Source organism: Denticeps clupeoides, chromosome 15 (genome assembly GCF_900700375.1).
Source record: "Denticeps clupeoides chromosome 15, fDenClu1.1, whole genome shotgun sequence".
Classification (NCBI taxonomy): Eukaryota; Metazoa; Chordata; class Actinopteri; order Clupeiformes; family Denticipitidae; genus Denticeps; species Denticeps clupeoides.
Window position 1 is genome coordinate 2,654,282 of NC_041721.1, and position 114,903 is coordinate 2,769,184.

Here is a 114,903-nt window from a genome sequence, read left to right on the forward strand (position 1 = left end):
CATTTGCATTCCTGAATACAGAAGGAGACAATAAGTGAATAGTAACTTCCCGTGGCAGCATTTACATTTACATTTACGGCATTTATCAGACGCCCTTATCCAGAGCGACTTACAAGCAGTATTTACAGGAACAGTCTCCCTGGAGCAACTTAAGGTTAAGTGTCTTGCTCTGGGACACAATGGTAGTAAGTGGGATTTGAACCTGGGTCTTCTGGTTCATAGGCGAGTGTGTTACTCACTAGGCTACTATCACCCAGCACTCCCAATGACCCCCAGCAGCAGAGCCGGCCCGTGGGGTAGGCAGTATAGACAAATGCAAAAGGGAGAAGAAAAAACATTCCACTATTCTTAAAACTAGTTGGTATTAATGTGTCTTACTATGAAAAGAACAAACCATTATGAATTTCCCTGCTTAGCGAAGCCTTTTAAGTAGCAGTAATAACAATCATAATAATAACTTTCCTATGAGGCCGCCACCAAAATACTAGTTGGCTAATATGCCGCAGCGCCCAATATTGAGACAAGCGCGTCTCTGCCTGGGTCCTAGAGCCTGTCGTTTACCAGCCAATCAAAAAAAACATTGCACCCCTCTGGCCTAGACGACAGCCAATCAGAAAACAGCAGCGTTGTATCTGGATGCAACACAGCAACCAATGAAAAGGCACTTTGGAATTCCTCGCATGATCCTGCCACTTCTGCTACCGCCCAATTCCTTTCTTTGTAAAGCATTTGCAATTGGTTTATTTAAATAAAAGAATGTCTAAGACATTCTTGTGACCATATCTTCACAAGCAGTGGAATTTATCAGCTAAAATCTTGCCCAGGGCTCCAAATTTGTTAGGGCCGGTCCTGAACGGCAGCATTCTGAAATCACTGATCTACAGGGAAGCGTTTCGTCATCCACCGTTTCCAGGTAGTTGTGAACTGAATGGATCACTAACATGGTCAGTGGGAGGCCAGTGGGAGTCGGAACCCAGGAATGACGTCCCAGGAGAGGCGGCCTCGGCCCTGGGAAGCGGTGTTCAGCATGGCAGCGGAGACCGTATCTCCCTCTCTCCGTCCCTCCCTCTGTCCATGAATCTCTTCCTAGCGTTTCTGCCTCGCTGGCCTTCGGCAGCCTCCCTCTCTCCCCCTCATCAAGTGCCACCTACTCGTGACCTCCCGCTCTCCTGCTTCCGGGCCACTTTGCCCTCTGACTTTAACAAAAGGGGAAGCTCATCCCACAGCACGTAGCTGAACGTTCCGGTGGGAAGTCTCGGTGACTTCCTCCTGGTTTACCCTTGGGAAGAGGACAAAAATATGTTTTCCGGGGGGGTATCTGCTGTATTAATAGCCCCAAATGTATTTGATATCCATGGCTCTTGGTTTGCTTGTGAGAACGTTTCACGTTTTGTGATTTGTGCACGATCGCGTCCCCTACTCCCATTGTTTAGTGTTCACTGGTCTTGTCCAAAATGAGGCAGTAACCATAGCACTGCATCTGGCGTTACCCTGAGAAAAACCTCGAGGCTATTTCTGTAGGATGGGCGGGGCACGTGGAAGGAAAACCGAGCACAATCGGAGAGTCGTAACAATCATTTTGATGCGAAAGGCCAATGGATTTATCCCCGAGATCACAGGACGTGGCTGCGGGCCAAGGCCCCATTCCGGGCGTGTTATTGCGCCTGGCGCTCGCCCCCGTTCTGTCTCAGATCGGAAGATTTGCCTCGTCGGGTCAGGGCTGGTGCGCACCGGCGAGACCCGATCGAGCAGGACGGCCCACCCAGGGCCCGGCCCCGGTCCCACCCGGCAGCACAGGATCAAAGCTGGGCACGGAGCCCAGGGTGTATGATTGCCCATCACGCCGTTTCCTCCAGATAAGCGCCATTCATGTCCACTCCTTCTTTTTTTTAATAAGTGGCTTCACCGCTTGAAGCAAACGTGGGCGGGAACTATGTCAGGAATGTCCGATTCATCACCCCATCCACGCTACACTGATTAATATAATGATGCATTTTGATCCAATTCCATGCATTATGGACACTGGTCATCTGTGTTCCTTTTTACCTGTGTTTGGTTCCGTGTCCTTACCTTCCTCCTGGCTGCATTTTCCGACGTTACGCAGGATGCAGTGAATGGTGGTCGCTAATATCACGTCGAGCGTGTCTTTGCGATTTGCACAAATAAACAGACCTTTCTTGGTGTGCAATTACTGCTGACGCCCAGAAGATTGTATTTTAAAGATGTTGTCATGGGGCTTTGCATTTACGGTCAATGTGCTGTATAAGACCTCAGAATGTTCGAATCACAGCATGTTCGAATCCTCCGTTTCCCTCCGTTCTCTACACTCCTAATATTTTTTGTATGCATACGTGACCACGCCCACTACCAACACTAACATGCAGATTAATATTAACAATATTAGTGAACACGCCCCAGAAATAAAAAAATAGGGCCCCTATTTAACCCGGAGGCGTCTCAGACATGGGACGATTTGTGCCAGGTCACCTCTGGGCTCGGCGAAGCATGCACCAGCCATGTGACCATGCCCTGCATGAAAGAGGGTGCTGCCTTCACGGCCCTGAAACTGCAGTCAGGCCGAGACACCTCCATTGTCGGTGCGAACTTCCTGCTTCCCCCACTCTGTCTGAGAGGAAATGCTGTGACGGTGGCAGGAATCAGGCCCAAACAAACACAGGTCAAAGTGAACATGAAAGCGTTTCAGTTCTCAGATCGTGTCATAGCCGCTGCTACCCAGAATGCCTCTGTGTATTTTGGGTGTAGTTGACATTTGGCAGCGGTAAGACGCAGGGCTCGGCTGCAGATGTTCCTGTGTTTGCCTGGTTTTCCAGCTCAACCTCCAGCTCTTGATGATCCTGCTTTCCTTCTCAGTCAGGCCCCCGCGGCAGCAGCTGGTTGCCAGAAGACTAAACCTACCCTACACACACACACACACACACACACACACACAAACAACCAATCAGCATGCTCCAGCTGTAGTAGATCCTTCATGAATGACGTGGCCGCCGCCTCTGTCAGGGTCCCATCTTAATTCTCAGATCAGTCCCGCTCAGAGGGTGTGTGGTCAGTCCAGACCAGACCCAAGGAGCAGATAAGAGCTATCACGTCCACGCCGGGACACACCCAGCCCCACACCCACAGGAGATTCCCCTCCTTTCCTGGGGACTCTGTGTCTTTGGATGGCCCCGCAGATGAGTTTCTCCTCAGTTCGGTGGAGAGGATGTGATCTCACCCACCAAACATCCAACCTATGTCACTCACAGCTCATGACTAAAGCCAGGCTTCCCTTTCGTGCTCAGCACCCTCACCAGCACCGCCCCCTTTCCTCTTCCTCCCTCCCTCCCTTCATCTGTCCTAGTCCCTCGCCTTCGATCCTCTACATGAAACAGAGGGGTGCAATGTTCTCCATGAGGCTTGGAGGAACATGGGAGGGCACGCCGCCAAACGGGGACGAGGTGGGGGCTGGAGAGGCGCTCTGGTCGGCCCGGTAATGAGGAACGTACCATGGCGGAGACCAAAAGCCCGACCCAGCCCCGATTCTGCTGCCTCCTCTAACATTGTTTCCTTAAATGTTAGCGTTCTGTGGATGAATGGCTGCTTTCATTTGCTCCAGTGGAAAACAGCCTGGCCTTTCCCCCATTTGGACTTTATAACTTTTTCCAGAACTGTTCTTGTGGTTCAGCCGAGTGACGACTGAACTGCACGTCAAGGTCCTGTGTTTTGTTATTTAAACGTTATGCATTAACAACAGCCTATTAACGAAGTTATTAATATGGGAATTGTCAGTGCACTATACTCAATGCTGTTTTTTCCAGATCATGTGACGTAAGGTATACAAAGGTCAGGCCTAAATGAAGACTACAAAGCCAAATCAAATTGAGTGGTTAATAATAAAGCAGCCTGGGAAATTTTATTAGCAATTAAGCAGATAATTAAGTGAGTTCAGGGACATTGAACATACAACTAGAAATAAGTCTTAATGAGATTCTCTTGGTTATAATAATAGTTTCAACAAAATGTCCTCTTTGGTCAGAAATTATGCCTGAACAGATCACAGTTGCAATATCTGATGACTGATTCACAAAGATGCACTAATGTAAAAACTTAAATTAAAGCGCCTGATAACCTGCTTGTTAGTGTCGGTAGTAGGCGTGGTCACGTTCAGTCGAATTAAAGCGCCTGATAACCTGCATGTTGGTGTTGGTAGTGGGCGTGGTCACATTGACTGGAATTAAAGCGCCTGATAACCTGCATGTTGGTGTCGGTAGTGGGCGTGGTCACGTTCAGTCGAATTAAAGCGCCTGATAGCCTGCATGTTGGTGTTGGTAGTGGGCGTGGTCACGTTCACTGGAATTAAAGCGTCTGATAACGTGCATGGTGGTGTTGGTAGTGGGCGTGGTCACATTGACTGGAATTAAAGCGTCTGATAACCTGCATGTTGGTGTCGGTAGTGGGCGTGGTCACGTTCACTGGAATTAAAGCGTCTGATAACGTGCATGGTGGTGTTGGTAGTGGGCGTGGTCACGTCCGCTGGAATTTAAGCGCCTGATAACCTGCATGTTTTTGTTGGTAGTGGGTGTGGTCACGTTCCCTGGAATTAAAGCGTCTGATAACCTGCATGTTGGTGTTGGTAGTGGGCGTGGTCAAGTTGACAGGAATTAAAGCGCCCGATAACCTGCATGTTGGTGTTGGTAGTGGGTGTGGTCACGTTCCCTGGAATTAAAGCGTCTGATAACCTGCATGTTGGTGTCGGTAGTGGGTGTGGTCACGTTCCCTGGAATTAAAGCGCCTGATAACCTGCATGTTGGTGTCGGTAGTGGGCGGGGTCACGTTCACTGGAATTAAAGCGTCTGATAACCTGCATGTTGGTGTTGGTAGTGGGTGTGGTCACGTTCACTGGAATTAAAGCGTCTGATAACCTGCATGTTGGTGTTGGTAGTGGGCGTGGTCACGTCCGGTGGAATTAAAGCGTCTGATAACCTGCATGTTGGTGTTGGTAGTGGCCGTGGTCACGTTCACTAGAATTAAAGCGCCTGATAACCTGCATGTTGGTGTCGGTAGTGGGCGGGGTCACGTTCACTGGAATTAAAGCGTCTGATAACCTGCATGTTGGTGTCGGTAGTGGGTGTGGTCACGTTCCCTGGAATTAAAGCGCCTGATAACCTGCATGTTGGTGTCGGTAGTGGGTGTGGTCACGTTCCCTGGAATTAAAGCGCCTGATAACCTGCATGTTGGTGTCGGTAGTGGGCGTGGTCAAGTTGACAGGAATTAAAGCGCCCGATAACCTGCATGTTGGTGTTGGTAGTGGGTGTGGTCACGTTCCCTGGAATTAAAGCGTCTGATAACCTGCATGTTGGTGTTGGTAGTGGGCGTGGTCAAGTTGACAGGAATTAAAGCGCCCGATAACCTGCATGTTGGTGTTGGTAGTGGGTGTGGTCACGTTCCCTGGAATTAAAGCGTCTGATAACCTGCATGTTGGTGTCGGTAGTGGGTGTGGTCACGTTCCCTGGAATTAAAGCGCCTGATAACCTGCATGTTGGTGTCGGTAGTGGGCGGGGTCACGTTCACTGGAATTAAAGCGTCTGATAACCTGCATGTTGGTGTTGGTAGTGGGTGTGGTCACGTTCACTGGAATTAAAGCGCCTGATAACCTGCATGTTGGTGTCGGTAGTGGGCGGGGTCACGTTCACTGGAATTAAAGCGTCTGATAACCTGCATGTTGGTGTTGGTAGTGGGTGTGGTCACGTTCACTGGAATTAAAGCGTCTGATAAACTGCATGTTGGTGTTGGTAGTGGGTGTGGTCACGTTCCCTGGAATTAAAGCGTCTGATAACCTGCATGTTGGTGTTGGTAGTGGGTGTGGTCACGTTCCCTGGAATTAAAGCGCCTGATAACCTGCATGTTGGTGTCGGTAGTGGGCGGGGTCACGTTGACTGGAATTAAAGCGCCTGATAACCTGCATGTTGGTGTTGGTAGTGGGCGTGGTCACGTTCACTGGAATTAAAGTGCCTGATAATCTGCATGTTGGTGTCGGTAGTGGGTGTGGTCATGTTCCCTGGAATTAAAGCACCTGATAACCTGCATGTCGGTGTTGGTAGTGGGCGTGGTCATGTTTGTGTACAAGGGATATTAGGAGTGTAGAGAACGGAGGAGAAAGGGAGTAATGCAAGAAAAACTGGGGCTTTGTAAGAAAATCTTTCAAGATTTTGCATATGGGGGCAAGATTCCTTTGCAACACTATTCACCAAGCCCTGCATTCCACTCATAGCAGCACGTCACCCCCGTAAGAAAATTCCAAATGCTGCCACAGGGCACAAGTGGGCAGTGGAAGCTCCAAAAATCTGAACCAGTCGCTGCCATCCAATCCTGAACCACCAAGGTTTTCTCAGAGACCTCGGCTTTCCGTCCAACATGATAGAGACCTTCAGAGTAAAAAAAAAAAAGAAGAACACAATGAATGACCTCTTCCTCCCTCCCTCCCTCCACTCCCCCGGCCTCCTGCCAGGCTCATGTGTCCTCCTTTGGTCTGAGTGTATCTCTAAGCTCGGCTTTCATGGGTTCAGCAGGTTGGAATGCTGCAGGAATCTTTGGATCAAGGTGATTTCACGCTCCTGCACATTTTCCCAGGCTGTTAAGCCCTCCCTTTCACCTCTGTCTGACCAGGAGAAGGTGATAGCGCCTGACATGTGTTGTCATTAGGCACACATACGCCTCCGCTTCCTGAAAGGAGGGGCCGACAGTAAAACCACAGGTTGCATTCCCATTCACTTTTACTGTTGGTGCACTTAGCGCAGGATGCCAGGAGAAATGAGCGCGAGTGAGCCTGGTTTGTGTTGCATCAGTTTCCTGTGGTGTGGACCTGATGTGAAGTTGGTTAGCACGCTCCCAAATGCAACGAATGAATGCAAGGAAACTGCATCTAACTGCACAGTAGTTTGCAGTTATGTTATTGTCACCCCTCTGCGGTGTTGCATTTGCAGTGAGCTGTTTTTTTTTTAATGTTTCTGTCATCTGTCATCCATGTTCAGCGGTTTTAAAAAGCCTGGATCTGCCCATCCCCTTGTCTTTCAGACGCAGGCAGCATGTGGCTGACGGATCGTGACTTGTTGCGCGCGTTGTTGATTTTTTTTTTTAAGCATTGTCGATAGTTTGCGGTTTGTTTTTATCATATCTGCCATATGGTGCCCTGGGACATTGATGCCTGTGGCACGTGCTGTTGCTGTACTGTTCAGCCTGCGGGTTACACGATAGCACTTCAGGGTTCCTGGGGAAGGTCGTACCCCTGAATACAATGGCAGGAATGGGCATGCTGGGTGGGGCTGGGTACAGTTCTACATTAAATGCAGGGTCCCCAGCTGGACAATAGGCCACATATATTTGCATTTAGTAACAGCCTCTTCCAGTATCAAAATATCTGATAAAGATCATGGAGAACTGGTGCAAATGCACAATAGGGAGGCAGTACGTTTTGCAATATGCCAATATTTACACAGGCAGATCAGTTGAGTACAGCAACGGTCCATAATGAAAACTGTATTTTTTTTTAGATTTCAGAACACAAGTTCATTATAACGTCAGGAAGCAACGCACGGTTTGTTACAATAATATATTTAAGGCAGTTTGTCGAGACTTCTTGAAGTTTTGTAAAAGAAAATAAATAAATAAATGTTCGCCTCTGCTTCCACAGCCAATAAAAACCACGATCACGTTAACGACATGCGTGACGTCACTGCCCGGGGGCCGGCAATTCAGACGTTGCCAGGTTTGTGTGTTTCAAGCGCAATTGGTCACGTTTTGCCGTAATGTTTCTAATCGATATTTGGTATCGGGATTAGGAGAATATGCTAAAACACACTTGACTATTTGCACGAAGCTTTTTTTTAAACATGTTTTGTTGAGCCGCGGCATCCGTTTTAAACTTTTTTCTCTGCTTTTTACTTTCGAGTCGCCATACCTGGCAACACGGCAGACGGACTTTGGCTGTCTTGCGGCGGCAGAAAAGCGAGAGGCAGTCGGGCCGCCGGAGGGAGAAGCAGGGGGTGAGAGCCGCCTCATGCCGCCCTCGCCGTGAGGCTCGCCGCAGCATGGAGCTCCTGTGCCTGGAGCAGGAGGCGACCGTGAGAGCCCAGCGGGACCCGGCCCTCCTGTGCGACGAGCGGGTTCTGCAGAGCCTCCTGACCGTGGAGGAGCGCTTCCTGCCCCAGTGCTGCTACTTCTCCAGCGTGCAGGAGGACATTAAGCCCTTCATGAGGCGTGTGGTCGCAACCTGGATGTTGGAGGTCGGCTTTCTTTGTCTTCGATGGCAGCAGGGTCCTTTTCTAAAGGCGTGGGTGGGGGTCCAGCAACAGAAAAGTTCCTTACTTGTGTGTGAAGGTGAAATTTCAGGTGTGTGTGTGGCCTTCATTCTTAGGTATGTGAAGAGGAGAAATGTGAAGAAGAGGTTTTCACCCTGGCGATAAACTACTTGGACCGGTTCCTGGCCATGGTGCCCACCAGAAAGTCCTGCCTGCAGCTCCTAGGAGCCGTCTGCATGTTCCTGGCCTCCAAGCTGAAGCAGAGCCGTCCACTCACTGCAGAGAAGCTGTGTGTTTACACTGACAACTCCATCACGTCCCACGAGCTAATGGTGAGACGGCTGAGGCGTCCTCATCTTGTAGTTCGAAGACGTGGAAAGTGAAAGGCGTGCGGCTTCTTGCCTGCCATCTGGTGGTGGGTGGGGATCTTCTGCCCTGGGGTCAGACGACAGATCGGGGTATTTGGAAAGTTCTGGTAACTTCACAGCATCTACCAGACGCCCTTATCCAGAGTAACTTAAATTCGGGACACACTCAGGGTTAAGTGTCCTGCTTCTGGTTCATTGGCGGGTGTCTTGCCCACTAGGCCACTACCATGTGATGGAAAGGTGGTGGCCGTTGGACGGTCCCCACTGTAGAAAAGAAGAACGTCGGATTGTGCCCTGCGTGTGTAGAATAGAACTTCTGTGTGTTGGCCTCTCCCGCTACATGAGTGCAGCTCGCACGGCGCCACCACCAGGCGTCCAGAGCAGCGGTGACACGGGGCGAGCAGGTGACCCCGCAACGCGCCTCTGTTCTCGGCTTGGTCGCGAGGTGCTTAGGGGAAGAATGTCGGCAGATCAGCTGAGTTAGTTGCCGGTTTTAGGGGGTGTGGCCAGAGAGTGGGCGGGGTTAGTGGCACTGCTGCAGCAGGAGGTAGGCGGGGCTTCACTAGCCTCGTTTCAGAGGCCGACGCAAAACCGGCTGCATTTGTTATAATCTTCACCACGATAGAAATACTTGTGCTGGAAATAGTTAGTAGTTAATAATAATTTAGTAGTGCTAAATAAAAATTAAGCTTATTATTATTTCTTTTCTTTTTTTTTTTTCCTCAGGAATGGGAGCTGCTGGTCCTGGGAACGCTGAGATGGAACATGGCGGCCGTCACGCCACACGACTTCATAGATCACATCTTGCGCAAACTGCCACTGCCGCAGGATAAAGTGGCCCTCGTCCGGAAACACACGCAGACGTTCATCGCCCTCTGCGCCACAGGTGCGACCCCAACTTCGTCCTGTCACCTCCTGTCCATTTGCTCAGCTTCCATGTTGCTGTTCGGAAGACCTTCGCCATGCCAGCTGAACCGTGTGAAGGTCTCTGGGGGCAGGCCTACTGGGGCGGTGGTGGCCTAGCGGGTAAGGAAGCGGACCTGTAATCAGAAGGTTGCCGGTACGAATCCACTGCCCCCCAGGCGCCGGTCATGGTGCCCGCTGCTCACCAAGGGTGATTGTTAAATGCAAAGGACACGTTTCAGTTTGAGAAAGAAAGAGAAAGTGAAGTGATTGTCACTTGTGATGCACAGCACACGGTGCACACAGTGAAATTTGTCCTCTGCATTTAACCCATCACCCTGAGTGAGCAGTGGGCAGTGTGTGGGGGACTGTACTTTGCTCAGTGGCACCATGGTGGATCGGGATTCGAACCGTCTGATTACGGGGCAGCTTCCTTAACCACTAGGCCACCACTGCCCCATAAAATTGCATGTACACAGTCCAACAAGCTTTGCCAAAACCCGGGATTGAACCAGGGACCTTTAGATTTTGTCACCGTGTGCTGTGCTGCAGTGTTTCACAATCACTTTCAGGTTCCAACCGTGTCTAAAGTCCCCAGCATCTCATTCCCGGGATTTTTTGGGGGGCGGTAACGAGGTCCCCCCGATCGATGGAAGAACTTCCTGTTGTGGTGGCATGAGGCTCTCGCCTCTATTTACGTCCCACCGTCTCTTTTTTTTTTTTTTTTTTTTTTTTTTATGAATCTGAGCTCAAAAGCACCACATGAAAAAGAACAAGTCTGCAGTTCCACCATAAAATAAATGTTTGGGGTTTTGTTTGTGCTGAAAATGTTGTTCTCATGACACGAGAGCACAGCCCACGCGCAGCTGGCCGGGGACGAAGCCCGGGCGCCCCGCCCGCCGCCTGCCTGTTTATCTCGTGTTCGCATCCTTGTTTGTCCAAACGCGGAACCGCCAGCCCATGGAGTTCTGGTGGAACGTCCGAATTGACCAGCCGTTGACTCCCTGTTCTCTACAGATTTCAACTTCGCCATGTACCCTCCCTCCATGATCGCCACCGGCAGCATCGGCGCGGCCGTCTGTGGACTGCAGCTGCACCACGCCAACGCAGACCTGCAGAACGGCGCCCTGTCCGAAATTCTGGCCAAGGTCACCAATACAGAGGTGGTAAGTGTCCATTTCGGTGAATCGTCGCCCGTTAAATCCCACACCCCGGAATGTCAGTGGATTCAGAAACAGGAAGTGTCTGATGGTCAACCCTTTCTGTCGGTGTGTAATTCTTTCTGACACCAAGAAGATGGCTGGTAGTGGCCTGGTGGGTTAGACACTTTCCTATGAAGCAGACAAACCCCACTTACCACCACTGTGTCCCTGAGCAAGACCCTTAACCCTGAGTGTCCCCAGGGGGACCCCAGGGTGGTAGTAGCCTAGTGGTTAACACACTCGTCTATGAACCAGAAGACCCAGGTTCAAGTCCCACTTACTTACAAGGTAAGTTGCTCTGGATAAAGGCATCTGATAAATTCTGTAATGTCCCTGTACCTACTGGTTTTAAGGTGCTCTGGATAAAATTAAATAAATAAACGGATGAAGAAAAATGTACATTTTAATGAAAGGGGAGGGACCTGTAGGAATGATTGACAGCACTCACACACCAAGCTTAGTCCTTCTGGACTATTTAAAATCCCCACCTGTCAATACAGAGGAGCGGCATTTACAGCTTTAGCGTGTTGGTTTGGGGGGGTAAATAGTCAGTTTCAATCATTTTAGTCGGGGGTCGGGTCATGAGCCTGACTATGACACGGCCTGAACTGGACACGCTCACGCTCTTCCGAATGAATCTACTCTACTGGCCCACTGGGTTTTAATCATCCCCAACTAAGTTGGAATTGTAAAATGCTCAAAAATCTACAAAGTCGAAAAAAAATTAAGTCCGAAGTAAAAAGGTTAAAAAAATGACAAAAAATGACAAAAGTCATCCCTGAGCTGGACCGTACCTTCTCTCAAGTGTTGCAGAATGTTCTAATGATGACCACCAGGGGCGCTGATGTCACATCTATTTCTGTCAATACATGGGACTTAATGTTAAAAAAGAAAAAAACGTTTTTTCAACCAATATTTGGTACTGAGAAAGTTGTAGAAGTAGCATCGTCCCATAACGTGTCTTTTGTTTGTGTCAGGAGTGTCTGAAGTCGTGTCAGGAGCAGATCGAGCAGCTGTTGGCCAGCAGTCTGCGGGGCGGCCGGCAGCGTCAGCAGCAGGGAGGGGCCGCGGCGGCTCACGACGCCACTAAAACCGTGGACCCCCAGAGCCTGTCCAGCACCCCCACCGACGTCCGAGACGTCGACATCTAAGATGACCCCTGACCCCAGCCTGCCTGCTTCCCCTCCGACTCTGTCATTTCGCCAAAGTGTCGTCTTCTGCATGAAACGTGAAAAGTTGATCAGAGGTCCTCAGGTGTAAAGGTCAGCTCTGCCTGGCGTACTTGAAATTTTTTTTTTGAAATTGCAGCGGGTCATGGTGGTGGTGGGCGTGGGGTTCCTGTAATTTTTTTATTTGATCTTTTTATGCCGCTGGTTTTATAATTTTTCCCAATATTCATAAGTAATGTGATGCGGGGGGCTTATTTATATGATTATTACGCTTGGGTGGGAGAGGGCTGGGTCCTCTCAGCAGCAGGGAAGATTTTCCTCGGGTGGCGTTAGGAGCAGGTAGCAGGTCTGAGAACGTTGGGAACTGAGGGGTGTGTGAGGAGGGTGCAGGACCAAAGTGGGGTGTGTGAGTGAGATGTAGGTGACCAGAAGGGACCGCGAAGGCGTCGTTCACGTGAAATGCACTTTTAAAAACTCACTCCCCGCGGGGCAAAAAAAACCCATTCCTGAGTGTTACTGTTTTTTTTTTTTTTTTTTTTTTTTTTTTGTACTTTAGATGAAATGGGCTGGATTCCCACCTGTAGGCACTCCCAGAGTTTACTAGGTTTACCAAAGAAGAGTATGTGGCAGGGCGGGGGCCCAAAAAAAAATCATAATATTGCTTACGGAGCAAGTTAGATGGAACTTGTTAGTCTTGTTAGACTGTTCTGATCATTAATTTACTTGAATTGTCCTTTTGCATGCTTCTTTTTAAAGCAGGCGTATCCTATACATCCTCACCTTTGGGACCAGGTTGCCTGCGTGCGTGTACAAGTCATCTTGCCTTTACTGCGAACGTGTGTGTGTGTGTTGCATGATCAACTCCGCTATTTAAAAGACCAAAAAAGCAGAAAGTGAGCATTTACTTCACCATTTTTTATTTTATGTTAGGTTTGATGCTTTAAACGTCTGTGTAAGTTTCTTTTCTAAGCTGCTGCAGTGAAAAGCTGTTTTGTCCTGTCATCCACAGGATATATATAGGATATCACTATGTGTGCTGCTATATCTATATGTATGTGTTTATATATATATTACGATATGTTATATATTTGTGTTTCGTTTCTTGCTGAAGCAGTACGAGTGAACACGCCCCGCTTTATGCTTTTGTCCAGGGGTGGGCATCCATTAAATATCCACCCATTTTCTCCACCCAGTTACTCGCCTGCTGTGTTCAAAGTGGGCGGGGCTCCACGCCATTGGAGAGATTGTGGACTATTTCTACTTTTGAGGACTGGCCATGTTTTGTTGTGCTCATGTCCTCTTCACTCGTTTTAGGACTCCGTGCAATGCACTGCCCCCCCAGCACTCACAAAAGTTACACAGTCCTACCTGTGCTTTAGCATCTGTGGCCATACCTCAGAAACGTGTAGGGTTTTATTTTCCCCTACAGGGGCAAAACCTGTTGGTTTTTGGTTTCAGGATTTAATGTGTGTTTTGTTTCACAATTACATCCAGTATCAAAATGCCCCGTAATTTAAATGTACCTCAGTACTTTTGTTCATTAAATCACTTTTTGGAATTTTTAAAATGTGTTTTGATAATTGTTCACGTTTTAGAATTTTTTTTCCATTTTGTCTGTATTATTTGCTAATTCTCAGTCTCTGGAGGATTTTACTGCTTTTGAGAATTAATTGCTGAAAATGATCGTAGCGTTCAAATAAAATTTGTTTGCGCTACAATGTTGCCACCTTGTGGTAAAGTCGAGAATTGCATTTTGTTTTGTTTTTTTGTCACAAGGTGGCGCAATCGTAACGTAGAAAATTTGTGGTTTTCATTTTTATTCCACGAAAACCTTACAGAGCGCCTGTCATGGCTGCCCACTGCTCACTCAGGGTGATTGGTTAAATGCAGAGGACAAATTTCACTGTGTGCACCGTGTGCTGTGCTGCTGTGTATCACAATGACAATCACTTCACTATATATGTATAATGTTCCAGAATTTTTATGTTTCTCAAGTTCACATCAAGTGGAACTACTGATATCACATTATAGAATACCCTTAAATATTAAATTGGATTTCCTACATTTAAGTAGATACCATTAAAATGACTAGTAATCCTTTAATCCAGAGTTCACAGACCACGTAATTTAATTGTCAAATATATGTACTTTCTTGCTGTGCACAGCGATTATCTTGATTTCTGTTATTTTTCCCGCACTTTCATTCAATGTTTGGACAGGACTACTTGTTTAGGTAGTCACATTATTTTTGCCCGTCTGAATTTTGATTAAAGTGGCATTTAAAAAAAAAAAAAAAGTTTTAAATTTGGTTTGCTTAAACCTGCAGATACCCTAATGATCTAACGTATCTTTTAACAATTACTTTTTTTTTAATAATTGTGGCTTATTTAAGTTTTATTATAATTTTTTTAAACTAGCACGTTACCATGACATAAGATATTAAAACATCATTTCACCAGTCATTTCCAGAACAGTGTCCTTGCACTCAGTAAATATCGGAATGAGTTTAATAAACTTAAATTCCTGGCGCGATGACGTCACCGCGTTACGTCACAAACCAGGAAGTGCCGCCAGACAGCGCAACTCTTCAGCGCTATGCTCACGTTTGCGCTGACTTTGGTGCGACAGTAAGTGGCCGTTTTCTTCCTTCCCCGGTGACGACTTGGACAAGCTCCTTTCCCGCTGTAACCTGCTTCTTATTCCCGTCTCTGCAGTGGTGAGACACAGTTCAACCGGGACAAGCTGCTGCAAGGTACCGCGGTCGAGCTCACCTCCATCCCGGGTGGACCGGGACGTTTCTAATGCATTCTGGCACAAAAGCGCCAAAAGTGGGAGAAGGGACGCCTCTGGGGACGTGGTGGACGGTCCAGTTAGGGCCAATTCCATCGCTGAGCGCCAGTGTTGCCAGATCCCAAATCCCGAAGCAGCTAAGCATGATCGTACACACGCAATTTCCATTCAGACGTTGCTCAGCATATCTGCGTCACATATCATCGTAGACTGTGCACATTATAGTGTAAAGTGCAAACGTTCAATAGTTATGGGATCGCGCTCGGCAAGGCCACTGAAGCACTGCATTATGGGATATGTAGTTTTATCGTATTGTAACAGATATGTATTAAATGGTCGGATGTTGACCCCTGTGTGTTGCATCGTGCATTGGTTGGCTGTAAAGGCGCATGAGACTAACGTGAACCTGAACCTCGTCATGGTTTGCAGCAGGGGAAAACGGGCGCGGGGCGGTGATGATGTGCTGTGTGACCCGCAGGTCAGGGGGTGGACACCGTGCTGTCGGCCAGAGGGCTCCAGCAGGCCGAGGCCGCGGGCCGCCACCTCAGGGGCGTCCGCTTCACCAACGCCTTCGTCAGCAACCTCCAGCGGGCCAGGCAGGTCAGGTCAGCTGCAGCCGGTCCACGCCGCTCCACTAAAGGAACACGCGGTTCCCCCCTTTTTCCACGATCACTTTTGTTTTGTCATAACAGTGGAACTGTGCAAGTAATCACATTTCTGCACGGCCCCCGGGCTCGTGCGAATGTGCTGGAAACGATGGGGCAGATTAGAGCGACTGGAACAGATGAGGTCACCTGCTTGGCCGGAGGGTCAGGTGGTGCGGGCCGCTGCTGGGGCATAATTGTGTGAATGACCTGGAGATCGGAATCTCCGCCGTGCCACCTCCGTGACGCGGGCGCGCGCCACCGCTCCGCTGTCTAAGAATAAAGTTGTGCGGCAATGAGCTGATGCCGAGGTTCTTCTGGCCGATAAGATGGCCGATACCGCGTAGCATTGCTCCACTGACCCGTCGGTTTTCACGTATGCACGTTCTGCCCTGTTTTAATCACGATTTGTCACGCGGCTGTTCTTCCACAGACTGCCGAAATCCTCCTGAGGAACAACGTCCACTCTGCGGACGTGGAGCTGGTGTCTGACGCGCTGCTCCGGGAGAGGGTGATTCTTCCTTCTGCTTCTGTGGGTTCTTGTGGGGGAACGTTTCGGCACTCAGCCCGCCGGCTCTCGTGTGTGTTGCAGGGCTTCGGGATCGCCGAGGGTCTTCCCAAAGAGGCTCTGAAGAACATGGCCAACGCGGCCGGCCAGTCCTGCCGGGACTTCACCCCGCCGGGCGGCGAGACCACGGAGCAGGTGAGGCCGGGCGCAGGATGAACGGCATTTACCAGACGCCCTTATTCAGAGCGACTTAGTCAGTAGTTACAGGGACAGTCCCCCCCTGGAGACACTCAGGGTTAAGTGTCTTGCTCAGGGACACGATGGTAGTAAGTGGGACTTGAACCTGGGTCTTCTGGTTCACAGGCGAGTGTGTTACCCACTAGGCTACTAACACCCTACTTTCAGTACCCTACCACCCTACAATCAGTAGTTACAGGGACAGTCCCCTCCCTGGAGACACTCGGGGTTAAGTGTCTTGCTCAGGGACACAATGGTAGTAAGTGGGACTTGAACCCGGGTCTTCTGGTTCACAGGCGAGTGTGTTACCCACTAGGCTACTAACACCCTACTTTCAGTACCCTACCACCCTACAATCAGTAGTTACAGGGACAGTCCCCTCCCTGGAGACACTCGGGGTTAAGTGTCTTGCTCAGGGACACAATGGTAGTAAGTGGGACTTGAACCCGGGTCTTCTGGTTCACAGGCGAGTGTGTTACCCACTAGGCTACTAACACCCTACTTTCAGTACCCTACCACCCTACAATCAGTAGTTACAGGGACAGTCCCCTCCCTGTAGACACTCAGGGTTAAGTGTCCTGCTCAGGGACACGATGGTAGTAAGTGGGACTTGAACCTGGGTCTTCTGGCTCACAGGCGAGTGTGTTACCTGCTAGGCTACTACCACCCTACAATCAGTAGTTACAGGGACAGTCCCCCCCTGGAGACACTCTGGGTTAAGTGTCTTGCTCAGGGACATGATGGTAGTAAGTGGGACTTGAACCTGGGACTTCTGGTTCATAGGTGAGTGTGTTACCCGCTAGGCTACTAACACCCTACTTTCAGTACCCTACCACCCTACAATCAGTAAATACAGGGACAGTCCCCTCCCTGGAGACACTCAGGGTTAAGTGTCCTGCTCAGGGACACGATGGTAGTAAGTGGGACTTGAACCTGGGTCTTCTGGCTCACAGGCGAGTGTGTTACCTGCTAGGCTACTACCACCCTACAATCAGTAGTTACAGGGACAGTCCCCCCCTGGAGACACTCTGGGTTAAGTGTCTTGCTCAGGGACATGATGGTAGTAAGTGGGACTTGAACCTGGGTCTTCTGGCTCACAGGCGAGTGTGTTACCTGCTAGGCTACCAGCACTGTTCTTTCGTGACCGCGTGTCTGTGTTCAGGTGAGGAAGCGCTTTAGGAAGTTCCTGAAGTCGCTCTTCCAGCGCATGGCGACCGACCACGGCTTCCCGGAGGCGGGCGCCGACGTGGCGCACCCGGCGGCCCAGGACGAGGACGGCCTGGGGCAGCTGCACGCCCACGCCCTGGTGGTCAGCCACGGTGCCTACATCCGCGTGGCCGTGCGCCACTTGGTGGAGGAGCTGCAGTGCTCCCTGCCGCCGGGGAGCCGCGTGGGCCAAGTCTTCGGCGCCTGCCCCAACACCGGCATGTGCCGCTTCGTCGTGACCCTGAGCCGCGGCGAGACGGGGCCGCAGCCCCACGCCGTCCACTGCCTCTTCGTCAACAGGAAGGAGCATCTCGGTGGAGATGAAGACTAGGCATCTATTTACTACGATGTAGGCCCGTTCACAAATATTGAAATATTCGTGTGTTTCCAGTATTATTCCAGAGATTATTCATGCACTACAGAGTCTTAATTCTATTTATACGTGCTGTGTTGTGTTGTGATCTGTGCCATGTTGCTTGGTGTTATGTACCTGACTGAATGCGCCTCCGGTGTATCTGATGCACCAAATAAAGAGGAGTTGAAGCTCCTTTATCAAGCTTTTTATGTGTTTATTTAAACCGGGATGATGCAAATGAAATTAAATAGAGATAAAGATGAAGAAGAGATTGTTACGTTTTGGAAACCTTTATCCAGTCGATTTGTTTCTATATTTGTTAAGATAAGATAAGATCGACCTTTATCAGTCCCACAAGTGGGAAATTGCATTTGTGACGGCAGAAAGTGGATAGAAACAAAGGCAATGGCAGCAAAAAAACAAATATGTATATATCTACAAATGTACAATTGGTAACTACCATGTTGCTGTTTGAAATAAAACTCTGAACAGTTAGGAAGCGGAGCTGGGCGTGTGTTCGGGCAAAAAGGGGCGCGCACAAACGGGTGTCTGAAAGTAGTTTTTTTTTTTATTGAAGAACAGGATCTCGTCCACGTTTAAGCATTTGTATAAATACTATAAATAAAGTAAATGCATTTAAATAAATAAATACTGGCTGCAGGAGGTGTCCAGCACCAGATGCACTGTATTTGGACCTCTTGACATGACCATTAAATAGTGTTTGGCCGCTAAAGTTAATAAAAAGACTAGGACTATGAAATAAAAATCCATCATTTACTGGACACTTTTTTTTTTTACCAGCGCTTTGTTTTAAGAGCGCATCCACTCAAATATGTTTGCATAATAAGTTATTACCGCGGTAAATGTAAACTACAGACGTTCAGGAATGCTATAAATAATTATTTGCCTAAAGATTATGCATATTTTATAAGTGATGCTTGGTCCCCTTGGTCAATAGAAGCTGTGCTAGGATCTACGGGATGAGCAGAAGGTTCCGTGTGATGGTTCTGACTGGTGTGGCTCCACGGGCGTCCCGCACTCAGCCCATGATCCCGTTTAGCCTGGGACTGCTGGGATGGCTGAAGTGCAGGTTCCACGGGTCTTCGTCTGACGGGAAAACGGGGCTCTCCATGGAGATGTGGCCCCCCTCTGGTTCCTGGTCCGCCTCATCTTCAGCCACGGCGTGGGAGTCCGAACCCTCGCCGTACCCGTAGGTGTTGAACGGGTCCGAGGGGTTGACGTGCCGGTTCCTCTTCTCTCTGTGCAAAAGGCGCTCCAGTGGGACGGTGTTTCTCTCGGACAGGAACAGGGACGTCTGCGGGGGGCTCTGTCCCGCAGAGTAGACCTGCCTGGCCCCCTCCAGGTTGACCAGCATCCCCGTCTTGGCCGAATAGTACACGTCACGGTGGTTCTCCAGAAGCTTGTGGTTGAAAAGACACTGCTCTTGGTTGCAGACGGCCTGAGGCGCGGGAGAGAAGACGTGCCGGTGAAATCGTCAAGCACGCCACACGCGGAAACATCACGGGCGTGTCGCGAAACTCACCGAGCTGTACAGCTTCCCCTCTGCGTCCATGCACAGGAATCGGTTGCTCTTCACGCCCAGTATGGCCAAGCGGTCTCTGGTCTCGGCTTTCAGCAGGACCACACCTGTGGAGACAGCAGAGCTGCAGAAGGAGCGAGCCAACGTGTCTCTGAGGAAACCATGGGGACTTCCATTCACCCACATTTAATATTCTTCACTGTCATTACTTTTTAAAAGTTTTATTAGAACTCACTGTAGGAGCCCCGGTTGGCGCTTCTTCGCACATGTCCGTGCAGGCTGATCTCCAGGTAGAAGTTGCTGAGCTCCGAGGAGGTCTGCAGGTGGACGTACCTCCTCTGGTTGCCCCAGTTGGACGCCAGCAGCGGGGACGAGTCCGGGTTCGGCGCGGAGTCCGCGGGCTCCAGGCTCTGCAGCGCGACCAGGCAGAGCGCAAGGACGGACGGGTGCATGTTGAGCGGCTGGGAGGAGACCGTGGAGACCCGTGGAGACCCGTGGAGATCCGGAGCGGCTCTGAGCGCCCCGACCTTTTTGCGCGCCGCTATTTAAAGGAGCCTCCGTTGCGTTTTGCGCAACGCTACCCCCCCCGCAGCGGATGCTGGGAGCCGAAGGGAGGGGCGGGGGGGCGTGGCGCTATCGCTCCTCCACCTTCTGCCCAGACTGGACCGTTACGCGCCCCGTGCGTAACCGCGCCTCGCACCTTGTGCCAACGCGCGCCCAGAAATAACACGCGGAAGCTCGGGGGTTCTGCGGAAGAACCGGACAGGCTTCTCTTTATAGACGACGCGCGGATGTCCAGGTGGAGGTGTGGAGGTGGACTCCGTGGCTGCAGCTGCGGTTTCAGCCTACGGCCTTCCGTTTCCATCCCGTTCCTCCAACACTCGCTAATTACAGGTCCGGCAGCGGCAGTCTGGGTATTTTTAAAAACTCGCCAGTTCATCCGAACCTACGTGGTCCTGTGTGACAACGTGGCTGCAGCAGGGGGCGCTCGCGTTCTAATGACGTTATTACAGGAGCCAAGCTGACGGAATCTTTCAGGGATGAGACTTGGGCGAATGAGAGCAATACAATCGTACGTACAGTACAGGCCAAACGTCTGGACACACCTTCTCATTCAATGTGTTTTCTTTATTTTCATAACCATTTACGTTGGTAGATTCTCACTGAAGGCATCAAAACTATGAATGAACACATTCATAGTTAGACCACTTCTAGCTGGTCTACCACTATGCACCATCCGACCTCTACAACTACTACAAAATGCAGCAGCATGACTGATCTTCAACCTTCCCAAGTTCTCCACACCGCCCCTCTGCTACGTTCCCTCCACTGGCTCCCAGTAGCTGCACGCATCAGGTTCAAAATACTGACGCTGGCCTACAAAGCCAAACATGGAGTAGCACCATCCTACCTCACAGCCCTTATTACACCTCGCACTGCACCTCGTATACTCCGAGCCTCCAGTACTGCTCGCCTGGTCCCTCCATCTCTGAAGGTAAAAGGAAGACGCTCATCTAGACTCTTCTCCATCTTGGCCCCTCGGTGGTGGAATGAACTTCCCCTCGAGGTCAGAACAGCTCAGTCACTGAGCACCTTAAAACGGCAGCTCAAGACCTTCCTCTTTAAAGAATATTTAGATTAAATTGTAATTTTCTTGTTGTCGAACTTTGTGTACAGAATCTACAACAGAGTGAATAAAATAGATGTATTCATAGTTGGGGGTCCTAGTGAACCGGAATTGATCTCTTCATCGATGGTAACATGAAAGCACGTTGTAAGTCGCTCTGGATAAGGGCGTCTGCCAAATGCCGTAAATGTAAATGTAATGTAAATGAGTTCTGTACTTAACAAAAAAAGGTGAAATAAGTGAAAACATGTTTTATATTCTAGTTTCTTTGCTCTGATTACTGCTTTACACACTCTTGGCATTCTCTCGATGAGCTTCAAGAGGTCGTCACCTGAAATGCTTCTCCAACAGTCTTGAAGGAGTTCCCAGAGGTGTTTAGCACTTGTTGGTCCAGCTCACCCCAAACCATCTGGATTGGGTTCAGGTCCGGTGACTGTGGAGGTCAGGTCTCCACTTTTTGTTAACTCAGTGAGAATCTACCAACGTAAATGGTCATGAAAAGCATTTTCCAGATGCCCTTATCCAGAGCGACTTACAGTCAGTAGTTCCAGGGACAGTCCCCCCCTGGAGACACTTAGGGTTAAGTGTCTTGCTCAGGGACACGATGGTAGTAAGTGGAATTTGAACCTGGGTCTTCTGGTTACTACCACCCCTTGTGTGTCCACTGTGTGCACCGTGTGCTGTGTATCAGAAGTGACAATCACTTCAAAATAAAGAAAACGCATCGAATGAGAAGGTGTGTCCAAACTTTTGGCCTGTACTGTATATGTATACACACAATTTCCAGAATTCATTTTGAACTACACTGCAAAAAAAAAAAAAGCGATGCAGTTCTTAAAAAAACTTTTATTGGGAATATGATTAGACAGCTGTGCACAGCACATAGTACAAAAATAAAAGGAAAATCATTTTGTTAAGTATATTAGAATTATTATTCATACAGAGAGCATCGTCGGTTGTTTGGTTGCTTCCTACAATTTTACGGTCATCATAACAAAAAAAACAACTAAGGCAGAAGATGAGGTATATGTCAACAGAGTGGGACCAGGGGAAGGGGACACCACAGGTCACAGTCAACACGTGTCCTGTTAACCTGTGTAGGTCATCAAAAAAAAAAAAAAAAAAAGGCCGAACTCCTTCTGTAACCTGTTACTCGCGGCAGACGAAGGGCACCGTCACCTTCGTCACCTTCGACCCTCATGCAAGTTATAAGAAAGGAAACAGCCCTCTACTCGAGCACCTAATGAACATTCTCCAGCAGCAAATCATTCACTCCTCCAAGCTCACATTCACTCTCCAGTGACGGCCAAGCATATGTGCATGGACCCTTTCAGAAGGTTGCCGGTTCGAATCCCGATCCGCCGAGGTGCCACTGAGGTGCCACTGAGCAAAGCACCGTCCCCACACACTGCTCCCCGGGCGCCTGTCATGGCTGCCCACTGCTCACCAAGGGTGATGGGTTAAATGCAGAGGACAAATCGCACTGTGTGCACCGTGTGCTGTGCATCACAAGTGACAATCACTTAAAAAAAAACAACAAAAAAAAAACTGGACCTGGGGCTAAAAGTGCTTTGCTGGCCTATTTCAGCAGGCCTTCCTGGCGAGATGACACCAGCTCAGGATGGTCTCTGCTCCACAGGCCTGCTTCTGAACTGCCTGTCCGCCTTAATGACCGTTGGAGGACTCGGCTGGTCGCCATAATCGGCATCTTCGGCAGAGATGTCTAACATTTTCGAACGCAAACCGCCCACATTTATATTTTCGATCCCAAAGAATTCTGTTAAGGTCTTGATTCGTCTTGATTTTAGAGGTGTTTAAGGTACAGCCAGTATTTCATATAGACGCGTAATACATAATGCATCTGAAATGTCAATTCAGTTGCCCTTCCGTTTATTGTGAAACATGTAAAATGTTCCAGCCTTCTGAAAATGCGAACATTTGCACCTTGCACGTTCACAATCAGACAGCGCCATCCAGTGTTCCTTCCTTATATGGCATTCAGTGCGTTATTGATGGAAAAACGCATCAATAATCTAGTAGTCAATGATCGTGACGTCATTTCAAGCTTCATGCTGAAGGCGGCGTGCTGACCTCGGACCTGGGAAGGGTGGCGCAGACGATGAAGCGGCTACAGATGGGCCTGGTCGAGGTCAGAGCCAGGGTCACGGTCAGGGTCAGGGTCCGGGTCAGGCCTCGTTCACGGCTCTGACACCCAACTAAAAATGGACCGGACCCGGAAAGGAGGCTTCTGGGTTGCTCGTGGAATTTCAAGGCCCCTGCCGAGGGCGGCACGTCACGGCAGCCACCGGTATCGGTGGCAGGGTGGCCCTTCGGGCATTCGGATGGCAGCTTGTTGGCCCCTGGCAGGGCCCGCATTCTTACAGGGCGACTGAACAAACAAACAGGCAGCAGACGGGCCCCTCTTTAGACTTTTCAGGATTAAAATAGTCCCGCTCCTGCCGTGCGTCCCACGCGGACTCCAGCCGGACGGGGCGGCCAAAAAAACCCACAAGTGTCCTGCCCCTCGGTCGCATGCCAGACGCATGCACACAAACAGCACGGCTGCTTTTTTTTTTTTACGAAGCGTCCCTCGCGCCCGGCCGGCCGAGCCGACGCTGCGCCGAGGGACGCGCTACGGTACATTCAGACGTTCTGCCGGTCACTCGGTAAAGCGCCTTTCTGTTGAAGTCTCCCCGCTGTGCGTATTTACACGCGCTTCATCGGCCTGGTAAACATATTTCGCGGTAAAGCTTGCGTTTGTGCATTTCACCCCCCCCCCCAAAAAAAAGCATTCGTGGCATTGCCCGGGTCGTCATTATTATTATTATTATTATTATATAATTTCGGTGGTGAAATACCCCCCCCCCCCCCTGGCCGGTCCCCCAGCACACATGCAGGTTAAAGGGGGCCGACCTCAGCGTGCGGCGGGGCCTTCCGGATCCGAGCGGGACCCCGGCCGGGCCCCCACGCCGCCAGTCCTTGCAGGCGAAATGTCTTCTGAGGTAATTGGGGAAAGTCTCAGTGCCAGAGTGACGTCACCGCAAGTCAAGTGACGTCCGACCAATAAATAAGCAGCAAAAAGAAAAGCGAACCCTAGTACAACGTTCGCCATCCAAATATACATATATAACGAGAGAATAAATACATCCGCATATCAGACTAACTTGTAATGAATGTAATAAATCGTAACGTCGTCTGCGCTCCTGGTGTACAGTCTTTACCTGTGGAGCGTCCACATGTGCAAATGGGGTCGAGGTGAGTTATTAGAAGGTCACATTCTGGGCAGGAAGTGGGTGACGGTCATGGCCGTGTTGGCCCGGTTGCCCCTCTTCACCCGGCCGTGTTTGCTCAGGGCTATGTAGAAGCCTTTATAAACCGACGACTCGTAGGCGTTGTAGTTGTTGGGCAGCAGCGTCTCCTTGAACTTGCACTCGTCGCGAAAGGCGGCCTGCGGAGGAGGCGACAAGGGAGGCGGCGTGAAACCGCGCACGGGACAGCCAGCAAAGGTGCAGGATTTCACTGGCTGTAGGTGAGTTTTACCGCGTGGGTTAAATAACACACCTACAACACAATGTACATTTACGGCATTTACCAGACGCCCTTGTCCAGAGCGAATTACAGTCAGTAGTTACAGGGACAGTCCCCCCCTGGAGACACTCAGGGTTAAGTTTCCTGCTCAGGGACACGATGGTAGTAAGTGGGGTTCGAACCTGGGTCTTCTGGTTCATAGACCAGTGTGTTACCCCACTAGGCCACTACCACCCTACAATATTCCTAAATTGGACCAGCCTGGCATGGCAGAATTTATTGCTGAATGTGACAGTGCTGGAAATCGAGGACGCGCAGGACGTGTGCACACACCTACCGTTCCGTACAGCCTCCCTCTGGCGTTCATGGCCACGAACATCTCGCTCCTCACGCCGAACAGGCTGACGACCCCCCTCTCCACCGCGGAGATCTCGATCAGACCTGGCCGGGCGGAACACAGCGTCACCCAATCAGCGCCGCGGAGGAAATTAAACGGCCAATCGGCGAGCCGCGGCAATTAAGGCGCCGCGATGACGAGGGGGGTCGCTGGCGTCCGCCCCCCCCCCCGGCCTGAAACGTTAGGCGACTTGTAAACTCACGGGGGTAAAAATAAGCCGCCGGCTATATTCGTCCCGGCATGCATGTCGTGGCGCAAAATATTTCGCACTAAGCGATACCGTCTGTTTTTGTGATTATTTTTGATTATGTTTCCATCGGCTTGTCCTCCCGTCCCCCCCCCCCGATTAAATGTCGCCGTAATCGTGACGACGAGGACTCACTGTGCAGGTTCTCGCCGTGCGCCCCGTTGATCGTGCCGTCCGGGAGGACCTGGAGGTGGAACCCGATGCCCACGTTGCAGTACAGCCTCCGCACCCGCCTGATGCCCAGCAGGTAGCCGCTGTCCCGGCCGGAGTCCGACCTGTCCCCCGACAGCCCCAGGACGGACCTGGACAGCAGGCTCTCCCACCTCCGCTCCAGCGGCGTCCGGACCGGACCCGGGCGGGACGCGGCGCTGCCCAGCAGGAGGCCCAGGAGGACGGCGACGGCGGCGGCGACGAGCGTCCGGTGCGCGCTGGGTACGCGGGACATACTGAGCGGCGCACCGTCTGGGCACGTGGTCAAAATGAATGGCCCTAAAAATACCGGCGTCCGCGCGTCTCCCCCTTTGGCTTATTTTTGGCGCGGAGGCAGGGCGAGTCGCGGAGGTGCGGGCGAGGAGGATGATGATGGCGGCGCCGGAGATGACCCATGTCGTGCGGCCCCGCGCCTCGCGCGCCCGCGGCCCGTGGCGGACCCCGCTGTCACCTGTCCCGGCCGGGCTGCGCATCCCGACACCGTGGCGATGACGTCACGGGGCAGGGAGGGAGGGAGGAGGAGGAGGAGGAGGAGGAGGAGGGAAAGTTGCGACCGGAGGCGACCGCGGGACGCGGCGCGCGCTTTGGGCACAGCCCAAAACGGGACGGCGGTCACGTGGTCCGGCCAGCTGCTGCCTTATTTAGAAGGAGCGTGTAAAAACGGGGCCGGCGGTCACCGGAGAGCGATGGCAGCGCCGTGAGCTGCAGGCAGGAAGTTTTCACGAGTGCCGGACGATGCCGGCCGGGCCGGTCCCGGTAACCGGTGGCCGGGGTTGCCAGGTCTTCGTCCGGGAAACGCGCAAAAAAAAAAGAAAAGGAAGAAACATGTCCAACGCTGGCCGAAACTGAGTAGTCAGGCGCAAATCACAGCGACGGCACTTCCACAGACACCAATGAAAGGCACAAACCACACTTTACTGGGTGGAAATCATAAGCAAACGCAAGTGACCGATCGAAGAACTTTATCGATCACAGTACAGTTTTTGACCAGAACGACTGCTGTTGCCAAACACTGCAGCTATGATGTCTTTTCGGCATCCTGTTCGTGACCGTCGGCCCGAGGCAGTGGTTACGGATCTTTCATTTTCTAACAGAGGGACTGAACGAGCGAGTACCCCACCCGCCGTGCGGTTCGTGGACGCGGCCAGTTCGGCGTGAAACGCGCGGTCCTGGCATCCCCGCGCTGGTTGGCTGTGTGCAGGATGCGTGTCCCGCTGGGAATGCCAGAGTGTCAGCACACCACGCACCAAGAACCGTGTACCGAGAACCGAGTACCGTGTACCGAGCACCGGTACCGAGCACCGAGAACCGAGCACCGCACAACGAGAACCGAGCACCCCTCACGACGAACCGAGCACCGTGTTCACCGAGAACCGAGCACCGCGCAACCCGAAACGTTATCCGAGAACCGGCCACAGAGGGGTGGACAGAAAACTTTGTATGTCACACTATATCCTCCTATATACAGATGCATATAAAAACTAGTATATAGTAAGAAGCCATTTATCCTATCTGTGTTCCTAAGACTTTTAAATGGGTTTCATATTAAAATGATTATTTTAAAAATCATTCTTAAATATACCTTTGTGTCCTAAATATTATTTATAATAATACTAGTGTGCATTTTTTCATAAAAATAACTCCGGCCCATTGTGTCTAAAACATTCTGGGATTATAGGATTTGGAAACTTGGTCACCAAAGGCCATTGAGACGTACTGTACAAGAAATAAAATGTTGTTGTAGTACCTCAAACTCTGAGGAATGGAGATTACGGTTATTGCTTTATTTAATGTATTTTGTTTGTAGTTTGTAGAACCGGCATCCGAAGGCAAACATATCATGATGTGTTGAAAGAATTATATCAAATATCATTTCCACCACATTCCTTGCCTGATGTGGTTGTTTTTGTTTTTTTTTTCCCAAATCAAAATGGACCATAATTCACACACCTTTCACACACAGACACACACTGACAGTTGGTTATGACTGTTGTCCAGCACCTACCCACACAAGCAGCTCTTTGTACAGTGAAAGTAACTGGATATCGTCGGCTTGCCAGCCTTTCAATTAGGATTTTATTAACGTGGGTTTAGTGGCTATTGGGAAAACAGCTGGGCAGCTCCAGTAGGCGCCGATGTAGCGGGCCGGCCTTGGGCCTTAAGAACGCGGCCTTCGCTCAGAAACCCCCAGGCGGCGCGTGGCCTGGTGAAGACGGCGCACGGTAAAACACGAGGCTGGATGCAGAGAGGTTGGTTAGGGACCGGCTACATGCTGACTCAGCTCATCCATAATTCAGCGGCCAAGAAACGCTGCCAGGATGACTTCACTGTTTTTTTTTTTTGGTTTTCTAAAATGTCAGAGTGTGTGTGTGTGTGTGTGTGTGTGTGTGTCAGTCCGCGCCCTTAACATCTATCTGCAGTCACAGCAGCCCGCGTCTCCACAATCCCGCTCTCATCAAACGTCAAACGAGCCGCATCAGAAGCGGCCTCTTTTTTTACGGTGAAATTCTGCCGTGTTGGTGATGCAGCATCACCGATTCCTGGCTGAACGCTGAATGCTTCTCTTGCAGTCAGCACACGGGACGTCAGGGGGGTCCAGACCACAGACAAGCCGTCGCTCAACTCCAGCCGCGAGGGGTTCGAAGCGCTCCCGGGGGGCCCAGAGGGAACGACGCGGCGGCCCCGGCGTAATGAGCAGTGGGCGTCAGCGCGATCTTCTGACCTGCAGCATCTGCAGACGCGGTCGCCAGTTCGGGCTGGGTGACCTCCTCTTCTATACTTCTACAAGATGGGATGATTGTAGGCTTGTGGGTAACAAACTTGCCTACAAAACCAGTCCCGGGTTCGAACCCCACTTACTACCATCGTGTCCCTGAGCAGGACACTTAACCCTGAGTGTCTCCTGGGGGGGACTGTCCCAGTAACTACTGACTGTAAGTCGCTCTGGATAAGGCCGTCTGGTAAATGCAATAAAATGTAAATGTCCATTTACTGATACAAGATATTTTAGCAGAGACTGTATCATCAGAAGACCCAGGTTCAAATCCCACTTACTACCATCGTGTCCCTGAGCAAGACACTTAACCCTGAGTGTCTCCAGGGGGGGACTGTCCCTGTAACTACTGACTGTAAGTCGCTCTGGATAAGGACGTCTGGTAAATGCAATAAAATGTAAATGTCCATTTACTGATACAAGATATTTTAGCAGAGACTGTATCATCAGAAGACCCAGGTTCAAATCCCACTTACTACCATCGTGTCCCTGAGCAAGACACTTAACCCTGAGTGTCTCCAGGGGGGGACTGTCCCAGTAACTACTGACTGTAAGTCGCTCTGGATAAGGGCATCTGGTAAATGCAATAAAATGTAAATGTCCATTTACTGATACAAGATATTTTAGCAGAGACTGTATCATTTGCTGTCTGTGAACCCCTCTTACTTCCTGTTTTACTGTCTTATTTAAAATTTTTTACTACTCTCTAGGGTGGTAGAAGTCTAGCGGGTAAAACACTCGCCTATGAACCAGAAGACCCAGGTTCAAACCCCACTTACTACCATCGTGTCCCTGAGCAAGACACTTAACCCTGAGTGTCTCCAGGGGGGAACTGTCCCTGTAACTACTGACTGTAAGTCACTGTGGATAAGGGTGTCTGGTAAATAACGTAAATGTACTCTTAAACTGGCCAGAAATGTTGGAATTTATCCACGCAGAGGCTTTTGCGGCTCTGGCCGCGGTGCGATAGCAAGGCGCTTTATTAATTAGAGCAGAAGCGGGAGTGTCTTGAGCGTGGAGATCAGAGAAGGCGGCTCCTGCTGACTCAGTCACCCTCCGGCTCCCCCTGCCTCGGCCAGCAACCCAACACCGGGCCACGCTGCCCGGCCGATCCCCGGAATGCGGCGCATTCTGTGTCACATTCAGCCGCCGCTCTGCACACCACGGGGGCGTGAACTGTCCCGGGGCGTGGCCGCAGAGTGACGGTGCGGGCGCCTCGACCCGGGGTGTAGAATTTAAAGTGAGGCTCTGCTAGACCCCTGAAGGTGCCTTTTTGACAGTGGTGGCCCTAGAGGGTAAGGAAGTGGACCAATGATCAAGGTACTGCTCCCCGCCCTCTCCTGCCCTCTGCTCACTAAGGGAGATGGTTAAATGCAGGGGACACTGTGGCGTGTCACATGTGACAAACAATTACTTTCACTTTCGTCTGCTGTGACAAATACCACCAAGGCACCAAGCAGATCCATGAAGCTCCTTGAAGAACCGTAATTTACGGAATGGTTCCTCCATGGTTTGGACAGATGATGGATTGGGTTCTAGTAGCCTAGTGGGTTTTACTCTCGCCTGTGAACCAGAAGACCCAGGTTCTAATCCTGCTTACTACCATTGTGTCCCTGAGCAAGACACTTAACCCTGAGTGTTTCCAGGGGGGGACTGTCCCTGTATCTGCTGATTGTAAGTCGCTCTGGATAAGGGCGTCTGGTAAATGCCGTAAATGTAAAATGTAAGAGCTCAAAGTCCCAGGTTCAAATCCCCACATACTACCATCATGTCCATGAGCAGGACACTTAACCCTGAGTGTCTCCAGGGGGACTGTCCCTGTAGCTACTGACTGTAAGGAGCTCTGGATAAGGGCACCTGGTAATATAAATGGGTAGATATAGATGTAAATGGCATTGGACCATGGTTTGGAGAATTTGGGTGGTAGTAGCCTAGTGGGTAACACACTCGCCTGTGAACCAGAAGACCCAGGTTCAAATCCCCCGTACTACCATTGTGTCCCTGAGCAAGACACTTAACCCTAAGTTGCTCCAGGGGGGCACTGTCCCTGTAACTACTGATTGTAAGTCGCTCTGGATAAGGCCGTCTGGTAAATGCTGTAAATGTAGTCAACACCTCAAACCCATTGCTGCGTTCATCGAACCTCTCTTGAACCATTTTGCAGCTTCTCTCCGCCACCTTGCCTCCTTCACACATTTTTTTGCTCCCACCTACCCTGGGATCGTCCTATTTTCACTGTCGGCCTGTTAAATATTTTTTTTATGTTCACCACACCATCCACAGTCTGGTCTCTATTTCACCAGCTGCTTACTCCTGTCCTCGACCAGGCGTGAAACACAATCCCTTTTATTCACTGCACCTGCCACCTGGTCGGAATCGGAGCGTTTTTTTTTTCCTGACTGCGTGGCGGGTTCCTGCAAAGCGCTGAGCCCACGTTCTCCCAGAAAAACGCTCTCCATGACGCAGCAGAGGAAGCTCGCAGTCACTGCTGCTCTCCCCGGATCAATTCTTACCAGGTTGGACCCTGCTGGGACTGTGCAGCGGCGCTGGGTCCAACGCGTCGCCCCCTGGTGTCCAGAAGACAGACAGCAGTGTCCAGCCATCAGGCTCCTCACTGCATTGCAGCACCAGGCTGCACGTTTTTTTTTTTTTTTTTTCCATTTGTCACAAGTGATTTTTGCCCCGAAAGCTCAAAAATGGCAAAACTGAATTCAGGACAATTGCAGCCTCAATAAAGAGCGGTGATTGGCGGTTTCGGTAATTTCACACGGACGTCTCGCCATCTGGGCGGATCTGCACTCTGCATCTCTGTCTGCATCTCTCTCCCTCTCCCACTTTCGCAGCCCGGCCGGAGAATAACCCTCCATGCCACCACGAGCCCAGACCGCCACGATCCGATCAATAAAGGCTGTCGGCCGGTGCAGAGGGAACGTGACGGGTTTTGGGAGTTTCCCATCGTCATAAGGCACAATGAGGTCCGAGCGGTGACCTCACAGGTCACCATGCTTCAGAGCTGCTGCCCTTGATGCCATTTATATCCCCGCAGTGTCTGTCACCACGCGGGGCCAACCTGTCGCTGGCCACGTGAAAGCGAAGTGATAGTGATTGGTGGTCACACGTGACACACCGCAGCACAGCACCCAGTGCTGGGCAGCCATGCACCTGCTCTGGGATTCGAACCGGCAACCTATAGCACACCTGTAGAAACCCGCGGGGCCTGCAGCCGGCAGCTCTTATCCGGCACTGATCGTCCAGTTTAGACATTAACGGATTGCTTTGACATTCAGCTCAGGCTGGAAAACGGGCGGCTCACGTCCCGTCCCCCGTCCCCCCCGGGCGGAGAGTGTGTGTGCGCGCACACCAAAACGGTCCTCGAAAGCGTGCATTTATGTAGAGGAGTCTACGAAAACAAACTCCGGAACACGGCGCTCCGGCGACCTCGGCGCCCACTCGGCTTCCGCGGCCTCCACTGCTGTGGCTCGGCTGCGGTCACCGCTGCCCTGAGCCCGGAGTAAACTTGACCCCCCGGGGCCATTTCTGTGTTGCCGAGTCACCCGGCGTTTCCACCTCCTTCGAGGCGGCCGGATGTCCGAGACAACTGCCGCTGGCCGGGCCGCTCCATATATAGCTGGAGGATGTAGAAAATGTTCTAATTACGGGGTCACGTGGGTGTTCAGCATCATTTTACCCCTGTACAATCGATCCATGTGCAGTATTTAAACAAAAAACAAACAATATATGTTGCATATATTCATTAATTGACCCTTTTCTTCAAATTAACTGTGTTGAAGAGCAATACTGAACAAGATGGAGGAGTTCTCATTAATCATCCCCGCAACGCTCAATAAGCGCGTCGAGGAGCAGGTCTCTGTGCGCCCCGGCATGATTAATGGCCGCTGGAACCAGACGCTATTGACTCCTCAGCACCCAGGAGGCTCGGCGCACTGCAGCGTCATCACGCCAGGGAGCGGCAGAAGAATCTGATCCGGGGGCCGATGCCACCCCCTGCACGCGGCCCCCTGGGCCACTTCCGACCGCACTGATTGGGCCTGAAAGCGGTCATTACCGCCCCTAAAGGTGTCTTTAAGCGACCCAGAGGCAGTTTGCGGCGGTTTCCGACAGCTCCACATCTGTCTGCGATTACAGCTGGTAGACGCGCTGTTTTATAACGTCTGTTGTGGCACACATTCCCAGAATATTATCATCACGTGACATCATGTTTGGGTGTCTATACTGCAGAGCGTAGGCGTGTTTTCCCCAAGGTTCTGCTATGTATGCCCACGGTGTACTGTATAATCAAGCGAGAAAAAGAAAGTTCACAGTTTACTGGTGCCCACGACTGTCTGATTCCCTTGGCACCAGACATGAAGGAAAATCCAACTCGTGCGTTCAGTTATTTGGAGAACAATGATGCTTTGGCGATGGCTTCTGTAGAATAAGAAGCCATTGATCTTCTGTGTGGCAAAACCACCTGCACACTGACGGCCCCTCGAAAACCTTTCCAGAGCCCCGGAGCAAAAAAGGGAGCTGGGATTGCCACCCCAGGATGTGCCACCTTCTTGTCACTCAGTGGCGTTTAGACCCAATGAACCACATGAACCTCGAAAGCCTGGTGGCTGCCGCCCCCTGCCGGACGAAGCGTCCAGTTACAGCGCAGCAGGAAAGACAGCGCCATGTGAAACACGTACATGACACATGACAACGACTAACTAACTGGATATTAATTACCGACGTAGTCAGCAAATTATGCTCACATAAGGTCGACAAGATTTGCGTCTGAGATAATTCAGATATACCAGATAATCGTAATCCAGTGGCTCAGCGACACGGTTGCTTTCCGAACCACAGATTCGACAAAAACAACAGCAATTGACAAATGTACAATAATATAATCGTATAATGCTTTTAGTTCATGTAAATATATATATATTTCAGTATATATTTACAATAAAATTTCTATTGTACGTTACAGATGATTATTTTTCCAATATGGAATCTGCGTCTCACAAGAATCCGGTGAATTGACTCTGTTTGGTTTCGGGCGGGTTTGCTCGTTTCGTGGCGAGGAGTTAGATGTACAGCTTTTTTATTCGATTTTATTCACTCTGCCTTATTTTCCGGCCTTTGGTCGACCGCGTATGAAGTCCGGAGTCTGCAGCAAATGGCATGGAGCGACCGTCGAGGTGATTCCTGCACATTTCGCCCTGAATGTGGAGAAATCCTAACAGGCTTGCTTTTACCGAGCAGTCTTGGCAATTTGATTATTAGCTACGCGTGCATGGTTCATAAATATGATAAAGTGCCTCGTTTATTGGTATAAAAAACGCATTTCAATAATGTTTGATTGAAAGATCTCTCCCAGGATAATCTTAATCCGGAAGTACATTTCTTCTTGACTTTTTTTGTCTTTTTTTTTTTTACAGAAACAAGAGGACCGTTAATTATTCGGACTTCCTCGACGACGACGGTAGGGCTCCTGTCTTATTAAAACTGGGCTCTTCTCTGTTATTAATCCGTTTTGTTGTTCTTCTGGCTGGTGCGAATCAGACGAGGATTTCGCTGATGCCAAGACGCCTCCGGTCAAGAAGGCCCGGCCGAGAGAACCGGAGGTGAAAAGGAGCAGCAAGGCCGAGGGCCAGGAAGGGCCACCGCCGGCTCCAGGCCGCGAGGAGAGGTACGAGCCTCCTTCACGCCGGCCCGGCCTGCCGGCACCCTTCTGTCTTACTAGGCAGTGGTGGCCCAGCGGTTAAGGAAGCGGCCCCGTAATCAGAAGGTTGCCGGTTCGAATCCCGAGGTGCCACTGAGCAAAAGCACCGTCCCCACACACTGCTCCCCGGGTGCCTGTCATGGCTGCCCTCTGCTCACTCAGAGTGATGGGTTAAATGCAGAGGACACATTTCACTGTGTTCACCGTGTGCTGTGCTGCTGTGTATCACATGTGACAATCACTTCACTTTCACTTTTCTGTTCCTGTTGTTTTCAAGGGCGTCCCTGGAGGATTTGGAGGCGGCGCTCGCGCTCTCTTTGCTCCAGGCTCCAGAGACACGCGATGAAGGTTTCAGACTCGCCGCCATTGATTCGATGTGACGTGCTCTTTTTAATCTGGTTTAATCGAACGCGTCCGTGCTTTAGCAGTGAAAATCCCCGACGACCCCAGCGCCCAGGCTGAGCGGCTGATGCGGCTCACCAACTGCAGCGTGGACGCCAGTCTCCATGGTAACACATCATCGCCTTTGCCGCGTTCGCACTGCCGGCGTGCAGGTGTTCTGGTGGGACCGTGAATGCTGTCTTCTGGCCCTCAGGTCTGGATAGGATCACGCCGGAGCAGACGGGTTCCGGGAGGAAGAAACGCAGCGGGAACGATGGCCGGGATGAAGAATACGAACCTCGAGACGGATCAGGTGACCGCACGCTGCATCGCGGCGCACTCACCGCGGCTTACAAGAGCCTTTGTCGACCGTAACAGGAGGTTTTCCCATCTGTTGTGCAGAGCCTGAGAGTGACGCGGACTCCGATTTCACTGACGAGGAGAGCGAAGATGAGGGGTTCACTGCAAAAAAAGGCCAGAAGAAGGCAGCGCGTGTGACTGCGAGAACAGTGAAGAGGTGCAGAAATGAACGGAAGCCCACGAAAGCCTCCAAAGCCAGAGCAAGAAGCGCAGGTACGTCGGAACGCGGCGCTGTGCAGCAGCCTCCTTCGTTGTGTCCGTGGAGCCTTAAAAAGCCTTAAATTCGATTTTCCAAAATTAAGCTTTAAAAATGAATCCTTAAATGTCGAGCTCAATGGTCTTAAGATACTGCAGAAAATCTAACCAACAAGATAACTTTTTTTTTTTTTTGCTTTGTTTTTTTGGTGGTAATCATCTGTAAAAAAAAAAAAAAAAAAAAAAAATCTTCTAATTGACTTTTTGCGTTTTTGGGTCGGAATGAGCGGAACTGACAACATTTTGGGGACTTTTTCACGTTTGAACATTATCAGGGTGTTGCTGGTAGCCACGATAGTCATGGGGAAATGCAATTTTAATTGCTTAAAACCAATTGAAGTGATTGTCACATGTGATACACAGCAGCACAGCACACAGTGACACAGCACACAGTGACACATTTAAACCATCACCCTGAGTGAGCAGTGGGCGGCCATGACAGGCGCCCGGGGAGCAGTGTGTGGGGACGGTGCTTTGCTCAGTGGCACCTCAGTGGCACCTTGGCGGATCGGGATTCGAACCGACAACCTCCTGATTACAGGGCCGCTTCCTTAACCGCTAGGCCACCACTGCCTGAATTCATGCAATTGTAATTTAATTAATCGTAACCTACGTTTTCAATGCAGGACCCCCAGCCGGCAGCAGTCCTGTCACCCAGCCAAGAACTGTCCCGAGGACTACTCCCACCACACCGCCTGTGTCTAGCAGTCCGGCCGGGAGCCGGGTACCAAAGTGGAATCCTCCAGGTGACACCGAAGCGACCCGTCTCTTCCCAGACCTCTGTCATTTTCAGCAACATCAGCTTTTAAACAGTCCAGACTTGGACATGTTTTCATCCTCCTGTCCCCGTGTGGACCGCAGGAGGGAGCTGCTCAAAAACGCCACATGCAGTCCTAGTCCTAGTCCTAGTCCTAGGGGCCTGTTTTCAAAGTGAGTTGGGTTTGTTTGCTAAAGTCGGACCAGGGACATTCTCTGAACTTGCATAAATATGGAGGTAAAAGCAGGAAAGAACTGCTTGCGGAATGCCTGTGTCTAGAAGAGGCCACACTCGTCTCCTCTCAAACTCACCATCTCGGATTATCCGCACTTTAATTAAGCAATTCTGACTGGCCAACTGGCGAATCCGACATTTCTGAACGCAGCCAGCTCTCCCAAAATAAAGGCGGTCCTGTAGCGCCCCCCACTGTCCATCTGTAGGTAATAGTTTAATAGGTGCGTCTTTTTATTAAAAATGTAACACAACTGTCAGCTACGTGTGTGCATTTTGTAAACAGCATGTACAACAGACCTTTACATGCTTGTCGGTATGTTTTTAGTTGTGTGTGTTTTCAATCTTTTTAATGGCGCAAATTTGAAACTCTCTGCGTCTGGCCTGTTTTATTTTTCCTTTTAGGGCAGACGGATGCAGTCATGGTATGATGAGAAGTCGTTTTTGTAATTCTTCCTCTCAGGTCAGGTTGGAAGGAGCCCCAGTGCCTCTCCGGGCGTCTCAGTGAAGTCCCCTGGACAGGGCCTACGCCTGGGACTGTCGCGCCTGGCGAGGGTTAAGCCTCTGCACCCCAACGGAGCAGCTCATCACCCCCCACATCCTTTCCCAAATGCGGTGATATGAAATTATTCATATCTAAGACTGGAGAGGATCTCAGCTGCTTCTGCTTTTTAATTGTTTGTCCCATTTTAATGTGTGGCTGATCGTTCATGTGTATGCAAAACATAAAGCAATACTGAAACTTCAACTTAGAGGTTGACTCCCCTTTGTAGATAGCACACCCTCCCTGTAATCACATTTACTGTCACAGTACAGTGACAATAAAAATTGTGGTAAACATTGTGTGGTTTGGATGTTCAGATGATGTTGGTACATCATCAACATAAAGTATACTGAGGACGATCAGCAGATTCCTTTCAAATATTTGGGTATGGAATATATTTAAATAATTTTCTGTTTGTACAGAGAGATTAAAATGTGCATGTTGGTGCTTGTAAACAAGTTCAGTTCTACCTACCTTCAGTGTCTCCTTACTTTACTTGGCAGAAGCTTTTATCCACAGCAACTAACAAGGAGGAGACACCAGCAATTCTCATTCGGTGTCTATAGATTTTGAGTTACAAAACTGAGAGCCCTGATACGGCCCAACTTGTCAGAAAAAAAGAACATGCTCGGAAATACTTTTTGAACAAGTGGGTTTTCAGCTGCTTCTTAAAGGTGGTAGTAGTCTTGGCTAGTCGAATGGAGCAGGACAAGTTGTCCCACCAGCCAGGGACAACAAAGGAGAACAGAGTCGATTGGGACCGGAGACCCTGTGAAGAGTGGATTTTCAGTCTCGTTTCGTGTGCAGATCTGAGAGGGCGTGCAGGAGTGTAACTGGCTAGTAGTGTGTTGGTGTAAGAGGGTGCACTTCCATTTACAGCTCTGTAGGCAGCATCAAGGATTTAAAGTCGATGCGAGCAGCTACCGGGAGCCGGTGGAGAGAGGTGAGAAGAGGCGGGATGTGGGTGTGTTTTGGCTGGTTGAAGTCCACATTTTGGACCATCTGGAGGGGTTTTATGGTGACTGCAGAGGCTCCAGCCAGGAGTGAGTTACAATAGTCTAGTTTAGAGAGGACCGTTGCCTGGACGAGGAGCTGTGTAGCCTGTTGTGAAAGAAAAGGCCGAATCTTGCAGATGTTGTAGAGGATTCCACATCTGCAAGGCTGCGCTCTGGAAATCGCCGTGAGTTCAGGCCGAAACAGACATGGTCCCACCACACCGCCCGTGTCTAGTAGTCGGCAGGGAGTGGAATCCTCCAGACCCATCTCGTCCCAGACTTTTGTCAATATCGGCTTTAAAACAGTGCAGACTTGGAATTAGAGACAGCATTGGGTACTTTTTTATCCTGCTGTCCCCATGTGGACAGCTGGAGGGAGCAGCTCACAAACACCACATGCAGTCTTAGGGCACTATTTTCAAGGCGAGTTGGGTTTGCTTGAGTCGGACCAGGGACGTTCTTTGAAATTGCGTAAATCTGTAGGTAATAGCAGAATTGCTTGCGGAATGCCAACACTTTTCCAGCATCGTGCTGGAAATGCGGTGATGTGCCCAAATGCGGTGATATGAAATTATTCATATCTAGGACTGGAGAGGATCTCAGATGCTTCTACTTTTTAATTGTTTTTCCCATTTTAATGTGTGGCTGATCGTGCATGTGTATGCAAAACATAAAGCAATACTGAAACTTCAACTTAGAGGTTGACTCCCCTTTGTAGATAGCACACCCTCCCTGTAATCACATTTACTGTCACAGTACAGTGACAATAAAAATTGTGGTAAACATTGCATGGTTTGGATGTTTAGATTGTGTTGGTACATCAACATAAAATATACTGAGGACGATCAGCAGATTCCTTTCAAATATTTGGGTATGGAATATATTTAAATAATTTTTTTTCTTCAACCCAGTGTTTGTACAGAGAGATTAAAATGTGCATGTTGGTGCTTGTAAACAAGTTCAGTTCTACCTACCTTCAGTGTCTCCTTACTTTACTTTACTTGGCAGAAGCTTTTATCCACAGCAACTAACAAGGAGGAGACACCAGCAATTCTCATTCGGTGTCTATAGATTTTGAGTCTTAGGGCACTATTTTCAAGGCGAGTTGGGTTTGCATGAGTCGGACCAGGGACGTTCTTTGAAATTGCGTAAATCTGTAGGTAAAAGCAGAATTGCTTGCGGAATGCCAACACTTTTCCAGCATGGAGCACCGTGCCATAATGCCAAAGCGAGAACTAAGTGGCTCGGGGAACAAAACATTGAAATTTGTGGGTCCGTGGCCAGGAAAGTCCCCGGACCTTAATCCAATTGAAAATCCTCAAGGGTGGACAAACAAAAACCAACAAATTCTGACAAACTCCAAGCTCTCATTATGAAGAAATGGGTCGCCATCGGTCAGGATTTGGCCCAGAAGTTGATTGACAGCATGCCAGGGTGAATTGCAGAGGTCTTGGGGAAAAAATTGGTCAAACACTGCTAATATTGACTCTTAAACTTGCTGTAATTGTTAATAAAAGCCTTTTAAAACCTATAAATTTTTGTAATTACACGTCAATACACAACAGAAACAAGTGACAAAAAGATCTAAAAAACTTTCAAGCAGCAAACTTTGTGAAAAACAGTATTTGTGTCATTCTCAAAACTTTTGGCCATGACTGTACATTCTATGCTTGTCACGATACCGATTCTAAGGATGGTATTCGATACTATTTTCCATACTACAGGGGGAGGAAATACAAACACAGGATTTTTTTACTAATTTAATTTTTTTTTAATTATTAGAATATTTAAAAAGTCAGAACACCATATACTACATAAATAAATTAATGAATAAATACATTGAAAAATAGATAATAGTCCAACAGTATCAATAAATGCATGGATAATATGAAAAAAAAGAGGTGGTCTCAATTCAAATCAAACTGCGAATTTTGGTGTGGCTGGTGAGAACGTGCACCAAATGACATGTACCAGTGCATCAGCATATTACGTTGAAGCCGCAACCTCGATACATATTCAAAGTGTATGCTTTGCTTGGCAAATACAAGCAAATTAATATAAAATCGCCAGGGCAACAGCCATCATGTCCCTCTAATTTCACACAAACACAGTCCACAGCAGCAGATCTGCTTCCTGTATTTATTGTTGCTCCCGCTGCGATACCAATCAGTTGAGAGAACGTTCAGTGATTGCCATTGTGAAACACTGCAGCACAGCACACGGTGACACAACACAATGTGTCCTCTACATTTCACCATCACCTTGGTGAGCAGTGGGCAAAGGCTCCCGGGATGGCACTTTGCTCAGTGACAAAAGATCTAAAACATGCCTCATTCTCCGCCACTAAGATGTTCTACCATAACCATCAGAGAAGGTGGTCCAAATTTCTCTTAATTACATCCCCTTACAAAGTAATTAATCCAATCAGTACATCTATTTACTGCTCCATCAAAAGAGCACACTCTTATACCCAGCTCCAATTTGGTCTTGAGCTTTAAACTTGGTGGTAGCAGCCTAGTGTGTAACACACTCGCCTGTGAACCAGAAGACCCAGGTTCAAATCCCGCTTACTACCATTGTGTCCCTGAGCAAGACACTTAACCCTGAGTGTCTACAGGGGGGGGACTGTCCCTGTAACTACTGATTGTAAGTTGCTCTGGATAAGGGCGTCTGATAAATGCTGTAAATGTAAATTTGTCAGGTAGCCCACAGGATACCCCAATAGCATCTATAAATATGTGTGGATCCAGAGAACTCCCCCCGCCCACCTGCCATGACCCCTCCAGCTGAGAGCAGATAGAAAGGCATGAGCAAGTGGGTTCATGCACAGCTTCCCATCCAGGATTTGGCCAAGGAAGGTCGGAGTCTGCAATCCTTGGTATGCTCTTTTAGCACTATGGTCCAAAAAAACAATCAGGAGAATGTCAGAATTTTATGTAATATCTATCAATAGGTAATTTACAAACATCCTTTCCACCCTTTCACGTCTCCAATGAAGCATGTATGGTTACCAGAATAACTGGTCATGTTCCTAAGTCTAGGGGTCTAAGAAACATGACAAGGTTGTGGAGAGGACGATGTCCACTATTACACACACAACCAAACAAAGCATACAAACAGTGCTTTTATTCACAGTGAGCTAACAGGTTCAATAAAACAGTGAACTCAGCACAGCTAACCAACATCAGTACAGTAAAAGAAGGCGCTGGTCCAGCGGGGACAACTCAAACATGCACAAAAGTTAACAAAAAGGGGCACATAAAGCTAACAGGCTAACACAGGCTAACAACAAAGGGTCTATCACACAAAGCATCAAGACACACAGATCTCCTTGGACCCTGGGGACCTCCCAAAAGAATGGGCACTGTGCGTACCTAGACAGCAACAACATTCATGAAGTATATCAATCGGAATATATTTAACACTTACACACGCACATGCGTACACATTGCACAAACAATACAAAATGTATAAATACATTATAATTTTTCTTCGTCTAACACCTAACAATCTCTGAGCATGCTCTTCACTGACAAGTCTGAGCCTTATCAGGGCTCTTAGTTTGTAAACTCAATATTCTATAGAAATCGAACGAGAATTGCTGGTGTCTTCCTCTTGTAAGTCGCTTTGGATAAAAGCGTCTGCTAAATAAAGTAAAGTAAAGTAAAGGAATTTAGACCTCATCAAAGCACTGAGAGAGTGCTGGTTAAAGTGGTTAATGACCTGACCTGCTGTTGGCCTCTGATCAAGGCCGCATCTCGCTGCTTGTCCTGCTTGACCTGAGTGCAGAGTTTGACACTATTGATCACGCTACTCTCCTCAACAGGTTAGAGAATGTTGTTGATATTAAGGGAATAGCCCTTGTATGGTTCAGATATCTGACCAATCGGCATCAGTTTGTGGACATCAATGGTGATTCGTCTTCACATAGTAAAGTAGAGTTTGGTGTTCCACAAGGTTCTGTCCTAGGTCTGTTGCTATTTTTCTTATACATGTTACCTTTAGGTCACGTCATTCACAAACATTGCTATGCTGAAGACACACAGTTGTATCTGTCAGCAATGCCAGACGAGAGGCAGCAGCTGAACTGAATAGAGAATTGTCTGAAGGACATTAGACAGTGGATGCTCCCCAATGTTCTTCTGTTAAATCCTGATAAGAGAGAAGCTCAAGCAGCCAGACACAACTGACTACATCATAACCCTGGATAGACTTTCTATCTCACCAAGTACTGAAGTAAAGGATCTAGGTGTCCTCATTGATGCAGGTCTCTCATTAGATTCGCAAGTAGATAATATCAGTAGGATGGCATTCTTTCACCTTAGAAATATTACAAAGATAAGAAACATCATCTCAATGCATGATGCAGAAAAGTTGGTCCATGTATTTATTACATCAAGGTTAGATTACCGCAACGCATTACTGTCTGGATGCTCTAGTAGGTGCATGAGTAAACTCCAGCTAGTTCAGAATGCTGCAGCCAGAGTTCTAACTAGAACTAGGAAATTTGACCACATCTGGCAGTCGGACACTAATAAAAGTCTGTTGCTGGGTATGAGACGAATGATCAACGAGATGCTAACCAACATCATTGACAAATTTGAATACCTTTATTTCCAAAACTGTCTGAAGGGAGATAACGGTGGCTCTGGAAGTTTTTGAAGGCAGACTGGCTGCACATGCACATTGCTAATCTAGTGATTGATCATGATGGTAAGATAACTGAGCTCCAAGCTAATGTTAGCGCGCTAACGGCACAGGTCGATTACCTGTCCAAGAGATGTGAAGACCTGGAAAGTCGCTCCAGATTGAATAATGTTCGCTTGGTGCGACTCCCAGAAGGTCTGGAGGGCCCACGGCCAACAGAGTTTGTGGCTCAATTCCTGCAGGACCTACTTGGACTGGGTGAGAAACCTGTGCTGGATCGTGCCCAATGTACTTTTTACGTCCCTGGCCCAAAGATGGTGAACAGCAGCATCCCGTCAAATGCTACAGATTCAAACAGTCTCGGGCAAAACCTCTGATCCCCTGGAAATTAACAAAGCTTTTAAGGAATTTTCTGTCTCTTTACTCCTCTGATCTTACATCTTCTCCTGCTGAGTTTGATCATTTATTTGACAAATTGCATATTCCCTCCATTGACCAATCCGTTGCTGAGGATTTAGAGAAACCAGTTACCAGAACTTAGAACGGCACTGATGTCTCAACAAAGCGGAAAATCTATTTTATAGAAAGTTCTGGGATAAACTGGACCCATTATAACTAGACATGTATAATGAATCTTTTGACTCTGGCTGCCTTCCTCAAACCCTTTCACAATCTACCATCTCACTGCTTTTAAAAAAGGGCAAATTCTGTTGTGGCCATCGCTCAACTAGGCAGGGTCGCCCCTTAAGCCCGTTATTATTTGCGCTTGCAGTTGAACCTCTTTCAATTGCACTTAGGTCTAATACTCAGATTACTGGAATTGTTAGGAATGGGCGGGAGGTGAGAGTGTCCCTTTATGCAGATGGTCTCTTGTTATGTATCTCTAACCTACCAATTTCTCTTCAAGCATTCTCTCAGATTTCTGGTTATAAATTGAATTTGAATAAAAGTGAATTCTTTCCCATTAGTATTGCTGCTAAGAATTACCCTCTTTATAGCTTACTCTTCAACATTGGCCACCATGACTTTACATATCTTGGAGTCTGTGTCACCACTAAATTTCAGGATCTTTTAAAGGCAAATTTTGTTTTGAGAGGATTGTGAACGGTGGTCCATTCTTAATCTGTCAGTGTTAATACGGCGAAAATGAATATTCTACCATGTTTTTCTTACTTATTTCAATGCATACAAATATTTCTGCCTCAGTCATTTTTTCAGAAATTGACTCTGTGATCTCTGAGTTTATCTGGAACAAGAAGGTTTGTAAATACTACGCAGACAGTATTTACAAAGACCAAGAAAACTTGGTGGGTTAGCCTTACCACATTTCAGGTTATATTATTGGGCATCTAATATTAGGATCCCCAAATACTGGCTTCAGTCCGAAGCATCAGAGGATCAAATCAATTGGTTGGCAATAGAAGCAAATTTGGTCAAACCTGTGTCTCTGAAGGCTTTAGTGTACTCTCCTGTTGTCTTCCACTTTACCTTATACCAAGAATAGGATTGGTCTATACTTCTCTCAGAATCTGGGCGGAGCTTAAACGTTACTTTGGGTTACAAACTTCTTGCGCCTACGCCCCGCTGGCTGCAAATCACAATTTCCTCCATCTTTGGTTGATGATCTGTTCTCTATGTGGTCAAAAGCTGGCATTCCTTGGTCTAAAGACCTATAAATAGACAATGTATTTGCCTCTTTCTCACAACTGCTTCATAAATATTCTCTTCCTCAGCATCATTTCTTTAGATACTTGCAGGTGAGTAGCTTTGCTCATCATTCTTTCCCCATATTTACCAATCTACCCACAGACTCTGTATTAGATGACCTTCTTAAACCAACTCCATCTCTGAAAGGTCCAGTTTGTTGTATTTATAATCAAATTTTTAATTTATGCGCCAATTCACTAACCCCTCTGAAGATACTTTGGGAGGAGGATTTGGGACAGGAAATTCCTGATGAGATTTGGGAGGAGGTTCTGCTGCGAGTTCATGGATCATCCATTTGCGATAGACTTGGCCTCATACAGCTTAAGATCTTACACCGTTCATATTACACTAAGGTGCGGTTGACACAAATCTATGAGGGCGTCAGTCCATTGTGTGACCGATGTCAGCAGTCCTATGCCAATATTATTCATATGTTCTGGCTTTGCCCTTCTTTACACCAGTACTGGACTGAGATATTGTCAGGATTTGTGGGGGAAAAGAGAAGAGGGGCATTGTTTGGGGTTTTCTCCTCACCTCCTTCGCTGTCTGCCCATCAAAGGGACTTTTCTACCTAACTGGCGAGAAGATTAATTATGACAAACTAGAAATCCTCTAAACCTCCCAACCGAATTCACTGGATACGAGATAATCTTTGTTTCGTTAAACTGGAAAGGACGCGACTTTCCCTTTTCTCGATCTGGTTCAGAGTAAGAATTTCTGGGTGGAGCTCTGCAGTGGTGGGTTTAAATTTTCTCCATTTGTTTTTGTATAGGTTGATTATGGGGGTGATTGTAGGCTGTTTTTGTGTGTGTAGTATCTGTACATATACATATAGATATTCTCCTTGGTTGTTTTATTTAATTATTATTATTTATGTTTATTGGGGTCTAGAGTGGGATATTGTTTGAGCTGTGTTGTTTTGTAACCTCTTGAGAATATTGTTATTGCTCATGCTCTGATTCCAATAAATACAATCACACTGATGATGTCCAATTTGTGATCAACAGTCACAGTCTGTGTGTCAATAAGTCAGTTTTCCTTCAAATCTTGTTAAAATATGTATTGTAAATCACTTTGGTTGACTGCTGCGGCTTTTAAATGTGCTCAATAAAGACAACTCATACAAAATGCAGCAGCACGACTGATCTTCAACCTTCCCAAATTCTCCCACACCGCCCCTCTGCTACGTTCCCTCCACTGGCTCCCAGTACCTGCACGCATCAGGGTCAAAATACTGATGCTGGCCTACAAAGCCAAACATGGAGTAGCACCATCCTACCTCACAGCCCTTATTACACCTCACACTACTACCTCGTATACTCCGAGCCTCCAGTACTGCTTGCCTGGTCCCTCCATCTCTGAAGGTACAAGGAAGACGCTCATCTAGACTCTTCTCTGTCTTGGCCCCTCGGTGGTGGAATGAACTTCCAGCTCAGTCACTGAGCACCTTCAAACGACATCTCTTTAGAGAATATTTAGATTAACTTGTAACTTTCTTATTGTCGAACTTGTGTACAGAATCTACAACAGGGTGAATAAAAAGATTGTATTCATAGTTGGGGTCCTAGTGAACCGGAATTGATCTCTTCATCGATGTTAACTTGAATGCACGTTGTAAGTCGCTCTGGATTAGGGCCGTAAATGTAAATGTAATAAAGAATCTGCCTGAACTTGACTCCTGGCTACGTAGGCAAACGGGTTTTACCCTTCATGGGAATGTTGAGTTACTGCCCGCAACAGGAACTTCAGCATACTAGTCACGCGCAAACAGCATCCCTTCGGTTTTGATTTACAGAAGTTTTTTTTTTGTGAACTAATATTTTTTTCTTAATTGCAGTGGTACGAAAAAAAAAAAAAAATTAACATAACTCCACGTGTGTTCATTCATAGTTTTGATGCCTTCAGGGAGAATCTACCAACGTAAATGGTCATGAAAATAAAGGAAACACATTGAATGAGAAGGTGCGTCCAAACTTTTGGCCTGTTCGGTACATGTCTCAGCATGGAATACTGTCAATAATGTTAATTGCTTTTATTTGAAAAGGCGGCCCATATTTTCCACAGAACGAAATGTCCTGGTTCCAACGAACCAAACTCCGCCTCTCCGAATCCTGTGCACAATAGACTGTACACAGAGGCATCTGGCCTGGCATGGCTTTCCCTGCGCCGGCGCGTGTTTGCTCAAGGTGTACGGACCAGAATGGAGATATACATCATAATGGAACAAAAGCAGGCGCGCGGCTGAGGGACCTGCAGCAGCAGCAGCAGCTCGCGTGAACCCTGCGCCAGAAGGAGCATGAGGGTCAGCTCGTGCCGAGTGCTGGCCTTCAGCCTGCCGGTCGCGGTGGTCCTGGTCTACGCGCTGCTGGCCAACAAGGCCACGCGGTTCGGTGCGGAGGAGCTCGCCCGAGACCGCCAGAGCCTCTCCATGCAGAACCAGGAGCTTCTGCTGAGGCTCAGCAAGCTGGAGGGGGAAATCGACAAGCTCGGTGAGCCGAGGCTTCACACCTTTACCTCCCTAAGCTCGGGCATGTCTGGAGACCAGGCTTCACAAGCCTTTTTTTTTTTTTTCTCCATTCCTCAGTGCGCTCGGTGGACGAAAAGGTTCCTCAGCAAAAGGCGGCCGGAGTGGTTCCAGAGAGGACGGAGAAGCAGGGACAAGCGAGAAGGCTGTTCCCAGACTCGTTCCTCTTCCAGAACTGGAGGGCCAGCCTCTCGGAGCAGGAGCAGAGGGAGGCCGAGGCGCTCTTCCAGCGGTTCGGCTACAACGTGTACCTCAGCGACCGCCTGGCCCTGGACCGGGCCCTGCCCGACACCAGGCCCGCCGGCTGTTCGCGGGCGCGGTACCCCGCGGCCCTGCCCAGCCTCAGCGTGGTGCTCATCTACCTGACCGAGGCGCTGTCCGTCATCCAGCGCGCCGTCACCAGCGTGGTGAACCGGACGCCGCCTCACCTGCTGAGGGACATCGTCCTGGTGGACGACCACAGCGACAACGGTCCGTTCGCGGCGTTTCAAAATAAACCTCCACCCGACCCGACCAGACCCGATTATCTTTCGCAAGCGTGGCGCGGCGTGGGTTTTTACACAACGGCGTGGGTTTTTCTCAACGCACGTTAAATTAGGATTTTCAGTAAATCGTTCCTTCTGTTCGGAGCTCTTATTTTGAAACGCGGCGTGCTGTCTGCCACGCCCCCCTTAAAACTCGAAGCGTTTACCAGACGCCCTTATCCAGAGCGACTTACAATCAGTAGTTACACTGACAGTCCCCCCCTGGAGACACTCAGGGTTAAGTGTCTTGCTCAGGGACACAATGGTAGTAAGTGGGATTTGAACCTAAGTCTTCTGGTTCATAGGCGAGTGTGTTACCCACTAGGCTACTACCACCCCCTCTTTAAATTTCACTGTGTGCACCGTGTGCTGTGCTGCAGTGTATCACAAGTGACAATCACATGGCAAGACTTTTTCAAAAGCATTTTTTTTAATATAACCTATAAAAAAAACCATATTTTTACTATTCTAAATTATGCGAACTGCATGGTGTAATCTTGTGTTTCAGGCCAAATTGAGCTAAATTATCATGAATTTTTATTTTTTTTTATACCTTCAGATACTTTTGCTTATTGGCCAGAACATTAATGAACCTGTTGTTTGTGAGAAACTCCCCATGGAATCTGTCAGCAGTTACTCACCCAGTCAGACTTGCTAGCCAACATAAAGGGATGCTCTGTACCATAATCCAGAAAAATGCATTAGTCGTTATGTGGCTGACACCGAGCATTTTTCCCGGCAGAGGATCTGCAAGACAAGCTGGACGACTTCATCCAGTCGATCCACGTGAACAGACCCGGCCTGCTGAAGAAGGTGAGACACTCCCAGACGCTGGGCCTGGCTCAGGCCCGGCTCACAGGGTGGAAGGCTGCCACTGGGGATGTGGTCGCCATATTGGATGCTCATATTGAGGTCCATGTGAACTGGTAAGTTCAGAGTCTCTCGGCCTTCCGGCAGTCGCTACGTTTTGATGGAATGCTTGATTGACATGAGCAGGGCGGAGCCACTTTTAGCTCGGATCAAGGCGAACAGAACGGTGATTTTGACGCCGGTGTTCGACAAAGTGAACTTCTACGACTTGGAACTGGACAACTACATGACCTCGGCTCACGGATTTGACTGGGCATTGTGGTGCACGTATGAGTCCTTGCCCCCTGACTGGTATTCTCACAACCAAACCCTCCCAGCAAAGTGAGTTTCTGTCTTGGGCTTATATGTATATATATATGTGTGTGTGTGTGTGTTTATATATCCACAGTGTTCACACACACACACACACACACACACACACACATATTCATGTATCCACTCTGTACATATAATCATACATATACCCATTGTACATGTGCAGATAAATACATATACCTATTATACCTAAGTATAAAATATATACATTCCAATACATACATCCATTGTTTCTAGATTGTATAGTGTACATTTTATACTTTATTGTTGTATAGTTTTTTTAATTTTCGCCTTTTGTTCTATCCACTTTCTGCTGTGACATGCAATTTCCCACATGTGGGACTAATAAAGGTTTATCTTATCTTATCTTACTCTGGGTCATTAATATGATGTTTGTCTGTAACTTGGCAGGAGCCCGTCTGTGATGGGAATTGTCGTGGCCGATCGGCTCTTCTTCGGCGAGATCGGCGCCCTGGATGGCGGGATGAGCGTGTACGGCGGGGAGAACGTGGAGCTGGGGATTCGCGTAGGTACCGCGGCGTGACGGGCAGGGCCGCGCTCGCCGGGCCGAGCGATTCACGGTGGGCCGCTGGTTGCAGGTGTGGCTGTGCGGAGGCAGCATCGAGGTGGTTCCCTGCTCCAAAATCGCCCACATCGAGAGGGCGCACAAGCCCTACATGCCCGACCTCAGCGTCCCGATGAAGCGCAACGCGCTGCGGGTGGCCGAGGTGTGGCTGGACGAGTACAAGCACAACGTCAACATGGCGTGGGGTCTCCCACTGAGGGTGAGCATCACCGGCTCCTTCCTTCATGAGATGGGGGGAAAAAAAAGTCCCGGCTTTGACGGGAGCCCCACTGATCTCAGGACCACGGCATCGACATCGGGGACGTTTCGGAGAGGAGGAAGCTGAGGGAGAGACTGAAGTGCAGGCCTTTCCGGTGGTACCTGGAGAACGTCTACCCACAGTTAGACCCTCTGACCACCATACTGGGCTATGGAAGCGTGAGTCCACAAAAAAAACACCCCAAAAAAGTAGGTATCTGACGAGATCCGAGCAATTGACGGTGACGCGTGTTCTCTCCCTCTGTCGCAAATGTCAGCTGGTGAACGAGCTCCAGACAGATGTCTGTGTCGATCAAGGCCCGGTCCCCGGAAGCACGCCGATCCTGTACGTCTGTCACGGCCAGAGCAGCCAGGTTGGGTTCCCGCCTCTTTCGCTTTGTGACAAAAGAGCGCCGGCCGAAGCCACAGCCCTGCCGCCTTCTGTCCCCTTCTCTCCCCTTCTGTCCCCCCGTAGCTCTGCTACTACCACTCGAGCGGCGAGATCCACGTCGGGTACCTCAGATCTCGCAGGAGCGACAGCAACCGCTGCCTGGTGGACCCCGGCACCGGGCGCCTGCCCCGGCTTCACGACTGCTTCCAGGGAGACCGCAGAGCCCCCAACCGGCACTGGGACTTCCAGCAGGTGACGCGCTTAGTTCCGCGGCGAGGGCCTGGCGCTTCCGTTTTTTCCGACCCTCTCGCTCTGCTGTGTCGCCGCAGGGACGCGCCATACGGAACCGGGACACCGGCCGGTGTCTGGAGGTTTCCCGGGCGGCGGACGGCGGCCACCGGCTGGTGGTGCAGGAGTGCGGAGGACAGGGCTGGAGCATTGCAAACGTCGTCAGGAGCTTCTGAGGCAACTTCGCGGAGATGCTCGGAGGGGTCCGTTCATTTCAAAGACGCTTGAAATCCACAATTACTGAAATCATATTTTGTCAAATTGCTGTGGGTCTTCTTACAGGAAAAAGGAGGGGTCAGATTTTGTCTTTATTCTTATTTATTGAATTACCAACACAAATGGAAAATAAATAATTAAAAATAAAACTTTAAAAAGCAGAACCGGTATCATCTTCGGGATGCCACGCGCCTCAAAGTTTGTCTACTCTCCACTTTTGGCGACGAACTCGTCCCATTTCTTCTGCCACATTTCCAGGCCGCGGTCCTTCAGCCGCGGGCTCAGGGAGCTGAACCTGCAAACGATGCACCGGTCACCTCCACCACGTCCCTTCACAGGGTTCTGACCACGCGGACGGCACCACTCACCTAATTGAGTTCATCGCCAGTTCCTTCAGGGTCCCTAGGTCGGCGCTTAGGCCGCCTAAACCCACAAAGGCCTCGTAGAAGTCGTAAGAGAGCCCGGCTGTCCCGAATAAGGTAGGGTCGTCCGAGCTGATGACCATCGGGTGTCCCTCGGCCAAGAGCACAGAGGCCGGGTGGTTCCTCATGTCTGTGACCAGCTTCAGGACCTGGGACACAGGATGCAGACCGCGATTGAAACAAGAAGAAGACTCAATTTAGTCTCAACATAATAAGAATATGCCATTTTCTAGTCAGTCCATTCTATTAATATCGTGTCCATGAGAGCGGACATAGCGTACGTTTTAGACTCAATATGTTCGTCAACTAACCTGTATGACATGATGAAAACGATACGAGGCGTAAATGCTGGTCAGCTATAATAAAAATGAGACTAAATGTGGTTTACAATAAAAGGAGACTAGACGTTTATTCTCGATTAATTGCGTTATTATTATGCCGTATTACTGTTTCCTGTGTCTCCCATTCGGCCGCACAGATGACATCACTTCCTCATTTCAGAATGTTTGTGGTGGGTTATCAGCTGGCTGAAGAAAATGATGAAGCAACTTTCTTTTCATAGAATAAATAAATAAAATGAGCCTGGATGTAACTAATAGTGAAATGAAGTGATCGTCATTGTGAAACACTGCAGCACAGCACACGGTGTCACCACGAAATGTGTCCTCTGCATTTAACCATAACCCTGAGTGAGCAGTGGGCGGCCATGACAGGCGCCCGGGGAGCAGTGTGTGGGGACGGTGCTTTGCTCAGTGGCACCTCAGTGGCACCTTGGCGGATCGGGATGGCATCCGGCAACCTTCTTATTACGGGGGCCGGTTCCTTAACCGCTAGGCCACCGCTGCCCCCAATAATAAAAACTAAAATGAGAGCTTGACGCAAAGTCTCAACTAAAAGTAACAACTACAGCGTGCATGATGGGATTTTAAAGGTGCTACTCACCTGGTTGGAGATGGGACACACCTCCACAGCCACTCCCTGCTTTCTGGAAAGGTCCTTGGCCAGCGGGTGGCGTGTGAGGGCGTAGCCGTGGCCAATTCGGCTGGTGTTGAAAAGCAACGCGTCCAGCAGGTTAATGTCCACGTCCGTCCCCTCCTGGTCTTCTCGTGCAATAAACACACACAGACACGACACGCTTAAGACTGAGAACTCCGCCCCACCTCCGTAATCTGGTCTGCGGCGGCCCGTACCCGTCTCGCCCGCGTGGAAGAAGTAGGGCAGAGTGACGCCGAGGCGCGCGGGCAGCGCCAGAGCCTCCCTGTAGAACCAGAGGGGGCGCCCTTCGTCCTCTCTTCCCACCTGCGGCACAGAAGACACCGGTCAGGAGGAGCTGTCAGGGTGGAAGTAGCCTAGTGTGTAACACACTCGCCTATGAACCAGAAGACCCAGGTTCAAACCCCACTTACTACCATCATGTCCCTGAGCAAGACACTTAACCCTAAGTGTCTCCAGGGGGGGACTGTCCCTGTAACTACTGATTGTAAGTCTCTCTGGATAAGGGCGTCTGGTAAATGCTGTAAATGTAAATGTATCGGCACGCTGCATCTCACCAGGTCAAAACCGGCAACGACGTCTGGGAACTTCTCCTGGAGCTCCATGGCCTCCATGACGGCTGCTTTTATTGCCGACACGCCGAGAACTCTGCAAAGGTTCACACAGGGTTGGTAAAATTGAACTTTTTATCACATTTATTAATTACTATTCTGCCCTACAGTAATGAACGAATAGTTTATGTGTTGCTATGGGTTCATCTGCCAACCGGTTATAAGTAAACATACGACACTTACCTATGAGCCGATAAAACGATTCTCATTCCTAAAAAGTCGGGGTGCTCGGCGCGGAACCGTTCGCTCAAGTCTTTGCAGGTTTTGAGGGACCAAGTCCGGTCATGGGTGCTTCCGTCCAGTTCGTACGTCTGGAAGGCAGAATGGGAATAGGTTACACTTCAATGCCCGAGAGCCCGGTGCCCTCGGGGGGTCACAGCGCCCACTGACCCGGGACAAGCCGGCCCTGATCTCCAGGTACATGACGTTGTCGGCGTAGAACTGCTCCAGGCCCTGGTACAGGTAGTCTCTGAACACGGGCGCGTACGTGACCAGGCCTGAGATCGCGAGGAAGGCGTCGTCGAAGCGGTCCCAGACGGCGTCCTGAGTCGGGTACGCGGCCTCGGGGTTCTCCGTGAACAGGCTGAGGTTCCGCGCTAAACTACGGGGAATCAAACATGGGTGTAGAAGATCATCAAGACCATCAGCTCGTGCTCACAACCTCTGGGCCCGGCGCGAACCTGGCGTCGAGCTCGGCGGGGTCGGCCGCGGCGGCCCGGAGGCTCGCCAGCAGCTGCCAGTTGAAGCAGTCCCAGCGCGGGAACGGCCGCTGGGCGGAGAACAGGAAGCGCACCGAGCCCCCCCACGTGAAGCAGACGTAGCAGTGCGGCCGGTACGTCACATTCTTCACCAGCCAATCGACGCTCACCATGGCAGAGCTGTGCACGTGCAGGGCGCCCCCTGATGAGGCACAGACAACTTCCTGTTTCATTTCTGGGACAGTACGAGCCAGGCGGAGCTCCGCCTTTTCTTCTCACCTTTCGGCATCTTCTGCAGCAGCTTGAAGATGGGGCTTCTCTGAATGAGTGGCCGCGCCCTGAAGAAGTGCATGGCGGGCGGGAACGGTGCCGCGCCCGCCTCCTGCCGCTTCAGCCTGTGCAGAAGGGCGTCCAGCCGCAGCTCGGCCGGCGTCAGGACCAGCCCGCCCCCCGTTCTCTGGGACGCCTCCTGCCTCATCATGGCTTCCCTCTGGCCAGGGTCGGGCGCGCCGGCGCACGGGTTCAGAGACACCAGCAACCAGAAATGGACCAGCGCCAGCCCCGAGCTCCGCCCGCCGGGGGCCACCGCGCCCATCGTCAGTGCTGTCATCAAACACGACTGTGGGGGAAAAAAAGAACATTGAAGACCCAGGTTCAAACCCCACTTACTACCATTGTGTCCCTGAGCAAGACACTTAACCCTGAGTGTCTCCAGGGGGGGACTGTCCCTGTCACTACTGACTGTAAGTCGCTCTGGATAAGGGCGTCTGGTAAATACCGTAAATGTAAATGGAATGAAATCGATTAAGGTCAGGTGATCATTATCAAATAATGCTGAAATGAGAACATTCTGGCCTTTGAGGGTCATTTGTTTACTTTAATTTACTTTACTTTACTTACATTCAGTTTCTATAGATTGTGAGTAAAAAAACCTTAAGAGCCCTGATAAGGCCGAACTTGTCAAGAAATGAACATGCAGGAGAACTGTTAAGCGCCAGACGATATTTTTGTGAGTGTGTGTTAGACTTTTTGAACAAGTGGGTTTTCAACTGCTTCTTAAAGGTGGTTGTAGTCTTGGCTAGTCGTATGGAGCAGGGAAAGTTGTTCCACCAGACAGGGACACCAAAGGAGAACAGAGTTGATTGGGATCGGAGACCCAGTGAAAGGGGGAAATTCGTTTGCATCATTAAAAAAATGTATAATCATTAACAAAATGGACAGACGAGCTGCACCGTCCCCGCAGGACCCATCTAGACAGCTGGGATTATTTGGCCACTTCTTCTCCATTCAGAGAAGCTGAAAGAAGGCAAACAACAGGACGGAAGCACACTCGCACACACCAGCACTAAAATAAACCGGGGTACGGCGACCTGGGGCGGGGTGCACACGGAAACATCTAGCTGACAGGCGTTCAGGGTGGAATTAGCCTAGTGCGTAACAAACTCGCCTATGAACCCAAACACCCGGGTTCGAACCCCACTTACTACCATCGTGTCCCTGAGCAGTCTCCAGGGGGACACTGTCCCTGTAACTAAATGTAAATGCTGTGAATGTAAATGTAAATGCACGCTCACCACCGCCAGGCGACCCGGTGCGGCTCCGGCCGGTGCGCGGTGCGCGTCCTCTCCATGGCGCTCCGGTCTCCACGGGACGCGCCGACGACGCGCCGCCCAGGAAGCAGGAGCGCGACGCGGGTGGCGTCGCGTCGCGTCGCGTCGCTCTGGCCGGACGCGACACGTCCGCGCCGCTGCGCGCTGCTAAAACGGGAACTTTTATTAAAGCAATAAGCCGCCCGAGGCCGCGCGTTATGGCGACATCACGGGTCAGTGCGTGACGCGCTGCCTTTTCTCCTTTTTCCCCCCCATTCATTTGATTAGTTCGGGATAAGCAATACGCTTCCAATCACGTTTTATTGAGCATCATAAATTTGGCTGCAAGAAAAAAAAAAAAAAAAAAAAACATCTTTTATAGCCTTATAATTAAATTTTATTTCTCTGGCTCCAGTTTGTCTTCGTGTTTGATCTTGTGCACCACAAAAAAAAAAAAAAAAAAAAAAAACACTGAAATCGCTGCTCTACTAATTTCATCTTTAATGACAACATGCAGGCCACCAACAACACCAGCATTTATTTGTACATCAACGCATTCTTTGCACACGGGACAAAGCAGCATCAGCACGTTAAGAGTGTGAACATTGGATTCTGCAACGTGGGATTTCTTCCCTCGACGCCCCACTAAATGTTGACCAGACGTGGCCCGAGTGGCCGGTGACCACGAACCAGAGACTTCTTTCACGCTGGCAGATGACCAGCCATTGTCCAGATCACGGTCATGTGAAATCTATTATTCACAAACAAAACCACTCACAACACACACACACACACACGGTCTTTTCTTCAGCTTGAGGGGGAATGCAGGCCGCTGCAGTCGAACACAGGAATGTTTTACACAACATTAATAAAATAACATCCAATAAACATCGGGAGAAAACAAGGGGCCGTTCACCCCCGGCTGCGCAGCCACGTCTTGCTAAATGCCTAGTCCAGGAACTTCCGGTTCTGGTTGGCGCCGAACAGTGCCACCCTGATCTCTGGCATCATCTGGAACAAGAGCGAGAGAGAGAGAGAGAAAAGCACATGAGAACATGACGCGTCATCAGATAGTCAAGTACAGCAGGGGCGGGGCAGAAGATGCTAAGATTCTGAGAAGCAAGTTTTGAGCCCAGCAACGTCCAGATTTCTCCACACCAGTTGAGAATCTGGCACATCAGCCAACGGTGGGTTCAGTCATGGTTTCCAAGGATACCACTCGTAAAAATATTCTACAAATTCGGTCCAGTAAAAAAAAAAAAAAAAAAAAAAAAAAAAGGTGGCATTTGACTGCCTCAGAACACAGCTATGCTCTGGACAATCCTTCGCCGATGTTCAGCCACAGGGCCAGATGCAGCATGGGGCAGCGGTGGCCTAGCGGTTAAGGAAGCGGCCCCGTAATCAGAAGGTTGCCGGTTCGAATCCCGATCCGCCAAAGTTGCCACTGAGGTCCCTTTGATCAAAGCACTGTCCCCACACACTGCTCCCTGGGCGCCTGTCATGGCTGCCCACTGCTCACTCAGGGTGATGGTTAAATGCAGAGGACACATTTCGTTGTATCACCGTGTGCTGTGAATCACAATCACTTCACTTTAAGCATTCCGACATGGTTTTATTCAGTTAGTTAAAGGCATTGTTTGATTATTAGCCTGACTATTTGGTACGTAGTTATTTTTCTGTGCCTGGTGAGACTCTCCCTATAACAGTATTTCCTGGTGAGAGTCCCAGCGTGTCTGCAGAACTGGCCACTTGTCTCCATCGGGGGCAGTGGTGGTCTAGCGGATATGGAAACAGACCCATAATCCCAAGGTTGCCGGTTCAAATCCCGAGCCGCAAGGTGCCACTGAGCAAAAGCACCGTCCCACCACACTGCTGTCCGGGCGTCTGCTGTCATGGCTGCCCACTGCTCACCAAGGGGGATGGGTTAAATACAGACGGCACATTTCGTTGTGTCACCGTGAGCTGTGCTTCAGTGTTTCACAATGACAATCAGTTCACTTTCGCTTTTCTTTCTTTAATTCATTTCTTTGCTGCACCTCTCTGTACCTGCTGAGCCATGAGGTCCAGCCTGCTCTCCAGGGTGTTGGAGACCTTGATCTTCCCGTCACCATTGTAGATTTCAATACCACCGCAGCTGCAAACACACGAGCAGACCCAGTGAGTATGGGCACGGCCGTGATGACGGTCACAGCGCAGGGTGGGCAGATCCACAGGCTACATACATCTCTGGGGAGAGGAAGTTCTCCTGATCCACACGGACCTCCAAGTTGTTCTTAGCAACTGCTTTGTAGGCAGGAATGTTCTTCTGAACTGAGGCCTGAAAAAAAAAAAAAAAAAAAAAAAAAAAAAAAAACGATATCATCAAATTTTAACAAATTCAGACAGGAGACAGGAAGTTCCAGTCATAATTCTATAATCACGGCCACCGCCTCGGGGAAGTTCTGTGGGGAAGTTCTAAGCAGCTCCACTTATTCAGAAATGAATTAAAACCACTAAAACCCCATGACTCTAAAACGGAGCCATGAAATTATGAAATGTATTGAGAAGCACACAGAGAGTGAAGACTGACCTGCACCAAAGCCAGGTCCTGCTTGCGGCATCGGATGGTCACTCTGGGCTCCAGCAGCTGGAAGAAACCCTGAAAACAGAGGCAGAAAAAGAGGGAAAGTCAGACTGGGCCTGTACACCAGCGCAGCTCTTTACTGCCCCCTAGCAGTCAATGGGGAACAATGGCTGCGTGACCACCATGCAACCAATGAACAAGGCTCAAACTCTCAAGACAGCAGAACAGAAGCGACTAGACTAGAATATATACACTCTCTAAATAGGGTCTCACCTGTAGAACAAGCCCATCCAGCAGTGCAGGGTACCTAGAGGGGTCTTTGGCAACGTTAGCCAGGCGCTGGCGAGCTTCGTTCAGCAACTCCTGTGCACACACACACACACACTCACTTATTTAGTTTCAACAAACCTAGTTCAATATAAACCAACTGATTATATTATTCAGGGGGGAAGAAATCATGAAAAAAAAATCCTTGATAAATAAATAAATACATGTATTAAAAAGAAAAAAAAAAAAAAAAAAGCAATTCTCAAACAAACTGGTACATTTTAAGAAAGATGTACTTCATATAGTAGTATATAGGAACCGCTGGATATGAATGAGATCTTTTAGGTGCTGAAACAAATTTGCTGCACCGTCGCCAGACTCCATATCCATGGTGCTTTACGAAAGCAGCGCTGTTGTACGGGGTGAGTGTGGCCTTGTTCCGATAAAACCCCTGCAATAATATATTCTCTGTATTTATTTGGCTCACCAGCTGCCACGGAATAACAGGAGTTAGTGCCAGAGATTTATAAATGTTGTATATGTGGTCACAATCACCTGAGGACGGTAGCAGATATGTCCAAATCAAATTTAATACTTTTATTTACAACCCGCGAAAAACCCATACGGAAAGGATAGGTACTAAAGACCGGAAGTTTGGGCTTGCGATCATTTACCGCTCAAGCTCGACCCAACTGAAATTATGGAAATAAATTTCCAGATACACCTCCAGTCTGGAATAATAAAGTCAGACTGGGCCGCCGGTGTCAGTTTAGCCCGCTGGTAAACTTAGAGAAAATGACGTGACATCGCTTAAATGTCTGGCGAGTGCAGAATTTAGCCATCTTGCTCCAAGCCCCGCCCCTTCCCTGTTTCTGATTGGCTTATTGGTTGAGAGTGACTGAGATCTGGTGTCAGGTCACTGGGAGAACCTGATATTTATTTATGTATTTTGCAACCACGTCGATGCCACCAGCCCTGTGTATAGTTTGTTGAAACTATACATACGGACAGAACGTGCAAAACACTGAAGAAATGTGCTGAAATACACCAACCGAAATCATGTCATCGCGAGCTTTCAGCACCTTCAGTCTGGCCTGGTTCATCAGATTTGACATCTGGCTGTGGGTGAGAAGGGAATAAACTCCATCATTCCTCTCGCCGGACAGCAGAGATGCCAGAAATACACGGGAAGTTCTAGATGGCAGCGAGGAAGTGACTCACATTTTCTTCTGCTGCTCGATCTGCTTCTCCTTCTTTTCGTAATACTCCATGATCTTCAAGCGCTGGGTTTGCACCAGGCGGCCTTTCTCGATGTTGAACTCCTCCTCTGCCTGTGGGGGCGAGGCAGATCATTTTACATCTCCAATTCACCCCTTTCATTTCGCAGCTGAAACCACAATTCAGTACCTTTGCATCAATTTCTTCTGCTTTCTCATTGGCCTCCTGTTCAATGAAAGCCATCATGTGCTTGATCTATCAAAGGAAAGGGGGAAAGGTGAGTACGTCTCAAACCAAGCATGGAAAATACTCACTGTGACACATTTACACAAATTTATGACTTTCGAAAGAATCAGTGGAACTCATAGTTTAAAACAAACAAATAAATAAATAAATCTGTTAAAAAACGAGGTGCTTAAGTAATCGATTTGTTTATATATATATATATATATATATATATATATACACACACACACACGCATGTGTCATATGGACACCTGATCACGTGACCTCGTCCGTCCGTCCGTCCGTCCTATCGGCCAATCGCACGGCCACATACCACGTGACGTCAAATACAACCTGAATTTTTATTATAAGCGTTTACCATACACGGCGGTGATGACCAATTCTCTAATTATATTTTGGTCAGTAGTAATAACAGTTAAGTCCACTAAGCAAGAACTAAGCGTCTACTAGATGACTAAAAACGGTATTTTTCTCATTATGTGACGGCTTAATTCATATTTAAAATGACATGCTGATTTACAGTAACATAACAACGATGACGTCGTCGAGGACGACGACGATGATGATGATGATAATGATGTTGTTGTTCGGGGTGAAGGTTAAACGTCTCACCTGCTTCTGCACGTCCGCGTCGCTCAGCGCCATGGTGCCGGGATAAAGGAGGCTGCAGACGGGGGAAACCGGAGCGGATAACGACGAAACACCCTCGAACGCGACGACGAAGCCCGAACGGGACCTGAAGCGGACTCTTCAGCGCGAACAGCTGCCGCAGGGATCAGCTGATCCTCTCTGATCACGTGGTGACCGCGCACTTCCGGTCCTGAGCACCAGCGGCATAATAATAAAACTATTATAATAACCAAAAATATATATACATAAAACAAAAGCCGTGCTTTGTGAGAGATGGTTTATCTTTTTTTTTCATTTGTCTGTTCACAGGCGGCCGTGTGTTGCGGCGCGGCGCCTGTTTCGCTTTTGGCCGCTAGGCGGCGCCGGCGCTCCCGGCGGTTGTGGACGCCACGGGGAGAAGAAGACGCGTTGACGTGGTGGAGGAGAGAAGCCGTCGCGGACATGGCTGCGCCCGCGGCGGAGGTGCCCGGCGTGAGGGAGCGCGTCCTCCGCCTGCTGGAGGAGGAGCTGGGCGGGGACGTGAGGTCGCTGAAGAAGGTCGGCGCGATGCTGGACCAGCTGGCGGCGGAGAACAGAGTTGTGGAGGAGCAGGTGCGTCTCTGGTTCTTGCGTCCTCGGTAGGTCCTCGGTTCGATGCCAGGTAGAAACAGACCCCTTTCGAACTACTACTGTGTCCCTGAGCAGGACACTTAACCCTGAGTGTCTCCAGGGGGACTGTCTCTGTCACTACTGATTGTAAGGCGCTCAGGTAAATGTAAATTGTGTTTATTGTGATCGTGTTGACCGTGTGGCCTGTCTGTTTTGCAGGTGCTGAGCGCGTCCAGCTCGGTGCCACTGCGGGTGGCCGCCGCGCTGTCCGCGGCTGAGGCGTCTCGGGCGGAGCTGCAGGGCCTCCTGCAGAAGGAGGCGGCTCTGTCGGCGAGGCTGCAGCGGCACCTCCACGGGGCCCGGGCGTGGACGGAGAGCCTGGGCGGAACGTTCGGCCAGCTGGACGCGATAGAGCGCCACATGAAGTACCTGCAGTGCCTGGGCCGCGTCGAGGAGCTCAGGTGAGTCCCGGCGGCGGAGGAGGTGAATGTCTCGGCGACGCCCGCCTCACGCCCGCCGCCTCTGTTCTGATGTTCACCCAGCGACGGCATCCAGCAGTGTCTGATGACCGGCAGCATGTGGGAGGCGGTCAGGGCCGTGGCCGCCATGGCCAGCCTGGACGTGAGCCTGCAGGAGTCCGGCTGCAGCCACCTGCGAGGATTCCTGAGGGAAACGCTGCGCTTCTGGCACAGGATCCTCAAAGACAGGCTGGACAGGTATTCACGTGCCCCGTGGGATTCTGGGACGGAACATCTGCTTGTCCGAGCACGTTCTCTCCCTCCCTCTCTCTCTCAGCGATTTTGGGGAGGTGCTGACGCAACTCCACTGGCCCTTCACGTCACCCCCGACTCCGTCCCTCACCGCTCCCGCCAACGGCCAGGAGCTCGGCACGCAGCTGGAGGTGCTGGTGTCTCAGCTGGTGGCGCTGCAGAGCTCGTATCCTGCACCACTGCTCGAGGGGTGGTAGTAGCCTAGCGGGTAACACACTCGCCTATGAACCAGGAGACCCAGGTTCAAATCCCACCTACTACCATCGTGTCCCTGAGCAAGACACTTAACCCTGAGCGTCTCCGGGGGGACTGTCCCTATAACTACTGATTATAAGGGTGTCTGATAAATGCTGCAAATGTAAATGTAAATGCACCACAGCATTTACCAGACGCCCTTGTCCAGAGTGATATAAAGTGAAGTGATTGTCATTGTGAACCACAGCACATGGTGCACACGGTGAAATGTGTCCTCTGTATTTAACCGTCACCCTTGGTGAGCAGTGGGCGGCCATGACAGGCGCCCGGGGAGCAGTGTGTGGGGACGGTGCTTTGCTCAGTGGCACCTTGGCGGATCGGGATTCGAACCGGCAACCTTCTGATTATGGGGCCACAGTCCCCCCTGGAGACACTCGGGGTTAAGTGTCTCTTTCCTGCTCGAGTGACCAAACATGTTCTGTTTGCTTCTAAAGTTGATTTGTGCACATCGCTATTTTCCCTGACTCCCGTCCCAGCGATGATCTTACGGCAGAAAAGGAGGCGGCGAGCTCGCGTCCGGGCGTGGCGCACTCGTCCCCACTCTCCCTGCCCATCCAGATCATGCTGCTGCCCCTCAACAAGAGGTTCAGGTACCACTTCAGCGGAAACCGACAGACCAACTCGCTGAACAAGGTTGGAAGGTCTGAGCAGGAGAAGATGGGCTTCCCGCGCTGCAAACCTGTGACGCTAACGTCCCCTCCTCTCTTAACCAGCCGGAATGGTACCTGACGCAGGTTCTCATGTGGATGGGATACAACTCCGGCTTCATGGATGAGAAGATCCAGCCCATCCTGGATCATACGGGCATCGACATCAACGCCAAGGTATGAAGACGCACACAGATCAACTCGGGAGCACAATGTGCAGGTGTGATGAAATATAATGATCATCATTAGATTGGGCTAGGAGTTTTAATTGTGTTTTAATGGATTATTAAGAGGCTACAGTTATTGCATTGTATGTATTTTTTTTGTATGATACTCATGAGAAATTTGCAACATTGACAATTGTAATATAAAAGTGTGTGTATATATGCATATATATGTATATATATATGTGTGTGTGTGTGTATAGATATATATACACACACACACATAAATGTCAATATATAAGTGTTTATATATACAGTACAGGTCAAAAGTTTGGACACCTTCTCATTCAATGTGTTTTCATTATTTTCATGACCATTTACGTTGGTAGATTCTCACTGAAGGCATCAAAACTATGAATGAAGTGAGCTGGACCAACAAGTGCTAAACACCTCTGGGAACTCCTTTAAGACTGAAGTTCATCGAGAGAATGCCAAGAGTGTGCAAAGCAGGAATCAGAGCAAAGAAACTAGAATATAAAACATGTTTTCACTTATTTCACCTTTTTTTGTTAAGTACAGAACTCCACATGTGTTCATTCATAGTTTTGATGCCTTCAGTGAGAATCTACCAACGTAAATGGTCATGAAAATAAAGAAAAGACATTGAATGAGAAGGTGTCCAAACTTTTGGCCTGTACTGCATATATATGTGTGTTTGTGTTTTTATATATAACACACACATGTGTGTTTTGTGTGCATTTAAAATACATACTTTGGCAGTGCTATTTTCATTCCCAGCCTGGGTTCTTGTGTCTTTGTCCTCGGCGGCCAGGTGGAACTTTGTCGGGGGCTCCTGTCCCTCGCCCAGGAGAAGCTGGCGTCAGACGCGGCTCGTCTTCTGTATGACGACGCTCTCTTCTGCCACCTGGTGGACGAGGTGCTCCAGTTCGAGAAGGAGCTCCGGACCACCCACGCGTACCCCAGCTCTCTGCCCGGCGCGCTGCACGTCCTGCTGGACGAGTCCGTCTTTCAGAAGTGGCTCAGTGTGGAGCGGAAAAGTGAGTTGCCCACCAGTCCAGTCCAGAACGCTGGAGACCCGCGCAGATGTTCCGTGTAAACGTGGCACCGTGTCCCTCCTGCAGTGGCGGTGGAGAAGGTGGACGCCATGCTGTCCGCTGAGGGTGCGTGGAGCTCACAGTACAAGGACGTCTCAGACGTGGATGAGCTGAAGGCACCGGACTGTGCAGAGACGTTCATGACGCTTCTGTTGGTCATCACAGGTGAGGCAGACGTCACACTTTGTCCAGCGATACTAGTTTCTATTTTTAAACGTATAGAATTTTCGGTGGACGTTGAGGTGAAACTGACCGTTTCTCCGGCCCGCCCGCCAGACCGGTATCGCTCGCTCCCGTCCCCGCAGGCCCAACTCAGCTTCCTGGCCCTGCAGCGGGAGCTGGTGGACGACTTCCGCATCCGCCTCACTCAGGTGATGAAGGAGGAGTCCCGGAACCCGCTCGGCGGCCGCTACTGCGCCATCCTCAACGCCGCCAACTACATCTCCACCGTGCTCAGCGACTGGAGCGACAACGTGGTAAGAGCAGTAAAGCATCCGTTCTTCGGCCTCGGGCACGCAGTGCGGCAGGACGTAAAGGCCGCGCCCCTTCGCGGTTCCTGTAGTTCTTCCTGCAGCTGCAGCAGGCCGCCGTGGCCCTCGGGGACGAGGTGATGGGACCGCTGGGGGCCACAGAGGCCGGGCGGCTGGCGTCGCTGGAGGGGTCGCTGTTTGAGGGGCTGCTGGGGCTGCTGGAGCGTCTCCGCGGTGACATGCTGGGCCGACTGCTGGACGCCGTCATGAGAGACGTGCAGGAAAAGGCCCAGCCCTACAGCAGGGACCGGTGAGTTTCATTCGAATGAAGATTTTAACATTTACGGCATTTACCAGACGCCCTTATCCAGAGCGCCTTACAGTCAGTAGTTACAGGGACAGTCCCACCCTGGAGACACTCAAAGTTAAGTGTCCTGCTCAGGGACACGATGGTAGTAAGTGGGGTTTGAACCTGGGTCTTCTGGTTCACAGGCGAGTGTGTTACCCACTAGGCTACTTTATGAATTATTTCTGTAAAAAAAAAGAATACACTCGCTGCTCCAGGTGGCTCTCGCTGCCTGCCCAGGGCGACCAGGCGGCCATGTCTCTGTCCAGCTCGGCATGTCCCATGATGCTTTGCCTGCGGGACCACCTGCTGCAGCTGCAGCAGCGTCTTTGCCTGCCTCTCTTCCAGATGTTCTGGCAGGGACTGGCCGAGAAGCTGGACCTCTTCATCTACCAGGAAGTGAGTTTTTTTACGCTATTTCCTAACTTTCAGTTAAACGTGGAGTTATTGACTGTGTGATGTCACTGCCTTGCTCAGGTCATCCTGTACAACCATTTTAACGAGGGCGGGGCCGCTCAGCTGCACTTCGACATGACCAGAAACCTCTTTCCGCTGTTCGGACACTACTGCAAGCGGCCGGAAAACTTCTTCAAACAGTAAGTTGCGTGTTGGTGGCTGGCCTACCTACTTTACAACAACGGTAGTCGTGCCAGTGGTGGCCTAGCGGGTAAGGAAATGGACATGTAATCGGAAGGTTGTGGGTTCGAACCCCGAACCCTGGATCAAGGCTCCGTCCCCACACACTGCTCCGCAGGCGCCTGTCATGGCTGCCCACTGCTCACCAAGGGTGACTGTTAAAAGCAGAGGACACGTTTCACCATGTGCTGTGCTGCAGTGTTTCACAATGACAATCACTTAACTTTCACTCATAACCAGTCATAACCTCAGGTTACAGTTTAGTTTTATGGTCCTTTTGCTTTTGGTCCCCTAAAAAGTGGGAGGCAAATATACAAAACTGTTGTGATTCCTACACCGTTCACCTAATTTGGATGTAAATACCCTCAAGATAAAGCACATCTTGTTGGAATTGTGTCGATGTCCCAATATTTATGGAGTTGACTGAACATGAACATGATTGCAATGTAAGGAAGAATTAAAAGTTATAAAGTGTCGTCTGGTGGGCATCATCTGCAAACCACAGAATATTTGCAGTTGTTTGTGTGGAGGGAATAGAGCCATCGGGACATCACACCTGACACGCCCATTTATGACGTCTTGACATTCAGGATGGCCGCTGATGGCCGGGTACATTAACACTTAAATGTAAATGAGTTTAGCTACTCAGCTGTTCGAACATCTAGTGGAAGTTCGCTCCACCACTTCAGAGCCAAGATGGAGAAGAGTCTAGATGAATGCCTTTCTAGTACCTCGAGAGATGGTGGAGCAGGGCTGGAGGATTGGAGAGATCGAGGTGCAGAGCGAGGAGTGATGACCCTTCCTTGGCTTTGAAGGCCAGAATCGGTATTTTCATGCAGCAGCTACAGCAAGCTAGTGGAAGGAAAGCAGCAGTGGAATGGTGTGGGAGAATTAAGTGTCTCCAGGCTGTCCCTGTAACTACTGATTTGTAAGGTGCTCTGGATAAGGGCGTCGGCTAAATGTTGTAAATGTGAAGGCCAGCCGTGAATGCAGGTGAGAGATGCTCTGAGAGACAAGGTCTCGGTCGAGTGCTTTCATGAAGAGTCGTTCACAGGTCGAGAATGGTGGAGCGGGTATCAGTTCAGAGGTCAGTAGAGTCTGGGATGGGCCTGTAATGGACGGTTAAGATTGCTGACAAGTCTGTGGTCTTCCTTGGATGGAGACTGTACACTTTTCCCTTCTCCATAACCACGGCGTTAGTAGCCAAGTGGGTAAGATACTACATTACATTTACGGCAAGAGCGACTTACATTCAATAGTTACAGGGACAGTCCCCCCCAGGGTTAAGTGTCTTGGTCAGGGACACAATGGTAGTAAGCGGGATTTGAACCTGGGTCTTCTAATTTTATAGGCGAATGTTTTACCCACTAGGATATTACCACCCATAATCGCACTTACTACCATCGTGTCCCTGAGCAAGACACTTAACCCTGAGTGTCTCCAGGGGGGGACTGTCCCTGTAACTATGGATTGTAAAGGCGCTCTGGATGAGGACGTCTGATAAATGGCGTAACCCACGACCAACTTTGGGAAAATAGCATGACTCTTTCTATCATCCCTGCAGTGTGAAGGAGGCCTGCATAATTCTCACGCTGAACGTGGGCTCCGCTCTTCTGCTACGCGACGTCCTGCGGGAGGCAGAGGAGCATGACCCTGTGACCCCTGGCGGCCAGCAGCCCAGTCCCCAGTCGGCTCTCAACGAGCAAGGCGTGTATCAGCTTGCCCCGTCCGACGTACTGATCCTGCTCGGCCTCAGGGCTTCCTGGCCGGGACAGTGACTACACTAATGACAACTGACCACCATTTTGTTGTGTATCTCTCGTTTTGTGTATTAAAACTACCCTGTTAAAAAAAATGCAGCAACTATTAAATCGACATGGTACGAGATATCGTCACACCAAGAGTTGAGAGCAGATCTTGATAATCATGGGCTCATGGGTCAGTCTGAACAAAGGCACGTGAGAAAAGAGCGAAGAGCATTGCCAGCTGAAACATATCAACCAACGTAATGCCGATGCAGTGAAAACCTACAAGCATCTCAGCAGACTTAAAAAAAAATAAATAAAATAAATAACTTTAATGTCTCATCCAATAAATTATCCAAAGACAGAGGAACATTTATTTCAAATGATATGCCAAGCTGATTTGTCAAAATAGACCGAAAAAAAGTCAAAGTTTGACAGTTTTACGCAACAAACGAGCAGGAAGAAAATGGTGAGAACTGACACTTATTAAAAAAGCAGAATAAAGTAAAACACCAGAAGTGTACAGTAGACTCATGTTTCCATGGGAGAAATACAACAGTATGTGCGTGTTGGAATTAGTAGAGCAAGGTGGGTAACGGCTCCTCCAAAACTCACACACGCAACCTATTGTCCTTCAGCGTTCAGAAATCCGCAGGCGAGTGCGTGTTCCCATTCAAAGACGTGACCGCTAGACGTTCACAGGCTCCCGCTGGATGTTCTGTCTCTTCACCACAAACACCTTCTGGCCGGAGACGGTCACCACGTACACGTAGTCGTCAAACATCACTGCAGAGGTGACAAGTAAAGAAAGCTTTATGACCTTTCATGGCTTGGATACAGCATGATTCACTCGTCATGGTAAATTTTTACAAACTGCAATTTAAACTAAAATTTACTCCGAAGTGATGTTTGTTATTTGCAGGAAGTTCGATGTTCATGTTTTAGTAGAAATGCACAAATAACAAATCTTAACACTTTGTTCGATGATGGCCTGGGGACGACGTACTGAGACCCACCGGTCATGCGTTTAAACGGAGGCTCCGCCGCTCCACGAAGTCGGAACCTGCAGGCAGTCCGGACCATCTGCATGACGACCCCCGCCGTGTGCTCGTCATTCTCCAGCTCTCCTGCAGACTGCACGGGACAGAACCCAAACAATCCAGCCACGTTGTGAAGAAGAAAGACAGAAGGGGGCGTGGAAGGTTCATAGTTCATATGGCATTACGTTTATAAATCTGGACTACCTCACCACAGTACGTGAGAACTCGGGCGGTCTGTATATAGTATAGGAGTCCCACAAGGAGCGGTTCTGGCACCTCTCTTCTTCACCATCTACAGTGAAGACTTCACTCACAACTACACCAACTTCCTACGGAAGGTCTCTGACGCAATTGTCGGCCTCATCACGAATGGGGACGACAAGGAGTACAGAGAACAGACACAGGACTTTGTGGACTACCTCCAGATAAACACTGGCAAGACAAAGGAGCTGGTGGTAGACTGCACTCTACAACCACTGAACATCTAGGGTGTGGACCTTGAGGCTTTGGAGAGCTTGGTGTTCATCTGAAAAATAAACTGGCCCGGACTCGCAACTCGGATGCCCTCTACAGGCAAGGGCAGAGCAGGCTGTACCTCAGGTCTCAGGTCAGACTCAGGTCTGGCCTCAGCCATCTTTTATGGTGTGGTCTGCTGGGGAGGTAGCATCTCTGCTGGGAGATCTCTCAGGAAGAGACTGAACAGGCTGCTCCGGAGGGCCAGCTCTATTCTAAGGATGCCCCCTGGACCCAGTGGGGGTGGTGAGTGACAGGAGAATGGTGTCATCCCTGATGGACAACATCTCCCACCCCACAGAGAAGACCCTGACAGCAGCGAGCAGCTCCTTCAGTGGCAGGCTGCGGTACCCACAATGTGGGACGGAGAGATTCAGAAGGTCTTTCCTGCCAACCGCTGTCCACACATACATACAAAGACTAACACACACGCATGCAATACTCCATAGTGTTTTCTAATATATATATATATATATATATATATATATATATACACACTGCACTTATAAAGGATTTTCTCACATTCAGCTTGGATCTTATCTAAAAGCATTTGGACCATCACGGTTCCGTCCACTTACGGCCAGAACTCCGTCGTCGCTGATCACCAGGTACCCGAGCTGATCCGGAATTCGCTCCAGGCCCTGCGTCAGAGCCGCGGTCTACCGACAAAAAAACCCCATCAAACCGTCAGTTTATCCCGAAGCGGCGACTTTCATCCCCACGAGGAAGCACACAGAGACCAAATATAAAGTAAGGTGGGAACCGGACGCATATTTACCATCTTAAGGCGTTGAACAAGACAGCCGCTCTGCCTGATCCCTTTACGTCCCTCACATCACGTGACGGGAATGTCATATGACATCAAGCAGATCCGCGTCGCACACGAATGACGTCATCGTTTTATATTTTTTCGTTTTAAATCCAACACGTTGCAGGTTTCATAAAGAGCACTATCGCTTTCACGGCAAAGCACATTATTCATTCTGTATGGTTTATATAAATATACTCTTGATTTTTTTTACCACTGTTTGACCTTTGTGTGACCTTTGATTCGAACGTTCGTTTTAGAACGCTGCATTTTTTATCAGTGATTTATTTGGTGTTAGAGTGTTGTTTCCACCAGCACTTCGTGGCATGTGCCGTTTTAACAGCGCCTAAATCGTTAGTTAAAGTAAACCCATTGTTGGCTGATCTGGGATCAGGTTTCCGCGACCCTATCCTCGCCTTGAACCTGGTAAAGAAAAGCAGTCAGCTGATCTCAGGCCAGTCAAAGCGACAGCGGAGGCGGCGCTGTCAGCTGACCGGACCACGTGATTGGCCGGAGAAGACGCTGGAAGCGCTCGCGTTTCCTCTCGGTAGATTCGGACCGCGGGACCCGGACGCTCCATGGCAGGACGCGGCAAGTTGATCGCCGTCATCGGCGACGAGGACACGTGCACCGGCTTCCTGCTCGGCGGAGTCGGGGAGCTGAACAAGAACCGCAAGCCCAACTTCCTGGTGGTGGAGAAGGACACCAGCATCACGGAGATCGAGGAGACCTTCAAGTCAGCGCCACCGCCTTCAATCGCGTCGAAACAGTTTTTGCACATAAATGCGACGTGATCGATCGCAGCATCAGTAAATAGATATTATATAACGATCCTGTGATCTAATAGTACGGACTTGCCACTGATTGGCTGTTAGTGTTTACATAGATTACATTAATATATATTTATTTTTTCTCATTGTCTCTATTGTCTGACTATCTAATGATAACTATTTTGTAATGAAATGTAATATATGTGCGTCCTTGCTCGTCCGACAGGAGTTTCCTTGCCCGCAACGATATTGGCATCATCCTCATCAACCAGTTTGTGGCAGAGATGATTCGCCACGCCATCGATGCCCATCTGCAGTCCATCCCGGCAGTTCTGGAGATCCCCTCCAAAGAGCATCCGTACGACGCCTCCAAGGACTCCATCCTGCGCCGGGCCAGGGGCATGTTCTCCGCCGAGGACTTCCGATAAGCGTGGCCCGTTGGTGCGGTGTGCTACAGCGGCTTTCTCTCTTATTCACAGTAATGTTGCCCCTAAAGTAGTTTTTCTTTTCGTGTGTAAAACCTACACGAATGCACAAACAATGGTTAGTTGTGTGTTGTCTTGATGTGTGTGCACGGTCTTCTAATAGTTTCCGTCATTGTGAGCTTTTAATCGAATCTCCATTGTCATGTGATGAGAAGAAGGGACCGCAATGCAACACGCTGCATTCCTTTTATCGCCATTGTAAATGTTCTTGCTTTTCCATCCTCTTGTTCAGTTGTCTGGTGCGGTGTTGAAAATTGCATTAAATTATTATTGTGCTCTCGAGTTCCGTGTGGTCTTATTTATCTCGTTCTGGAGGTCTGGTTGAGGGCAGCAGTACTCAAGGGAAACAGTTTATGATATGTAATCATATATAGTTAGTTGTAAAGGTTTTCCATGCAAATGAAAATACTGCCGCTTGGCAACAAAGCCATTTACATTACTCAGAGCCCTTATTATACCGGAACTGGTTACTTCATTGGTGGTAACACGAAAGCACGTTGCAAATCGCTCTGGATAGTTGTACTGACCAGTGTAAACCTACAAATATACGTTTTTAATAAATGGGGCGGTGGTGGTTAAGGAAGCGGCCCCGTGATCAGAAGGTTGCCGGTTCGAATCCCAATTCGCCAAGGTGCCGCTGAGCAAAGCACCGTCCCCACACGCTGCTCCCCGGGTGCCTGTCATGGCCGCCCACTGCTCACTCAGGGTGATGGGTTAAATGCAGAGGACAAATTTCACTGTGTGCTGTGCTGCAGTGTTTCACAATGGCAATCACTTCACTTCATCATTTAAATACCTCATGGCGTTAAGTCTTTTTTTAAACACAGGCCCTGTTTTATTCGATCAACGTAACACACATATTGTAAACTTTCTCTAATCTCCATAATTATATTTATTCAAAACAGACCAATATTCACACACTTTTACTTTATTGTCGCTCTTGGATAATTTGGAGAGATATACGAGATCGCAAGAAGGGTGGTAGTAGCCTAGTGGGTATCACACTCGCCTATGAACCAGAAGACCCAGGTTCAAACCCCACGTACTACCATTGTATCCCTGAGCAAGACACTTAACCCTAAGTTGCTCCAGGGGGGGACTGTCCCTGTAACTATTAATTTTAATTTTTTTGGATAAGGATGCTCTGGATAAGGGCGTCTGATAAATGCTATAAATGTAAATGAATATTTAAATGAACTGATAACCTGTCTTATGTATAGAAACTACAAGAGAGTGAATAATAAGATTGTATTCATAGTTGGGGTCCTAGTGAACCAGAACAAAACAAAATAAGTCGCTCTGGATAAGGGCGTCTGCCAAATGCCTTAAATGTAAATGGCTTAAATGTAAATGTTAAATGTCCACGACAGGCGGACATGACCGGACATGTAGCGGCGGGCCTGACGCCGGAAATACGCAAGCGGAAGCGCTTTTATTTCCGTCTTCCGGCCTCCGGGAGTATTTATCCCCGGGCCGTCGGCGACGTTGCTCAGACGCGGGTTCGGAGGAGGAGGACGAGTTACGGAAGCGCCGCCGCCGTGTCGGGATGTGTAGAGACGCCATGGACTTCGAGAAGCGCCGTAAGGCGGGATCCGCCGCGGGGAAGAAGAAGAAGAAGCGACCCGGAAACCGCCACCCGGGCGCCATGGCGCCGCCGAACAGCACGCAGTACCTCATGGAACTGGCGTACCGCGACCTCGCCGAGCGGCCCGGGCCGCCCGAAGACGAGCGGACTCTGGACTTCCAGCGGCGGGACTTCGAGCACTTTCTGAGCGAGATGTGAGGCGGGCCCGAACCCGCGGACCCGAACGGGACAGAACTCGCCGGACGTCGCGGCGACCAGCGCGCCGTCGTGTGTCGGTATACCCGCTGTTCGGTACAAAGCGGCCGCGGCTTCTCCCCGCCGCGCCATGATTCTGACGCTGTCGGCTTTTCCCTTTCTCAGCGGCCGCGCCGACGCGGGAGGCTCCGCCCACTCCGCCCCAGGCCACGCCCCGCGCCCACCTGGTCTCCAGGTAAACCTGTATAGTGTCTTTTTTTGAGACCCCGCCCCCCCCTCCTTTGCAGGTGAGCAGCTGCGCTGGCCGCCATCTTGGCTCTGGAGCTGCGTTCTTCGCAGGAGCCCCGGGGTAAAAGTCCGAGAACTGGCGTAGTGTGGAGAACGTTCGTCATTTGTCGAGTTTGAGCTATGAATGTCGAAGCGTGCGAAATTCTTGAATGCATTATTTGACCGACAATGTAATAAACTATTTTTCTTTGCCGTATTTTGCCTCTTGCCTTTTTTCCACCCTGTCTTATTTCAGAATAGTAAGTTACTGTTTCTATAAAGAAACTGAAGACTTAAGGCCTTAAATTCAGCGTTTTATTAGTCGCATGGTGCCATGGAACATGTGCTTATGGAAGGCCGAATGGGCCATACTTCACCTGTATTTGGCCTTCCATAGAGACCCCTCATATTTATGTGTACACGTTTATCCAACGCAACAGGCATTTGTATGGGTTCCTAGACACACAGATAAACTGTGCACAGATTTCAGATAAGGTTTTTTTTTTTTTTTTTAAATATTAAAAATGAACATCTGTTTACCTGCTTAGTTAAATAACTATAAACACGGGCGTTTATTTATTTATTTTTTATAGATCTGTCAAGAACAGCAATATATACAGGTGTCAGTACAGAAGCTGTGCCTTTATTATTTGAATAACGTTATTTGACAAGAAAAAATAAAATGTAATTTTTGAAATGTAATGCCTTGATCTTTCATTATTACAAAATAAAAAGTCCCGCAACTTCGCTCGTACCGTCAGAGCAGCGTGGTTGTATGTTATGTTTAATACATAGGAACCTAAGTCCCCCAAGAGCACCCCCGCAGTCAAAAGCGGGCAGCCACACTGGGCTCAGCTGTGAACAGGAGGATCGACCATCATGCAGCTGTGTTGAGTTTTGTTCGCCGCCAGATGGCGTCCGTGTTCGGCCTTTTAGGAGAACAGCTGCGAAAGACGCATGTTTAGTTCTCCTTGTTTCATTTAGATCCACGCATACAAGAAGGTACACCCGCTTGTGGATTAGCTGCTGGAGTCTTCCTCTTGTAAGAGGATAAAAGCGTCTGCTCAGTAAAGTAAAGTACTAGTATTTACTTGTGCACAAAGGCCGTGTGGTTAACTCACCCTTCTGCCACTCACACAATAAGTGCCCCCTTCTCTCTCTTACATTTACACTTTTGGCATTTATCAGACGCCCAGACAGTTGAGTGTCTTGCTCAGATTTGAACCTGGGTCTCCTGGTTCATAGGCGAGTGTGTTACCACCCCCTCTCTACCTTACACTCACTATCTGTACGAAGAAGTGAAGCGATTGTCACTTGTGATACACAGCAGCACAGCTCACAGTGCACACAGTGAAATTTGTCCTCTGCATTCAATCATCACCCTTGGTGGGCAGCAGTGTGTGGGGATGGTGCTTTGCACCTTGGTGAATCAGGGTTCGAACCGGCAACCTTCTGATTACGGGGCCGCTTCCTTAACTGCTAGGCCACCACTGCCCCGCATGTCTGTAAACAACATGGGGTTGTGCAATATGATCCTTCTCCTGCTGTTCTTTAGTGCAACTGTCTCCTGTTGCTGTTTTTTTTATTTTTCATTCCACTTACTGACTCTTAACTTGTAACTCTTACATAATGTGCAATGCTGCCTTAGCCATTAATACATACTTTTATTTTATTTATACTCATAAGTGTATCTCTGTCTCTCTGTCTTGCACATTGTCTTCCCCTCTGTGCAGTTGTAGAATAAGCTATTTCCTTTGGGATTAATAGTTTTCTGATTCTGCGTCCCAGCATGGGCTCCGGCAGCCACAGCCCTGAGTAAGGGGACTAAGGGACTAAGCGGGTATGGACCCTGTGGAGAAAATGTCACTTAAATAAAATAAAAGTAAATGTGCTGAAAGTGATTTGGACTTAAATCGGCTATGTGGCCAGCCCAGATATATTGATTGTGTACTGATTCCAGGTTTTTAATTTTTGCATGGTTTTCTGCCCCTTACCGTTTATCGATTATTAACCCACGTCCCTCCAAAATTGACTTATGTTTTCTGGAGGCCTTTTACTGGAGTGACCTCCCTTGGTTTGGTGTATTCCTGGACTGTATTATTACTTTTCATGTATAATTACGTATTGTGTGTGCCCCTTTAGCTGGAATTTTCTTTTTAAGTGATGGAGGAGCCTAAGGCGATTTACTTTCAGTCACTGCACCTTCCATTCCTCAAAAGCGCATTACCAATCAGGCCCTTTCTTCTCAGAGCCCCATGTGGGCCTTTATCAACCTGCTCTTACAGGCTGGATCACTGCATTCAGGCCACGGTTCTCCTTCCACATCAGTGACTTCAAAATTCACTCAAGCTGGAGAGGTACATTATATGTCATAAAATATACCATAATGATGAGATATGATCATGAAAAAAATCACTGTAGTTTGTGGGATCTGCAGAAGAAGCCATTTTTTTTAATGACTCTGTGGTGGCCTCAGTATGATCAGCAGCTCAGGATATCACCGTAGTTCAAATAGTATTTTAATTATTTTTATAAATGCTGTTGTTTTAGGGTTCTGCCTCTAGGTGGGGTCAGTTTTTGCCGGTCGGGCCACATTGTGGCCCAGTGTGACCAGGGACGTGCTGATTGTCGTTCGGCAGGTTACACAAGCCACACAAGGACAAACAAGTGGCGAGGTGACAAGATCTTCGAGCTTCATGGGACTGAAGGTGTGCGGCCACCGACAAACGCTGAATTTCACTTTCTAGTTCAAGGTCAGGCTGATGACGGTGCAGTGACGGACAGCGACATTAGAACAACGTGGTGAAGCCCCTGAATCTGAAGCCCCGCCCTCGCATGCTGGGTGCTTTTTAATTTTCTGTCAAGGAGAAGTGCAGGGATGTGGGTATGGAACACTCTGGATTTGTCCCGATTTCCATCATCTGACCATTCACCCGGAGGCAGCTGGACGCGGGTGCGGCGCGTGACTGATGCCTGCGCCTCCGGCGGGACGTGCAGGCCTCTGCCTGATCGGTGCCGTCGGCCGAGGAGGGGGAAGATCCAGGAGCCGGACTTTCACACAAGCCCGCAAGAAGACCTTTATTCATTTAATCATTTTTATTTTAATCACACAACATCCTGCTCCCTCACTCACCAGATAATCAAATCCAAGTGGACTTTCTGGTTTTTCACCGGAACTTCGAAGCTGTAAACTTGTTCCTCTGCTCGCCTGCTGGCTTCGGACTCATTTGAATGAGCGTTTTTTTTTTACTCGTGCTAGAAGTTCTGTCGGGTAAGTAGGACATGATGAACTAGAAAATAACGGGCAGCCAGTGGCCTCGCCGATGCCCAGAAGGCCGCTTCACTTTCTGCATTTGCATCACCCATTTCTCTGGATGTGACATGAAAAAGTGACACTTTCTGAGTTTTTTTTTTTTTTTTTTTTTTTTTTGCACCCGTTCCAGAGTTAATCAAGGTCACTGCTGTCCCAGAACTGGTCCCAGATCAGCCCAGGGCGCAGCGTGGAGGGGTTAACTGGGACTACAAGTGTGTCAGAAGGAATAAATGATAACCTCCTTAGCGCTTGTACTGCGCTGACCTTCATACAGACAGGAAGAGGCAGGTTCCTGGTGGTACCGTGGGTGGACATGCCACCTGCTGGGGTGAATGTTGGCTGTCCTCAAAGGTCATGCAAAGGTCACTCAGTCATGTCCGTGTGCATTTGATCACGCCTGTTTAAAGCAAAGTGGCTGCTGCTTTTTCCTGAAGTTCCAGGCCGTGGTTGGTCCTCCAGAGTTCCTTCAGAGTTCCTCCTCATCACGCTGCATGCTTGTGACAGAGATGGACACTACAGGAGAGATGTGGTCTGGATTTCTCACGCCGACCCAGTTCGAAGTTCTCAGTGTGTCCGGCTCGGCCGTCTCTCCCTTCCGACAAAGTAGGACGTTGGTGAGGTGGACGGGGCTGGTGACGCTGTCCCATGCACCTCTGGGAATGTCCCCCGTCACCACACAGACAGATGTGCACTGAACCCCCCCACCCCATCCTCAGCTCATTAGTCTCACCAGACGGCAGCAGCAAGGCGACTATTTCTGTCTCCCCCCTCACTGCCAGCCCAAACCCCAGTTCCCCCCTTCCTTCAGCCCCGCCCCAGCGACCCGAGAGAGGCCAGCCTCACCGGGAAGACATGGCAGGTAAGGAGATACCTGGCGCTGCGGATGGAAAACTGTGCCAAGGACGCTGTCAAGAACCCGGCACACTTCACCCAATACAGACCTGAGACTCAGGAGAGCCAAAAAGCCCGGCACGAACACATGGTCCGGAACATGGACTTTCTATGACATTATCCTGAAGTTATCATTGTGGAACCCTGCAGCACAGCATACTGCCCCATTAAATGCAGGAAGCTCCAACTTCAACCCAATCCCATCTTCTCTATACCTCACACCACTCTACCTCCAGCCAATGGAGCTGCTTCTTTACAACGTAATCCGTTTTTTTGGTTCTGGAATTTGTAGCATTTGGCACCTTTAGTTCACTTCTAGATAATAGAGCCCAATTTCAGAAAGGTCCAAAGATTTTGAGAAATACCAATAAAAAAAGGTAATAAATTGGTGATTTCTATGTTTAGGTCCTTTTTTTCTGTGCCTCTATTGTTCCATCACATTTACATTTACGGCATTTATCAGACGCCCTTATCCAGAGCGACTTACAATTAGTAGTTACAAGGGACAGTCACCCTGGAGCAACTCAGGGACACAATGGTAGTTAGTGGGATTTGAACCTGGGTCTTCTGGTTCATAGGCGAGTGTGTTACCCACTAGGCTACTTCCACCCATCAGAACAGTGTCGCACAGAACCTTACTGGGTTCTAACGGGAACCGAAATGTTGAGGTCTAGCTGCAGATCTGCAGAAAAGGAATTTATGCAGGAATAAAACCGTATTATAGTTCCTCACTGCGTAGCTTTTTATGCAGCCAGGATGCAGGGTGGGTACTGCGGGTGACACTCGGTGGCCCGCCGATGTGCCCTTCAAAGCGTGGGCGTCGCCACGCTGAAAAGAACTAACAATGGTCAGACTGACGGGGATGAACAAAGGCGACCTTTACAGTGTGTGTGTGTGTCTCTGACTGCGATGGCTGAGAATAAACCTCCACCTGTAGTCCCTTCTTTTTTAATAAATTATTCAAACGCTGGACTTATTCTTCTTTTTTGGACCGCAGTAAACGCAGTGGGCTGGTTTCCCAGACAGGGATTAGTCCCAGTCTTCCTGGCAGAGAAGGTCTATTTAAAATGCACAAGCTCACAGTTCCACGTGAGGTGAGTGAAACTTTGGAAGCATATGAGCAGGGATATGGATGCAATAAGAAGGAAGTAAGGAGCGTGTAGGGCGATGAAAGAAGAGGAGCAGAGACACCAGCCGGATATGTGTGACACAGCAGTGAAAGAGGCTGACTGGCCTGGAGAAGAGGGGTCCGTGTCTGACATGACGTTGAGAATCGGCGGCCTGGTCGCTTTGGTCCAGCCAGCCGATCACAGAACCGCGCAGCTGTCTGCATTTATTGACCAGTTCATTGAATTTATTGACGTTAAAAAATCGTTTAGACCCTTGGGGCCTTGCCTGACGTCCAATTGGCAAGATTAGTGAATGTATTGCAATAAACGTGTCCAGAAAATAATGAATTCGACACTTTTTGGTCTGTGCATGTGAATAATGAATAAAACATATGACCTGAGGAGATTTCTTGGTAGAATATGAGATGCTGTGCTTCCTTGTGGCTTCCTGCAGCCCCGACCTTGCAATGATGAGACGCTGGCTCCCGTGACGGATGGATTACTTCAGCTGCCCACACCGGCTCCGCTGCTATCTTCCTCCATAATAGAATCCTCTCTGCAGGAGATTATATAGGAGACGGGCTCTTATGGCAGAATTATGCCCACGTACTTAGCAGCTCGGGCCCTTGGGCGATGCTGTAACTGTCAGCGCTGTCAGGATTTCCGTCACTTCTCTGGAAGCAGCGCGTGTCATGGTGGGGGCTGAAAGAGCAAATTTTATGCTGCAAAACATAAAAAAGATGCAACCATGCGGCCTCATTTACGCCAGGCATCACCTTCCTTCAGCCCTATCTTCAGCAGAACGGGAGTGGATAAGGAGGAAATGGAGGATCTCATGAACGATGCATCGCGATGCAGACATGGACGATTCTGCATTGATGCAGTGCAGAACATAATCGATCAAAACATAATTTTTATCAGACGCCCTTATCCAGAGCGACTTACAATCAGTAGTTACAGGGACAGTCCCCCTGGAGCAATTTAGGGTTAAGTGTCTTGCTAAGGGACATGATGGTAGTAAGTGGGGTTTGAACCTGGGTCTTCTGGTTCATAGGTGAGTGAGTTACCCACTAGGCTACTATCACCATAATGACACCACTTGGTGATTTTTGGTGGAGTTCTAAAAATTCTCGTCAAAAAGTAGTGCCGTTAGTGACTGTGGCAGCCTGATCTGAGTAGAGCGCTGCTCCTGGTAGGGGTTCGGCCTCATCCACATGGGGACAGTTATGCCCAGGTAGGGGTGGTAGTAGCCTAGTGGGTAAGACACTTGCCTATGAACCAGAAGACCCACTTACTACCATCGTGTCCCTGAGCAAGACACTTAACCCTGAGTGTCTCCAGGGGGGGACTGTCCCTGTAACTAGTAACTACTGAGTCGCTCTGGATAAAGGCATCTGATAAATGCTGTAAATGAACAACGCCCACAACGCCCACTGAATGCCATACGCATTTTTGCTGCGTTTGATTGACGCTGTTTAACGCTTGTCACGTTTTCGGTAGAAATTTGACCGAATGCTGGTGCTGGATGCTGAACGGTCACCTGACGTCACGAACGCCAGAAAAACGGCTGGTTCTGATGTCCATGTGAACGAGGCCTTAACTTTCATAATGTGAAGTAATGTAGAACAATTGATGGGATGCACCATGATGAATCGATGACCAAGGCGTCGATAATCTTAATCGAATCGAATCGTGAGAATTCTGCTTTAGAAGAGAAGGAGGCCTGTGCTCCTCAGTCCCTAGGTCACAGTGCTCATCATAACCACAGCCGCTTTTAATTACTGGTACCCAGCAGACGGCGACCAGGGGGAGCAGAGTCGTCCCCCGACTCGCGTCTCGTTAGGGGACACGAGCTTGTTAACCTCCAGTAATTGCCATCCACTGAACTGGACCAGCCTGCTGTAAGTAGGACCTTGGCGCTGTGGAAGATGTCGGTCGTGTGTGGAACAATGGAGGCTCCAGAGGCCAGGAAACTGGGGCAGCCAGTATGGTTTCAGAGTTTATTTGCTCACTGCTGATATTTGTCCTGGGTGACACACAATCAACTCAAATTTCTTTCAATTCACCGACATTGCCATGCCTTGGGAATGGTTCCTATGGCAACTGTAACAACAGCACGGATAGCTGGCTGAGCAACGGCTCTCCCGGTGGTTGGATGCCAATTCTTTTCTTTACTGCATCTACGTCCGTTCTGAAAACCAACATTATTAATACCTGAGCTTCTAATTCCAGATCCATTGCTTTTCACAATATTAATTACATCGTTCAGTCTGATTGAAGAACAAACAGCATCCAATCTCTTATTAGCATTGGTAATTTTATTATTAGTAATGCTGAAAATGACTATTTGGTTTCTTAATAAATGTAGAATAAAAGCAGGACAAAGCTAATCAAACAGGTAATGTTCAGAGAACGCTGCCTAAACGTTCCCAGAAAGCAATTAGCAGAAGGATTCAGAAGGACAATCGTTCGTCAAGCCTGCAATGAAAGGGCAACATGTTAGAATTCTGGCAAGGGTCTGCATTGTGACGTACATCGGGCGGTGGCAGTGGGGAGGTGCGGGGCGGAGTCGGGCGGTGGGGGCTTAGGGGGGGTAATTGCCTTGCGTCAATAACGGCCGTGAGTTCGGGCTGCAGCAAAACAAGATATGAAGCGGTCGATGGTGACGCGAGACATCGGGACAGCGGCGCTACTCACTGTTGTGGAAGGCAATCCCAGCAAGCTATTTCTCACAACACACAATCTTATTTCATCTCAGCAGTTACTCTAACTCAATACTCCATCACACACACACACACACACACACCTGTGCAGGCCGTCAAAGGCAGATAAAAGATGAGGCGCGCAAGACAGACCGCCCAGACGATCGATATTTCTTTTTATATCGTGGGTGGTGGGCAGGAGCGAAATGTCTCATATTCCAGCAGCGGGAACACGAGGTGTAAACAAAATATAGGGAAGCGAATCCATTACGGAGACCTGACAAAAGTACAACATGAGTGTGGGATTCGCAGGGTCGGATCCATATCAATTATTTTCCCCACCGGCTACCATTTGACACTCGACGTGGCCGGGTGTGGACCAGAGCGCTCAGATGTCACACCGTTATTGGACTAGTGCAGTAGTACCGTAGCACAATATTTTCAGCCCCTGGAATTCCTGGCTGTGCTACTCTCCGTAGTTGATCTTGACTGTATCTCCAGGCTGAGCCACATGGACAGCAGGAGTCTGAGACAGGATGATGTCTCCTGTACATCCTGACATGAAAAGAACATTTTCATCAGGAACACAGTTGAAGTCTGAGCTGTAAAAACTTCTTCAGTTCAATAAAGTCACCAGAGAAAAATCTGTCACCAGTGTCCCCATCACTGTGCAGACTGAGAACCTACCGTGGATGTAGAATACCAGCGTCCAGATGAAGATGTTGACCAGAGTCATGGTTCCTCAGTCTGATCTCATCAGGCATCTGGTCCATCACCTGGCCCTGTAGCAGTTCAGTGCTGAGCAGCGAACAGCATGGTGGGATCATGCAACCTTCTCTTGCTGCAGCATGACAGCGTGGGGTTCTGCAGTTAGAACCTAATTACAAGTAGAGGCCACTGTTGCAGTATTATTAGAACAAGTACACTGCTGCATTACATTATTACTCACAGTCTGTAGCACCGAGACTCAGCCCAGATCCCGGAAGCGATTTGCTCCTGACTGATTCATGTAAATGTCACACCTCGCCTCTTTACAGACAGCGTGGCCGCATGCCAGACGCTGTTGACCCACAATCAGCAGGAATCCAGATCAATACCAGATTTGATCTTTTCTGCAGATCCGGACACAGGAGTCACACTACTGGTTTCCCAGAGCACGAGGTTCTAGAATACCAGCATAAGGCCCCACACTGTGATTAATCCTTTAATTTATTTGATCTAATTACATTTATTTAATCACACTACAAAAGTAGTAGTAAAAACATGCACAACTAATTAACCAATTGAACTTTGAACTATTGACACTGTTGTATCTGAAAATCACCAGACTTTATATCCATTGGACTTAAAATAAAGAAAAAAATTAAATAATTTATATTCATAACTTTATTTCATCTACAATGCACAGCCAAAACATTTCACTGTGCGTTGTACGGCTATAACTCTGCACGATACAAATAAAATGCTTGAATGTTGAAAGTCCAATGGATAAAAAGTCTGGTGATTCACGTTCAACAGTCTCGATAGTTCAAAGTCCAATATGCAGAGTAATCCCAACGTCACAGGGAGACCAAAGATAACATTCACATCTACCTTGTGGAGGGGTGAGTTTCCGGAACAATGATAAGAGGAGTTACGGATAAAAAGATGGGCCATCCAATCCAAGGCCCTGCTGTTCTTCAGTAAACGTTGATTCAACTTGCATCCTGTGCCCATCTCCGGACGGCCTCGCTTCATGCAGTCAGAACAGGACGGTACAAGGCAGTTCCTCAGACGTTCTCCACAAACCAAACCAGTTAATCAGCAGACTTTACTTTACTTATCTTTCCTTGGCTGTTAAATCAACCACTCAGAACTCTGCCGCATTTCTCGTAGCACCAACACAGGCCAACTAGCCCCCACCTTGACCCACATTCACATTCATTAATACCTCTGCACTACCTCAATTCACAATTCTCATCACCGCTCAACACTGTGAAGAAGGGTCTGGGTCCAACAAACCTCATCTGGTATCAATCAATCAGACTCAGTCCAAGTAATTCACAGACAACTCAGAATAAGGTGTTTAAAGACAAAGGAGACCACAGGAAAAGGGGAATTTGTCTCACATGCAGTAAAACAGTGACCACATCAGCCAGTCAAGTGAAGGAATAAAAACACCAGACCACTTTCTTCATTAAATCAAAGAGCATCAAAAGTTCTACAATTGAGTCACGCCGTGTTAAGAACACCGTAGGAGAACCGTAGATGCAACAGTAAACGCTCTTAGTATTTTATTGATCCAACAAGCCTGGACAAAAGATCTATTGTTAGCACCTTTATCCATAATTAAAGAGCCCTGGTTATGCATAAATCAGTTTTTCACTTTATTATCAAGTATGAATTCCTCTTTATTGTCTAAGTAAGCTTTTTTACCCCAGATGTCAGGCTTATGCTGCTGGACTTGTTGCCTTGGTGACCTTTTCCCATGACTGTGTGTGTGTGTGTGTGTGTGTGTGTTTCATTTGATGCACTGAATAAAGAAAGCAGAGTCTGTTATTCACACACGTCCTTTTATAACCGGACCCCGTTTGGCTACGGGCCGCCTGAAGCGCTCCTTTCACAGCTGCGGTTTGGAAACGTTCAAACGCTCTGAGGCTGATTGCGAGAGCTAAAAATAAATGTTCAATTGGATAAAAGCTTTGAAATGGCCAGTAGTCATTATTTCTTCAATTTTATGAAAGCTTTCACGTGGACAGTGGAGGGAGACCTCCTCACCACCTGGATCATGTGACCACAATCAGTCCATGCGACATGGCCATAGTGGAACAGATACAGGCTTTTAGTGGGATTATTATGGCCTGGCAAGTTGTGTGTTGCTGTGTTGTTGTTTTCTTTTTGCCATATTTTGCAGAACAGAAGAAAAATGTTCTTTATCTTCTGGTGAAACCCATCAAAATCAGCAGCGTCTTTAGCTGTCATTTTGTTGGTAGATGTGAATATGAACAAATGGTTCAATAGCAGTGCTGATCATGATGTCATAGGGTGGTAGTAGCCTAGTGGGTAACACACTCGCCTATGAACCAGAAGACCCAGGTTCAAATCCTGCTTACTACCGTTGTGTCCCTGAGCAAGACACTTAACCCTAAGTTGCTCCAGGGGGACTGTCCCTGTAACTACTGATTGTAAGTCACTCTGGATAAGGGCGTCTGATAAATGCTGTAAATGTAAATGTAAATAGCATAGCTGTCACCAGTCCACCAGTCCACCGTGCCACCATGGGGCGGCGGTACCACCCCCAGCTCCGCTCCAGGAACCCACAAGGACGACGGCAAACACCATAAAATGGCAGTATAAACAAACTCTAGTTGCGAACTCATATGCAAATTAATTTCCTGTGTGTTGTGAGAAACCTCAAGCTAAACGCCTTCGACCCCGACCTTGCTTTTGGTTATCCTTTACCTGTTTGTGTTTGACCCCGATGATCTTTGACCCCAGCGCTCCCAATGACGTTGCCTTTGCCTGCCCTATGGACAATCCTCACTCTCCCGGTATGACCCCGTGCGATCTGACTATTCTCCAGCCTCTGGCCCTCCAGCCTGACTGATCGGCGTCAAGTGCTACCACCACATGGACAGTTCCAACCCTGCAATTGTGCCCCAGGTCCTGCCGCCTGATACATGGGTATCTGCAGTCAAGCTGTTCATCTTGGCCCGAACCTACCCGAACCGACCAAGTTCTGTAATTTTAGAATGAAATCTTTAATTTAATTTGCATTTCTTGGCCAACGTCAGGTGATTTGTTTTAATTACCCTGAGAGAGACGCGAAAATGGATGCTGAAGAGGTAAAATGGAGGCTAGCCTCCGGCAATTATGTTTCAAATCCGCTCATTTCCTTTCCCTCTGTGTCTAGCGCATAGTGTGCAAAGAAAGCCGGAATTTTAAAAAACTGTATTTGTTGTGTCATGTTCGATTCTGTCGGGGTAGGGCCTTTTTGGACTTGATTACAGCACTAATCTGCAGCTGTTTTGATTCAACAATATTTTTATTGATTTTAAACAGGGATATAACAGGGTAAACATGTAAAGTTTCAATATACTGTAAATTTTATAACCCCCTTATCAACCCAATATCACCCACCCCACCCCTCCCTGACTCCAAGCCAGCTTTACATGCATAAGAAAGGCTAGATACCAGGCTTTTTAAGGAAAGGAAAGACTATGGAGCTGGAAGTTTTTTGGTCCTGCATGCAAAAAAAAAAAAAAAAAAAGTGAAAAGAAAACAGACAAACAATTAAATAAGAAGGGAAGCAATCTATAAATGCATATGAAAAAAGCAAAGATAGGGCCCCCACAGCTGTTGAAATTTAAGTCTGAATAACAGATTGAGTAGTGAATCTTCTCCAGGGACTAACAGGACATCATATCTCTGAGCCACTGGGCGTGAGTGGGTGACGTGGAATCCTTCCACTTGAATAAAAGAGAACTCCTGGCCAGGAGTGTCGCAAAAAGATAACAAACGCTGTTTAGCTGGAGTTAGACGCAAGGATCAACGTCTGGGTAGAAACGGGAGAGTTTAAGTTTGGAGAAATGAACCCTGTGTACAACCTTAAACTGTAATAAAGAGTGGCGGGCACATAAGGAGGTTGAGTTGACAAGCTTAAGAATTAAATTCCAAGTATCATCTGACAGTGACAAGTTTAAATCTTTCTCACAAGCAGTTTTAATTTTACACAAAGGGGTGTAACTTGAACCCATCAATCCACTGTAAATAGTGGATATTAGGCCTTTACGCAGCAGGAACAAACAGAGGAGATTATCTAGGATGTTTACAGCAGGAGCCTCAGGGAAATTTGGTATTAAAGAGCCAATGAAGTGTCTTACTTGCAGGTATCTGAAAAAAATGAGAATTGGGTAGGTTAAACCTTTCAGAAATCTGTTCAAACGATGCAAACCTATGGTCAACAAACAGGTCTTTGCAGAGCTTGATGCCCTTATTCTTCCATTCCTGAAACACTGAATCATGCAGAGAAGGTTGGAAGAGATGGTTAGAGACGATAGGACTGGACAGAGAGAAGCCCAGAAGATCATTGTGCTTTCTGAACTGAGCCCATACTCTCAAGGTATATCTAATAACTGAATTGTTGATTGATTTAATTGAGGAGATGGGTAGATCTGCAGCTATTTTGGTTGCAGCTATCTGTCATATGAAAATAAGCAGAACTGACTTCTTCACCACCGTAATGTCTCAAGTGGAGTCTTTACTAAAGACCATTCAGCAGGAGAGAGAATGCCCATCTACTGCATATTTTAGTCTAGTGGTTAAGGAAGCGGCCCCGTAATCAGGAGGTTGCCGATCCGCCAAGGTGCCACTGAGGTGCCACTGAGAAAAGCACCGTCCCCACACACTGCTCCCCGGGCGCCTGTCATGGCTGCCCACTGCTCACTCAGGGTGATGGGATAAATGCAGAGGACAAATTTCACTGTGTGCACTGTGTGCTGTGCTGCTGTGTATCACATGTGACAATCACTTTACTTAAGAAGCCACAGCTGCGGACAGGAAGACTCTGCCAGCACCAGAAACGCATTCATCATCACCGAGCATGGCGTGAGGAGAGCCTTCAGGAGAGTGAACACCAGGAAAGCAGCAGGACCAGACGGCACCTCAGGGAGAATCCTCAGAGCCTGCGCGGACCAGCTAGCACCTGTGTTCACAGAGACATTCAACCTCTCTCCATCTCAGTCGGTGATCCCCACATGCTTCAAGGAGTCCATCATTGTTTCGGTCCCCAAGAAACCCCATCCTGCCTCCCTCAACGACGACCTCAGTAGTGATGAAGTGCTTTGAACGGCTGGTCAGAGACTTCATCATTTCTTCAGTACCGGACACGCTCGACCCACTACAGTTTGCTTACCACCCAAACCACTGTACAGATGATGCCATTACCCATCTCATCCACACCGCACTCACCCACATGGACAATCGGAAGAGAAATTATGTTATGTCTATAGTTCAGCATTTAACATGATAATCCCCATGATAAGCACCTGGGACTCAGATCATCTACGACTGTGCAGCTACTACAAACTCCACCACCATCATCTAGTTTGCTGACAACACTGTTGTGGTGGACCTGATCTCCAACAACGCCAAGACGGCCTACCTGGAGGAGATTGGAAATCTGGAGAAGTGGTGCCAGAGGAACAATCTCCACCTGAACGTCAGCAAGACAAAGGAGTTAATAGTGGACGTAACTGCCAAGCAGGATAGGAACTACCAGACCCCTGTCATCAACAGGAGCCCAGTGGAGAGAGTGGACAGCTTCTGATACCTCGGTGTTTACATCACGCAGGACCTGTCATGGTCCTGTCACATCAACACCGTGGTGAAAAAGGCCCGGCAGCGTCTCTACCACCTCAGATGCCTGAGAGAGCCTGAAGTTCCTGGGTGTGCACATGACAGTCTGTGTGAAACATCATTTCAATACACGGTATACCGTGTATACCGTTCTACTGACAATAAACCGATCTTGAATCTTGAATCTTGAAGCTCCCGTCTCAGCCGGGGGAACGCACCTCCATGTCCGTGTTTCACCGGCTCTGCACTGCTCCGTCCCTCCATCCATCCTCTCCTCCACACACGATTTCATGAAATGCAGCATTTCAAATGAAAATGGGATTTTTGTCACTGATACAGCAAGACACACACTGGCCTTCATGTAACCTCAGCTATATGTGTGTGTGTGTGTGTGTGTGTGTGTTTGGGGGGGGGTGTTAGAGAGAGAGAGACAGGTCACATTAGACTGGATTTGTTCACATTAAATGCTGCACTGGCAGTGTGGCCCACCTTGCAAACTCACACACACGCACACACACACACACACACACACACAGCAGGGATGAGATAATCCTTTGGACAGTGTTCCTGTGGCGAGAATCAGAGCTTGTCATTAGTTGACATGCGATGAGCAGCTGAAAGGCCGTTCAGGATGATTGACAGGTCAGGGTTGGAGTCTGAGTCTGCGTTAGCAGAGATCCGGAAAATTGGTGCTCACATCCTGCATGAAAAGCACTGTGGCATGTAGGGAACAGGTCATCAATCGATTCAAACCCCAGTGCAACTGGGCATTCATTTCATAACAACATCAATCAAATCAATAACTGCAGTAATAAAAGTTTCATTATCGTTATTATTGGGTTCGGCACCAGTCCCATTGCATTTAGAGAGCATATGTGTAGAAGTGTAAATGAATGAATGAAGAGCCCCACCCCCACGGTTCACCGTGGTCCCTCAGGACGCCTAGGAAACTCGGCCTATTCAGCTGTAGGTGCATTTTTACATTTCCCATGGGATCAATGAAGTATCTATTAAGCAACAGTTCACATTACAGAACGGTTCTGGTAAATAATAGAATGAAACGTACGTGTGACATGCATGGTGCCGTGTCTGGTCTGGTCCTGTCCCTCGTGTTTCTCTTTTCTTTGCCTGGAGCACAATCTGTTGCACTTTTTTAACACTTTTTTTTGCTTTTATCTTCAGGTAGAAAAGAACGGTTAATTTTTCTACACATTTGAAATATTTCCATAATCCTACTGTGGATTCCTCTTATTTCTGAACGTGATGTGGACACAGTTGATGCACACTTGCCCTCCCGGTTCATCACCAGGCGGCGCTAGTGGTCAAGCAGGCCGGCGGGTCAGAGTGGACGCTACCTTTCACACGCCTTCCCTCCGCCCGCCCACCCCGTCTTCGATTGTCTCGCTCGAATGTCATGCCATCTGTCTTGGCCCGTTACCATTTGTGAGTCTGTCACTGTTAATATTTCACGACCTGCTCCACCACCAGCGCGCTTGTTGGGGTTTCCTCCTACAGACACGCACTCCTCCTCCATCAGCCTCTCCCAGCAGGGAGCAGTGCGTAAACGTGTGTGTGTGTGTGTGTGTGTCTGTAAGTGTGTAGGAGTGAAATGCAAGAGCCAGCAACTGGGCTGCCATTTTCTGCCATAAACGGCCATTAAAGCCCCGCGTCTGGGCCGGTGCTGCCACGACAGTCAGACACTTCCCGCCGTTTGCCATATTCGGACATTTCCCCGTTTATTACACGAAATATTTCAGCCGATTTCTCTGATGTTTCACATGAAACATTCTTCAAAAAGAACCTGCTGCAACTCCCTCAGTTTGACAGTTCTACTTCAATTTACCCCCATTAGAAGAATTGAACTATACCAAATACCACATGTTGACAAGGTGAACATGTTAATTATGTAAATGAAACTATTCTGAGTTGATCTAACACTAAATAATCAATTTCAGGATGGCTGTTTATGATGGTGTAACATCTCCCAATGATCATTTGAATCACTCTCTTACCTAACGGGTAACACGCCTGTCTATGAACCAGAAGACCACAAGGAGCCAGGTTCGAACCCCACTTACTACCACCGTGTCTCTGAGCAAGACACTTAACCCCGAGTGTCTCCAGGGGGACTGTCCCTGCGCTCTGGATAAGGGAAATGCCGTAAATGTATGTGCGTGTATGTCTGGTGTACCTTCTCCTGGACAACTTTCACTCGTGACGCACACACAGGAGAAATAAAACCAGTTTCTGTTTTGCTCGCCTCTTGCTCCGTTAGGAGGGGAAGTGCACCTGAGTGTGAGGAGCAGAAAACAAGCTTTCGCGAGGAAGTGGCCGGATAGGCATGTCGGCGGTCATGTTGTGGCCAAAAGACACGTGAATCACAGAACATGGCTTCAGAGGAGAGGAAATGACCGGCCGTTAATCGGGTTAATTCCTTAGTGTGGCCCCACAGGGACATTTTGTTCAGAGTTGCCTCTTAATTTAACAGTAAAATGCAGCACCAGCAGAGGTGTAAATTCATGTTGTTGGGTGGCAGTGGCCTAGTGGGTAACACACTCGCCTATGAACCAGAAGACCCAGGTTCAAATTCCGCTTACTACCATTGTGTCCCTGAGCAGGACACTTAACCCTGAGTGTCTCCTGGGGGGGACTGTCCCTGTAACTACTGATTGTAAGTCACTCTGGATAAGGGCGTCTGATAAATGCCGGAAATGTAAATTTTGTATTAATGTAGAATTATGTATAGGATTTTGTAAACAGAACAGCTTATTTGGTTGATTACAATTAGACGTTATACATTATATTGCTGGATTTATATATTCTACTGTATAGTGGGTTTTGGAGATATATTTATTCAGTGTGCTCAGCCAATCACGGGCCACCAAGTCACCTCTAAAACAGCAGAACGTTTTAACCTCCAAAGGGACAGAAGCGCTCTTCGCAGGTGGCATCAGAGCTGCTATTTTTAGCGGTTGGGGGCTGAAGGAGGGGATGTCCCTCCTGTCCTGCAGTCTGACTGCAGAACCCGGCAGCGGGAATCAGAGCTAAGTTTGGCAGCCGCTAAGTCCTGCATGGAAACCCGACGCTGGTCATTGTTCCTGCACCCAGAGCGCCTCGCGCATGACATTTGGAAAGACCGGAGCACGGCGGGAACCCAGTGTTCGGTGTTGGGTCATTGTTCCCCTGTAGTTATGAAGGCATGAAGGGGACCTTGACATTCGGCCAGCGATGCCACCTTAGAGGGTACTGGGTGGGATCAGACCACAGTGTCCACCAGAGGGACAGATTTGCCGTCAGGCCACAGTTATAGGTCACTACATACTGAACATTATAGTAAATTAGTAGTTAACCCAGATGATACATCAATCAAACCAGTCACCAACAGTGGATGTGAGCCTAATTTGGTACGGTGTTTTAACTTGTCAGTAATAGGTTAGTCCTGCGGGTGCTTGGTAGTCATGGTAACTGCCGCTGGTCCATGTCATTTGATGAGAAACGACATTCCTTTTTTCTGGACCAGCTGCCCGTGGAGCAGCTACATTAAAGGACTTGATGTCGGGATGTCGTCAGAAATCTCTTTGCAGAGAGAATCAAAAGGGAACCGAGCTTGATAAAATCTCTGCCAACACAGCATTCTGGGAAAGGTGGATTTTTGTAAACACGCTTCAGTTGACCTCTCGCCCGAAATGCCAGACGGAATAAACACACCGCGTCCATCGGTGGGACTCGACTTCCTTTATTTCAACACGACTTCCTTGGCTGCTGGGGAAATACAGAAAATACATGTAGAACCTTCATCACACCAACACATTTTCAGTCTTACGCCAATCATATTTATATTTGTCATAATTGTTTTGTGGCAGGGCTGCTGGCTTTCATTCTTGTGCATGGAGGTTCAGAATGTTTAGCATGTGAGGGACAGGTCAACTGGTGTCTACACAACTGGTGAACGACACAAATTTTGGCTTTCATAAAGTTTTCTGCTTCCGTTTCTATTATGGCAGGTTGCATATAATCCAGAATGTTATGAAGAGTGATCAGATGAATTGCAAAGTCCCTCTTTCCATGAAAAAAAAAAAAAACGTCACGTTTCAGTGATCTTCTCATTATTACAGGAGAGAGTTTGGAGATCATTCTGTCATGCTGACTGAGTTAGAATAGCAGACTGTGTGCTTTAAAAGGAGGGTGATGCTTGGAATCGTTGTTCTTCCTCTGTTAAAGGAAACACGTGCAGTCATCATTGTGTTGCATAAAAAGTTCTTCACAGGCGAGGATGTTGCTGCTACTAAGATTGCACCTAAATCAACCATTTATCAGATCATCAAAAAGTTCAAGGAGAGAAGTTGAAGTGTTATGAAGAAGGCGTCAGGGCGAGCGCCAGGACCGTCTCCTAGAGATGATTCAGCCGAGGCTTCGAGGTGCCACCAGTGCAGAGCTTGCTCAGGAATGGCAGCAGGCAGGTGTGAGGGCATCTGCACGCACAGTGAGGTGAAGACTTTTGGAAGATGGCCTAATGTCAGGAAGGACAGCAAAGAAGCCACTTCTCTCCAAGAAAAACATCAACATCATCCAAGGAAGTGGGCTCACTCACAACCTTGCCTAAGAACACAGCCATGAATAAAGAATGGTACCAAAACGTCCTCCCACAGCAACCATCTCCCAACCATGGAAGAACAATGCCTTTTTCAGCATGATGGAGCACCGTGCCATAATCCGATTGAGAACTTGTGGTCAATCGTCAAGAGGTGGGTGGACAAACAAAAAAACCCACAAATTCTGACAAACTCCAAGCTCTGATTGTGAAGGAACCGGTCGCCATTAGTCAGGATCTTGCCCAGAAGTTGACAGCATGCCAGGGCAAATTGCAGAGGTCTTGAAAAAAATGGCAAACACTGCAAAAATGTAATGTTTGCATAATATTGAATTGTCAATTCAATTCAAAAGCCTTGAAAATATATAAAATTATTGTAATTATATGTCAATACACCACAGAAACAAGTGACAAAAAGATCTAAAAACACTCAAGCAGCAAATGTTGTGTAAACCAGTATTTGTGTCATTCTCAAAACTTGGTCTTGGTGTGTGTGTGTGTGTGTGCGCGTGAGTGTGTGTAGAGTGTTTCCTGTTGATGAAACAAACCACCTTCTTGCTTGATCTTGGACCTACAGGCATTAATGATCTTTCACGGTGTGCTGCTTTTTGTTTTTGTGTCTGAACTGTTGCAGAGAAGACATGGTGGAGATGACGAGGTCTCAAGGTCCTCCTGACCCCCACCATGAACGGGTCCTGGGCTTCAGTAATGGCCTCTGCTGGGCCATGATAATGGGCGCTGACGACTCCATCTGAGTGTGAAGTCCCTGCTGGAGAGCCATTCAGACACCGGCGTACACCTAAGTATCTGTTTGGGACCCTGGGCAGGTTCTCACCGGCCTTCCTGCTGTGAGGAACGTGGCAGAGTGGCTGGTAGGTGTGGCGATGGGAGAAGATGACCTGTGGGTGGCCAGTAATAACGTTTCATCATGCGCTCTATATTTATGTGAATAACCATCAGTCATTGTCGTATTTGTCAAGGCCCTGTGAAAGAGCCGTTGGCATGGAAACCAACATTCCCCATCCCTCCATTTGACTTTTTCATCTCCTCTTTTGGTTTTCATGTTCTTGAGCAGTGTGGCTTTTGAGGATTCTCTCCGTAAAATGGACATTGTCTAGTGTCTGTGTGATTAGTGCAAGTGGAACCAGTTATTATCAGTCATTTGAAATTTATTTTAGCTTGATAGACATTGTGACACTAAGTAACCTTAAAAGGGCTCTTCGTGACAACGTTCATATGCAAATAAGACGTTCCTGTGAAAGAAGGCAGAATTATTGCTCTGATTGCACAACACAGACTGGAGAACCTGGGATGAGCCTGGTCATATGCATCTTCTTTATTAATCCTCCATAAATCCAGTGGTACCATCATTTCTCAGTATCCATGTGTTCCTCTTGTACTTGCTTGGACATTCTGCTGTAAATGATCTATGAAATATGACTGAAGGTGAAATCTTTCTTTGAAAAAGAGCGAACATTCTACATCAGACCGGAATGCTCTACAAAACGTGTCATTTTGTCTCTAACAACGAGTCAAGGTCTGAGCACTGAGCAAGGTCTCTGCTTCTTCTTGCCGATTTATCGGGTCTCAGTCACGGTTCTCCTCTTCGGTTCAGCTCCTTTCTTCAGAATATCAAGGTAACAGAGTATCTGCGCCGCTGCTTTCTGGATCCCGGCATAGAAAATCCGGACATTTTCACACTCCCTCAGCTATGTTCACCCGGATTTCCACTTCTGTGGACACACACCCAGGTTCTCCTCGCAGCCTCAGAGCCCTCATTTGACTTTTTAATCAGCCAGCTTTGTATCATATGGAGATGAGGTGAATGTATTAACATCTGGGTATCATCACGGGTAGGATTTGTATACCAAAAGAGTCCATGATTGGATTGGTTCTGGTTCTTTGGCTCCAGTTGGGTTTAGAGAAACGCTGGAAAAGATCTGGGCACAACGGGGTTTACAGGATGTAATAATATTGAATGAAGATGCCATTGAACATGAAAGGGGAATGGAGGAACACTTTGAGGATGATCTGCAGGTCACATGTCCGTCCGTCCAGCCGCTCCACTTTTCTACTGAGAACATCATTGGGGAGGTGTTCCACATTTTATTCTTAGGCATTTTCCTCCCTCCCAGAGCCCCTCGATATCAGAGGAGGAGGTGGATGGAGCCCCGTCGCCCAATAGCCCCGCCCCCTCTGAGTACGGTACCTCTGTGGCACACTGTACATTTCATTATTCACGACTCTCGGTCCTCACTCGTTCCCCGCGGAACTTCATGTGAGGATAGATTATGTCCACATGGCAAGGCTGCCATCTTTAATTATGCAGCGCCTGCAATCGAGAGCCTGGCGAGCAGGAAGGGTCCTGTTATGTAAGAAAAGGCTGTGCCACGCCCAGTCTCGCACAGGATTAGAGCAGTAAATTACCGCTCTTTATGTAAATAATAACCCTGCGCGTCGGGATGCTGCTCATCGCCGTCTGTAGCCCTGGCCTGTCTAGACTGCAGTGGTTGTCACAAACCCCACATTGCCCAGAAAAGGTCATCATTTACAGGCAGAACAGAGGCCTGGGTTCGAGTCCCTGCCCAAGTTACTCGGGTCTGCGTAAGTGTGTTTGAGTTGTGTGTTCTTATTCTCCCCTTGTAAATTTCCCACTCGTGGGACTAGTAAAGGATCATCCTACCCCAGCACAGCACCCAGTGGTCTCAGTATTTAACCCATCCCCTGAGTCAGCAGTGGGCAGCCATCAAAGGTGGTACTTTGCTTCGTGGCACCTCGGCGGCTCGGGATTCTGATTACGGGTCCGCTTCATTACGCGCTAGGCCACAACTGCCCCTAAAAAAACGGCTGCTTTTAAATTTAAAAGTTAAATAATAAAAGTGAGTTGATTGACTTTCAGACAGCGCTGCAGAAGCCAATTCTCCTCCCTGAAAAGACAGAAGAAAATATTTTTTAAGGAATCTATATGAAGAAAACAGAAAGAAAATGTCATGTTTTATCAGGAAGATGAAGATGAAACAGGTCTGTTGTGTTGTGTGGCTGGTATTGATTGGAAGCTCCCAGGAGGACTTGCTGTGCAACGCCGCAGTGGTCTGCAGGGCTGTTTCCACCGGTGACCGCTGGCACCTGAACAGATGGCGCTGCCATGCTGGAGAAATGCCCTCGGCCCGAACAAGGAGCACAGAACTAATCTGAGCATGATCGACAGAGGCTGCCCACTGCTCCCCAAGGTTGATGGTTAAATGCAGAGGACACATTCTGCCGTGTCACCGTGTGCTGTGCCGCAGCGTTGCACAATGACAATTGCTTTGTTTTCACTTTGTGCAAAAGTTTTAATCTCGCCTCCAGGAGACACCCATGACACATTCAAACTTTTGCTTTGGACCACCGACATTTTTCCCCACTTTTCTGGCATCCCTCTTTTTCCATGGAATCTCATTCATTCTGATTCTGATTGTGGTTCTTTGACCTGCTTGCACACATTTCAACCAAAACACAGCAAATTCAGCCACATGCATAGTCACTACCAACACTGTCCTAAAACACAATCACAAGATGGCCACTTCATTAGGACCCCTGCTCCTCCAGCAAATATATTGGGCTCCTCTGATCCTGCTGCCTGCTTATTAGCCTTTGGGGCCTTCGTCTTTCGGCCACTTCGTTAGGCAGAGGCTGGAAGTAAATAGAAATACCAGTCAAGCCTGGCCACGCCTCCTCCTGTTCTTGAAACCCCCCCATGAAGTCTCAGCTATCCGATTGGGCAGCGCCTCCAAGCCCACCAAATTGCACCCACATCCAAGCCACAACCATTGTTCAAGCCACGCCCACCCACAAGCCACCATAATTCCCACATCAAAGACAATGCCCACCGGACCAAGCCATACCCCCGCTGTGCTCCTCGCTGCAGAGGAGGGAGGGGCCCTGTCACGGCTGCCAGTCCAACTCTGCAAGCTCATTGTGTGTGTATCTCCAGTGTTGCAAGCGTTTTCCTGACTGACCAAGCTTCTGCCTTGATTGCTCTGCCTCCATTCCAAGTGCTGCTTCCGCCACGCCGCCACGCTCACAACCAGAAATTTGCCAGTTTCTTTTGTGTCCCTGAAAGCATCAGCTGACTAAAATGCACGTAACTCTGCTGCCGGTGTGCCAGTCGGGGATGGCCAATGCACCAAGGTCACCAGGCAGAGGTGTACGTCCCAGTCCTGGATTAACTGAAAGAGAAGCTTGAACAATTCATCCTTCTTAGTTCGGGTTGTATCGTTCAATGGCACGGTCACGTTGAGCATGATATGGGGAGGTGCGAATTTTTCCAATCGACAGCATGTCACACAGGTGTTTAATGAGGTCTGATTCAAACTGTCAAACGTGGTCTGAGTGCAGCGCTTCAGGAACACCGTGCTGAGGGAGGATGCATTTAGCCACAAAAATTGCATATTTGTCTTTCAATGGGTACAAATTGACAAATTTTGTGTACAGGTCCATATGGACCAGGACATATTTATTGCCCGTTGTGGACAGAAGCAGCAACCAACTGAAATGGCCGGTGTGGGTGAGATGGAGATCAATGGGGACCAATTATCAAGAACCACATGAGGAACTACAACTCCCTGAATTATCACGAATCCAAAAGATCTTGTCATCTTCACGCACATGCACATAGGTGTTTAATGACAGGTGGTCTGAGTATAGTGCTTCAGGGTCACCGTGCTGAGGGAGGAACGTGTCAAAAATGCATTTAGCTACGTCGTCCAAAAGCTCTTGTGTGAAAATACAAACAGGAACGCTGCAAAAAAATGAAATAAAATAAATAACGGACAGAAGCTCTCCTTGGAAGTGTCAGAAGTGTCATGTAGGCCTCTGCTTACAACTGCATTTTGGAGTTCCATCAGGGGTAAAAAGAAAAGACTAGCTACAGGGCCATCATCAAGTGATGCTTTTTAGTTATTGTGAGAAAGATGCCGAGGAGGTAAAATGAAGGCAAATATCTGCCGATTATATTTTAAACCCTGTTCATTAGACTAGCACTTGTGGCTGGGCTTTTTAACCCTAACTCCTTCAGGGGAAGAAAAAAGTTGTGAGCCACTGCTCTAGACAATTTGAAATGAACAATCTGGAATGAAAGGAATAAGTGGAGGAAAGAAGCCATCATTCATTTTTAGGACATACTGTAGGGGTCATAATAAAAAAAATACCTGTTATCATCCACAACTAGAACCAGAAATTTGAACGGGCCTGTCCGGCCTTTTGCCACAAAAGTCAAAATTTCTAATAAAGTAGTTGCAGGGCCAGATGTGCCTACTAAAGTGACTGAAGGAGCAGACATTCATAATGAAGTGGACGCAGGTCCAGTCCATCCAAATAAAGTGGCCGGGATGTGATTGTGTTGTAGGACAGGGTTGCCAAGGATTTTCTAGATGGTTGTTTGGTGATGATATTTGAGGCATGTTAGCATATTAGCAACATATATGCAACAGTTAAAAGTCAGGTCCACGATGCCTCAGGTGATATTTGCTGACATTTGGGACATTAGCATGGTAAAAATTTAGCAGGTTTGGTTGAACCATGTGCAAAATTGGCATTCAACAAAAAAGAGGGATGTCCAAAACAAAACTCTGTAACACATCAAGGGTGTCTCCCGGAGACGAGATCCCAATTTTCGCATATTTCAGTAGGGAGTGTTTTTAAAATGCTGAAAATGCAAAAATTTACATTCAATACATTTCTATGGGGATTTGACAGTTTGAGCGATAATAGCTGGGCTACACCTACTCGGATCACTTATAAAAGTAATAGCGCACCTCGCACATTTACAGCATTTACAGCATTTATCAGACGCCCTTATCCAGAGCAACTTACAATCAGTAGTTACAGAGACAGTCTCCCTGGAGCAACTTAGGGTTAAGTGTCTTGCTCAGGGACACGATGGTATTAAGTGGGATTCGAACCCAGATCTTCTGGTTCATAGGCGAGTGTGTTACCCACTAGGCTACTACCACCCACACAATAGAGTACTAAATCTTGATATATAGCTTGTGGGAGCATGTGCTCCAGTACGACCCACATTAAGTGCGTAAACCCAACCAAGGCAAGCAATATGTCAAACTGGGTGGAAAGGACAGCCTTATGACTTTTTCCCTCATTTTCAAATTTGATCCCAATTTGTTGGTGACCCATAGTTGCCTCCAAAGCAAACCAATATGTCAGATCGTGTGTGATCGGCCTGGATTCTCCAAGGTTTCTGTGCATTGCGAGAGTTTAGTGTGGCAGATCCCTGGTGGTCTAGTGGTTAGTAGTGTTCTGCGCTCTCACCGCCACGGCACCGTCCCCACACACGGCTCCCCGGGCGCCTTTCATTGCTGTCCACCGCTCACCAAGGGTGATGGTAAGAAGCAGAGGACACACTTCATTGTGCTGTGTATAACAATGACAATCACGGTTCAAATCCCGATCTGCCAAGGTGCCACTGCGCAATGCGTCCGTCCCCACACACTGCTCCCCGGGCGCCTGTCATGGGTGCTCACTGCTCAATATTTTTTGGGGCAGTGGTGGCAGCGGCCCCGTAATCAGAAGGTTGCCGGTTCGAATCCCAAACCGCTGAGGTGCCACTGGCTGCCCGCTGCGCACTCAGGGTGATTGGGTTAAACGAAGAGGACAAATTTCACTGTGTGCACCGTGTGCTGTGCTGCTGTGTATCACATGTGACAGTCACTTCACTTTAACATCTGAAAAATGAAGCATGTCTAATGTACATAATAAATGTTTTGCCCAATGTAGCAAAGTTTCTAATTCACAAATGTACTCAAGGAAAGGTCAAACGTATGACATTGTAAACCTACTCTTAAAAGTGCTTTTTTTTCAAAAGTAACCTCTGTGCTAATGTCAGGATGTTAGTGTCTAGCATGTGTCGTATTTGTGTGGTGCTCGGGCTGCGCGTGTTTCCAGAACCTCCTCTGGTGTTGAAACAATCAGCGCCTGCGGGGAAACCCGAAAGCGCTGTTCTGCCGCAAGGCCCCGGGACCAAAACAAACAGGCCGCTCGTCTGTCGGCGGGCGGCTTGCGGAGGGTGGAAAATATGGAGGCGTGCTCTGACGCCGCCACTCAAGGCCACCGCCGCTCCGCTTCTGCCAGTCGCTCTTTCATCTGCCTTTCATTGGGCTGCCCGGCTCAGACAGACACACAGCAGGTGTGTAAGCAAGACGGCGAAGACTGCCGCAAACACACACACACACGCACGCGCACACACACACACACACACACACACACACACAAAGACTGCCTTGTTTTGAGCCCGAGTCACCTGAGCGGTGGAGTGGGGGGTTGGTTGTGCTGGTTACTCCACAAAGGGGCCTCTAACATTTCACTAATGATCCATCTCCTGCTGTAATTAATGGCTTCCTTAGTGGAACCCTAAATAATCTCCGCTGAGATGAACACGAACATTTGTCCATGACTGTGGCTGCATTCCACACAGACCCAGCTATCAGCTCAGGTGGGTGATCTTTGTCCTGTCCCCGTTTCCCTTTCTGCTGCCCTGTATCCACAGAAATGCACAAAAATGTTATTGCTCCACTTTAAATGTACTCTTCATTTACTCTTCGTATTTCTTAATAACAGTATGCAGAGTGAACCATGTTTTACATTTTATTAAGATTTAATTCATTCTTACCCTATTGCCAATAAAAAATAGCTGATCAAGAGTTTCTCATGCATTTATTCTCTTTCACAAAAGGTGCATTTATGAACCGTACCTTTCACTGCATGTGCACCTCTATCGTGGTGTATGCAAAACTCATAAGCCTGTACCTCACACACACACATATGTTCAGAGAGTGGAGATTATGTGCATATCAGGAATATTTAAGTGGGATTATGTGCTTTACTTTGTGTATTATTCTCATGTTGCTTTAACGTTGGCGCGGGTGATGCATTAAAAGTGCCAGATTGTGCCTTTTATTAATTTTTAATATCATTTCAGATCACTCTTCATTAACAGAACTGAAACATTCGTGTCCAGAAGCGGTGCAAACATGATGGATTCTCTGTGCATTTCAGCATTTCATACCATGTAATGTACTGTGCTGCTGTCACTGTGTTGTTCATAAGCCTCACAACCTTTTTAATAATGCAAAGTCCTTCCCTAAGGGCATCTGGGTGATGGAAGGGTTAAGGCAACATTTTCTGTGTGATCTCCTCCGATCTCCCACCAGAGATCATTAAAGCCCCTCCCCCACCACCTACACGCCAACACGGGTTTTAATCATTAAGCACATTATCCTCAGACCCATGGAAAAAAAAGACGTCATTTCACATTGGACCTCGAGTAGCATTACAGCAGTTCACTCAATTTCTCATAATGGAGGAGTAAACAATGAAATGGCCTTCCAGTTTAGTCCGGTTGTTATGACTCCAACTGGAACTGAAACCAGAGATGAAAAAATAAAGTCTAATGCAATTAGACCTCATACTGGGAAATGTATGCCATCAGCCTTGTTTCTTACAGGCCAAAGACGTGGTTGGTCTGAGTACGGAGTGTGTTAATGTTCCCTCATGTACAGTAGTAGCACTGCAGGCAGATGGTGCCAACAATCATGGAAATTTGAATTCAGACTCTGCAGTCAGCTGCGCTGGGATGGTAGAAATGTCTGGCGGAATCTTCCGGGCTGGAAAGAAAAACCTAGCAGTTCGCCTCCCGGCCAGCAGAGGGCGCACAACAGACTGGGACATCCAGTCGTGAATCACCAGGCGTTTTGGTTCCTTCTCTCTTCTACGGTACACATGAACCTGGCTAAAAAGCGAGTGTGGATGTTCTGTGGAAGAAGGCGCCGAAGAGAACGTGGAATTTGTGAAAAAGCATAGAGATGCAGTAATGCTACAGCACATATTTATGAAATAATAAATATTGATGTCACCACGGAGAACCTGCACCTGCATTAGAATGTCTATCCATCTGCTGAGAAAGGAGGACTTCAGTCAACCTGTGGCGGGCATGAAGGTTTTACGGTACTGAACGTACCCAGCAGATAACGGAGTTTGAGCCTGAAACGGCAGAAGATAACAGTCCATCAGAGGGAGAACTTTCACCCTGACATTTGCCACTCTGCCCACCTTGTGACCAGGTTTGAGTGGATTGTTCATGCGAGGGACAGGGTGGGGACCGGCACGTTCCCCTGCCACGTTCTGAGGTGCTGACACGGAGGCAGGGTGTAATATGTGCCGCGTGGAACTGCGCTGGAGGACGGTCCCTTGATTCCCGGCCTGTCATTGTCTCAGAAGAAACTCGGCGTAATTACAGCTGTCCTCTGCTCCTTCTCTCCTGGGTTCCTCTCATAATCAAACTCAAACTCTCCTGCCTTCTATATGCCGTCTGGTTTCAATAAGATCACAGGTATCTGCAGATGTTAGTAAAGATGGATGAAAAGTCACAGTCCAAATGGATGCATCTCCACAAGCTTCACGGTTTCATCTGGCACAGCCGGAAACCATGAATTTTTTATTATACATAGTGCACCCGTAAACTTAATGTATTACAAGTGAAAGTGAAGTGATTGTCACTTGTTATATACAGCAGCACAGCACACGGTGCACACAGTGAAATGTGTCCTCTGCATTTAACCCATCACCCTGAGTGAGCAGTGGGCAGCCATGACAGGCACCCGGGGAGCAGTGTGTGGGGACGGTGCTGTGCTCAGTGGCACCTCAGTGGCACCTTGGCAGATCGGGATTCGAACCCACAACCTTCTGATTACAAGTCCATTTCCTTACACGCTAGGGCGCCACTGCCGCATAAAAGCTTATCACTGCCCTCTTTGTAACAGGCTCATCTGAGGTTTGAACCTGGGACCTCTTACACTCAAAGCGAGAAACACACCCCTAGGCCAACGAGCCAATATGGCTAGCCAACAATAAAACAACTGACTAAAAAAAAAGGAAAAGTGAATGAGGTCACCACAAATTCCCGGCTCCTAAATGGACAGAACGCCACCTGAACCCAATACAAACAGATCTTTGTTCTGCTACATGCTCACGTGTGGCACAAGTAGCGCCGGACACAAAGACGTGCGCGTACGCGTACGCGGCTACTTACGCCGGCGTGCAAATAGGACACCCCGCCACCTAAAATAGGGTGTAAATCGCACACTGGAGTTCATGTGTGCCAGCGGCAGCTGCTGACGCAGATCCATATCATCCATAGACGAGGCGTATCATGTGGCAACACTGGGGGGATCGAGGCCTTTGTTGTGTTCTGCCTTCACTAGGCGGTTTTTTACTTTTAGGGCACGTCGCCTTCGATATAAACACATAAAATTCAGATCACGTTCATGCTGAGAACAATATCACCCGTTCCGTGTTTCGGTTGCATCGATCGCTTTGTCCCTCACAGGACTTCCCATGACTGTGTGAAGGTCATGTGACTGTTTACAAGATTCGTTTCTGCTTTGTGCCCATAAATGCGGACGTGGATGACCGTCAGTAATGAACAGAATTCGTGTTAATGCTCCACCAGCGGCGGAGCTGTCTTTACGTGCAGTTTATATATTCTGAATGAATTACCGCAACATAAAACATTACTGAATACGTTTATGGCTTTAACGGCCCAGTACACGTTCAGTTTAGTACCGAGAGACAGTGATGCTTTGTGGACTTTGCAGAGGATGTCTCTGTAGGGGAGGGAATTGGAATTGGAATCGAGTTGTAGGTGAAGGTCATGTGACAGTCACGGTGGTTATGGGAACTGATCTCGAACTGGATGCTCTGAACAATGAACCTGCTGGACACACAGACACACACTGTCTCGGCCAGGTGCTGTCATATGACTATAGTTTGTGTGTGTGTGTGTGTGTATGTGTGAACTGTTGCAGAAATTGGGGGTGCTGGATTTCAGATTCCACATTTGCCTGAAGTGAAGGGAAATTTTCTCCTTTTCTCCTATGGTGATTTAAGCTTTAGTTTGAGTTTGTATAGTTTAATTTAGTGTGCATATACATATATATAATTTTTTCTTTTATGTCTGCACTATGGGGGTTGTGTCCCATTATGTACTGATAATAAACCCATCTTGAATCTTGAATGAAATTGTTTGTGTCTCTGACTGAGGGCTGTAGACGAGTCCCTCACGGAAAAACCAGCTCGAGTTACCCCGATAATGTTGTCCTATTAATCAAAGTGTGTTCTAGTGAATGACAACAAGTGTGTTCGTGTGTGTTTGCTGAGTGGTAGTTCGTGTGGTTGTAGTAGCCTAGTGGGTGAAACACTCGCCTGTGAACCAGAAGACCCAGGTTCAAATCCCGCTTACTATCATTGTGTCCCTGAGCAAGACACTTAATCCTAAGTTGCTCCAGGGGGACTGTCCCCTGTAACTACTGATTGTAAGTCACTCTGGATAAGGGCGTCTGATAAATGCCATAAATTTAAATGTTTGTAATGGGATCCATGCCTACCTGGTAAATTGTGAGTTAAAGAGCCTGTCATTTTTTTTAATAGATGTTACTCACACACACACACACACACACACACACACACACACACACTTGCTGCCTGTTATATTAAAACACATAAAAACACCTGATGTCGGTGACCGAGAATTACAAATTACATTAACATTTAGTTAAAAATGAACATTTAACAAAACAAATGCACACCATGCAGAACACTTTTACCAAACACAGAAACAAATTTACAAGCAGCGAATCATGCGGTAAGGATGGGTACTATTAACCGGATGTTCATTTTTGCTGACCGCTCGATTGTCGCACAAGCTTGACCAGACCAAGTCCGATTTACAGCGCCATGCTGCACAAGTAATCTCACATCGGTTCTTACAAATGGCACGGTTCTTAACCCAGGATCTAGCTCCCAAGCAAGAATGGCATTAGAAACATGCGTGACTAGCTAACCTAAACCTAAAAACCACGAAAACGGATTCTCAGTGGCCTAATCTGGCTAAATGAATCATCTTTCTCTCTGTAACATCGTGTTCAGATATGTAGAGGAGATCTTTGCTGTGAGGTGTGATCCAGTGCAAGTACATGAAAAAAGGCACACACACAGTCCTGATGTATGATATGCATACGGATTATGTGGCCCATGTATCATTTCTCTGTTCTCTCTTCAGCGTAGGAGTGGCTGAAATAACGGACCATGCAAGATACCAAGAGCAATTTTCCCTTTTTTGGCTCTGCTGTGGCTGTTGTCTCGACTCAGCAATTTACCATCCTGCTCCTCAGAGCGCTTATCGTAATCAGCTGCCAGATAACGTGCATGTGTGTGTGTGTGTGTGTGTGTGTGTGTATACATGTGTGTTCCTTATCCATTCATCCTCTTTCATATCAGTGTGTGGGTGGGTGATAATATGGAACATTTCTCTGTAGTTTCTCTCAGTCGCCAAAGCACAGAACATTTCACCTAAAACTAACGTAGGAGAACGTAAAGCTAATCAGCCCTCAGGCCAATCAGCAGTGTAGTGTAACAGAATGCTGAAATCGGACACTTTAAACCCGAAGCTTCATCCACTCAGGAGTAAAGGCCTGGTCACCGTTTCGACCTTTCACCAAAAACCGTGAGCTGATCCAGGTCTGTCCACACGGGTCTCGTTTTCCAGGAAATGCGTGTGACGTAGCATACGAAGGTTGTAATCTGGGAGGCTTCCTGGGCTTGGTGCATGGACCAGCTGCCCTGGTGCATCATGGTCAACAAACAACCTGGCCTGTTTCAACATGCCAAGTAAAAAAAAAATGAACATACCAGCTTTCTTCTTCCCATAATGCACCCTGGAGCCATCTACGTCATGATTGGTCAGACCAGGTCACCTTCTCCCATCGCTCCGTGGTCCAGTTCTGATGCTCATCTGATGATGGTTGTAGGGGGGTGGACATTGTATTCAGAACTGTGTATTTTCCTGTGAGCCCCATGCACGTTTCTACATCCAGCCGGTGTACCGAATGTAAAAATGTCCTTGATGTGTGTGTCTGCTTGGTAGAAAAGCGACCCTGTGCATCTATAATAGCTGCTATTTTCAGCCATGTTTCTTTTTTTTTTTGCTCATCTGTTATCCTCTGTGCGCTTTAGAGTTAAAAATAGCCGTGGCTGTCGCAGCTCTGACGCTGTCACTCCTTCTCCTCCCTGCTCCCAACCCTCCTCACCTTGAACCCAGCTCCTCCAGATGGAGCTGCAGTGGAGCAGGCCGTGTCATGTAGGGAGAAAGAAACCCTTTTCCCCCTCTTCTCCCGGCAGCTGCGCCGTGCGATGCCGGGTCGGAACCGGGGACGAGGGCGCCAGTCGACAACTGAACACCAGGGCTGTCATTATTCCAAAATGAGGGAGTCGTGGCTCTGAAGAGACAATACAGTCTCAGTGATGGGGGTTCGCTTTTAATGAAGCGTCAGAAACACCCATCTGGCCTCCCGGCTCAGACACATTTTCCTGGCGTCATCGTCGCAAACATAACAAATGAATCACAAATGGAACAGAGTCACGTAGAAAAGACACGCCGAGCCCAATGAGAATATATTCTAATGATTCTAACACCAATGCTTGGTGGGGGCAGGTCTCACGCTCACACACCAAATTCCCATTATCACCAGACCAGAGCAGAAGATAGTATTTCTAAAGCACAGGTAACATCTTCTCTTGTTGCTGATTGGCCGAAAGTCTCCAGAGCAGCGATGCCAGACTGGTCCATTCTAAACCAAACATTCCCCAGACGCTCCACACTTTATACTACTCTGAATGATAAGAAGATGGGGGAGGAATTTGTTAAACAATTCCCCTAAACAATTTTTATACATCTCTTGTCCTACACGGAAGTTACCTCCTTGACTTGGACACTAGGCCTCTGTCTTCATGACGAGAGGCCAGATCTGGACGAGTTGAATTTCCCACATTGTGACTTGCTGCTAGCAAGAAACAAAAAATTTTTTTAACATTTCCTCTCAGGCAACCAGTCATGTTAAAAAATAAATATTCACGTGATTCTGAAGCCGTGTAGAATCTGTTAATTGCCTCAACAGGACTTGAGAACCTGGTGGCATCTGAAGTGGCATAAGCGACACTCTCAGGATACCTGTGGCCACGCCCCTGGGGACTTGTATATAATTTTTAAGGGAGAGGGGGTTGTAAAAGGCCATCGCTGTTTATGGTGCAGTAGTGTCAGTTATGAACAGTTTTCTAGCTGCTATTGGTTGGGTACATTTCTGCAGATCCTGTTCCTATAATAATAAATCCTAAGAAAACGATGTCTGTACGGTTCAGTTTTGATCATTTTTACTGTATTTTTACTGTCCGGGAGTGATGTGCTGGCTGACAGATGTTCACGAGCTCGCTGGGACTCTCTGATATTTTTACCTCGACTTTTAACACCTCCGACATCTAGAGCAGCAGACCCCCTGACCCCCCCACAACAGTCCACCGTGTGCATGTGTGTGTGTACTTGTGTACAGTTCCCTTGCAGGATCACCGACTCTGGACCCAACGCCGCCGCTCGTTATTTTTCTCCTCCGCCCGTCTATTGCTGTGTGCCGCTGATAAGACGTGTCCAAGGCAGCGAGAAACCATGGCAACCGTCCAGCCTGCTGTTGACATCACAGCGCGTTAAATATAACCGTCCGCCACACAAGTAGTCATTGGGCGATTTATCCGCTCATTCCTATAAATACATGCTTGCCTGTGCATAATTGCAGCTTGTGTGGGCTGTGTTTGGATGGAGGGGGGGTTAAGATGGGCGCCGGGGTTTTTCGTTGACGCCCCCGGCGCTCGCGCCCTCATTAGGGGTTCAATCAGGGGAATCAGCCGTGCGTATTACACAGGGCGCCTAGATTATCTCCTCATCTCCTCCCACATCTGGACAGTGGTGGTCCTGAGTCAGCGGGGGTCTTTGCCGGGACAGAATAACGATACGCGCTTTAATATGAACGTTTTTCCGTACCAGTACACCCCACCGTTTGAGAAAATTTAATTTGCAGATGAGGCTGTGGACACCGGTTCTACACGAGCTAACCAGCAGGCCGCTGCTGGAGGCGCGGCTCGCTGTGAGCAGCAGGTCTGGAGCCGGTATCACAGCAGGCAGGGGTCTGCAGGAGGTCCGCTTGCTCCACAGGGGAGGAGCGATGGTCTTTGATGGGTGGAGGGAGTGGGACGGACGGTTGACGGGGGGGCTGATGTCTCTGTGGCTCATGATGGTGGCACAATGTCACCGCTCGTACTGGTCCTCTTCTGCAGAAAGGGGCACAGGTGACCCAGGAAAGATGGGTAACGGTGTGATGTTCTGGTGATGGTGCGTCGCCACGGAGTGAGGTGGAGGTGGAGGTGGAGGTGGAGGACGGTGGGCGCGGTTTGGGGGATAATGCGGTGCAGCAGACTGGCTCTCTGCAGTGCTTTAATCTGGTTTAATCCACAGCTCCGTCCTTCTCTGACAAAATGATTCACCGCTTTTGCTCGTAGCCTGACCTGTATTTGTGTGTGTGTGTGTGTGTGTGTGTGTGTGTGTGTGTGTGTACGATGAGCTGGCCGGGGTGACGTCACCGTGTCCCAGTTATCACTGACCAGACCAGGCAGAATAAACTCTTATGTTCTCTGTATATTCCCGTAGTCATCTGACGGTCACATCAACTCGTACTCTGCTATTGGCCGATTTGGAGCAATCACATTCCACCATGGTCCAGTTTCTCATGTGTGCAATGATTTATGCAGTAATAAGATATTTAGCTTTCTTACAAAATAAAGGTGTTGTTTTTAGATTTATTGAACATTTTAATGTTCACAAAAGTCTTATTTCAGTCAGAATTATCCATGAATATTTTAGTCTAGTTTTAGTCAATGAAAATTGTATTTTAGTCAGTTTTTTATTAATGCAATTCTATTTAACCCAGTCAGTATTTCGAGTAGAATAGACAGAAACAACATTTTCTTTTAGTCAAATCCATTTCATAATTATTATATCATTGTTACCTTATAGTCTCAAGAATACTTGACACCCATCCCGAGATGGACGATGCTATGATTTGTCCCATGTTTTTCCACCCTCATCCTGATTCCTTTTCCACTTCGTTGTAAAGAAAGTGCGTCCAAACGTCGCTTCGTCATTTTCCCCCAGCTGTCTGCTCACCCATCACAAATGTCCTGAAATCTAATTAAGGCTGTGAATGCGTATGGCGGAAGTGATGTCATCCGTGTGACTGGATGGGAGATGCAGGAGACAGAAACCGAGACATATTAACGCCATTAGACGAGAAGAAATAACAACTTGTCTCGCTTTTGTCAACATTTTTGTTTCGCAAACCATATTTAGTCTTGTTTTTATTCGTCAACAACATTACATGATATGTACAGATTTTTTATTTACTATCACATCACGTCAAAAGGTTGGTTGACGAAGATCATGAATTCCGGTGATGAAATTTTCGCTGATGAAATCAACACTTGATGGCGCCGTGTTTTTTTCTCATGGAAACTAAACAAAAATTTGATGGTTTGCACTGCGGCCCACCATCACTCGGGTGCGTGGCAGATTTTGGCATCATGTTGTTCGGTTCTATTGCCTCTCATTTCAACTCGCAGGACGCCGCTCTTTTTTTCACCGCTAAATTCAATCAGACTTTATTAAATATTCATATTGTCTGAAGCATATTTCCCCCATTCTCTCAGGGCTGTTTAATTTGTTTTTCTGGCCAGCCTTCTTTATTATTCCAGACGTCGGCATGTTGCTGGAGAGCTGCTGCGCTGGGCATGTTCGCTCGCAGGTCTACTTCCCCGCCACGCTGTGATTGGTGCAGGATGGCCTGTGTCCTTCCCCACCTGTCTCCCTACGGAAAAGAGTGAAAATATTCCGGAATTTTCCCGCAAACAGGAGCATCAGTTGGTGAAAAGAGCTGAGAACTCGCACCCGCAGTGCTGGGGGGGCTACATTCAGACAGCCTGGGATTCTGCATCAGTTATGTAATGCAGTTATATAAATGACACATTCCCTACCTTTAATGGCAATTAATCTACTCTTTATTAATCTACTCTAAATTAATCTACTCACTTCTAATGCAAATGCAATTAATGTCATTAACACAACTTGCTATGGAGCATGCATCTGCACACTGTAACATATTGTAATATTATAATCCATCCTGATAGAACACTTGACTGGATAAAACTCTCTCTCTTCGCTCACCGCTGGGGGTCCGACTGTCCAGCAGACCGACCACCGAGGGCCGTTTGAAAGGTCAGGTGAGCACCAGGCCGCCCCTCTCATCCTGTTAACATCTCGCCACCCCTCTCTGTCTTATAAAGTAAATCATTTTTTATTTTTTTTTTATCTTGTCTCTCTCTCTCTCTCTAGGAAAAGGGCCTGCTCAGGCTGTCTGGGAGAATGGGTGGGGAGATAAATGCTTTGTGACTTCCTCCCCGGCCACCCGCCGCGAGCAGCGCTCCATCCTGCGCCGTAATAAAAGCCTGTCAGGCTGCCGTCCTCGGGGACCCGCAGGCGCGGAGCACAGGTGCTGCGCCGGAACCCGTCCTCGCCACGCGGCACTCGGGTTCCGCTAACTGCCATTTTACCGGGATAATGGGCTCTGGAGAAATGTCAGCTGGTCAATATATTAAAGATGAAAAAAATATTAAGGCTTTCATTTTTGCATTTGTTTGGGAATACATTTATTTTTCAGCGGTAATTATTTTTTGCTGGTGTGGTGGCTATTTTGGTGCCATTTGAGAGTATAATTTTTTTTCAATATTTCAAGGCTGAATCATTTTTTTTTGGATCATGTGTGTCTTTACACCTTGTGCTTAAGCAGCAGCCCAGTGTTGGGCTTCTAAGACCACCGTAAATGGTGAACTCCTTACACACCGTAGGAATGCAGCTGCATTCCCCACCGCACCGTGCCTTTAAATATCCGACGAACAGAACCGGGCCCTCAGGGTGGGGGGGTTGCTTGACATTTCCAGACTGGGGTATCCCCCCTACTTTGGGCTCTCCCCTTGCCCGTGTCTGGGATACATGGCATGACTGGCACACGGCTCGGGTTTGCTAGCGTGTGAAGATCACATGAGGGTGGTAGTAGCTTGACGGGTAACACACCCGCCTATGAGCACTAACTAGAAGAGCACCGAGTTCAAACCCCACTTACTACCTTCGTGTCCCTGAGCAAGACACTTTATCCTGAGTGTCTCCAGGGGGACTGTCCCTGTAAATCCTGGTTGTAAGGGCGTCTGGTAAATTCCAGAAATGTAAATGTATTAATGAGATGAAGGGAATCAGATGTTTCATCTCTGGTCGTTTCCCCACCATGTCGAGGGTTTGGCTCCTGATGCTCATGTGGAGGAGGGGGTTTCCCCTTGCGGTGTTGCCCCAGCTGTCCCACCAACTGCATCTCAGCGTCACTCGGCTACCGTGTCACAGCATGTGACCTCATGTAATTTTTTCTGACAGGGGAGTGACCAAGGTGCAGGGGATTGTGGGGGATTTTCTGGGTTTCTCTGGAGTTTCCAGCGAGTTTCCAGCAAGTTTCCAGCAGTGCATGAGTGAAATATTCCTCCAGAGGAGTCACGGATCATGGTCTCCCCAAAGTCAGAGGACACTGTCTGACCCTGACTTCATTGTGTAAAATGACAATTTATGGTTTAAAAAACATGTCTCGTATATTTCCTCTTAATTCTGTTTTAGGTTGAGGTTGTTTATACTACATTTATACTACATATGTAATGTAGTTTTCACCCTGGTCTTCACTTGTGAGTGTGTGTCCTGTGTGACATTGGGCGGTTTTCCGTGGGAAGGAGACTCGCGCATTTGTCCTCCCTAAGGTACATTTAGGGCCTTATCTTAGCACCTGACACAGCAGAGGAGCAGCTAAACCCTCCCATCTGATGGCTGTTTATTCCGGGCCTGATGAGGGCTTTGTGTGTGTGTGTGTGTGTGTGTGTGTGTGTGTGTGTGTGAGATCTTATTGTATGTCCTGCATATGTCCTTGTGTGTTGGTGAGCAGGGGTGATGGATTCTCAGGAGATTTACTAAAGGCCTATTCAGTATTTCACATGAGCATGTTAATGTTTTCATCTACATATTTGTGTCAGTACAAATATGTATAATTATAAGTGTGTGTGTTTGTGAGTCAGTGTGTTGCTTTATTCAAAAAGACAGGCGCTTCCTGTCTGGGTTTCCTTTTTTTTTGGCCAGTTTGCTTGTGTCATGGAAAAAACGACAGTTTAAACAAAACCACAAAGAGTCAGGATATGATAATGTAATCCCAGCAGGCAGCAGCACAGACAACACCTACTAGCCGCCTCCCACCCATGCCACGCCCTGCTTCAGACAGCACCCGAGACCTGGTGTGATATTAAAACTACTGAATATGAACATGTTTTACTCTGAATGATGCACAGCAGCATTAAATTATTCTAATGGTCCTAAAGCAACATTAGATCGTCCAACAAGCACACACAGAGAACTTCGACTGCAGTCACCCGAAATTTCACTCCTAACATGGTGAGGAACCGGCGAGGAATGTTCTCCGTCCTACATTCATATTCCTGAATGGCATCGCTGCATAATATTTACATTTGGGTTCCATCTCTGCCAGCCACATACAGAGAGATATGCTTGTTCACACACAGCACAGCACATAGCACATAAAGCATGCATGAAATAAATACAAATGAGTAGTAATTTTAATTAAATTGACACAATGTTCTCCCAGAATTCTCAGGTTTATTTATTTATTTATTGTCCAGTTTCATGAAAATACAGTTTAGAATTATGTTGGGTTTCAAGCATTCTAACAGCTACTGTTCTCACGTATTGGTTTGTTGTTTTTTTATAGTGTACTGATACCACTATTTTGGTGTTAATAATGATCAATAAATATATTAATGCAAAAAAAAAAATGAATTCTCAGTGGTCTCTGAGCCCCTGTTCGGAACTGAAGCAGGATTTGTGGGAAAAGGGGGAATAATTCCAACGTAGAGAGAAGGAGTGGAGCGCGGACGGAGGAGATAAGGTGGAAATTACAGCGGCATGAAGTAGGAGCGGTGGGAGGGGTCGGGGGTCATTATCTGGGCAGCGATGACTCAGGGTTATTCTGATGACAGAGTGATATGTGGTGGGTGTCTGGGTTTGGCGAGGACAGATAATCTGCCCTTTTTCACTCATTTCACGTGGTTGAGTCGCCCCATTCACACGGACCACTTCTTTACACACAGACTTGATGGGTCCGGTCAGCCTGGTACACCAGAAGCCCTTCCTGCAGGAAGAAGGGTAACGAAGGAGAGAACATGACTTTCTCCCCTCCCGTGATCATAGCTGGGTGTTTACAGCGGTAATAACCCCGTTGCTCAAGAGCCACGCCGCTCCAGGACCTGCTGATCTCGCAGTTCGAGCTGCAGAGTTCACAGGGTGCAGGCCGAGTCCACTTCTCTGGAGACAATGTGGTGCAACACAACGCTGGAGGAAGCGATCTAACTTCCCATACGATATGCATTACAGCCGCGGATCAGGTGACCCTGCGATCTGAAAGGTTAACGCATGGAAATTATTACAGCGCCGGCGTGTGTGAGCTGCGGTTAGAGGAAAATTAACACAGGCACTCGTACTCTACACCGCTATAATGACGCGATAAACATGTCTCTGATGTGAAGGATCGATGTGAATTGAAGGTTTATTAAAGTTTTATGTGACTGTGAACATTTTTGACCCGCTGAGCAGTGCAGAATTATGTAGAAATGAGGCGACCTGTATCTGAACGTCCTGAACTTACAACAGGAGGCCGAGGCTCAAAAATGTAAAAACTGTCCTTGGTCCTTGTGCTACTGCGGCTCGACCAATCACAGGCAGTGTTGCACCAACCAATCACTGAAGGCGTTCGCTCAGCTGCTGTGTGCACCAAATGGCGAGCAAATCTCTTGCCCAACATCAGCTGCCGTTCTTTTATTTTTACACCATTTCGAGCCAAATGTCACCTCTGCAAGGTCCTTACAAGAGCTGCAAGTCCCTAATAAATGGGCAGTGGTGGCCTAGCGGTTAAGGAAGCGGCCCTGTAATCAGAAGGTTGCCGGTTCGAATCCCGATCCGCCAAGGTGCCACTGAGGTGCCACTGAGCAAAGCACTGTCCCCACACACTGCTCCCGGGCGCCTGTCATGGCTGCCCACTGCTCACTCAGGGTGATGGGTTAAATGCAGAGGGCAAATTTCACTGTGCGCATCGTGTGCTGTGCTGCTGTGTATCACATGCGACAATCACTTCACTAAAAAAAAAACTAATAGCAAAGGGAAAAAAAAAGTCTCATTCATTTATGGCTTTAAATGTTTTCCACTTAATTTTATTTGAGTTGCCTGTAAATGACCAATTACGACCTTAATTGCTGCTTTGGGACGCACTGAAAGCCCCGGCTTTACCGCCCCTGCCAGGGAATGTATGCAGAGGAGCACAGTGACCCATGCAACTCCTGCACGTTGGTCGAACAGCGTGTCCTGCATGCGGTCCGTCCCATCATGCACCGGGAGTCGACTCCTTTCAGGCAAACAAAGATTTATTGATTCGTTTTACAGCAGCATCCATACAGTCATATAGTGAGAGTAGAGACCAACGTCCGGGGGAAAAAAACGCATAAAATGCAACAGTTTATTCGTTTATTTCTTATTTACTGCCTGAGTACAGCGGCTAACTGTTAGCATTAGCATCAGCTTGGGTCATCGGCGCCGAAATCTGCCTCATTTTTCACCTCCTTTCTCTTTCTTCTGCCTTTCTTCTGTTCTTTCCTCTCCTTCTTACTTTCCTGCTGAGGAGATGAATTATGCATGATGCCTTGCGTCATCGTTTGTACGATAACAATGTTGGCATGTCAGGCCCTGGCATTCGATCCACCCTTCCAGTGACATGATGGAATATGTGGCCCGGTGTTGCCTTTCAGTAGGTGGGGCTGAAAAATTGATGAGGACATTTTCCACTGCCGTGGTGGCGGCCGCCGGCCCCTGCCCCATCACCTGATACCGGAGCCGGAGATCGGGCAGCGGCCGAGGGTGAGCTCGGGGGAGGCGGACCGGCCGCCAGCCGTCCCTCAGGGCTCCGCCACCACGGCAACACATTTTCCATCTGCCGTGAAAGCGGAGGAGCTAACCCGAACCGCGCCGTGTGTGCGCTGGCACGGCAACGTTTCACGTTCACAGCGTAGGAGCAACTTTACACCCCAGTTACATCTCACTTCTGATTGGTTGAGGACATGACCGCGGTCCCCGTGGCAGAAGAAGGATGCTATCCTAATGGTGGTCGGTAATGCAAATCTGTCATTGACCGAAGAGCAGATAACGCAGCACCTAGTGTGAGGGCCACGGGGCCCTTTTCATTACACGCTGGTACCTCGAGGTGCTCCTTATCATCTGTCGTCTTCTCTGTTCTCTCCTCCACTTACTGAAAGCAGAGCTGCCGGCGGTGCAACCTACACTCCACCCAAATGGCACAGCGCTGGCCGGGGGACTCGGTTTACACGGGACGCACTCGATACACGGTGCTGCCGCCACTCTCGGATCGGCACATCGACCCGGCCTCCGAATTAGCATTCACAGGCCGCGGCGACGTCTTCATGTAGTACAAAAAAAAACGCCCTGCTGCATTATGAGGAGCGCCTCCTCCAGACAAAAAGGAAGCCATCGCGGGGTCCATGAGGAGCCTGGACTCTGGAGCCGCCGGCACCGCCAGTTCGTCTTCCTCCCCTTCTGTCTGTTGGACAGCAGTAATAACACTCCACGGCTATTGATTTGTCTACGGTGCCCCTATTACTGCGGTCAATTACACAGAGAGAGAAAAGTGGGAAAGGAGAGCAGGCAAACGGAGCGAGAGAGCACGGAATTTCATGCTTGGCATATTTTCTTTGAATTATTTATGATCTTCCATTGTAACGCATCCCCCTTGGCAATAATGCAATGTCATTTTTTAAATATAATAATCCTCTAATGCTCATTGCCTGAACTCATATTTGCTGCGACAATGCAGACCTCTCTCACTCTGCCGCATTCAAATTCAGTCCGCTGGAGCAGATCATCAGTAATGGCTGCGTACTTACGCTGTAATTACACCGGGAAATGGGATATAATTGATCGGCGTGTAAACTTGTGCGTTGTACTCCTGTGCTGATGAACGCTCCTGCTGGACTAACACGTGCATGTTCTGTATGACATGATATGTGCCTTTGTACTGGAGAAGTGGATCAGATAGGATGCAGCACTCTTTTGGCAAAATCACATTACAATCACACTAATATTTGGAGACTCACAAGCATTCTGCCGCTCGTTTTGATCTTGTCCCTGCAACAGTCATTTGGCTTTGCGTGAGTCTTCAAAAAGGGTTAAAGGGTTAATTTCTCTTCATACAGTGTCACCTTTGACCCCTGCATAAACATTCACAGTGTTGTTAATCAGAACGAAATGCTGTCAGAGGGGAGCAACCCGAAAAGGCAGAAGAGCTGAGCTGTGCACGTGCACTGATGGGTTCAGTGGTCCAACACAGGAAAAATAATTATACGGTTGATTCAGGCTCAGAACTTCACCTTTGATCCATCAAAGTCTTCCGTTTGACCCAACATATGCCCTCATTAAAATTTAAACCGCCCTCTTTAATCTTTCCTGCATGTGATAAACGTGGCCGTGCCTGACGCACACTTGAAGAAACTCACAGATTAAACATTAAGGGACGGTGCCAGATAATAAAAAAAAAAAAAGTCAACTCAGCTGAGACTGGAACTGTGCGGATGACCTGAGCAGCGGTGCCCACGCCTGGGTTCACCGCGTCCCGCCAACGCAGACTTCACGCTGCTTTTAAAACCAAGCTCACATGAAGGCATTTTCCATCACACCTGGACACGCATGGCTCCGGCACAGAGTTATACTTATCGATACTCACCCCCCAGGCGACCAATTAAAGCAGCGAACGTAGTTTTACGTTCCCCCGAGAACCGATCCAGGCTGATTCCCGCTTCGCCTGGTTCATTAAATTGAGAGAAAATGTTAGATCTGTCAGATGATGCATCCAACTTCTTCCCTCCACACCATGCCATCACAAGAGACATTATCAGTCACATAAATCAGTTCACATGAAATACAAAAAATTGCACTGGTTGTCTTTAGAGAGACAAATGTATTTGTGAGGTTCCTATTTCCGCCTGAACACAGACTGTTGCGCAATTGTTTCACACATTGGCCTGTAAATAAAAACCTAACCAAACCGTCACTGTCTGGCATGTAGATGCCAAAGCATACTTGAGCTCAGCAGGATTCTACTAACATGACTTTATCCTTATAATAATATTATTTTATTATTGTTATAATTTATGTTGCCACATTTCAATAAATGTCAATATAAATCTAGCTAGTCAAATGGCGGCTTTGTTCACTATTGTCACCATTGAAAGCCGCTTCATGAGATTCTAATTAACATTAGTGAATGATAACCTTCAGGACTGTTTGTGCCTGATAACCTGATAATTGGGTCCTGATAACTCGCCCGCTGCCGCTTGTTCGGTTCGAGTGACCAACTGGGCCTTTATATATGTGAGTAGTTGCTCCTGCATTGACGTGGTACCTCACATTCAGGTAAAGTCGCATTATTCCGTTTGTGTTTAATTTCTGTTATAATAAACATGATCCCTTACACTGTTGAGCATTTGCGCCTCTTCAATTTCCCAAGCCGTGGCATGACAGATGGAAACTTAAGGTGGTGGAGAGAAGACAAGCCAGTTAGGGTGGTAGTAGCCTAGTGGGTAACACACTCGCCTGTGAACCAGAGGACCCGGGTTCAAATCCCGCTTACTACCATCGTGTCCCTGAGCCAG

The 114,903-nt window shown here is 48.4% G+C and overlaps 11 protein-coding genes across 20 annotated transcripts; 6 read left to right on the forward strand and 5 right to left on the reverse strand.

Annotated features, from left to right (window-relative positions):
- The first annotated feature begins 7,972 nt into the window (after positions 1-7,972).
- Positions 7,973-12,443, forward strand: LOC114765136 (G1/S-specific cyclin-D2-like). Its single transcript, XM_028955219.1, has 5 exons — positions 7,973-8,279; positions 8,411-8,626; positions 9,389-9,548; positions 10,583-10,731; positions 11,745-12,443. The coding sequence occupies exons 1-5, from the start codon at positions 8,085-8,087 to the stop codon at positions 11,916-11,918; spliced, it is 894 nt and encodes a 297-aa protein (XP_028811052.1). The 5' UTR covers positions 7,973-8,084; the 3' UTR covers positions 11,919-12,443.
- Positions 12,444-12,473: 30 nt separating this feature from the next.
- On the forward strand, positions 12,474-17,877 carry tigarb (TP53 induced glycolysis regulatory phosphatase b). 4 transcript variants are annotated; one of them, XM_028955222.1, is made up of 6 exons: positions 12,474-14,563; positions 14,651-14,688; positions 15,205-15,326; positions 15,804-15,881; positions 15,963-16,073; positions 17,278-17,877. In XM_028955222.1, the coding sequence occupies exons 1-6, from the start codon at positions 14,532-14,534 to the stop codon at positions 17,650-17,652; spliced, it is 756 nt and encodes a 251-aa protein (XP_028811055.1). In that variant the 5' UTR covers positions 12,474-14,531; the 3' UTR covers positions 17,653-17,877. The 4 variants fall into 4 exon arrangements, with proteins under 4 accessions (XP_028811055.1, XP_028811056.1, XP_028811053.1 ...); XM_028955223.1 differs by having other exon boundaries at positions 14,651-15,331; XM_028955220.1 differs by having other exon boundaries at positions 15,804-16,073.
- A 271-nt stretch (positions 17,878-18,148) lies between these two features.
- LOC114765151 (fibroblast growth factor 23-like) lies at positions 18,149-19,965 on the reverse strand. Its single transcript, XM_028955239.1, has 3 exons — positions 19,452-19,965; positions 19,220-19,323; positions 18,149-19,135 (listed from the first exon to the last, which is right to left on the reverse strand). The coding sequence occupies exons 1-3, from the start codon at positions 19,666-19,668 to the stop codon at positions 18,716-18,718; spliced, it is 741 nt and encodes a 246-aa protein (XP_028811072.1). The 5' UTR covers positions 19,669-19,965; the 3' UTR covers positions 18,149-18,715.
- Positions 19,966-23,755: 3,790 nt separating this feature from the next.
- On the reverse strand, positions 23,756-25,698 carry LOC114764975 (fibroblast growth factor 4-like). 2 transcript variants are annotated; one of them, XM_028954990.1, is made up of 3 exons: positions 25,151-25,698; positions 24,709-24,812; positions 23,756-24,291 (listed from the first exon to the last, which is right to left on the reverse strand). In XM_028954990.1, exons 1-3 carry the CDS (start codon positions 25,458-25,460, stop codon positions 24,115-24,117), a joined length of 591 nt encoding a protein of 196 aa, XP_028810823.1. In that variant the 5' UTR covers positions 25,461-25,698; the 3' UTR covers positions 23,756-24,114. The 2 variants fall into 2 exon arrangements, with proteins under 2 accessions (XP_028810823.1, XP_028810824.1); XM_028954991.1 differs by having other exon boundaries at positions 24,177-24,291; positions 24,705-24,812.
- Positions 25,699-33,039: 7,341 nt separating this feature from the next.
- Positions 33,040-36,829, forward strand: rad51ap1 (RAD51 associated protein 1). 2 transcript variants are annotated; one of them, XM_028955331.1, is made up of 9 exons: positions 33,040-33,181; positions 33,422-33,465; positions 33,546-33,672; positions 33,983-34,053; positions 34,131-34,214; positions 34,301-34,399; positions 34,489-34,659; positions 35,328-35,447; positions 36,153-36,829. In XM_028955331.1, the coding sequence occupies exons 1-9, from the start codon at positions 33,165-33,167 to the stop codon at positions 36,311-36,313; spliced, it is 894 nt and encodes a 297-aa protein (XP_028811164.1). In that variant the 5' UTR covers positions 33,040-33,164; the 3' UTR covers positions 36,314-36,829. The 2 variants fall into 2 exon arrangements, with proteins under 2 accessions (XP_028811164.1, XP_028811165.1); XM_028955332.1 differs by having other exon boundaries at positions 34,134-34,214.
- An 8,829-nt stretch (positions 36,830-45,658) lies between these two features.
- Positions 45,659-50,366, forward strand: LOC114764696 (probable polypeptide N-acetylgalactosaminyltransferase 8). 4 transcript variants are annotated; one of them, XM_028954533.1, is made up of 11 exons: positions 45,679-46,071; positions 46,167-46,577; positions 47,373-47,556; positions 47,627-47,821; positions 48,227-48,341; positions 48,415-48,600; positions 48,681-48,818; positions 48,917-49,012; positions 49,114-49,281; positions 49,359-49,520; positions 49,792-49,903. In XM_028954533.1, the coding sequence occupies exons 1-10, from the start codon at positions 45,879-45,881 to the stop codon at positions 49,491-49,493; spliced, it is 1,821 nt and encodes a 606-aa protein (XP_028810366.1). In that variant the 5' UTR covers positions 45,679-45,878; the 3' UTR covers positions 49,494-49,520; positions 49,792-49,903. The 4 variants fall into 4 exon arrangements, with proteins under 4 accessions (XP_028810363.1, XP_028810366.1, XP_028810364.1 ...); XM_028954530.1 differs by having other exon boundaries at positions 45,659-46,071; positions 48,917-49,281; positions 49,792-50,366; XM_028954532.1 differs by having other exon boundaries at positions 45,680-46,071; positions 49,359-50,366.
- Positions 49,618-53,897, reverse strand: ada2b (adenosine deaminase 2b). Its single transcript, XM_028954534.1, has 10 exons — positions 53,832-53,897; positions 52,537-52,876; positions 52,240-52,459; positions 51,950-52,160; positions 51,743-51,870; positions 51,506-51,596; positions 51,146-51,254; positions 50,898-51,055; positions 49,902-50,104; positions 49,618-49,828 (listed from the first exon to the last, which is right to left on the reverse strand). Exons 2-10 carry the CDS (start codon positions 52,865-52,867, stop codon positions 49,738-49,740), a joined length of 1,542 nt encoding a protein of 513 aa, XP_028810367.1. The 5' UTR covers positions 52,868-52,876; positions 53,832-53,897; the 3' UTR covers positions 49,618-49,737.
- A 433-nt stretch (positions 53,898-54,330) lies between these two features.
- atp6v1e1b (ATPase H+ transporting V1 subunit E1b) lies at positions 54,331-58,943 on the reverse strand. Its single transcript, XM_028954535.1, has 9 exons — positions 58,753-58,943; positions 58,084-58,149; positions 57,898-58,007; positions 57,729-57,795; positions 56,683-56,772; positions 56,416-56,484; positions 56,069-56,163; positions 55,893-55,980; positions 54,331-54,857 (listed from the first exon to the last, which is right to left on the reverse strand). Exons 1-9 carry the CDS (start codon positions 58,783-58,785, stop codon positions 54,795-54,797), a joined length of 681 nt encoding a protein of 226 aa, XP_028810368.1. The 5' UTR covers positions 58,786-58,943; the 3' UTR covers positions 54,331-54,794.
- A 200-nt stretch (positions 58,944-59,143) lies between these two features.
- LOC114764755 (RAD50-interacting protein 1-like) lies at positions 59,144-65,648 on the forward strand. Of its 2 annotated transcripts, none has more exons than XR_003742544.1 (13): positions 59,144-59,361; positions 59,578-59,819; positions 59,901-60,074; positions 60,154-60,294; positions 60,860-61,016; positions 61,097-61,207; positions 62,027-62,252; positions 62,337-62,474; positions 62,586-62,785; positions 62,872-63,089; positions 63,441-63,524; positions 63,603-63,721; positions 65,326-65,458. XR_003742544.1 is itself a non-coding variant. In XM_028954651.1 (13 exons), exons 1-13 carry the CDS (start codon positions 59,212-59,214, stop codon positions 65,537-65,539), a joined length of 2,271 nt encoding a protein of 756 aa, XP_028810484.1. In that variant the 5' UTR covers positions 59,144-59,211; the 3' UTR covers positions 65,540-65,648. The 2 variants fall into 2 exon arrangements, 1 of the variants encoding a protein (XP_028810484.1); XM_028954651.1 differs by having other exon boundaries at positions 63,344-63,524; positions 65,326-65,648.
- Positions 65,649-65,853: 205 nt separating this feature from the next.
- LOC114764756 (ragulator complex protein LAMTOR4) lies at positions 65,854-67,914 on the reverse strand. The gene is made up of 4 exons (XM_028954652.1): positions 67,838-67,914; positions 67,638-67,718; positions 66,523-66,640; positions 65,854-66,292 (listed from the first exon to the last, which is right to left on the reverse strand). Exons 1-4 carry the CDS (start codon positions 67,838-67,840, stop codon positions 66,195-66,197), a joined length of 300 nt encoding a protein of 99 aa, XP_028810485.1. The 5' UTR covers positions 67,841-67,914; the 3' UTR covers positions 65,854-66,194.
- A 441-nt stretch (positions 67,915-68,355) lies between these two features.
- Positions 68,356-69,404, forward strand: LOC114765143 (V-type proton ATPase subunit F). Its single transcript, XM_028955230.1, has 2 exons — positions 68,356-68,603; positions 68,864-69,404. Exons 1-2 carry the CDS (start codon positions 68,446-68,448, stop codon positions 69,063-69,065), a joined length of 360 nt encoding a protein of 119 aa, XP_028811063.1. The 5' UTR covers positions 68,356-68,445; the 3' UTR covers positions 69,066-69,404.
- Positions 69,405-114,903: the final 45,499 nt, after the last annotated feature.

What these genes read in the sequence shown, in the direction of transcription:
- LOC114765136 (XM_028955219.1), top strand. Translation starts at nt 8,085, where the DNA reads ATGGAGCTCCTGTGCCTGGAGCAGGAGGCGACCGTGAGAGCCCAGCGG. An exon ending in TCACGTCCCACGAGCTAATG is followed by an intron (nt 8,627 to 9,388) that starts GTGAGACGGCTG and finishes TTTTTTCCTCAG; the next exon opens with GAATGGGAGCTGCTGGTCCT. An exon ending in AGGTCACCAATACAGAGGTG is followed by an intron (nt 10,732 to 11,744) that starts GTAAGTGTCCAT and finishes TGTTTGTGTCAG; the next exon opens with GAGTGTCTGAAGTCGTGTCA.
- tigarb (XM_028955220.1), top strand. Translation starts at nt 14,532, where the DNA reads ATGCTCACGTTTGCGCTGACTTTGGTGCGACA. An exon ending in GCGCTGACTTTGGTGCGACA is followed by an intron (nt 14,564 to 14,650) that starts GTAAGTGGCCGT and finishes CCGTCTCTGCAG; the next exon opens with TGGTGAGACACAGTTCAACC. An exon ending in ACCTCCAGCGGGCCAGGCAG is followed by an intron (nt 15,327 to 15,803) that starts GTCAGGTCAGCT and finishes GTTCTTCCACAG; the next exon opens with ACTGCCGAAATCCTCCTGAG.
- LOC114765151 (XM_028955239.1), bottom strand. Translation starts at nt 19,668, where the DNA reads ATGCACCCGTCCGTCCTTGCGCTCTGCCTGGTCGCGCTGCAGAGCCTG. An exon ending in CGCCAACCGGGGCTCCTACA is followed by an intron (nt 19,324 to 19,451) that starts GTGAGTTCTAAT and finishes CTGTCTCCACAG; the next exon opens with GTGTGGTCCTGCTGAAAGCC. An exon ending in AGGGGAAGCTGTACAGCTCG is followed by an intron (nt 19,136 to 19,219) that starts GTGAGTTTCGCG and finishes CCCGCGCCTCAG; the next exon opens with GCCGTCTGCAACCAAGAGCA.
- LOC114764975 (XM_028954990.1), bottom strand. Translation starts at nt 25,460, where the DNA reads ATGTCCCGCGTACCCAGCGCGCACCGGACGCTCGTCGCCGCCGCCGTC. An exon ending in GCACGGCGAGAACCTGCACA is followed by an intron (nt 24,813 to 25,150) that starts GTGAGTCCTCGT and finishes CCGCCCGGCCAG; the next exon opens with GTCTGATCGAGATCTCCGCG. An exon ending in GAGGGAGGCTGTACGGAACG is followed by an intron (nt 24,292 to 24,708) that starts GTAGGTGTGTGC and finishes CCTCCTCCGCAG; the next exon opens with GCCGCCTTTCGCGACGAGTG.
- rad51ap1 (XM_028955331.1), top strand. An exon ending in GGACTTCCTCGACGACGACG is followed by an intron (nt 33,466 to 33,545) that starts GTAGGGCTCCTG and finishes GGTGCGAATCAG; the next exon opens with ACGAGGATTTCGCTGATGCC. An exon ending in GCTCCAGGCCGCGAGGAGAG is followed by an intron (nt 33,673 to 33,982) that starts GTACGAGCCTCC and finishes GTTGTTTTCAAG; the next exon opens with GGCGTCCCTGGAGGATTTGG.
- LOC114764696 (XM_028954530.1), top strand. Translation starts at nt 45,879, where the DNA reads ATGAGGGTCAGCTCGTGCCGAGTGCTGGCCTTCAGCCTGCCGGTCGCG. An exon ending in GGGGGAAATCGACAAGCTCG is followed by an intron (nt 46,072 to 46,166) that starts GTGAGCCGAGGC and finishes TCCATTCCTCAG; the next exon opens with TGCGCTCGGTGGACGAAAAG. An exon ending in ACGTGGAGCTGGGGATTCGC is followed by an intron (nt 48,342 to 48,414) that starts GTAGGTACCGCG and finishes CGCTGGTTGCAG; the next exon opens with GTGTGGCTGTGCGGAGGCAG.
- ada2b (XM_028954534.1), bottom strand. Translation starts at nt 52,867, where the DNA reads ATGACAGCACTGACGATGGGCGCGGTGGCCCCCGGCGGGCGGAGCTCG. An exon ending in CCCGCCGAGCTCGACGCCAG is followed by an intron (nt 52,161 to 52,239) that starts GTTCGCGCCGGG and finishes GATTCCCCGTAG; the next exon opens with TTTAGCGCGGAACCTCAGCC. An exon ending in CTTCCACGCGGGCGAGACGG is followed by an intron (nt 51,056 to 51,145) that starts GTACGGGCCGCC and finishes TTGCACGAGAAG; the next exon opens with ACCAGGAGGGGACGGACGTG.
- atp6v1e1b (XM_028954535.1), bottom strand. Translation starts at nt 58,785, where the DNA reads ATGGCGCTGAGCGACGCGGACGTGCAGAAGCAG. An exon ending in TGGATGGGCTTGTTCTACAG is followed by an intron (nt 56,485 to 56,682) that starts GTGAGACCCTAT and finishes CTCTGTTTTCAG; the next exon opens with GGTTTCTTCCAGCTGCTGGA. An exon ending in AGGACCTGGCTTTGGTGCAG is followed by an intron (nt 56,164 to 56,415) that starts GTCAGTCTTCAC and finishes TTTTTTTTTCAG; the next exon opens with GCCTCAGTTCAGAAGAACAT.
- LOC114764755 (XM_028954651.1), top strand. Translation starts at nt 59,212, where the DNA reads ATGGCTGCGCCCGCGGCGGAGGTGCCCGGCGTGAGGGAGCGCGTCCTC. An exon ending in ACAGAGTTGTGGAGGAGCAG is followed by an intron (nt 59,362 to 59,577) that starts GTGCGTCTCTGG and finishes TCTGTTTTGCAG; the next exon opens with GTGCTGAGCGCGTCCAGCTC. An exon ending in CAGCCCTACAGCAGGGACCG is followed by an intron (nt 63,090 to 63,343) that starts GTGAGTTTCATT and finishes TCGCTGCTCCAG; the next exon opens with GTGGCTCTCGCTGCCTGCCC.
- LOC114764756 (XM_028954652.1), bottom strand. An exon ending in GCGACGACGGAGTTCTGGCC is followed by an intron (nt 66,641 to 67,637) that starts GTAAGTGGACGG and finishes TGTCCCGTGCAG; the next exon opens with TCTGCAGGAGAGCTGGAGAA. An exon ending in TCCGTTTAAACGCATGACCG is followed by an intron (nt 66,293 to 66,522) that starts GTGGGTCTCAGT and finishes TCACCTCTGCAG; the next exon opens with TGATGTTTGACGACTACGTG.
- LOC114765143 (XM_028955230.1), top strand. Translation starts at nt 68,446, where the DNA reads ATGGCAGGACGCGGCAAGTTGATCGCCGTCATCGGCGACGAGGACACG. An exon ending in GAGATCGAGGAGACCTTCAA is followed by an intron (nt 68,604 to 68,863) that starts GTCAGCGCCACC and finishes CTCGTCCGACAG; the next exon opens with GAGTTTCCTTGCCCGCAACG.